Source organism: Mustela nivalis (genome assembly GCF_964662115.1).
Source record: "Mustela nivalis genome assembly, chromosome: 18".
Lineage (NCBI taxonomy): Eukaryota > Metazoa > Chordata > Mammalia > Carnivora > Mustelidae > Mustela > Mustela nivalis.
The window spans coordinates 25,876,791-26,017,002 of NC_139037.1; the positions used below are offsets into that span (position 1 = coordinate 25,876,791).

At 51.7% G+C, this 140,212-nt stretch overlaps 4 protein-coding genes across 11 annotated transcripts; 2 read left to right on the plus strand and 2 right to left on the minus strand.

Moving 5' to 3' along the window:
- Positions 1 to 3,502: 3,502 nt before the first annotated feature.
- Positions 3,503 to 18,363, minus strand: USB1 (U6 snRNA biogenesis phosphodiesterase 1). Of its 4 annotated transcripts, none has more exons than XM_082711204.1 (7): positions 18,172 to 18,362; positions 17,111 to 17,277; positions 14,795 to 14,978; positions 8,203 to 8,256; positions 6,962 to 7,067; positions 5,624 to 5,707; positions 3,503 to 4,577 (listed from the first exon to the last, which is right to left on the minus strand). In XM_082711204.1, exons 1-7 carry the CDS (start codon positions 18,279 to 18,281, stop codon positions 4,473 to 4,475), a joined length of 810 nt encoding a protein of 269 aa, XP_082567330.1. In that variant the 5' UTR covers positions 18,282 to 18,362; the 3' UTR covers positions 3,503 to 4,472. The 4 variants fall into 4 exon arrangements, with proteins under 4 accessions (XP_082567330.1, XP_082567332.1, XP_082567329.1 ...); XM_082711203.1 differs by having other exon boundaries at positions 4,343 to 4,604; positions 18,172 to 18,363; XM_082711206.1 differs by lacking the exon at positions 8,203 to 8,256.
- Positions 18,364 to 18,411: 48 nt separating this feature from the next.
- Positions 18,412 to 29,245, plus strand: ZNF319 (zinc finger protein 319). Of its 5 annotated transcripts, none has more exons than XM_082711201.1 (4): positions 18,412 to 18,862; positions 20,157 to 20,276; positions 21,543 to 21,640; positions 21,794 to 29,245. In XM_082711201.1, exon 4 carries the CDS (start codon positions 21,795 to 21,797, stop codon positions 23,571 to 23,573), a length of 1,779 nt encoding a protein of 592 aa, XP_082567327.1. In that variant the 5' UTR covers positions 18,412 to 18,862; positions 20,157 to 20,276; positions 21,543 to 21,640; position 21,794; the 3' UTR covers positions 23,574 to 29,245. The 5 variants fall into 5 exon arrangements, with proteins under 5 accessions (XP_082567327.1, XP_082567324.1, XP_082567325.1 ...); XM_082711199.1 differs by having other exon boundaries at positions 18,415 to 19,360; XM_082711198.1 differs by having other exon boundaries at positions 18,413 to 18,679; positions 21,543 to 29,245.
- Positions 29,246 to 31,494: 2,249 nt separating this feature from the next.
- SPMIP8 (sperm microtubule inner protein 8) lies at positions 31,495 to 39,325 on the minus strand. The gene is made up of 8 exons (XM_082711207.1): positions 39,243 to 39,325; positions 38,274 to 38,498; positions 34,560 to 34,621; positions 34,125 to 34,299; positions 33,689 to 33,750; positions 33,403 to 33,467; positions 32,742 to 32,774; positions 31,495 to 31,663 (listed from the first exon to the last, which is right to left on the minus strand). The coding sequence occupies exons 2-8, from the start codon at positions 38,494 to 38,496 to the stop codon at positions 31,633 to 31,635; spliced, it is 651 nt and encodes a 216-aa protein (XP_082567333.1). The 5' UTR covers positions 38,497 to 38,498; positions 39,243 to 39,325; the 3' UTR covers positions 31,495 to 31,632.
- A 4,562-nt stretch (positions 39,326 to 43,887) lies between these two features.
- CNGB1 (cyclic nucleotide gated channel subunit beta 1) lies at positions 43,888 to 108,284 on the plus strand (the record flags this gene model as incomplete). The annotated part of the gene is made up of 31 exons (XM_082712547.1): positions 43,888 to 44,052; positions 46,087 to 46,144; positions 46,440 to 46,512; positions 47,323 to 47,440; positions 47,530 to 47,572; positions 47,769 to 47,805; positions 49,721 to 49,796; positions 50,079 to 50,118; positions 50,486 to 50,669; positions 51,492 to 51,567; positions 53,070 to 53,106; positions 58,525 to 58,687; positions 65,769 to 65,781; positions 67,448 to 67,715; positions 70,985 to 71,144; positions 73,912 to 74,019; positions 76,302 to 76,459; positions 77,454 to 77,609; positions 78,909 to 79,117; positions 80,148 to 80,198; positions 80,469 to 80,555; positions 82,118 to 82,182; positions 83,005 to 83,127; positions 88,212 to 88,353; positions 89,071 to 89,230; positions 91,386 to 91,483; positions 91,583 to 91,666; positions 94,726 to 94,844; positions 95,100 to 95,246; positions 102,461 to 102,677; positions 105,266 to 108,284. 31 exons carry the CDS (start codon positions 43,888 to 43,890, stop codon positions 105,530 to 105,532), a joined length of 3,702 nt encoding a protein of 1,233 aa, XP_082568673.1. The 3' UTR covers positions 105,533 to 108,284.
- Positions 108,285 to 140,212: the final 31,928 nt, after the last annotated feature.

Here is a 140,212-nt window from a genome sequence, read left to right on the forward strand (position 1 = left end):
GATGGGCCTCCTCGAATCAAAAATAACCTAGGACTCATCTGGCCTCTGTTGACTCAGGATCTAACGCAGCTTCTTACAAACAGCTGCTTGCTTGGGACTCTGACCCAGCTTCTAGAGAATATTCAGAATCCTAAGAATCCAAATCCTCTCCGTGTTTCAGGGGACATTTATTCAAAGCAATGGGCTCCGGAGTCAGATTCATCATAGGATACCCAAGCCAGCAAACAGAGTGGAGACAGAGGGTCTAGGTGCGCACCATGAAGCCTGGTTGTCACGTCTCTGAGTCTGATGCTGGTTCTGGTTCACATCTGGGTCACCGCATCAAAAACCGTTAAGGAGAAGAAACAGAGTCAGAGAGAAGTTAAAGCCGTGAGGATAGATTTTACGGGGAAAAAACTCAAAATAGGGAAAGAGACTCCAGGGAAGACCTGGGCTCAATTCCCAACACAACCAGAACAAGGGGAGTTTATAGGCAAGGGGCTGGGTTGGGGGTGGGGGGTGGGAGGCATTGGTGGATGGGAAATCACTACAAGGAGCCAGTGAGTCTGGGGTGGGCTCTGGCTGAGGCAGGCGGTATCACCTGGGGATAGTGGGGATGGGGGGCATGATTGGATTATCAGGGATGGGGATTTCTCCCTAAACTGATTTAGCTGGTTTCTTGCCAAACTGAATTCTATAGCAGCAAGTACACAGAGGGGCCTTATTTCTTCAGGGAAAAGGTTGGGACAATTTTATCCATTTCCACTACCTTTTCTGTGGGACCCGTCATTTGAGAAATGGATTTCTAAATGTTTTTAAAAATGAAAGTATAGTTGACAACAAGGTGTTCTATTAACCTTCTGGTGTACCACACGACGATCGAACAATTCTATACCTGCACTGTGCTCACCGTCATCAGTGGGGTGGCCTTCTAAATTTTTTACTCTGAAATGTATGGTAGGTGTCAGAAATGGACAGCAGGCTTGTCTTGGTTTAATGGAACGCATTGCAATCTTTCACGATATTTATTGCCAATTGGTCAATTTACAAAGAAGGATTTGAGGGGCGCCTGGCTGGCCTAGTCGGTAGAGCTTGGGACTCAGGGTTGATAGTTCAAACTCCACACTATAGAGATCACTTAAAAAAAAAAAAAAATCTTGCAAAAATAAAATAAATAAATAAATAAATAAGTTTGAGTTTAGGAGGTTTTCAGTTAAGAGAGGGACCCCGGAACAATGAGTAATGCTCTTACAGGCCTGTGGTCAGCTTGGTAATTATTTTCTCTCCGTTGGAGGTTCCTCTCCTGGGGTAAATCCTACTTAAAGAGGAGGCATCCCTTGTGACCCGACCTTGAAGTCCCCAGTGTTTGGGTTCTGGCCCCTGCAGGCTCCAAGGTGGGTTTGAACACCTGTCTGTCATGGGGGCCTGTGGCTCTGCAGGGTCTGGCCAGGACCCAAGGCCTGAGGGGGCTAGCCTTCTGTTACCCAGCATTAAACCTTCCCCACATTTTGCTAATACCATTTCATCTAGAGCCTCCCGCCACCCCGCCCCTCTTGTTTTCTTGGAGACTTTTGGGATCAAAGCGCCCAGCTTCTCTGTGAGCCCCTGAGGGGTAGTGAGGGGTTGAGCAAACAGGAGGGGATTAGAAGCCAGGCCTGGGGTGGGGGCGGGGGTCTGCCTCAGCACTCATTTACAGGGCGATCTGGAGCAAGTTGTTTCCCCTCTTTGGGTTTGTCTCTTCATGGTAGAAGGAGGGTTCTGGTTCAGGTGGTGGCCGAGGTCCCCGTAAAAGCCACACGCTGTGGGTCAGAACCAGGCCCTGGACCCCACCCCCATCCTTGGCTGCCACCCCCGCCCCCCACTTGGCCTCTCAGGCTCCTGGTACCAAGACAAGGCATAAACAAACAAGCCGAGGTAATTTCTCTCTTCCTTGGAAACAAAGCTGGGGTGGTCTGGAGAGGCCTGCGGGAGAGAGCCAAGAGTGCCAGGTGGAAAGGGGCCAAGGAGGCCTCCAAGATCACTTCCCTGCCCTGCAGGGAACATCTGAGGACACCCAGGCCAGATGTGTTGATTTTGCACTCTCTTTGGTGTGAGAAAATCCCCATCAGGAGCATCTCCCTCTTCCGAGCCAAGCCTGCCAAGGGGTGGACCCCAGGCTGTGCTGGTCTCATCGTCTGCCTTCGGATCACATCTCCTCTTATGGAAGAGCCCCAGCTGCTTCTGCACTGTCAGCCGAGCGCTGGGGAGCCGGCGGCTGGGCTCCGCGCGGCACATTCAGTGTTTGGGCTCCTGCCAAGCCCTGCCGCCCAGCCTCCTGCGGCCAGCCTGGCCCCCTCCCCCCTCAGGGACTCTCTGGCTTCCTTCCTCCATTGCCACCTGCCAATCCCCACTGAAGAGCCCCTTCTCGATCTTGGCCCATTTCTTCAAGTTGCTGCACTGTAATTCCATCCGGGCCACATCCTCCCCTGGGACTGGTGCAGCCAGCCCTCCTGGGTTTGTTCATGGTGGGGCTGCCCTCCTGGGGAGAGCCAGTGGTCCTGATGAGGAAAATCGGGTGGTCTGGGCCTACAGAGCCGCCTAGGTGGAGGCTGGCTTCCACGCTGAGGTTAGAACCTGCCGGAAATCGGAAATCGGGATGTTGCTTGTGCTTCCCCAGTGTTAGAAGTGCAGAGCTGGGGATGGGGATTCTTCTCCAGGTGCTCTGGCTGCCCCCTGGCTGTAAGCACCCGACACAGAGCTGGTGGCCCTGTAAATGCCCGCTGCACAGGATACTTGCTGTGTTCCTTGCAGGCCCGGAAGGAGGCTGGGCTTCCTCTCCCATTCCAGCGTGACCTCAAAATCCTTAAGAACCGACTGCCCGGTTGGAGTTGAATCAGCAGATCAGTGCAGTGGAGTTGGGGAACCAGGCACAGAAAGTGAGTTCCCGCATCTTTGGGCTGCGATTGGGAGCTTGCCTCAGAGAGCCCAGAGATGCTGGAGGCAGTGAGAGCTGGCGTGGCAGGTCCCCTTTCCCCAGGCTTGGGGTGAGGAGGGGAGAGCAGGCCTGATGGGGAGCCCCGGAGCAGGACTGAGGTCAGAGCAGAACAGAGATAAGGGATTTCAGCTGTTCTTCTGCACAAGTGGAATACCCATTCCTCCCCAGTTTACTTTTTGGGGCGGGTTACCAGGAGGTCAGAGGAGATGATTCTAGAAAGGGCTCTGAACGTGTTGTAGCAGCGTCAGGTCTGAATGCCTGTGCTTACACTGATGAGGAGTTGGGGTTTCCCCTCACCCGGCACAGGCCCTGCCCTGGGCCACATGTGGTCTGTGCCACTTGTCTGGGGTGCAGGCCTGGCAGGCCGGGTGACCCCACTATCAATTTACTGAGACATCATCAGTGCCTCCTCTCACGGCCACTCCAGAGCCATAATGAGGACTCCCAAGAGTACCCCTGACACTGAGTGGCATGCTGGAGAAGGTGCAGGCAGAGGACAGTCATCTTGTCACCTAGCTGAACAACAGAAGCAGTCCCAAACAAAACCCCAAATCGAAACTGTAATTTTTACTGGAACATAATTGAAAACAATAACATAAAAATATCTCTCATCACCAGAGATACAGATGACAATTGGAGAGGACTGGTCTTTTGCTCTGGGGAAAGCCTGATGGAAAATAAAAGGCCCGGACAACCCCTGGCCTTTCCTTGGAGCCCCCCTCAGAGTGCCCATGGCAGGCGGCTGGAGGCAGTGGAGAAAACTGGGGGAAGGCCTTGCCCCTCCGCCTCTTTGGGAAAGCTGAGAAGCCAGAGGCCACAGAGCGTTGGAGGGCTGGCTTTGAGCCGCCATAGCCAGGCCAAAATGAAACATCTGCTCCTGGTTCCCCAGGCACCTGGCTGGGGGCGAGTGGGAGGTAGGAGGTGGGGGGAGGGTGGGGGGAGAAACTGAGGCAGAAGCACAAATCAGCGCTCTGCACCTTGGCCCTGAGATGGTCTCCGCTGGCTCCAGAGGGGGAGACCAAAAATAAATAAAAACGACGGACTTCAGGGAAGGAGGGTGATGGACCCATGAAGACACGGTGTGTCCAGCGCGAGTAGAGAAGAGCCAGGGGAACCCTGATGGAGGCCAGTGGCCTCCAGATGCAAACAGCCCATGGGGGGAGGGTGTGGGGTAGGGGCTGTTTGTAGGATGCGCTACAGTGGGGTTGCTGGCTGAGTCTGGATGGGCTCACCATGACCCTGACTTTCTTTTGGGCCCAGCAAGTCTACAGGCCACAGATCTAGAACTAGGAAGCCCAGGCTGCCCTCTACTGGTGATTCCTGATAATGACCACACATAGCAGGGCTGAACCTGCACCCAAACCAGCTGGGAGTAAACAAGCCCCCAGGAACCACCAGCAGTGCCTGCGCTCCAGTCCAGGCCTCCCTCTGGGAGGCTGGGAGCCTCCCCAAGTCTTGGAGCAGCATTCTCCATCTCTGCCTGGCCTGCAGAGGGGCCTGGGATGAGGGTTTCTGGTGCTCACTTCAAAGGCATGGAGAAGAACTTGTTCCCAGACTTGCAGCGGACCTGCTCGGCATGCGCACGCAGCACCATCTCGGGGTCTTCAAACTCATCCACAATGTTCTTCCACCGGAAGATGAGAAAGGACAGCTGCATTAGGGGAATCAGGGACCCACAGGGCACTGTGAACAAGATCAGCCTACTAAAATCCTTCAGGGGTTAGGCACTGCGGAGGGAGGCTGAGGGACGGACGCACAGGCTCCACGCTTAGAAGTCTTGTCTCATCAGCTCTGCAGTCTGGGGAGGTGGGTCCTATCATCCCAATTTTGCAGAGGAGGAAGTGGACGCTCAGAACAGGATAAAGCTGGAAGGGGGATGGGGTCTGTTGGAGCCTGAAACCAGAGCTCTTTACCCCATGGCCTGACTAGGCTAAGAGCAGAAGTGGCTCTATCCTCCAGCACACACTTTGTCTGGCTTGCAGTATGTTAAAAAAAAAAAAAATTTCACATTAGTGCCAACATTTGAAAATGAGAGATTGCATATAAAAGTCTGGATTTCTGGTCTCCCCTGAAAAACAGAAGAGCTAGCGACACGGTCCACATTCCTGCATGGCAGGATCCCTCACTCTCCTCTCCCTACAGTGGAGGAGTCCCAGCTCCTCCGAGGGCCCTGATGGGAAGAACTGTCTCACCTACTTAGCAGAACAGGAGGGTTACCAGGGTGGGCGCGCCTCACGCCTGGCACCATTCACTCATTTCCAACACCTGCCGGTCCCTGCTGGGCACCTGAGCCTTAGACCTCTGGGCAAGGGGCTAGGACTTCAGGAGAGGCCTACAACATTCTCTCAGATCAGTGGTGGAGGGCAGTGCTTCTCAAATTTTAATGTGCATGCAAGTCCCTAGAGATCTTGTTAAAATGCAATTCTGATGTCTTAGGTCTGCGTTTAGGTCTGCATTGGGGCCAGAGTCTGGATGGCTAATAGGCTCCAGGGGGCTGCATCCAAGGGACTGCCGTCTGCGTAGCAAGGTGAGGTGATAGGGGTCTCCTTGCCCAGATTCTGGTTTGCACACATAATCCTCAGGGCCTGTCGCCAACCCTCCCACTCCCCAACACATGGCCTGTCACTCCTGGCACTGGGCGCCCTCTGTGCTCCCGCACTGCGAACACACCTGTAGTTCCCGCAGGCACCGTCCTTCCAGCTGGAGACGCGCGTCCCCCACACACCAGGCCAGACTGACGTGGAATGAAGGGTCCTGTGGAGGAACAGCAGGAAGGCAGGAGCTCGTCTGGATGCCTTGGCAGGTGCAGACATGACAGGAGGTCTGTGACTGTTGTCACGGTATCCTTGCCGGAGCCCTGGCCTGCTCCATGAGGGTCTAGACCCTTAGTGCTGACCAGTGTTGTTCCCAAGCACCCTCCGCAACTGAAAGAGCTCTGGGTTGGCCCCAGCTGTGGACTGAATTGTGTCCATGACCTCTCCCCTCCCTACCCACCAGATGCCTATGTTGAAGCCTCAACTTCCAATATAATGGTATTTGGAGATGGGGCCACTGGGAGACAATTAGGTTCAGAGGAGCTTTTCAAAGGGGGGCCGTCGTGATGGGATTTGTGCCTGTATGAGAGAGGGCAGGACGCTGGCTTCCTCTTTTTCTACCATGTGAGGACACAGCAAGAAGACTGCTATCCGCAAGTCAGAAAGGGAGTTCGCACCAGAAGTGGACCATGATGGCACCTTGATTTTGGACTTCTAGGCCCCAGAACTGTGAGAAAAGAAATTTCTGCTGTTTAAAGCACTCCATGTAGGGTATGTTGTTACGATAGGCTCAGCTGACTAAGACAGTCCTGCTTCCAGAGGCTTTCCCTTAACGGTCATTAAATCTGGGACGTGGACGAGAATGCAGGCTCCAACTCTATTTTCTGATCTAGAACATTTCAATAGATGACATACTTTCTAAGATGAAGTGAACAAAAACCAAAATGTCTAAAATTATGAGTAATAATCTCCACTGAAATTCATACTCCTATGCCTCAGCAAGGTTTTAAAAGAATACATCAAGCAAAACCAAGGGCCCTTTAAGGACCTGATACTCAGTTTGGAGTCAAATACCCCTGGAGGGCATGGGGCGCCCCGGTGAGGTGCTGAAAGGCGGGAGAAGCCACCACTCTTCCTGGTGTGTCAATTTCACTAAAAAAAAAAATCTGGGAAAGCTACTATTTCTGAAAAAAGAAACATGAACATGGATCCGTATGGAGCAGAATGGGTAAATCTTGTGCACACTGAAGATGAAACAAAAGATTTCTATGAAGCGTCGGACTTCTGACGGGCTGCACCTGAGTACGCCCCTGGCTCCTCTACTCGCCTGTGTCCTCTGAAGTCTGGCATTTGGGACGCTTCAGGGGGGCAAGTTCTGGAGGGCTCTTCAGTTTGCTTCTAACAAGGGCTCCTTTGAGGATGGTTTGTTTCCACTTTTAGGCGGGCCAGTGGAGAGGAAGAGCCTGTTTATTACCTGGTAGAAAGTGGTGAGGTCAAATTCCTCCATGACTCTATCTACCTCCGAGACCAGGTCCAAGAACTGGGGGTGCCCGGAGGTGACCTCAAGTCCGACAAAGGTCCTAGGGGAGGGCAGAAGTGGAGATAACGTGGGCATGAGATGCAACCCCTGAGAACACAAACCATCCCCACTGAGGGCAGGGGAGGCGACAGGAAGTAGTCAGGTCAGAGCTGGGGGTTCTCCCTTCTCCCCTTTTGGGTGCCTCGCTCACCCGCGCTCTGAGCTGGCTCTTTCCTCTGTTCCTAAACCTTCCTTCCCCAGTTGTAACCACAGATCTCTCCTCATTCCTGGGGGCTCATGACCCTCGAGGAACTCCTTCATCTGCCCCTGCCACATGTCTGCAACCCTTCACATCACTCCTGAGTCTGGACCGTTTCTCAGGGATGAGGCTCTTGGGCACCAGCTCCCCTCCCCTCAGCTCTCAGACATGCTCCCTCATCTTTAAAAACCCTGCCATGAGCCCACATCTTTAGCCAGACACCCTCCTGGTCTCAGTGAAACTTATTAGATGACTTGCCTACTGTCACTCTCTCTAATCCCTCACCTCCTAGTTTCAACCCACTCCACCACTTCTGAAACATGCTGGGCTCATTGGTGCCTCATGACTGCCCAGTGATGGACGTATCAAGGGCAGGCGTGTGACGGCACGGAAATGAGAGGTTATGGAGATGATGGTATGAGCTAAACATTCAACTGGGGACGGAGCTGGGCAGAAGCCCATGTTTTTTTCCAGTGGCAGGCTTTTGTTCACTTTACCAAGATGTTTTTCTCTACCTCTGCCCCCCTCCCCTCCATGTTCCTCTGGTTATTTTTCTTAATGAAAGGTTCAGATTTGGGAACAGCTGCTTTTGTAGTCATAGAGTTGGTTAAAACACAAACAAAGAGGGTGCCTGGGTGGCTCAGTCGTTAAGCATCTGCCTTCAGCTTAGGTCATGATCCCAGGGTCTTGGGATTGAGGCTCACATTGGGCTCCCTGTTTGACAGGAAGCCTGCTTCTCCCTCTGCCACTCCTTCAGCTTCTGTTCCCTCTCTTGCTTTATTTCTCTCTCTCTTTCAAATAAATAAATAAAATCTTTAAAAGAAAAAAACACAAACAAAGAAAAAACTGGGACAGAAAAGGCCAGAAGCAAAGCACCCTTTGAATCTTTACTTCGAAGAATTTGTAGAAGGAACTGGGGGCAGACGGGGAGACCCACCTGGTTTTCTCTTGATTGGTATAAATCTTTACCCGGTTGGCAGTAAAGAAGAATCTGGAATTTAGAAGAGGAAAGACCATGTTTCAGGAATAATAATAATAAATAAAAAATCTAAAAAGTTTATATTAAAAAAGAGGACTTTGAAAATACCATTAACTCACTGCACCCTTCATTTTGTTATCCCATATAACTGAACCCTAAAATATTAGAGCTGGACAAGGCCTTATGTCATCACCCAGCTGAAGTGACACATAACTTCATTCAGATGCTGGTGAAAGTTTTCTTAATAGCAGTTCATCCCAATGAACAATGAGACTATTTCAATTTTACTGCTGGAAACTGAGAAAGTCTTATTCATCAAAGAGGTGATAAGAGACGAACATTTCCCATGTGCCAGGGGCTGAACTGAGGGCTCTGTGGGCATGAGCTGAGGGAATCCTCATGCGACTCCGTGACGCGGGCGCTGTAACTCTGCCCATTCCACAGACACGGAAACTGCGGTCAGGTAAAGTTGAATTTGGTAAGCCATAATCTTAACCTCAGTCTGTCTGATTCCAAAGCCCTTGCTGTCACCTATGATGCTTTAATGAGGGGAAGTGGGTCTCAGCTGGTGTGCAAATGGGGCAGAAACACCTGCCTGCCCACATACCCACCCACCCCTCAGCTCTGTTACACAGGGCCCATTGGGTTCAGTCAGTAAGTCTTTTCATTCTGGCTGGTTCCTGCTGTATTCTCTGAGACACTAGATCTTAGGGGGGCCCCCTGTGGACCAACCTGGCAAATCTCACTATAGGAAATGATCACTGATGGCCTCCAGGCCAAGGTTCCATGTGATGGAACACAACCACCCGCATGCCAGGCAGAATCTCATAACCTGTCCGGGGCTCAGATTCAGTGAACTTTTGGCTTCCCCATCAGCCTTCAGCTTCCTAATGCATCTCTTCTGGGGAAAATGGAAGGGGCGACAGAAACAGCAGGAGCTTGGTTAAGCATCAGGTTTACCCAGAGCTCAGCAAGGGACTTGACAAACATCCTGAAGTGCACGCTGGAGGTTTGTGCCCAACTGTGAGGGTTAATGTTATGTGTCAACTTGACTGCCCTTTATCAAAGGGCTGGTAAAACATGAAATCTGGGTGTGTCTGTGAGGATGTTTCTGGAAAAGATTACCATGTGAATTTGTGAAAGGAATAAAGCAAATGGCCCTCCCCAGTGTGGGAGGGCATCGCTCAATCCATTGAGGGCCTGGACAGAACAAAAAGGCAGAGGAAGGGCAAATTGGCGCTCCGACGCTCTCTGAGTGGCGACATTCATCTCCTGCCCTTGGACACTGGACATTGACTTTCCCGCTTGTTAGGCTTTTAGGCTCTATTAGGACTTATACCATCAGTCATCTCCTACCCCCAGCGCTTCCCCCACCCCCACGCCTGATTCTCAGGCATTTGGACTCAAGGCTGAATGATACCACTGGCTTTCCTGGTTCCCCAGCTTGCAGATGGCAGACTATAGGGTTTCTCGACTTTCCTAACTGCGTGAGCCAATTCCTATAATAAATCTCTCTGTATCTCTATCTCTGTCTCTATCTCTATCCTATTGGTTCTGTTTCTCTAGAGAGCCCCAACACAGATTTCGGTACCAAGATTGGTCCTAAACCAGGATTTTAAGGTTGAGTTTTCTGAATTGGTTCTGAGGCTTCTGGAATTGGGTCTCTAATCTGATTTGATTCAAAGACACTACTGACTATTTCTAGTAGTAAATCGAGCACTGGTAGTCCACATGGGAACCGATTATAGAGACGTGTACAATATCTGCACCGCATCATCCCAGGCAACCATCTATTAGAAGGAGCTAAGTGACTGTATGATACTTTCTAACAGTTTGGGGGGAAACTACGGAATATAATGACATGACATTGGTTGTTTGTTCCTAATGTGGCCAAAGTACTAAAAGAAAAAGGTGAGCTTGGGGATTTCTGCACTCAGGCAGCATCAAGGACCTAGGAACCTCTAGGTGTGCCCTGCTAGGGAGACCCTCCTGTCCCATAGCCTCAGGGCTGTAACTGCAGAAAAAAAAAAAATCAAAGGTGGAATAGAGTGCTGTGATTGGCTGAATTACACCAGTGGAACTCCCAGCTGTGCTTACTGCTACCGTTTAAGTGAGGGCACTGCCGGGGAAAGAAGGGGGATTCTTGGAAGGGGCATGCGTGGGAAGCACTGAGCCCCTAAATTCTTATGAGCTTTCCTTCCCAGTGGAAGTGGCCCCCGACAACAGTGGTTTGGGCTTTGCCACCTCCATCTGTGGGGACTCAGCCGGCACTGAGGGTTACCCTGCAGGAGGACGGTGAGGCTCCTCCAGACCCACTCCCGCTACCCCTTTGTTTCTATTTTTCTTTTTTCTTTTTTCTTTTTTTTTTTTAAGATTTTATTTATTTATTTGAAAGACGGAGATCACAAGTAGGCAGAGAGGCAGGCAGAGAGAGAGAGAGAGGGAAGCAGGCTTCCTGTGGAGCAGGGAGCCCAATGCGGGGCTCGATCCCAGGACCCTGAGATCATGACCCGAGCCAAAGGCAGCAGCCCAAACCACTGAGCCACCCAGGCACCCCTCTATTTTTCTTTTTTAAAGCTGTTTTATTTTATTTTAATTTTTTCTTTTTTTAAGATTTTATTTATTTATTCGACACAGAGAGAGAGAGAGAAAGAACACCGGAGCAGAGGGGAGAGTCAGGGAGGAGGGAAGGAGAGAGAGGGAGAGGGAGAAGTAGACTCCCAGCTGAGCAGTAAGTGCGACTTGGGGCTCAATCCCAGGACCCTGGGATCATGACCCGGACTTAAGGCAGACCCTTAATCGAGCCACCCAGGCGCCCCTTCCACCCCCTACTTTGCTTCTAGACCTATAACTAAAGTCCTGGCAGTCCCCTAAAGGTGAGGTACAAAGTGGAACTTGTGAGATGTACCATACTTCCAAAGTACTACCTGAGTATTCTGATCTACATGAGCAGAAATCCAGGGAACGTGTGTGGTTATTAAAGGTGTGGGATAACGGTACAAGCCTCACAAAGTTGGCTTAGGCCGATTTCCTGATGCGGGCTCATGAAGCAGAGATCTGGCCTGAATGCTACAGCTCGGGGGATGGGAAAGGATCTCACAGTTTGCTGGGTTAGTTGCCTGAAGCGTGGACAAGGGGTGGCTCCAGTGAGGGAGCTGGAGACACCCAAGCTGAGAAGTGGGTGTAGTTACCATGGAAGGCAGCAGAGCCTCGGGCAGGCCTAGGGTACTGGCTAATTGTCAGGGCGCTCCGAGAAGTGAGCTAGACAGGAAGCCTGCGAAAGTCTTACTTCATCTGTATAAGCAGAAACAGTGCAGGCCGAGTGAACAAAGTCTAATCCGATCATAAAAGGAAAGTCATGGATCCTCAATTTCCAAACTTGAGCCAGTTTATGGACCCAAGACCCCTTGAATGAAGGGAAGGGCTGGTCCCTTTGAGGAAGGACCCTGGTATACTACTAAAATTTTATAGTTCATTTTTTCCCTAGCCTTCTCAAAAGGGACCTATGGCCTTTTGCCAGGGTAATTGTGCATTAGAGAAAAGGAAATAATCAGGCCTTCTGGGAACTACCAGATAAGGCCGTGAACTAATTCCAGGAGACCAAAACATCACTGTGGCTCTCTAGTCAGAGTGGGGGCTCATGGAGGCCAAGTGACCTATGGAATTTCAGCTCAGGCCTGTCTCGGTGGGCCCCCAAACCCAGCCTGTGGTTATTTCTCCAGTTCTGAAAGCATAATTGGAATATACACTCAGCGGCTGGCAGAATCCCCACATCTGTTCCCTGACCTGTGGAGCGAAGGTGATTATGGTAGGGGAGCCACCTGAAGCTACCAGAACTGCCTCGACCTAGGAAAGTAGTGAATCAGAAGCAATACTCCATCCCTGGAGGTTTCGCAGAGATCAGTGTCACCACCAAGGACTTGAAAGACACGGGGGAGGGGATTCCCACATCTCCACTCCACTCTCCTCTCTGGCCCATGCAGAAGCCAGACGATCTCAAAGAATGACAGTGGGTTAGAATAAGCTTAACCAAGTCCATGACATTGATGATGACACTGTTGATTGGGCCTAATGAGTGGCAAGTAGCCACTTTTCCAGATTTCACAGAACCCTGGCTAAGACGCCAACTAACCCCTCTTGTCCCAGGAAACTTGCATCGGAAGGCAGTTCTCACATTTTTTGCTGGTGGAGGAGTCTCTACCCCACTACCCCGGGGGTACACACCTGCCCCAGGCCTGGCCACTCAGAACACAGCATTCCCTCAGTTGCATTAACAGAATCAAAGGTGCATAGCCCACTCTTGGCCAGAGGCTCAATCAGACAAACTTGAAGAGGTCACCTAGCTTGGCTTTCTCCAGGACACAGGGGTGGAAACACCCTGTGCTGGCAAGGAGAGCCAGCCGGGTGACCTAGGTGCTGTTCTCTGGTCCCACAGACAGCAAGAGGATAAGCGACATCTGGGCTCCCCAGGGACCAGTAATTTTAGCAATGGCCTGTGGGCAAAGTTTCCAGAGGCCCCAGTAAGGGACTTGTCCAGGTGAAGGACCACTGCCTGCAAAGGAGCCCAGCATCATGGCTTCCTGCCACAGGTTTTGTTCTCACATGGTCCTTGCAGCCCAGATGCATGCAGTGTGGTGATAAAGTCCTTTTTGCCAAAGTCATGTGGCCCCAGACCCAGCTGACATTCCACCTCTACCCAGAGAACAGAGCGGAAAGCAGGTAACTGAAACAGCCTCACGTAGAAGGGGACAGCGTTCTGCTAGCTGAACTCACGTATGGAGAGCCCATTAGCCAAGTCAGACCCATCAAAGTTGTTCCCGACTTTTTTTTTGTTTTGTTTTGTTTTTTTTTTTAAGATTTTATTTATTTATTTGACAGAGATCATAGGTAGGCAGAGAGGCAGGCAGAGAGAGAGGAGGAAGCAGGCTCCCTGCTGAGCAGAGAGCCCGATGTGGGGCTCAATCCCAGGACCCTGGGATCATGACCTGAGCCGAAGGCAGAGGCTTAACCCACTGAGCCACCCAGGCGCCCCTGTTCCCGACTTTTGCTGAAGCTCTTAAGAAAGAGGGCTGGCTTTCCAGACCGGTAGACTGGCAGCCCCAAGCTGCCAGAGGCCTCTTTGCCTTTGTGAGGAGGAAGCCCACACAGAGAGGGGCAGAGCTAAGAGATGGTGACAGTCAGGTGCTGTCTTTTGGTCACCCCAGTGCACTCACACATGAAGCCAGCGTGACTTCTGAACTTTTTAGTTATACCAGCCTATGAACTCCCCCTCAGTTTAAGCCACTTTGGGCTGGATTTCTGGTATCTGTGACAAGTACGTCCTGACAGACATATTGCTCCAACAGTTTGGTAGTGATGATAAAAAAACGGGGGTGGGAGAAGGGGGTACTGAATGAGGTGCAGAGAGAAGTTTTAGTCCCAGTTCTCTGGCTGACTGAACTGGAACGAATCCCTTCCTCCGCTGGCCCTCAGAAAGGGCTGAAGCAAACGGGCAGTTCCCTACCTGGGTGAAGTTCGTCTACGGAATTCCTGGGTCTGAGGCCTCCACACTGGGAGTGTGGGGCTTACGCTAGAAGAGTTCGGTTTTTCTCCTACACAACTACACATCCAAGCTTTTGAGTAACACCTTTTCTGAAGCAGGGGCTCTGCAAAGAAAACCACCAACTGGATGGCTTCTTGGGCTCCTTCTGGAACCAACACTCAGAGGATCCCTCTCCTCCTGCTCATTCAACAAATATCCATTTGATGCCTACAGTCAGCCAAGCACCTAGGAAAGTAGTGAATCAGAAGCAATACTCCATCCCTGGAGGTTTCGCAGAGATCAGTGTCACCACCAAGGACTTGAAAGACATGGGGGAGGGGATTCCCACATCTCCACTCCACTCTCCTCTCTGGCCCGTGCAGAAGCCAGACGATCTCAAAGAATGACAGTGGGTTAGAATAAGGTGTGGGATAAAAGGGGTGCTCCTGGGCCTGCGGGAGCTTGGCTCCCCAGGGGACAAGGACCAGATAGGCATGAAATGAGCACGAGGGTATAAGCTGCCCCAGTATGAGATGATCCCAGGGACTGGGGAACTCTGGGGGAGATGCCAAATTGGAGAGCCTCTGGGAAGGAGCAGGGCTTTGATATGGCTAAGTACAGGGGGAAAGGCACTCCGGTAGGAAGAAGAAATATGCGTAGTTGAGGAAAGAAAAGTTTGAGGCTAGCCAACCAAGCCAGAGGCGGGGTCCAGGTCCCATCCTTCCCCGAGCATTACGCCAAGGCCCGCATGACCTCATTTTACTCTCATAGGTCCCCTTGGAGGCGGCCACCACCGCTCCCATGACCTGTCCACAGGTAAGGATTCAAGGCTTCCAGAGCTTCTGTGGCCTGTCCAAAGTCACCCAAGGTGGGGTATATGGTAGGCTGCTCCAGATGTTCAGTGTTCAACCTTCAGGTCTGGTCTGCTGGCTAGGGTAGTACGCCCCACACCTACACCCACACAGTAGCTTAGGACAGGAAGAGGAGCTGAGGGGAGGAGAAGCAGAGGAGGAAGCACCAGGCACTCACCGCTGGAAGGAGGCCAGGCGGTCCTTCAGAGCCTGCACAAAGGGGATGATCCAATGATGCCGCAGCACCACGCTCTGGGACAAGCTGACGTGGAATGCCTCCATCCGGACCAGCCGGGGGACACATGTCTGGGCGTGGGCCAGCAACATGTCCAGCAGATCCAGGAAGTCCTCCCTCGTTTCATCTGGAGGCAAGAGTGGATAGGGCGGGCCATTCTCTTAGCCAGGGCCGTGTGGCTGAAGGAAGAATCCCAGAAGGCAGAGAAAGGCCTTCGTTACTCTGGACTTTTGGGGACACTTACTTTGAGAGCAGCCTAGCTCTATGTAGTTTAATATGATTTTTGTGGCTATAGAAGTAACACACATATGCTCACTCTAAAGAGTTCAAGTACGAGAAGGAAATATGCAAAGGAGAAAGCAGGGCCTCCTGAAATCCTATCACCTAAAGCAGCGGTCTCCAAATTGTTTTGATCACCTGGGCCATTAGGAAACAAACTCACAAGCATCCCTGCAATAAATGTGTATTTATTTATGTTACAAATGTGCATGTTACAAAATTATGTCCACTGTAAAATGTACACTCTTAAGAATGGAAATTTTTATTTATTTATTTAAAGTTTATTTATTTTTTGGTTATCTCCATACCCAACGTGGGGCTTGAACTCATGGCCCCGAGATCAAGTTGTATGCTCTTCTGACTGAGTGAGCCAGGTGCCCCAAAAACAGAAACTTTAAAAAGATGAGATAAAAAGAGATATATAAAGAAGTTCTAATACTTTTCTTCCAGATGGGTCATCCTGACCTCTCCCCAGGGGGCATACACCCCACTTTCAAGACTACTACCCTAGAGATCAAGACTGCCAGAGTTGGATGCCTTTCTTCCCAGCCTCTGCTCAGTGCTTATCCCAGTGTACACATTTTATTTGTTGAAAAGATGAGAGTGTACCATTCAAACTGTTCTTCCACTGGCTTTCTTCATGTAACACTACAGGGTGGACAGTCTTCCTTTCAGTGTCGGGCAAGCTCATGGTCACTGGTCCACAGTAATCCATAATCACAAACAACACTTCCTTTATCAGTCCCTATTAGATGTTGAATCTCCTGATAAATATTTAGAATGCTCCTAATTCTTCACCACGACGACCACCACTGAATGTTCACATATTCTTCTTCTTTTTTAACCAAATGTGGGCCTGGAGCTGCATGGGTAACTGCTTGCGCCCCGTATGTTAGTCAATTTATCCCAATGCCCTGGTGAGCAGGCAGTGTAGAGACTCATTCTTCTGTGGATGGGGAAATGGAGGTTCTAAGAGTTGACCTAATTAACACAAAATACTAAGGGCCACCACCTACTCTGTGTATTGTGTTAAGAGCCTGACATAAATAGGGCGCCTGGGTGGCTCAGTTGTTAAGCGGCTGCCTTCCGCTCAGGTCATGATCCCAGGGTCCGGGGATAGAGGCCCAAATAGGGCTCCCTCCTCAATGGGAAGCCTGCTTCTCCCTCTCCTGCTCCCCCCGCTTATGTTCTCCCTCTCTCTGTGTCTCTGTCAAATGAATAAATAAAATCTTAAAAAAAAAAAAAAAGAGCCTGACATAAATGATCTGATTTAATCTTCACAACAGTCCTAGGAGATAGATTTCTATAATACCCATTTTAGAGATAAAGACACTGAGGCTCTGGGAAGTCCAGTAACTTACTAAAGGGTGGCATTATGTGCCTGCCATTCACTCATGGAGGCTGGTGGGGGCGGGAGGGGAGACCTGCCCAGCATACCCAGGGGCCTCTTAGAAATAAACTGCCAGCTACAGCCACACTCCGGGATGGCCGACACTCTGCCCTAGACCCTCCCTTGGTCACCTCCTCATGAGTGGGAAAACATTATACCCAGAATTAATTTAAAAAAAAAAATTTAGGCAATGAATTCGAAACTGAAAACAAATTTACAGAAAAACTCCCCAATTTTCTCTGCTAAGTCCATCTCTTTCCTACCATCCATGTCAGAGGTTTCTGGCTTGTTCCTCTTGGTTGGGGCCAGCTTCCTCCCATCAAGAGGTACCTGTCAGGGGTGCCTGGGTGGCTCAGTGGGTTAAAGCCTCTGCCTTCAGCTCAGGTCATGATCCCAGGGTCCTGTGATCAAGCCCCGAATCGCATCAGGCTCTCTGCTCACCAGGGACCCTGCTTCCCGGGGCACCCCCCCCCCCACCTACTTGTGATCTCTGTCGGTCAAATAAATAAATAAAATCTTTAAATTAAAAAAAAAAAAAAAGAAAGAGGCACCTGTCAGTCTCAGCCTCTCGCCCTTTAGACGTTACTCACATGGCACATAGACGTGGGTAGCCCAGTTGCCCCGCTCATGGGGGAAGGTGCGCACCCGGCCTCCATGTTTTTCCTGGTCGTCCTCAGGCTCTCCCTCAGTGTCTACGAACATGTGCAGCACACTGTCGGGTACTGGCAACCTCTGGCTGGGGAGAGGGCTCTGGGAACTGCAAGAGAGAAAAAGGAAATGGGCACACTTAGCCTCCTGACATTCTCTACCTCTGTAGCTACAACAAAAGTCATAACCCCTTATTCAGGGTGACTGTGTGCATCCATTTCCCACCAGGTGCTGCAGGCAGCTTCTAGATAACCACAAAACTCCTTCCCCAGTACTGTCTCACTGGGGTCTCCCAACAGCCCTGGGAGGCTGACTTTAGCTGGGGGCCTGGTTCCCATGGGAGACTACTGGGCAGGCAGCACAGTGTGGTTCACATTCCCTAGGGTAGACAAGCCTGAACTGGAGTAGCGCTTCCTAGCTTTGGGGTCTTGGGGCAAGTCATGTGCATTGTGTAGGCCTCAGTTTCCTCATCTGTAAAGTGTATCCCGACCTGATAGAGCTATTGTGAGATCAACAGAGATGCCGCTGCTTGAAAGGCACTCTTAAAAGCACCAGGCGTGGCACTTGAGAACAGAAGCTCCACGAAGTCAGACTTCGACCGTTTCGTTCACTGCGGAGCGTCCCAGCCCGAGCCTGGCGCAGAGCGGGTGCTCCATGAGTATTTACCGGATGAATGAAAACACTCTCCAAATGTGGAAACAGACCTAGGATGACGCTGTGGGTGCGCGCCCGGAGATCCCGGCGGCACCAGGAGATCCCAGCGGCCAGCGCTGGAGGCTGGACCCGAGCCCACGTTTCGTGCCTCCTCACCTTGGCCTAGCCAGGTGGGGCACTCTGGGGCTGTGTCCAGGGCTGTCCTCCGGACCCTCCTTCCCGCTGTGCCCCTCTTCTTTCCCTGGCGAGCCGCCCCGCATCACTGCCCCTTTCCCCCCAGGACCCTCGGGTCCCGTCGAGGTGTCGCGCGAACCAGCGCCCTCCCCAGAAAGATCCTCTCGCTCCTTACCGCCGGCAGCCTCCAGCTCCGGGTCGCGCCAGGGCCCCGGCCGCGGCCTCGGCCTCATCCTCATCCTCCGAGCCGCTGCTGCTGTAGCCCACCAGGGGCGCCGCACTCATGGGGCCTTCACCACAACAGGCCGTATTCGCGAGGGATCGCACCCGGAATTCCGCTGCGCCGGAAGTGCCCTCCCGGGGGCGGAGCCAGGGGAAGCACCGCCTCGGGGCGGGGCCTGGAGGGGCGGGGCCCCACACGACTCCGGCGGGACTCTACCACTCGGACCACGCCGCTTGCCAGCTCGCAGCGCCTTGACGGCTACCTGGAGCCTCCCGGAACCCCACACCTAGCCTCTGTGTGCCCATTTCACAGATCGCTCTGGGCCCTGACCTCTCTGTTCGCTCCTCTGTCAGCAGCCATCCGCGACCAGACTTCCTTGCCGCGGACGGTCGCTGGATCAGCGGTCAGCGCCCTAGACCCAGCGGAGATCACTGCCCTCGAGGCCCAGACGGGATCAGAGGTCCGGGACACCCCTCCTCAAGCCGGTCCAGGGTCCGAGCTTCGGGGGCGCGTCTCCTAAGAGCAAGCTGAGCAGTCAGAGGCGGGTTAGTTCCAGAAGATCGGAGGGTCTAGGAGACCCCTCCTCTCAAGAGCGGGCGTCGGGCCGCGGGTCCGGCGCGCCTCCTCCCCTAAGGCCGAGCAGGTTGGTGGGAAGCGGGGCGCCCTCCCTGGGTCAGCTGAGGCGTGCAGGCCAGGCAACTGGAGAGCCACCCCGCACGCCCCACTGTGCGACCCGGCCCGGCCGCGGGGTCCCCGGCAGGGGGCGGCCTCGCTCCGTGCCGCCCGCTCCTCCTGCAGCCGCCGCCGCCCCGGCTGCCGCTCCTCCCCCGGCCCCGCCTCCCTGGCCCCCGCGCCGCCCGCCTGTCCGCCGGTCTCTGCAAGGCCGTCGGTCCGTCCGCCCGCCCTCCCGGCGCTCCTCCGCCCTGGCCCCGCTATTCCGGCCACGCACGTCGCTTCCTCGGTTCCGGCCGCCGCTAGCCCGTTCCCCGCCCCCAGGCCGGCCGCCGCCGCTACTCGAGGCCGGGGATTGGCAGTGCGCGTAGGCCGCGCCGCCGCCGCTGGAGCCGGAATAAAGGGGCGGCCGAGAGAGCAGCCGGTCGCCACTCGCCCCGCGCCTGACCCCGCGGGCGGCCTGGAGCAGGTGAGCGGCGGGGCGCTCGGGGCTGCGTCTGGGGGTCACTCCCGCGCCCGTCGCACCCCTTCCCCAGCCGGCCCGCCTGCCACCACCACCTCCCCCTCTCCACCTCCGGCCCGACCCGGCGGCCTCCTGAGCTCTGGGGCCGCCCAGGCCAGCCAGGGCGCGTAGCTCCTAACCGGGCCCAACCTGCGGCCCTGGGGCCTTCTTCGGGCCCAATCGCCTGCGGGGCCGGTTCCTCTGGCCCGTAGCGGCCTGGCCATTCCTGGTGAGGGCTGACAGGAGGCAGCCCAGCTGGGCCGGCTGGCATTGCCGGCGGGGAGGTGATCGCCTTTCATTCGGTTTCCCAGGGAGGAGGAAGGGCTGGCGTGGGGCGCAGGTGGGGGCCTCCCTTTGCCTCCCTCATCCTAGTCTCTCCTCTTTGCGGCACGATCAGAAAGGCCTCCGGGCTGCACCCCTGGAAAGGGCAGGGGTGGGCAGCTGCACTGGGGGCCCGGGATCCGGAACCCTGGTTCTGGCAGCCATTCATGCGGGAGGGGGAAAAAACATCATCTGGGTTGGCACATCCGGACCTAGACTGAGCTCAGGGTAGCCCCTCTTCCCTCTTTCCTGGGGAGGCTTCCTACCTTCTTGCTCATGCAACCTGCTGCGTCCACCCTGAGTGGGGCTCCTTTCCTTCTTTCCTTCCTGGAAGATGCTGTGGGTGACAGTTTTTGGTCTGACTCTTGGGTTTCTTGGGCAGAACAGTTAGAGGCAGGGCTGGCCTGTGAAGGCATCCCCCTTTTCCTCTTTTTTCCTTCAGGAGAAAACTTAGAAACTTTTCGATGTTTGAGGCAGAGAAGCTGGAAACCTGAAAGTCGGTTGCATGTAATTCTAAAAGTTCCTCCCTCTCGCTGTCATTACCTTCTGCTGCCACAAAGTGGTGAGTTAGAGATTTGCCTGGGATGGGTGGTCTTTACCTTCCATTGATTACCCAAAATGTTAGAGACTTGGAGCCAGGGAAGGCAGTCGTCTCTGGAAAGGTTGTTTTTTCCAGGTTGTCCTGGGAAGAGGAGAAATGCTCTGTGTTTAGCATGCTTCTTTCCACATTGCCAAGGGAAACTTCTGATTGATTGCCTACTTTTTCCTGCAGGCCTGGCAACTGTGATTTGGAGGATTTAGGAGTTTGGGGTGCTCTGGGAGCTAACTATAGCAGGGATGTTCTGCTGTGGAGACCTCTAGGCTGGGTGGGTCTATGGACCAATCATTGTTACATTGGCTCAGGTCTCCGCAAGGCCATCCTAACAGTTGTTGGACAAAGAATGGGCACATGGTCAGTGGTCAGGATGGAGGGCCTGGGGGATAGTTGAGAGGGATGTGGGTCAGCCCCTCACAAAATAAGTTTTTTTTTTAAATTTATTTTTTAAAGTTTTTTTAATCTATTTGACACAGAGAGAGAGAGAGAGACAGTGAGAGGGAATGCAAGCAGGGAGAGGGGGAGAGGGAAAAAGCAGGTCTCCTGCTGAACAGGGAGCCCGATGTGGGGCTCTATCCCAGGACCCTGGGATCACGACCTGAGCCACCTGGGCACCCCACAAAATAAGTTTTTTGAGATGGTCCTCAGTTTCTCTAGTTGTTTTAGATATTGGCTGCCTGAGGCCATTTGCCATTGGGGCTTCGGGTCTAGAAGGCCTGGTTCTCCGTCCCAGCTGGCTATTACCCTGAGCAGGGAAGTCCTGGGCAGCCAGGGGAAAGGAGTTGGAAGGCCTCAGGGTGTCCTCCACCAGTGCCTCTCTGCTTTTATCTAATAACACATTGGGCTTCCAAGTAAGAATTTTATTTGCAAAAAAAATTAAGTTGCTGAAATTGGTTTGGACGTCATGGCCCTCCCTCTTCCTTTGGAGCATGAGCAGAATTTATGACTTCTTGGTATTAGGGGCAGATCATCCCAGACCCTTATCTGTGAGACAGCCGACTAAAGAGGGCTGGCTGGAGGCTGGGGAGGCAGGAAGATCTCTTTGCTGGAGGGGCTGAGCCCTCAGCAAACTTCTTTGGTCCTGTGTGAAGAGAGTGGATCTTCCAGCCCCAAACTCTGCCCTCTTCCCTGATGTGTCCACAGTGTTGGCAAGTGCGGGCAGAATGGGGAGAGGGGTCCAGGGACCAGCTGTGTATCTCTCTGTGAAGCTCACGGTTTTTCTCTTCCCTCCAGAACCAGTCATCAGGGAAGGCAGAGCCCCTCCGGCCTCGAGGGCACCCTGCTTCGGAGAGCCACGCTAGCCTGTAGGCAGAGCCTTGTGGTGCGCCTAGGTATTAACCTTGGGCTGTCTGACCAGTCCCTCTTCTGTGCCTTGTCTGAGGTTTTGGTCCATACCTGATCCTGGGCAGCTTCTCCCTGGGCTGGATCGCCTTAAGCGGGAAACTGAAGCCATTACTCTCCAAACCCTGTTTCATCTTCCCAAGTATGTCGGAGAGCTGGCAGCAGCCCCCGCAGACGCAGCCGCAGCAGCCACAGCCACCACAGCCTCAGCACCACGCAGAGCCCCCACCGGCCCTGGCTGAGCACACCCTGCCCCCGGGCTCGGCTGAGAACCCCCTGGGCTGTGCGGTCTACGGCATCCTCCTGCAGCCAGATCCAGGCCTCCAGCCCCCGCAGCACGCGCCCCTGCAGGCGGCCAGCGAGCCGGGCCCCAAGTGTGGCGTGTGTGGCCACGACCTGGCGCACCTGTCCAGCCCGCACGAGCACCAGTGTCTGGCGGGCCACGATCGCTCCTTCCAGTGCACGCAGTGTCTCAAGATCTTCCACCAGGCCACGGACCTGCTGGAACACCAGTGTGTGCAGGCCGAACAGAAGCCTTTCGTCTGCGGTGTCTGCAAGATGGGATTCTCACTGCTGACGTCACTGGCGCAGCACCACAGCGCGCACAGCGGCACCAGCGGCCTGGTGAAGTGTTCTATCTGCGAGAAGACCTACAAGCCGGCGGAGGCTGCAGAACCCGCGGCCGCCGCCGCCGCCACCCCCCTACCCCCAGCCCCCGCGCCGCCGCCGCCACCGCCGCCGCCCGCTGTGGCCCCTGGCGAGCAGGCGGACAAGCCCTACAGCTGCCCCATCTGCCAGAAGCCCTTCAAGCACCTGTCGGAGCTGTCGCGGCACGAGCGCATCCACACAGGCGAGAAGCCGTACAAGTGCACGCTGTGTGACAAGAGCTTCAGCCAGTCGTCGCACCTGGTACACCACAAGCGCACGCACAGCTCAGAGCGGCCGTACAAGTGCGCCGTGTGCGAGAAGACCTTCAAGCACCGCTCGCATCTGGTGCGCCACATGTACGCGCACTCGGGCGAGCACCACTTGTTCCGCTGCAACGTGTGTGAGCTGCACTTTAAGGAGTCCTCGGAGCTGCTGCAGCACCCTTGCACGCCGAGCGGGGAGCGGCCGTTCCGCTGCGGCGAGTGCCAGAAGGCCTTCAAGCGGCCGTCGGACCTACGGCAGCACGAGCGCACGCACAGCGCAGAGCGGCCCTTCAAGTGTGACCTGTGCCCCATGGGCTTCAAGCAGCAGTACGCGCTCATGCGCCACCGGCGCACGCACAAGGCCGAGGAGCCGTTCAAGTGTGGCCTGTGCGAGAAGGGCTTTGGGCAGCCCAGCCACCTGCTCTACCACCAGCATGTGCACACCCTTGAGACCCTCTTCAAGTGCCCCGTGTGCCAGAAGGGCTTCGACCAGTCGGCCGAGCTGCTGCGGCACAAGTGCCTGCCGGGCGCGGCCGAGCGGCCCTTTAAGTGCCCCGTGTGTAGCAAGGCCTACAAGCGCGCGTCCGCCCTGCAGAAGCACCAGCTGGCGCACTGCTCGGCTGCCGAGAAGCCGCTGCGCTGCACCCTGTGCGAGCGCCGCTTCTTCTCGTCCTCTGAGTTCGTGCAGCATCGCTGCGACCCGGCCCGCGAGAAGCCGCTCAAGTGCCCGGACTGCGAGAAGCGCTTCAAGTACGCGTCCGACCTGCAGCGGCACCGGCGGGTGCACACGGGTGAGAAGCCCTACAAGTGCCCCAACTGTGACAAGGCCTTCAAGCAGCGCGAGCATCTCAACAAGCACCAGGGGGTGCACGCCCGCGAGCAGCAGTTCAAGTGCGTGTGGTGTGGCGAGCGTTTCCTGGACGTGGCCCTGCTGCAGGAGCACAGCGCCCAGCACAGTGCTGCCGCAGCGGCTGCGGAGGGCGCCTACCAGGTGGCTGCCTGCCTGCCCTGAGTGCCACCCAAATGCGCGCCTCTGAGCGCCCCCAACGGCCCCTGCCCCGCACTCTACCCGCGGTGCCCTCCGCTGGAGGGTATGGGCAGAGGCTGGGTGGGGGTGCCCAGCACTCCTGGTACCGGCCTGGAGGTAGGGTGTGGGGAGCCAGATTGCTGTGGCTGGCCCTGATCCCACAAACCTCTTTCCCATTACAGGATTCCCTTACTTGAGAGCCATCAGCCTCCCTTATCTCTGGGGGCCTAGAACCAGGCTGGAAGTCAAGTGGACTGTCTCAATCCACCCCAGGGAGGGATTGGTGCCAGCCCCACCTCCCCAAACTTTTCAGCCTAATTAGAAACCAGATGGGGTAGGAAAGAGGATGGTCGTGGTCAGGCGTGGGAGAAGGGCTAGATCCTGTTTGTGGGCTGGATGTAGGGCAGCTGTCCTCCAAGTCCTGTTTGAGGGAGCAGGCGGCTTTGTGATATAGTCCTGGGGACCAGGAAGGGCGGACGGTGAGCCTGAGCCGCAGGCCTCTTCGTCTGCTCCAGCTAGGGACCGGTGTGGCCTCCCAGGGGAGGGCTGCACATCTGTGAGTGGGGCGGGCCTGGAGAGAATCAGCCCCTCCAGAAGGAAGGAGGCAGAGAAGTTGTCCTGTGACACACTCAGCCAGGGACAGTGCTGTCCACAGGGAGAGGAGGAAAGGCAGCTTTCGTACTGAGGGCTGCTCCTGCTATACAGAAAACACCCCTCCTACCTTTGCAGCATGGTACCAAGCTCTGGGGAGTTTGTTCTTGGCCTGACAGAACTACTGATGTGGAAGAAGGGGACTGTTAGACCACCTTGGTGCCTGGGAGGAAGCAGGGCCAAGCCCATGATCTTACCAGTGGACGGAAACAAGTGCCCTCCCCCTTGAATGTGTGAACCAAAGTGTCAAGGGCGGCCCCAAACAGCTTGCCCCAGCTCTGCTTCTGGGCTAAGACCAGGCCTGGGCAACCAGGGTGGGGGAAGTGCTCTCCTAGTGACTCCACAGTGCTCTCCTAGCCCCTGGGAATCCTCCCCATCAGTCTGGCTCCTGGCCTGGACCCCGGGGGTCTTTCGCTGCCAAGCCAAGGTGCCCAAGGCCAGAGATTCTCTCTGGGATCCTCCGTGGGTCCCTGTAGGTCTCTGCCTGCCCACGAGGGCTCATGGAGTTAGGGGTGCCCAGAGTAATAGGGAGCAGGCCAAGGAAGGGGTTGTTAAGGGAGCCAGTAGGTGCCTGGAGTTGACTGAGATTGCTGGCCAGCGGGGGTGGGGGCCCTCGGGAAGCCCAAAGGACCTTTATTATCAAAATGATTCTTCTGAACCCAGCTGTGCCCCTGCCTCGCCCTCTTCCAGCCCTCCCTGGGCATGGGTCTTGAAGACTTTAATCAGTGCTCGCACCAAGGGCCCAGAGGAGCAGGGAGGCCCGCCTTGTCTCGTTCTCACCTTGAGAAGGCTGAACAGCCCACATCCGCCTCCTCTCTGGGACTGGGCTCCCTTCCTGTGCCTGCAGAGAGGGGCTGGTCCTTCCCCTCGGTGCTGGCTCTCAGTCACAATGCCTCAAAAGACATGGAACCCAGGCCGACAACAGGCCCAACTGCTAATTTTTCCCTTTCCTTTTGCTTTCTAAAAGCAGTTGTTATACTGTTCATAACATTGTATAGTTTAATTTCATGTCATTTTGGATCTTCTATAAAAATGTGAAAATTTGGATTTTTAAAAAGAATGACTCCATTTTAGATAGCCCCTTTTGATGTTAATATATAGTGAGTCCAATGTATGCTTTAGAAGTAAAGACATTGACCATCACAGACCAAAGCACTGCTCATTCTGGTCATTCTTCCCCTGGGGAGTGATGGGGCATGGAGAGAGAGACAGAGGGGTACAGGAGCGGGCGGCCTCCCGCCCTGCTGGAGGTCTAACTGCGCCCCGGTGGAGGGAGCCAGGCTGGGAGGGATGGGCAGCTTGTGGATGGGGAGAAGCCGGGAGCCTGGCATGGCAAAGCCTGAATGGTGGCTCTGTCCCTGCGGGAAATCAGGGCTTGCTCAGTGCAGTGGTGGCCCCAGCCAGGAGCCCTGACCCAGAGGACTTCCTGCTCTGGCCCCACTCTCCCGTGGCCATCCATCTGCATGTCCAGCTAGCCGCCTCCCTTCTCCACCTTCCAACCCGCCTTTTTTCCGTCCCCTGCCCAGACCCCCAGTGGGCCAGCTGTGACTCAGGCTCCTTCCATTTCTCAAAGGCAGGGGTAGAGATGGCGGGAGAAACAGCCTACCCAGGCCAGGGGAGGGTGGTCAGCCCCTTACTCTGGAGGTGAGGGTAGGATAGAAAGTCAAGAGGATGAGGAGCTGCCCATGCCATGGGGGGCTTCAAAACTGGGTGCAGAAGGCTAGTGGAAAGGCCAAGGCAGTCCCTAGAGGTGACACACCCCACACTCCTCTACTCCCTCTGTGTGTGCCCATGCTTGGGAGGACTTCCCTTGAGGAGTCATGCGGTCCCTTCCTGCAGGTGTCCACTTGTCAGCCGGAGGACACCCAGCGCCCCTTGTGCCCAGCCAGGCTTCCATCCTGCCTTCCTTGCTAGCCGTGTGACCTTAGACAAAACCCACCTACCTTGAAGAGACTTCTGGAAAGCACCAGCATGTGCTTTATAGCTTCAGGTTGCCCTTCCTGAATGGATGATGGTCTTCTTTGTGTGCCTGGGGCAGGAGGAGCCCTGCTGGGGCGGGGCTGAGCTCACCAGGAGCCAACAGTGACTTTCTCCTGCTCTGTCTCCATCCTCTCTTCAAAGCTCCCACCTGGCCCTCAGCCCTGCTCTCCAGTCTGCGCCCAAACCAGGGCAGTGAATGGGGCCTAGGAGCCCGGGTGATCAGGTTCAAGTCCTAGCCTTTTGATAAAAAGCGACCCCAGGCACCTGTTATCTGCCCCTCTTGGGACCTCAGTTCCCCATCTGAAGCAGAGGTCTTCACCCTGATCTCTGAGGGTCCTTAGAGACCTGACACTCTGATTCTGGGAAGGTGACAGGATGAACCTGTGTCTCCTTTTCCTCTCCCTCCTTCTCCTGGCCTCCAGCCTTCGGTCTTCCTGTCTCCGCCTGGCTTCAGCTGTAAGCCACAGGAGTGGTGCGGACCGGCTTGAGCAGGTGTCCGCTGCAGCTGATCACCGCCCACCCACAGGCCCAGGAGCCCCCACAATGTCCTGCGTCCCACGGTGGATGTGAGTCTCCCTCTTGTAGAGCCGAGCATTTTCATGAGGGGACTTCAGACACGGTGATGCAGGGTGTAAACTAATACCACCTCCTTTGGTCTCTGGGCATCATGCACTTTGCCCTGACCACTGATAGCATAGGGAAAAGGTGGGACCCTGGGGTGAGCTTTGACATCAGGATGACCGCCGATGGGGTGGAGCAAGAGGGAGAGGTGGACAGAGACCTCCCACTTGGGAGTTTGCAACTCTAGGGTGAGGGCACAGTGAAATGGCTTATGTGGAGGGTAGGGCATAGGGTGGCCACTCAGGAGAGCAGAACAGTTGGAAGTCAGAGGCCAGAGGGGCTGCCCTAACTCTTCCCTCCAATGTCGGGGCTCTCCTAACCCCTAGCCTGACACCCCATTCATAACTCCTATCCCTCCACCTGCTGGTCAGAGCCTCCTACCATCTCCAGGAGATGGGCTGGGCAGACCTGAGTAGTCCCTTCTGGCTGACCAAAGCCACACATTGGTGATGAAGGAGGCCTGGAATTGTGGGGGCTGGCCTGGTAGGGAACAGACAGGGGATGGGTCAGCCCTGGGCTCTGAACCTTCCATGCCTGGGGCTCTAGTTCCAACCCACTCTTTGCAGCCCAGGAAGCCAGGCACAATGGCTGGCCCTGGTGCTGGGGCCCAGTGCTGGCTCCGGGTCCAACCAGGGGCTAGGAAAGCTCCTCACCAGCTGGCAGAGGGGGTGGCCAGCCCTCTGGTGGGCCCTCGACTCCCTGAGGGGTTAAAGCCACCAGACTCTATCTCCCCATCTGCGCAGAGGCCTCCTCAGACGCCTTTGTGAAGTTTTCTGTGCATCTCCAGTCCTCCATCCTGACCTCCCACCTTCCTGCCTCATTTCCCTCCTCCAGAGCAGGCCTCAGACAGGCCCATGGGCTGTTCCAGTCTTGGACATTGGCCCAGGGCCTCCTAGGCTGTGCCTGGCTGGGCTGTGATAAGTCCACATCCCATCCTCAAAGGGGGGTGTTTCTTTGTTCCTTGAAGGTCATGCCTCCAGGAAAAGCCATGGCCCTATTGATTGTCACAAATCTACAAAGATTCTAGGCCCGGGATGCCCAGTTCTCCTCAGGGTCCTGAGAAGGAGGTCAACAGGAGGAGTGGGAATAGGGGGCGCCCGCGGGGTCTCCCTCTTCCCTGTGTGTGCCTCCTCAACCTAGGTCTGCATTCCTGCCTTTTTCATCCCTGAGCTGCTGCTGCAGGGGCACACAGCTAAGACTTCAGAGAAGAGAGGTTTGAGGATTTCATGTATCAAAAGGTAGGGTCAGAAATGTCAAAGCTTCAGATTTTTAGCACAAAAGATTAAGCGTGAGCCCTCCCTGACCCTCCCCTCACCCCTGATCCATCCCCATTGCCAGCCCCAGGCCCTGGGTGAGGATGTGTTTTGTGTGTTACTTTGTCATGAACACAACTATTACTTTGTAGTAGTTGTTTCATTTAGCCCAGATCTGTGCGTGGTTCATAGGTGGCCCCAGGCCCCATTCTTGAGCCTCCCTGTTCACTTAGAGAGATAAAAGAAGCCTCCAAGTGCAGTATTTCCTTAGAGCCAACTGTGGGCCAGAGGCTAGGAGTTGTTCTATTGTATCGGGGAAGACTGGCGGCGAGAAGGGAGCACTTGAGAGAGGCCTGTCTTCTGAGAAATGGTGGGACTTGGGTAGGAAGAGATGGGGAAGGATTATTTCTGGTGGGAGGAAGGTTTTGAACAAAGGTGAGGAGGCAGGCAAGAGTCTGGGTGTTCAGAACAGCAAGGAGGCTGGTGGGGAGTTTGGTGTAGGGTAATGCATTGAGCCCCAGGGCCAGGGACATGGATTGGAGGCCTGGCCAGGAAAATCTGTGGGTGAGGCTTTGGAGGCTGGACTGTCCCCAAGGTAGTGGCCATAAGAAGTCTTTCTAAGGTGATCTATTTATGATGAGTAAGGAGTCCCCTGAGGTTGAAGGGACTTCGAGGCCAGGAGACAGTGACCCAGACTAGGTGGGAGTGGGGCTTCTTCCCATCTCTTGGCCTCTGGGTGGGATTATCAGATGTCCCTGCCTCCAGGAAGCCCCCTTGGGTTTTCCCCCCACTCTTGGCTTGTATTTCTCTCATAGCTAGAAGGCAGTGGAATGTGGTGGCTGCAAGCTCAGGGTCAGGTAGGCAGGCTTTGGTTCCCAGCTCTGCCAATCACCAGCAGTGTGACCTCGGGCCAGGCACTTAACCTCCCTGAGTCCATTTCATCACCCATAAACTGGGTCTAAAATTACCCACCTCATGGTGTCTGCAAAGTGTTTAATACATTGTCTTGCGGTTAAAAAATAGAAAGTGTTAGGGTGCCTGGCTGCCTCAGCCAGAAGAGCATGTGACTCTTGATATTGGTTGGGGTCCTGAGTTCGAGCCCTGTGTTGGGCATAGAGATTAATTAAAAATAAATAAATTAATTTTAAAAAGTATATCCTGAGTCAGGCTTGTTAATGCTCAACTACTCCGCATTTCCTTTATTCTTGGGCACTCATTTTTAGGTCTGTGGAATCAGGATTAAGTGTACAATTGGTGAGCAAGAACCTAATTCCATTGCTGGTGTGGGTTACCATTTATGGTGTCCTGGACCTGAGGAACATGGTCTAGGTGTGCCCACATTCTCACCTTCTGCTTTCCAGTTCAAATCAACTGGGCCTGCTTTCCTCCTCCTGGACGGGAAACATCTCCCAGGCAGGGATGGCATCTGGTCTGTGTCCTTCCTGCACCCAGCATGGGTCCGGGTAAGTCTCAAATGTCTGCAGGGCCAAACTCCCAGAGGGCCTTGCCCATTCATTTAGCATCAAGGAGGCAGGGCCAGGAAAAACCCCGCAGGCACCTGCTTCCATCTGGTACACTGAGGCATGCTCTCCACTGTCCCTAGTCCCACAAAGGCTAGGACTCTGGCATCCCTGCTGTGATGGGGGTCTTGGGCAAATCTATTTCTTCTCTGAGCTGTCATGTTGGAGGAGGCACTCAGGTTTGCAGAATGGGGCTCTGACATCCCCAAGAGGTTCTGCCAGGGGCTTCCCAAGGTTCAGGCCAGGGGGACTCCTCGCTGGGCTTGGAGGGGAGAGTTTCTTTCCTCATGAAATGGCAGGAGGAGGATGAGTACCTTCTTGAAAGGCCCCCAGGGAGGAAGGGGCTCTGTTGTTTACCACTCCCCGTGCTCCTGCTCCTCCCCATGCTCCCACTCTGTTGTCAGCAAATCCCGCACTTGAGAACAGAGGGACAGATGCCATGGTTCCTCACCTCAGTATGAGGAGAGTAACCATCACCTCCATCCTGAAAAGAAATTAAAATCAGCCTAGAGTCTGTAGGGCAGGCTCTGTCCACGTTATCAGACAATAATGACCCAGCTCATCTCCTTGTTTCTTACCCAAGTTTGAACAAAAGACTGCCCATTCTGGGAAATGATTTATTCCACGATATCGAGTGCAGACTGTATGGAACACTGGGTCAAGTGTTGGGACTTGCTTTGAGTCCTGAGTTCTGGATGTGGCTGAAGGGAACTCCTTCCTGATCTGGGCCTCGGTTTTCCTATCTGGGGTACAGGATAGCATTCCTTCTGGTCAATTTTTAGAGTAGTTGTGCGGGATGAGGCGTGGAGGAGAGAATGAGTCACATGGCAATGTGTTCTGACCAGTGTAGCATAGGGTCCAGAAATAAGAGGCTGGTATTATTCTTTAAATTCCTTCCACCTGAGACCCGGCTTGCATGTAGTAGGTGCTCAGTAATTTTTAGTGGAAGAAGATGGGGAGAATGTAAGGGTTCCTAACCTTTGTGGGCACTGACTCTCCCAAGAGTCAGATGAAAGCAAGGAGCCTCTCCATGGGAAAATGTATATGTGGGGAGACATGCAGTTTTGCTTGTGATTTCAGAAGGTTCAAGGATCCCTGAGGCCCCAGATTCTAGCAGCAGGGGTCTTTTCAAATAGTCTCAGAGTTTGGTAGTTATTTATCCAGATTGGGATTTGTCCTTGCAAACTGCCCACAAGTGGGGTATGAGTGGGGTATCTGGAAGGTCTGCGAGCTATGCATTGGTTCTGGCTCTCCCTAGCCACACCAGAAACATGCTTCCTTAGCTTTTGAGTGGGGTTATTTCCATATCTGGCCCAGGACAGCCCATGACTCTCCCCAGGATGTCATGCCTTCCTTTCTGTAGTTTGGTGGACAGATCTGAGGGCTAGTCCTGAAGCTATATGGATAGAGTGAGTAGGTGACTCTCGCTCCACACCTGGAGGCTGCCTCTAGCCCCCCAGAGCCTGCTGGGTCCAGGGAAGTCCCCAGAGTGTACAGGTATGGTGAAAGCTTCTGAGAGCAGTATCTAAAAACCCCGTTCAAACCTCCTTTTGTAAAAAACAAAAACCAAAAAACAAAAAAAACCTCTTTTTGTCTCTTTGGGGCCCAAGTTCAAAGTCTGAGGTGGAGGGGGCTCAGTAGTGGGGCTGCAATCAGGGAACAGGGGCACAGGAAAAACCCAATTCCCAGGCAGCCTTGGGGTTTAGACCCCCCCAACTCTTTACTTGTGGTCATAAGATATTTTTCTCCAGCCCCCTACCAGTCCTCCAGGAATTGGCAGGGCAGGTAAAGGTAAGACAGTGTCTCCTGAGGTTCTGAGCCCTCTCCCAGTCCCTGCAATGCATGTGTGCTCACACACACACACACACACACACACACGCCTGGTTTATTACTATTGGGTTTATTTCCACTCAGGCTGAACATTAATGTAGGTGGTGGTACCACAAAACACCCTGTGTCCAGCTGGAGAACCTGAGTGGCACAGCCCAGCAGCCTGGGGCTCGGCTTCCTTTTCACAGATTAATGCCAGGGGGTCAGGTAGTTGACACGACTGTGGAGAGAAACAGAGTGAGGCAGAGACCTCCAGGGTGACCTGGGGAAAACCAAGCGATCCTTCTGTAGGCCTGCCCCACAAACCCATCTTGCTATCCTCAAGGCTTTGAAAACACAACTTCTATCCTGTCTATGGCTCTGGAGCCTTCAATGGCTCCCTAGTTCCTTTTGTTTATATATTTTCAGAGACTCTGCTTGACTTTCAAGCCACCCCCTCCCTCTTTCAGTTCATTTCATCTTTGTTTCTCGTTGATTCCCCAGTCCTGCACTGTTTTACTCATTTTTCAAGCATTTAGTGCACCTACCCTGGCAGGCATTATATGGTAGGAAAATATCAGGAAGAATTCCCCTGTGTGTGCACAGGGCAGGTGAGAGAAGGCAAGCCTTTCCTTGATAATTATATTACAGTAGGTTCTGGACTATCAGATAGGGATGCAGCTGTGGTGACCAGCCTGAGGAGGTTTGAGCTGGAGGGGAGAGGCAGAGGGTCAGGGAAGAAGACTTCAAGGAGGATGGGACATCTAGGCTGGGCTTTTAAGGGTGAGGAGGAATTTTCCAGGCAGAGAGGGAAGGATTGCCTAGGCCCTGAAACAGCACCAGTAAAGGTGTGGCTTGGTTGTGCTGGTGATTTCAGGGGACACCCTGGAGTGTGGTACTGCTGTTGTGGAGGGAAGGGGGATATGGCCAAATGATGCTTGAATACCACGCACCTTGCACCTTCCCACTGACACAGGAGCCTCAGCCCTTCCTACCTATCTGCATCCCTCATCCCAGAAGGCAGACTCTCTGTTCTCTCCATCGGCCCCTGCTCTCCTCCCTGGTGAACTTTCCTCCTTTTGGCCTAGTCTGAGCCAAATCGGGTGGGACACACACTCTGCTCCCCACCCCCACCCCCCATCTTCCAGTAGGGTGCACTGTCGCCTGGGGTGGATCTCTCTGGAGGGAAGCAGCTCCGCCCCCTGGATGTCACTCAGGAGGTACCCATCCCTTGGTGTCAGGCGGGGTGGAGAGGGGTCTGAGAGTCGCCTGAGCCCAGAGTGGCCGGGTGTGGAGCAGGAGCAGGGTCATTCCCCTACCTGTAGATTGAACCAAAGCGTCGGAAAGCATTCCTGTGAAAAAGGGATGAGGAAGGTGAGCCCGAGGTGGGGAAGGTCGACTCTCTCGGGAACCTCACTCCCATCTCAGGAGGTGCCATCCCACCAGAAGGATGACATTCCATCCTGGTCCCACCTAAGGCCTCCCCTGGGAAAGGTGAGGCTGTCAGGGACTGGAGAACAGAACCCTCTGTTTGATTAAACATCTATTCATTCTGAAACGTCAATTTCCTTGTGATGTACTGGAGCCTGGCAGTTCTCCCGGGACTCACACTTTCTCTTTCTTTTCTTTTCTTTTCTTTCTTTCTTTCTTTCTTTCTTTCTTTCTTTCTTTCTTTCTTTCTTTCTTTCTTTTATTAAAGATTTTGTTTATTGACAGAGAGAGATCACAAGTAGACAGAGAGGCAGGTAGAGAGAGAGGGGGAAGCAGGCTCCCTGCTGAGCAGAAAGCTCGATAGAGGGCTCTATCCCAGAACACTGAGATCATGACCTGAGCTGAAGGTAGAGGCTTAACCCAAGGAGCCACCTAGGCGCCCCGGACTCACACTTTCAAGAGTCACTGAAGGTGCTCCGAGGAAAGCGACCAAGACCCCATCCTCCCTCTTCCAGGTATGGGGCCCCGGAGGCCTGTGGCGTCACTTACAAGGAGTCGAAAGGCAGGGGCTTCTGTCCATAGCGGTCCAGGCTGGGGTTCTGGTTGAGACAGTACTGGTCCGGGCCAGAGGAATGGGCGGTCCGTGAGCCGAGGGGAACACTGACCCCTTCCCCAGCCCCCCACAGCGCTCTCTGCCAGAGATCTTGTCCCTGGGGGCTGGGAAACCCTGCTCTGGACGTCCTTTCCCCCACCTCACCCCACCCCCACCCCGTGTTAGTCAATTCTCCCGGACCGCCTGGTCCCCAGGGACGGGTCAGCGCGCAGCCCTCCTTACCCGCCAATTCTGGGTCACCTCCGGCTTCAAGTACCGCACAGCATATCCACTGAAACTCTCAACTGTGGAGAGACCACCCTTCTCCAGCCCCCAGCCCTCCCCGAACAAGCCCCGCCCTTGCTCTTACCTGAGCCCCGCCCCTGGATCCAACACGCCCACATCTGTCGCGCGAGCCAGTCCCGCCTCTAGATCCGGCTCCCTGAGTCCCAGAGCCCGCCGCGCGCTCAGCCTCCTCCGCAATGGCTCCCTCTGGCCGGGATCTGGCCCCTGCCCGGTCCCCAAGAAGAGCCCCACCTCTTTTTCCCTTAGCCCATTCGGTCCAGCCCGCTCTAAGTGCCCCAGAAGCTTCTCAGCTTCCCCACCGTCTTTGCCTCAGTCCGTCCGATGTCCCCTGCCCGCACTTTGTGTTACGGTCCCTCCGCGCCCGTAGACTGACCCCTCTTGCTCGGGCAGGGCAGCTTGAACTCGCCGGCCGAGGATACGAAGCGGGACCAGTCCTCAATGGCGTGCGTGAAGCAGGGCCAGTCGACCCGCTCGATGCCTGGCACGATGGGTACCAGCTTTCCCTCACGGCACCTGTTGTGGAGCCTCTGGCCGGTCGCCGTGACGTCCTGCCAGCGTGATGGGAGTCAGGACCGCAGTGGTATTTGCAGAAGCCTAGGGTTCCGACCCAGACCATCCCATAGCAGGGGTCTGACAACTTGACTCCTCCGACCCAGGTTCCTGCCGAGAGCCTGAAGCCCCTTATAGGTCATTGGAAGGGGCCCAAGCAGGCAGGTGAAGAACCCCAGGTACTTGGGGCTGGGCACAGGCACGACCTTCACACCCTCTCCCCTGAGCCAACCCAGGGCCAGATGTAAAGGACACTCACCAAGCACTGCAGGGGTTTGTTGGGGACACCCAAAAGTGTGAAGTAGGCATTGTCAAAGTCATCTGAAGAAAAGAGAGAGAGGGAGAAGAGGTGTCTCCCCGACTCAGGAGACCTTTGGCCCACACCGCTTTAAAAGTTCCTGGAAATATGTGACAACTTAAAAAAGAACCCAAGATAAAATAGATTTTTTTTACTTTTACAGCAGGATAAACTCTAAGTAGATCAAAGATTTCAATGTAAGAAAAATGAAACCACAAAAGTACTAGAGAGAATCATGGAAGTTCCTTTGTAACCTTGGGGTGATGAAGGCCATACCAGCTCATTCACAGCAGAAAAGGGAAGATTGATGACTTTGACTACATAAAAACAAACTTCTGCTTGGCCAAACCGAAAGGAGTCAAAGGGTAAATGGGAAAAAAATATTTCCACTTATTTTAGATGAGGTGCAATTTCCTTAAAGAGATCCTAGAAATCAAGACGAGAAAAGGAGAACAAGCAAGCCATATGCATAGGTAATTCACACACAAACACAAGGAATGCAGATGGTTCCTAAAACATATCAAAAGACACTCAGCCACGTTCACAATAAGATGAATGCATATTCAAACTACATTAAGATGCCAATAGTTGCCTATCAGATTGGAAACTGTCCAAAAGTGAGTGCGGTTATTGGAAGCAGGGCTGCTGCCGTAACATTGCCAGAGGGGGTATAAACTGATTCCAGCCTATGGAAAGCAATTGGCACTATCTATCAGAAGTATAAATACACATACCTTCGGACTCTCCAGTCCTACTTCTGGGAATTTATCCAATATGACAGGTGTACAACCAGGAAATAGGTGGGCAAAAGATCTACCCATTTCAGCATTATTGGCAGCAGAGAATGACAGAGCAGCTCAAGGGTCTGTCATCAGAAAGGACCCATTAAATACACTCTGATACATCCTCACTAGGAAGCTACTTAAAAGAGAGGAAATTCTCCATACGAAACCTCCAAGGTTCACAAAGGTATATGCTGTATGCTACCTTTTGCTTTATCACCTAAAACAGGTGATTGGAGGCAGAGAAGAATATATTCAGGTCACCACTGTGACCAAGTCATCACACTTCACATCACAATAGCAGGATAATAACATTATGAATCTCCCGCTCAAGTATTAGAGCACACGTGGCATGCATCCCCTGTGCAAGATTCTGGCCAGCAACACGTTACCTGGCTAACCAAGCCTCTACATCTAGTTTCGAGTTTGCAGAAAACAATTAAGGTAAACCACGTTGTAAGGAAATGATCACTCAGATTCACAACGCGGGACTGTCCACAATGTAACTATTTTGAACTCTAAAAAGCTGATAATAGGGGAAAATGGAAAGTGGGAGGACTATTTCAGACTAAAACAAGACACATAGCAACCAGCTGGGATGCACAATCCTAGACTGCAGTCTGGTTCCGGAAGGCTCTTAAAACTATGAGACATCTTTACAGATCACTTGGGACATTTATTTGACAGAGAGATAGAGAGAGCACAACTAAGCAGAGCGGCAGGCAGAGGGAGAGAGAGAAGCAGGCTCACCGTTGAGCAGGGAGCCAGATGTGGGGCTCGATCCCACGATCATGGAATCATGACCTGAGCCAAAGGCGGAGGCTTAACTACTGAGCCACCCAGGCACCCCATGGGACATTTCAATATGGACGGAAGAGTAGGTGTTATGGAACTATTGTTCACTTTCCTAGATATGATTGTGGTATTGTATCATACAGGAGGTTCTTGTTCCTGGGAACTGCTTGCTGTAGTGTGTGTGAGCGTGTGAGTGTGTGTGTGTGTTAGAGAGAGAATAATCAGGCACGGTAATGGATTAGCTGAAGCGGTTGGAAGGCACGGGTGTCCATAGTATATCCTTTCAACTTTTCTTTATGTTTGAATATCTTCATAACAAAAAGTTGGGGAGTAAAGAATGTTATGTTTGTATTTGGATTAGTAAACAGTGGAAGGATACGTTGGAAACTGGCAGGTTACCTGTAAGTCAGCGGAGGGTGAGAAGATGTTAAGATATACATTGGTATAGCATTTTGAATTTTGAACCGGTGACTCTACTGCTTTAATTACATGAGGCATATACCTGCAGTAAAATACATATCTAAATCAAGAGCTTTCTCTAAAGATCTAGATTCCTGGTTTCCGAGAGAACCCAGGAAATTGGAAGAAGCGTGCTGAGCCTTCCCACGCCGCAGTTAGTTGGGGCCCCATGGCTGGAGGCTCCCCCTTAGAGGGCCAGGCGTGGGGTTCACCGGTCATCCCTCCCTCCTCACTGCTTCCCCACCCACCTCCAGCATTTCCCATCTAGGCCCTTTAGGGCTCTGTGTGAGACCTCTGGAGATCTCCATGCTACCCCTGACACCCTCACCCTACTTGTCACCCAAGCTGGAACCTGGGTCTCGTTCCATACTTCCCACTCTTGCCCCTCACCCACACCGATACCAAATCCTGTTCCTTCCTCTCCTAAATACTTTCCCAAACCCTCTCTAGTGGCCAAAACACAAGTTACTCCTTCCTAAAGACGGTGGTCCCTCCCAGTGTCATACCCCCCCAGCTCCCATTCACCTCTGGTCCCTCTGAGCCATCCCCCATCCCCTCCACTGCCCCAGGACGCATAGACCTCTTTTCTGCTTCAAGTCTTCAGAGGGTCCCCTTTGCCTCCAAAGCTCCCTGATCTTAGCAGCAGTGTCCTTGTCCCCAGCCCCAGCTCCTGCTGCTGCCCCAGCCTTGTCCTTCAGCCCAGCCAAACCCCTTGAGTTCCCCCAACACCTGGGGCAGTTGTTCCCCTCCAGCCCCCTGTGCATGTGGACCCCTCTGTTTCCCTCCCTCTGGGGCAGCATCAGGCACAAGGTAAGAACTTAATACCTGTGCTGAAATGAAGGTGTATGCATTCATTCATTCATTCATTCACAGATACCCCCCCTTCCACACCCGAGCTTTTCAATGGATGAAGGGCTATTCCTTGGGTGCATTCAGTCTTTTCAGCCCAAAGGTTCTCCTGTCCACACTCTCAAGTGTGAGGAGGGTCTTTCTCTTGCTTTTCCTCATGGAGAGCAGAGAGGGCAGAAGCCGTCACTTTACAATCACTCCTACTACCCCGACAGCTGACTTCTGCACACTTCTCTCTCCATGAGTAACCACCGATACCGATACCTTAATCTTGAGCGCATACTCTGGCCTCCTCACGACTCTAAGTGCTTCTCTTGGCTTGTCATTTATTTATATAAATTCAATTAATTAACATAGAGTGTATTATTAGTTTCTGAGGTAGAGCTTGGTGACTCGTTGGTTGTAGGTACCACCCAGTGCGCGTCCCATCCGTGCCCTCCTTCATGCCCGTCACCCAGTGACCCCATCCCTCTACCCTCTTCTCCTCCAGCACCCCTCTGTTTGTTTCCTATGACTAATGGTCTCTTACAGTTTGTTTCCCTCTCTGATTTCATCTCATTTTCTTTTCCCCTCCCTTTCCTGATTCTCCCAGCTGGTTTTAATCTCACCATAAGAAGAGGGAGGCCCTGTTATCCCATTTTCCTGATAAGGAAGCAAAGGCTGAGTCCTGGGCAGTACGCCAGGCCCCTCCAGCTCTCCTGGAATCCTCCCCCCGCCACTGCCCCCCACCCCTTGCCCAGCCCCAGGCCCAGGGAGCGCCAGATGGCCAGCGGCAGCCAGGTGGCCCGACCTCTGCGGCAGTAGGTGGAGCACCGACAGTGCTCATCCGAAAGGCAGGCTTTGACCGAGTCCATGTCCATGCGGCGCAGGCTGGGCAGGGCGGGGTGGTAGAGCTGCTGCTTCACGCCGGCCAGCGCATTGCGCTGCCGCTCCACTGGCAGTAGGATGGCAGGGGACGCGTACACGTGCGTGGAGCCGTCGTCCCAGGGCACCAGGTCGATGATGCGGGCCATGGCTGGGGAGCAGAGATACCCCGTCCCAGCACTCTTCTATGGACTGATACGACCTTGGCTGCTGCCAATTTCTCGACTCGTCCAACACTCCTCCCCAGAGCTGGGGCCTCCCCCTGAGGAGTCAGGGACATTCAGACTCACTTCCCCGCCCTCCAGCACACACACGTGATGAGCTAAGGGCTCTGACAGGTCAGGACAGGGCGTGCAGGGCCGGGAACGGCCTAAAAGCAGACGCATGGGAGTCTATTCTTAAATCGTGATCGGGAAGCAGCCCCGGCAAGTGGGTTCAGAATTTAGCTCCGTTTGCCTCTGGGTAGCTAATTATGGACTTCTGGCCTTAGCGAAAGTATCTGGCATTTACTCAAAATTCTACAGGGAGACATAGGGTAGTTTTAAATAAGGGGCGAGGCATGAGAGATATGAAGTAGGAAAGCATTCCTGGTTGCTCCGTGCCTCCCTTTAAAGAGTGGCTATTCCCACGGCTTGTCCGTCATTGAAACTTGAGTGAGAATTTGTGGAGTTGGCTTGCTTTCTGCCTGACCCAGTTGGTGTGGGACGTGGAGGTGAGTGGTAGGTGAGCAGGAGAAGCCGGGACCTTGGATGGTGGAGGAGCAGGGAGAGGCCAAGGGGACTGGCCCTAGGGAAGCTGTCTCAGGGGGTGGACCTTCCCAGGGAAGCCAGGGAAGTGGGGCAGGGAGAAGAGGGGGGAAAGGACTCCTTGCACCTGGACCCCCAACTGCAGCTACCTGGTCTGCAGGCACACAGGCCTGTGAGGCTTTCCTGCTCTCCTGACCACTCAGTGAGGAGAAGAGGCAGGGAGATGGGCTGGCCCCAGTGCCTTATGCAGCAAGAGAATAAAGGAACATTCTGCAGAGAGACAACGCCCATTGCCGCCTGATTGTGAGGGCGCCCACTGCTCGGCAACGCTGGAGAGGAGCCAGCTACCTGGGGTGTTGCTCACTGGCTCCCGCTTTCAGATTTCCTGAAGGTTGCCGTCTCCCAGGCCTTAGAACAAATCAGGCATGTTGAGAAATGTCAGATGGAAAGAGGAACCCTCCCAGAGGTGGCCCTGCCAGGGCGAGCCAGGGCCTGCTGTGTGATCCTCGGCTAATCGCTGTCTCTCTCTGGGCCCCAAGGTTCTACATTGGGCCCTGCCATGTTAGGCGACCAAGAGAAGAGGGCGCTGCCCTGCCTCCCTTCCCCCAGCCCTCGGGTCTCCAGGGGGCGGCGATTAGCAGTGCCCAGTAGCCAGGGTCAGCATAAAGGGATCAGGGAGAGTGGTGGCCTCAGCAGGGGTAGGGATTAGTAGGTGATATTCTAGCCCTGCCCCCCTGTGGGCCTGCAGCCTCCCTCCCTCCTTTCCAGGAAAGAGAGGTCACAAGTGGCTAAGCCCAGTACCCAAAAGCCCCGGTGCCTGCCCACCACCCTGGCACCAGCCATCGGCAGCGGGCCCCCAGGTGGGGAGACCTGGGGAGAGTCTAATGCCTTTGCCTGTATTCAAGTATGTTCCACAGACCCCTGCCCAGGTGCGGAGATTGCTGGGTCCTGGCAGATGCCTCCTGGAAGGGTCATGTGGGGTCTGGCTCCCTCGTGGTTCCACCTTCAGGGCTCCCCCACTCCCCAACCCGCAGGCAGCATCCCTGAGTCCCACCCCTTAGAGAAAACTCTCCCACAATCGCCTCTACCCACCACCCCACCCCTGATTGGTTGTTAATTTTTTTTTAAGTTATAAAATACAACGAAATGCAGCAAGTGCGTAAATATATAACGTAACTAATAATTTATGATGCGAGAGCCCATGATCTATTATTCAGGCCAAGACAACAGGTACTACTTTGCAAAAACTTTGCAGCTTCTTGAAACACGTCACATAAAATGACCACAGAATGTAGCAATTTTACACTTAGGAATCTTCCCAAGCATATGGAAAATACAGATGACCACACAGAAGCTGGCATGAAAGTATTCACAGCAGCATGATTTCAGATAGCCGATGGGTGAGAACAGCCCAAGTGTCCCTTCCTACACTGTGGTATATCCCCACCAAGGAATATTCAGGAATTTAAAAGAAATTAAGTCCTAATACATGGTACCACATGGGTGATTCTCAAAAACATGCCAAATGAAAGAAATCAGACACAAAAACACTCCGTGTGTTGTATGAACCATTTATAGAAAATGTCCAGAAAAGGCCCATTTGGGGGGATGGGAAGCAGATCGGTGGCTATTCAGATCTGTGGCTGAGGATGGGGGTGACTCCCATCCAGCATGAAGGGTCTCAGGGCGATGGCAAGGTTCTAAGTCTGGGTGGTGCAAATTGCCTCGCTCAGTCAATTTCTTACAAATGGGCGAATTTTGTGGCATAGAAATTATACCTCAGTAAGTTGTTTTAAAAAAACGGATTCCAGAGGCATCTGGGGGGCTCCGTCAGTTAAGTGTCTGCCTTTGGCTCAGGTCATGATCCTGGGGTCCTGGGATCGAACCCCACATCGGGCTCCCTGCTCGGCGGGGAGCCTGCTTCTCCCTCTCCCGCTCCCCCTGCTTGTGTTCCCTCTCTCGCTGTCTCTCTCTGTCAAATAAATAAATACAATCTTAAAAAAGAATAAAATATTGATGTCAGCTAAAGCAAGCAAGAAACAGGGAGGGCCCTGCCAGTCTCTAGAAGCTTCCCCAGCCCAACCTTCCGCAGAGGTAACCGCTCTCTGGCTATAAGACATCACTGCTTTTCCTGGTCGCTTTACATCTGTGTTCGCAGCCGTAGACAAGACAGGCTAATTTTGCCCCTTCTGAGCTTCATCGGTATGGCTCATCGGTGTCTTTTGAGTGTGGCTTCATTCCCTCCATATTTGCACGTGCGGGTCTTCCCAGCGGGCGTATGGCCAAAGTTTGTTCATTTTCCTTACCCTAGAGCGCCTGCTCTCCCCCAGGCACATCTGACTGCCCATTCCCTAGGGTCTCTGCTACCTCCAGGTTGCTCAGCCCTGGGAGGGGGCACAGGCCAAGCCTCAGTCATGCAGGGCCCTGTGGGATAACTGCTCCCCCCGGCACCTCACTCCCTCACACGGGGTCACAAAGCTGTTATTCTCCCGTCGACCACAGTGTGCCTTGGCCGAGGTGTGTGGTACACTGGGTCCCCTGGCAACCTGTGGTGCCCCAACCAGGTCCACTTGGGGCTCTTTCCCTGGGGCCTGGATCCCTGCTAGCCCCTGGAGGGTTGCCGCTGGCTGCCTGGCTGTCCAGCTCCTGTCTTCCACCACCACCTCCCCACCTCTGTGGGGCACCTCCTAATCCTTTGCACACGGCCCCGCTGCTGCCTAATCCGCCCTGTGTCTGAGAGACCAGAGGCAAGTGGTGGGGAGAAGGCGATTCCTGGCTGGTGGTCGGCATCTGAGTGGGTAAGTTAGGATGGGGTCACGGCTCGGAGGGACCTCTGGTGGGACCCCCATGCTCTCCTTCTAGCAAGGCATTTAGAATAAGGCAAGTCTGGGAACCTGGAGCTTCCTCAAGGCAGCTTGTGACATGCAGGTTCCAGGTCCCACAGAGGGTTGAGAGGAGCCTAGGAATCTTTGCTGTCACCAGCTTCCCAGAAGATTCTGAAAGGCTGGTGGCCCCAGTGCCATAGTTACCCTGGACTCTCCGCTCCCCCTTCCCACCTTTGCCTCCCTATCATTGTGGAATGGGCAGGGATGTGCAGGTATGTTCATGAGGGAGGAAATGACTGGATCTGGGGGAAGGAGAAAAGTTGGGAGAAGGGAAGGCTTCCCTGGTCATTTCCAGAAGTGCTGCCCGCTGGGAAAGGGTCTGCGGGACTGGCCTGCAGGGGTAGACGTGGGACATCTGGAGGCCAGCAGACCTGAGTGTGACTCAGCTTGGCTGCTCACCAGCTGTGTGGTGTTGGGCAAGTCTACCGATCCCTCTGTGCCTCTGTTTCCTTAGCTATAAAGTGGTAGCACTTACCTTCCTGAGGCTGCTGGCAGGCGGGAGAATAAGGTGAATGTGATCGGGGTGGAGGACACTTCGTTCCGTTTGGGCTCACGGGGTTGCCTGGGGCTGTGGCATCCGCCATCCTAAACATACGATCTTGGGCTCTCCCCACCTGGGAAATCACTGTGTTGGCACCTCCACCCAGCAAGGGAATGGAAGGCCGGAGGGGTTCACGTCTGGCCCAGGTTCCCATTTTTGGATGTAGAGTCAGGCTTCTGATTTCCCACCTGGAGCTCTGCCCCTCACCACAGCCTCTCCCAAGAGAGCTGGGCCACTGAGGCTGGAGCTGGGACAGAAGTCAGGGCTGTGAGTAGAAGGGCAGGGAGCATGGTTGGGGGCAGCGGGGAGCTGGGCACTGGGGCAGGGATCCTGGGCCCTGCGCCTGTCCTTTTCAGCGTGGGGCTAGGGTCCCTGGCAGAGGAGGGACAGAGAAGCACTCTGTCATATGGGGCATCGCCTCAGAAGGGCCTTTTGAGGGTGGGAGTTCCCACATAGGAACCTGTGTGGCGCTCACTGGGCCAGGCCAGCCCACAAGGATTTAGTCGTAAGGACAGAGCCCAACCACCCCCCCACCCCCGCCCTGCTCCCCAGAAGGGAAAGGATGCCAGAGACTGGACCGAAATAAGGTAGGACAGTACATCTTGAAAAAGGGAATTTGTCACCTTAAACATTTTTACATCATGAAAAGAGGTTCACGTTTATGTTAAAATATTTTCCATTTGTATGCAATTCATAATATATTTTTAAAAATTTATATTGGGATCATGCTGAACATGATATTCTACAATTGGTGTTTTCGCTTGACACTAAATATGCGTCTCAGTCAACATTTATTAAGCTCCCAGTGTATGCCCGTCACATTTGTATCTGTTTATTTTATCCTCACAATCCTCTCCACAAGATAGGTTCTGTAACATGCCCATTTGATAGACAAGCACACTGAGGCACAGAGAGTTTAATTAATTTGGTCATGACGAGTCCAGAGCATGTACATTTTCCCATATTAGTTCAAATAGAGCCACTTTCTTTAAATGGCCCCATAATATTCCATTATTGGATGTATTGTAATTTATTTAATATATGTCTCTCTTATAGATGAACATTCAGGTATTTTCCAATAACCAGGGTCCTACTCATGAATACTTGGATTTTTTTCATCTTTCGTTGTAACACTGTGGTGACCAACCTCTTTATACACGTGTTTTTGGCTTGAGTATTTTTCTTTTTTTTTTTTTTTTGCTTGAGTATTTCTATCAGGTAAGTACCTGGAGGTATAATTTGTGGAAATGTTTTGGAAGATGAATGAGAGAAAGGAAATGTGTGACCCACAAGAGCGGTCCCAAGTGGTGGGAGCCATGGTGGGCACTGTGGGGGTGCCTAAGGACCCCATCTCCTGCAGGTATCAGGATGTTGAGCTGGGTCCAGAGGGTGCTGCCTCAGCCCCCAGGGACCCCTCAGAAGACCAAGACAGAGCAAGAGGAGGGGGCAGAACCAGAGCCAGAGGTGGAGCCGGAATCAGGGCCAGAGCCTGAAACAGCCCCTGGGGAGGCTGAGCAAGGGGCTGAATCCTCGGTAAGACATGGAGGCTGAGCAAGGGCTGCTGGGCTTGAAGCTCAGGGGATCCCCACCGTGGGTCAGCCGCCCTGCAGTGACCTTCCATTGTGGGGGGAACTCGAGCGCATCCAAACTTGCCAGTTCTGCCTCCCATCCGTCAGGATCCTGATGACCACGAGTCCAGAAGTTCAGTGACAAATATTTGACTTAGCTTCTAACTGAAGCCAGGCCTGTGTGCTATGCTGGGAGCCTGATGAGGAATAAGGCATCGCCCCCCAGGGGCTTAGTAGACAAGCCAGGTCATTCTAACAGCAGACAGAGGTGATAAGGAAATGCCAGGGCGTCCAGCGCTGGGCTCAGCTCTCCCCTCCCAGGAGGGCCAAGCAAGTGTATCAGGCAGAACTACGGGAGCTCAGAAGAGGGAGAGAATCATCTCAAATTTGGAGAGTGGAAGCTGGTGGGGGGGTGCCTCCCAGACACGGTGGGCTGGGCCCAGTGTGACTGGAGATGAAGAGGGTGGAGTGTCCCTGGCAGAGGAAGGGTGAGTCCCGGGTAGTGCAGGGCATGTTCAGGAAACAGTGACCCTGGGATAGGGTCTGTGCACATAGTATTCCCATGTGCACGTGTGTACACACATGTGCGTGCCCTGTTTCCTTAATGGTGTACCTGCACATACATAAGCATTAGCAAACCATGTGCATGCAAACGCGTACATATTTGTGTGCATGTGTGCACACAATACACACATATGTACACATGTGCGCATACATGCATCAGTGTTCCTGTAGTTCCATGTGCACGTGGGGCAGGCTGTAAGCGTGTGAGTGTGTGTATGCAAACGTTTCTGAGTTTGTGAATGTATTCCTGTGTTTGCACACATGTCTGTGTATCTGTGCATGTATGTGTGTACAGACAGGTTTATATGAATCTGCATGTCTGTGCACGTACATATTTTGTACGTCTGTGCATGCCTGTTCACATATGCGTGTTCAGATGCAGAACTTTGTGTGTGCAGGTGTACACGTGTATGTATGTTCATCTATATGTGTTTGTGTTAATACACACATGAAAGGATGTGCTCATGAAGACATGTCTGTGTCAGTGCATGTGCGTGTATAAGCCCATGTCTATGTGACTGAGCACACATATATGTACTTGTGTATACACACAAATGTCTGTTTCTGTGTGTATATGGAAATGTCTGTGCGTGCACATGAGCACACTTGTGTGTCTGTGTCTGATACTTGCAGATATCTGCACACGTGTACACCCGCATGCCTGCATACATATATATGAATAGGTTTGCACGTGCCTGTTTGTACACACCTGTGTGGTGAGGAATGCATGCACATGCGAGTGCAAATGCACATGTGCAGACACATGCACGTGCAGGCAGATACACTTGGTTTTGTCTCTGTTCATGCGTGTCTACACCCTCTCTGTGTTACTGCCTGCATACACGCATGCGCTCATACGCATGCCTCTGCACTATGTGGAGATTTACGGGAGCTCATACATTTACACGTCACGGTGAGCGCGCCCGTGTCAGCGTCTCTGCGTGCGCGCTCATGTTCGCCCGTACACGTAAGTGCGTGTGCGCAGCTATAGGTGCGGCCGCCATGGAAGCGGATGAGAGGCTTTGGCAGGTGCTGAATGCCCCCGGGAGGCTGGGGGGTCGTGGAAGGTTTGGAGCCGAGGAGGAAGAGAGCTCTGGCCCTGGGCTAGATGTGAGGGATCCGCGCAGCTCCCCCCCCTCAGTTTGTGCCAGTCCTCCTACCTGTCCTGCCGCTGAAATGGGGCGGTTTCCTGAGGGATGTGGAAAGCTCCAGGGGGCTACCCTGATGGGGGGGGGGCGGTGAGGGCCCCACCTGGGGGTTTTGGAAAGGGAGTGTCCCAAGCTGAAGCTGCCAGGATTTACTGGGACGTTTGTGAGAACAGAGCGACTTGGCCCTGTGGGGTGAGGGGGTCCCTTGCGGGTGGGTCAGGGGCTGCCTCAGTCTGAACCAGGCTGGTCTCACTGAGGGCTTACATGGTCTTGTCTGAACCTTCCAGCCACCTGAGGAGCCTTTGGGGGTAGAGGAACTGGCAGTAGCTGACCCAGGCCCTGAGGGTGAGTGCTGGAAGCCTGGGTGGGTGGGTGGGGCAGCTGGGAGGAGTGTGTTCCTCCTCTGGACCTTGCCCCATCCACTGGCTGGGGGGCCCATTTCACAGACTAAGCAACTGAGGCTCAGAGAAGTTGAGGGCTGGGCTGCTGGGAACCTTATAGCAGAGCTGAGCTGGAAGCCTGGCCTTCTGACTCCCTTGGGGCTCTCCCCTTTCCCCTGCCTCTGCCTTGACTTTGCTAGCAGGGTAGAAATGGACCACTCTGAAGCTCCAGATCTAACGTATGAGGGACTCTTTTCCAGACATCCAGGAGGCTGCCCCTACTTCGCCTACATCCCTCCAAGCCCAGGTCACCGTGGTTCCTGAAGTGAACAGGTACCATACCGCCCTTCCTTCTCCTTGGAGCCAGCGCCTCACCCCCCTCCCCCAAAACTAGGGAGCCACTTGTGGGTGGGGGCCAGCCTTGTTCTCAGGTCTCTAGTCGTTCACAGGCAACTGCACAGAACATCCTGGAAACTGGCTGAAGGGAGCCTCAGGCAGAGGGCCGGGAGCTCCCGGGCCAGGTAGACAGTGGGACCGAGAGAAACAGTGAGAAGGGGCCAGAATGTCCTTAGTGCTTGGGGAAAATGCATATCCAGTGCAGCCAGAGCTTCCCACTTTTCCTAACTGAGCCAGAAATCCAGACTTTTAGATGACATCTCCAAGTTGGCTGATTTTAGACCATTAGCGCTTATCCAAATGAGCCTACCTGTGGGGGGCTAGCCTCAGGCAGTGAGTCTGTGACCCTCCTGTTGAGGCTACCCAGCCTCAGTCACAAGGAAGCACCCCACAGGAAGCCCTCAACCCTTCCGGAGCACAGGATGTGTGCCAGGTATAGGAGGGGACCCCTTGGAGCCAGGGTTAGGGGGAAAGCAGGATGACCGAACTTGGCTGCTTTGTACCCAGCATCTGATAGGGGTGGGCTCAGGATGGCCCTGGACATAACCTGGCCTTGCCAAGGTGCAGTGTCCCCTATTTTCCAAGCTGGACACAAGATTCGGGGAAGGTGGCATATCTGAAGTCTCAGAGTGGGGAGATAGGCATTTGGGATTCAAACTGAGTTCTTTAAGGCACGGTGGAGGGCCCCTCGGACCAGGGAGGGGCTGTGGGTCTGGCGGGTAGGTCTGTATCTCTGTCCCTCAGCAGTTCCAGCAGCTCTGTGCTGAGCTGGCTCAAGAAGGGCATGGAGAAGGTTGTCCCACAGCCGGTCCCCAGTGGCGGGCCCGCCCGGAGCGCTGCTGCTGGCCCAGAGAGTCCTGCTCAGGTACTTCTGGGACTGGGAGCTGAGGTGGGCAGGGTGGGAGGCCATTGCATCTGGGCTCTCTGTCCTCATCTGTCCATCTGTCCTGGCAGGCAGGAGCACAGACATCCGGGCAGTGCAACACTGGGGGCTCAGGTAAGGCCATGAGGCGGGATGGCTCTTCGGGGATGGGACTAGGGGAGCCTGGTGTGGGCCCTGCCCCTGCAGAAAGCCCACAGGTGGGGGACTCAGCAGAGTGGCCCCAGATTTGAGCCTGGGTTTGAGTGAGGCTGACCAGAGAAGGGGGTCTGAGTGGGCCTCCTGCTGCTGACCACCTTCCTTTCTTCTGCAGATGGACTCGTGGAGGCCCCTGGGGCCCAGGACACCAGGTGAGTCCCCATCCCTGAGCACTGGTTTGGGAGCCTCTGAGCCTCATGTGTAACGTGTGAAGTGGGAGGAGCCGTGTGTGCAGAGCTGAGGGTCTTGGGTTCAGAAGCAGGGTCCACTACCACCTCAGTGTGTGATGTTGGACTTGCCTCTCATCTCTTCTGGACCTCCCTTTTCTCATCCCTAAAATGGAGCCAAAGGGCCCTGTGTTCCCCTGTGTTTATTGTCCTGATTTCTGGGAGATCCCCAGGTGAGGGGCCCTGGGGAGGAGGCAAGGATGGGTTCTCATAGATGGGCTGGTGTACATGGATGTCGTGTGGAGCCCAAGGGCAAGGCTGGGGCCGCTGTGGGGGACACAGAGGTACCCAGGTTGTCCTCACAGTTGGCAATAGCTTCAGACTTCTCAGACTTGACCAAGGTGGGCAGCTGGCTGTCTTGTCAAGGACAATGGCTGGCTAGGTGAGGGCTATGTCAAACAGGGGAGCCCACGGCCTTCTCTATGTGGGTCCCTATTCAGCTTCTCTTGCCTGTGCCTTGGAGGAGTTCAGGCCCAGCGTGGACAGACCCTCTAATTTTTCAAGAGAAGCTAGAAATTTAGGTTTTTATGTAATCCTTAATTTTTAGCTGTTGCCAACTAATTGAAACTTTTTTGGGACCTTGTGGACCTCCCGAATAAGCCTGAAGCCTCCAGTTCGCAATCTCTGCTAGAAACCCAGAGTCATGCATTCATCCTTATTCACCCCATTCGTTCATTCATTCCTCCCCTTATTCATTTGTTAGACTGTTGGGTTCTTGAGGGCAGAGGCTTTTGTCTTGTCATGGTTGACTCCCCATCCCCCTGCACCCAGCACCATGCCTGCCGTAAAGAGGGGACTCAGCACAGAGGGGAATGAATGAATGAATGTACTCCATTCATTTACTCTTTGTTCTAGTTCACAGGCTATTTCTTTTTGTCTCCTGGAAGCTGCCCAGCTCAGGGCTCCCCAGGGCTACTCTGCTGACTCACAAGACCAATAAAGCCATTTAGGATGAAGGCCCCTAGAGGGCTTGCCAGCTCTTTTTTGGGCCCAACCTGGGGGGATTCGTTCCCCTGGGAACAGGGAGCTTCGCTTCTTCCCAGATGGAAGGGCTGCCCCATATCTGATAGCCCCCTATCTGGGGCTGCCAGATCGATCTGGGACTCATTTGCCTCAGGACCAGCTATGTAATTTGTGGAGCCCAGTGCAAAATTAAAAGGCAGGATTCCTTTAAAAAATGAAGAGTTTGGGGCGCCTGGGTGGCCCAGTCGGATGAGTGTCAGACTCTTGGTTTTGGCTCAGGTCATGATCTCTGGGTGGTGGGATCAAGCCCTGTGTCAGGCTCCGCACTGGGAGGGGAGTCTGCTTGAGATTCTCTCTCCTGCCTCTGCCTCTCATGCTTGTGCACTCGCTCTCACTCTCTCTAAGGTAAATAAATAAATAAATATTTTAAAGAATTTAAGTTTAAGATTGAGTTTCAGGTGGTGACAATAGCATGAAACTCAAACCAGGCCCTTGTAAGTATCGGGCCCTGTGTGACTGCACCGCTACCGGACTGGTGGAGCCAGACTTATCTGGGCCAGGCACAGGGAATGGCCAACCCCCTCACCCCACCATGCTGCATTCAGGTTCCTAGGCAGCCCTTATTCCTTATTCCTCACCTGCTGCCCAGGTAGCCAGGGCTGGGCCTGTTGTTCCGGGCCTGGTCCAGGCACGGGTCAGAATTTGAGGCTGGTGGAAGTTCGCCCCTTAACCTAGGCCCTTCCAGAGTATCTAGTAAAGGCTCTCCATTGTGCACAGTGGACCAGAGGTGAGGAAGGGCTGGTCGAAGCCTGGGACTCCAACAGACATTCAGGTAAGTGTGATTAGGCTGTTCCACTGACCTCTGGCCCATTTGCAGGTCTGGACCCTGGCTGCTCAGGTGGCTTGAGCAGAATCTGGAGAAAGTGCTTCCTCAGCCCCCAAAAACCTCCAAGGTAAGTCAGTGAAAAGGGGGAGCAGGCAGATGACCACCTGGGAGGGTTTCTGGGGCCCCAGGAAGGACCCTGCAGGCTGTCTTCACCCCTGGGACACATAGAGGGGGTATTGTCCTCCCTGGAGGGTTCTGGATGGAAAGAAGTGACTGCAAAAGACCAAGGGGGTTTCATAGGGAAGGATGGAGCCCCTTCCCCCACCTGCCCTAGGCACAGCTGGCCGGGGTGGGGGGAATGCACAGGGCTTGCTTTGTTCTACGCCCCCACTCCCTGTTTCTGCTCTAGGACTGGAGAGATGAGCCTGAAGATGCTGTCTTGGGCTCAGGTACAGGGAGGGGATTTGGATTTGGGAAGGGCTACCCAGCATGGCACAGGCTGGGCTGGGGTGCTGCTGGGGCCTGAGGGTTCCTGGGGGAGGATCTTAGCCGTCACCCAGGCTCTCCAGGAGTGGGCTGCTATGGGGGGCCTTGGAACCCCTCCCCAGTCCAGGCTGGGAAGCGAGTGGTGTGGGACGGTCTTTCGAGCTCTCAGACAAGTCCCTTGAGCTCTCTGAGTCTCTGTTCCATGTCCATTGGATGAGGGGGTAGTTGGAGTGGGCCCAAGGGACTCCCTACTCAGTCATGTTGGGGTCTTGAATCTGGCCCCCCAGTGCCCATGAGGGGTCACATGGAGCCCTGCCTTGTCCTCTTTAGATTCTTGCTCTCCCCATTGCGTAGAGAACCCAGAACCGACCTTGGAAACTGAGCCCATGCTGCAGGCTCCGGAGAGCCCTTGCATGCCCACAGCGGGCCCCCCGGAGCCCAAGGAGGGGCTGACCTCAGAGCCCCAGCCCAGCTCCCAGGCTTCCTCCCTGCTGTCCCCCAGCGACCCTGCCAGGTGAGCCCCCCAAATGCTGCACCTTTCCTGGGGAGCAGGACCAGTACGTTGCCCCAGACCACACCCAACACTTCACCAAACTAGTTTTTTAAATTAAACATATCCCCCGGGGGAAAATTTAAAGGGATTTCCAGCAGTCCTTCCCTGGGCAGCCCTGTCCACCACTGTCACCCAACACATTCTGCATGCACACACAAGCGGGGGGTGGGGGGGTCCCGTTCTCCTGTAGCTGAAAACGTACCAGACAACAGCAAAATCTCTAGACTGCTCCACAAGTTGTTTCTTTCATCAGAAAGTGTCTCTTAGAGGTGGTCTTGTGCACGTGGGCCTGCTTTGCTCTTTCAGCAGCTGCCGAGTGCCCCATCATATAGCTATACCAGCTTCGCTTTAGCCATTTGCCGGCCGTTTAGGTTTGTTTCCACTCTTGCTGCACTCAATGGCCTTGTACAAGCATCATTTGGCTCACGTGCAAGTCCATCTGTAGCTCAGTCCTAAAGCTGTGTGCCTTAAAAATCAGGACAGGTGTGGCCAAATGCTCCCACCCTGGGGGGCCAAATGCTCCCACCCTGGGGGCAGGGAAGAGGCCTGCTTGCACATCCGGGAGGGGTGGGAGGCTGCTGGGCTGCCTGCCAGGGTCTGAGCAGTCCCAGAGGCTGGCCTAGGGATGCCAGGGCAGAGGGCTACGGTCTTTGGGGCTGGACACCTGGGTTCTGATCTGCCTTCCCTTGGGCTTGCTGTCTGCCATGGTGGGGACCCAGCTCTGGTTTCAGTTTCTCCATGAGCCCTGCCGCTTAGACATGGCCTGTTCTCTCCCACATGCAGGTTGATGGCTTGGCTCCTGCACAGGCTGGAGAGGGCCTTGCCGCAGCCCACGCTCCACGGGAAGGCTGGGGAGCAGGTCTGTGTGGGGCAGGTGGAGTGGGGCGGGCGGAGCGGGGCCTCGGTCGGGGTGGGAAGGGTCTTGGGAGCTCAGATGGATGGTCTGGGGGGCATAGAAGGAAGAAGGGAGCCTGTCGTGGGAGTGCAGCCCAGGCAATCTGCCCATCTGCTTGGCTCACATTTCTTCCACACACACTCTGGGGCAGCTTGGCCATAGGGCTGAGAAGTGCTGGCCCAGCCTTGCTAAGCAGGGGTCACAGTCAGTGGAGGGAGCAGAGGGGATGCGGGGTACAGTGGAGGAGTCTCCCAGGAACATGAAGGAAGGCTTCCTGGTGGAGGTGGCTTGCAAGCGGAGACCTGAGGTGGAAGTAGGATGGGGGTGGGTAAAAGTGAAGAGGGGGAATGTAGGAAGAGCCCGCAAAGGATCAGCATATGCAAAGGGCCAGAGACAGGAGAGGCCTGGAATGTTCTGGAAAGAAGTGGGGCTTGCAGGAAACCAGAGGGCCCTCTGTGCATTTCTGAGCAGCTACATGGGTAGGTGGGGGAGCACTTCTTCCTTTCCTTCTCCAAGAACCTGGCACCTGGGGGTGTCTGGCTGGCCCAGTTGGTTTAGCAGCCAGCTCTTAATTTCAGCTGGGGTCCTGTTCTCAGAGTCATGGGATTGAGCCACACTTCCAGCTCTGAGCTCAGCAGGGAGTCTGCTTCAGATTCTTTCTCTCCCTCTCCCCTCCTCCTCTTCTGTTCCCCCTGCTCATGCTTTCTCTCTTTCTAAATAAATAAATAAAATCTTTAAAAAATAATAAAAAAGAACCTGGCACCTGGCCCTTTTCCCTTGGGGACAATTGTGTATCTTGAGAGCAGCACCTGAAACTGGGGGGTGGGAATCCTGAGCCCCAGTCCTGGCTGTGGCAGGAGGTGGATGAGAAGCCTCAGGAACCCCTTCCCTACAGGCCGAGCCCTCATGTGGCCTCTGTGGGGGGCAAAGACCCCATGTGGCCTCTGTGGGGGACAAAGGAGACACAGCTTTGGAGGTTTCCAAAAGAAAAAAAAGGTCCTGGTAGTCAGAACACTGTGTCCATGAAGATGCCCTCACAGAGAGCAGGGTCCCCTGAGGATGGGGCTGGGGCAGGGGAAGGTGGGGTGCTGGTGGGGAGAGGCCTCTCCTGTAGACAGAGCTTTGAGACAGCTCCCCAGGGAAGGCTGGGAGGAGGTTTTCCCCACGCAGAGAGGGGAATGTTATCAGGCATTTCAGGCAGGGGGCCCAGCCCTAGCAGAAGAGCTGGGTGGGGGTGGGGGGGGACCAAGAGGTGATCCAGGGAGGGGAGAGCCTGGAGCAGGGAGCAAGCGCAGAGGCAGGAGGGGAGAAGAAGACAAGAGAGGAGCTGGGAGGAACTGGACCTTCTGTGGGTGTCCTGGTAGGGGATAAGGAAAACCCTCTTGCTTCTGTCTCTGCTGGGAGGGGTGTTGGGGGCAGGGAGGCTGCTGAGCAGACATGACATTTCCTCTCTTCTCCCCATGCAGGAGCCTGATGCCCCTGGGACATGTGACGTGCAGCCAAGTAAGTGACACCTTAGTGGGTCCTAATGGGTGTCCCTGGGAGGGTATCTTGGTCTGAGTGTGCAGTGGGCTGGTAGCTGGCCAGGCCTAGACTTGCTTTGGGGGTTCAGGGCCCCTGATCTGAAGCTGAGAGAGCCTTTGCCCTGCAGACCTTCCCTCAGGTCAGCCTGGCCCAGCGCCAGACTGTGGCTGGAGATTCCTCTGAGGGGCTGGGGAGAGACATGCTGGGGGACCTGGCTTGCCTTCCAGTTTCTATGCAGAGAAAACTGTTCTGAGGCCAAGTTGGATAGACCCCCTTCCTCTGGGAACACCCAGAGAGAGCCCCCCACACTGCTTCCCTGGGACAGAGGGTGGGGCTGAGCAGAGTCCCCGGGTGAGGGGAGAGGGGCAAGGCATGGGGTTTCCCTGGGGAAGCTAGGTCCTGTAAACTCCAGCTCTCTTGAGACAGGAGGGTTCCCCTCACCTATGGGTGGGGTGGGGAGCTGTGTGCTTCCCTTTATCCCAGACCTGCACCTGTACTGGGGGGACAAATGGAGGCCAGGAGGGGAAGGCTAGGATCCAAATTCTGTCCTTCCTTCATTTCATGGCCTCAGGAAGAGCATGTGGCCCATGGGGCCTGTATTTATTCATAAAGGTCACGGAGGGCCTGCCCTATGCCAGGCCTGGGATATAGTCTAGAGGTGAGCAAAGCAGAAGTCAGGACCTGTGGGTGGAGGCCATGCCCCACCCTGGACAGGGGCCCTTGGAGCATGGGCCTTGGGTGTCCTCTGGCTGTCCACCCCAGCTCCATTAGGCTGATGGTGGTCTTTACAAGCCTCCTGAGGGTGAGGAGGGCCCCCACAGCCTGGAGTACAGATGGGCCAGCGACTGCTGAGCTGGGGTCTGGCAGAGGGACCATAGGACGAAATGGGATTTGTATGATGCTAAAGATGTTGTGAGGGGCAGGCATCAGTGCAGGGCTTGCCTGGTCTCATGGATGTCCTGCAGAGAATAGTGAGCCCCATATGCCTGTTGAGGCGGGCAGAGGCCCAGGGATGTGCCTGAGGTCAGAGAGCCGGTTGTCATGGAGTGGTGACTAGCATCCACATGGCCTGGTAGTAGTTGTCGAGGCTAAAGGAACAGAAAACCTTGCCTGGAGCAGAGACCCCAGAAAGCTCTGAACATGGAGGCCCTGGCCCCTCTTCTCCCCATCTCTGCTGCCCTGGAAGGAGGAAGGGCACTCAGCCAGCTGTGGACGGGGCCTCCCTGCGAGCCTGGAGTGTGTGGGGCGTGGGTGAGCGCAGGAGCCCCAGGGCCAGGAAGCGGGTGTATGAGCTCCCTAGGGCTGCCCAAGCAGAGGACCACAAACTGGGGCCTTCAGATGGCAGAAATGTGTTCTCTGCCTGCCCAGGATCCCAAGGCCCAATTTCAGAGCATCTGCCCTGGGGAGAAAGCATCCCGTGCCTCTCTCCTGGCTCCTGGTGGCTGCTGGCAATGCTCAGGGTCCTGTAGATTTCCTGCCTTTTCCTCTGTGTCTGTCCAGTCTCCTCTCTTTTCTCTTGGAAAGGCCCCAGTCAGGGATGTAAGGCCCACCTGAAATCTGGGCTGAGCTCATCTTGAGATCCTTAACTGATAATGTCTGCAAAGATCCTGTTTCTAAACAAGCTCACCTTAGGACTGAGTATATGTTTTCGGGAGGGACACTGTTGAACCCACGCTATGGGGTGAGCCCAACAGGCTGGGGGATGCGTGTCCTCCCTGCCACTGGCTCTGCCCCTAGCCTCTCTGCCCATTCACTCACTCGCGTCCCTGCTCGTTCATTCCCTCCGCCTGCCCACCCAGCCACCCACCCCTTCTGTCTTGTTTCAGGCGTAGCAGCAGCGGGGGGCCTCTGAAACAAGAGAGAAGGGATCCTGGGAGCGCGCGGATGGACAAGCAGATGGATGGATGGAAGGAAAGAAGGGTGCCCCGAAGACCTGCAGGGGAGGGGAAGAGGTGGCTGTCGACCCTGCACCCTGCTTGAACAGTGACGCGCCCCTGCCGCTCCCCACATTCCCAGGCAGGGCGAGGGCAGCCAGTCCCAGAGCCACCTCTCTGAGATCAAGGCCGGCCCCTTCCAGAGAAGCAAGGAGAAGGGTGGCCAAGGGCAGCTGGCTAGAAAGCAGGAGGACCTCCCACCAGCAGGCTGTGGGAAAGGCCGTGCAGGACTCTCTTTGAGGGGTCCCCTGCACAGCCTTCAGCGTGGGGCCAGGCACCCAGCTGGTGCCCCCATGGGACACAGTTTTTCCCAGAAGAGGATCCCCTTAGGTTTGCCTGTGTTCTCTCCCTCAAAGAGTTGGGGTCCCCGAGTGGACAGTGACACATGCCTTCACTGACATTAAAAAGCATACATTGGCACATCAAAGCTGTGACTGCATAATGTCCTTGCTTCAGGTGAACCTAATACGAGCGCTCAGGTTCAGAAGACGCGTGGGTTCGTGTGGCCTGTGGTATCGGGGGAGCAGGAAGGAGGAGTTTGCCGGGGATCCCGAGCCAGTTGCTTTGGGCCCCAACTGGTTCACAGATGTCTGTGTTTGGGGCATGGAATGATTGTCAATATTAGAATTAGTTGCCAGCATCTAAAAGGGTGGTGGCATTGCAGAGGAAAAGTCTGGCTTCTCAAAAATGGGGACTGTCTGGCTGTAATGGACCCGCACTGTGCTTGTGAGGATAGTCTGAGCAGCAGCTGCCTCCCAAAGACAGGGAACACGTTCCCCCTCAACCACATACACTGTCTCCCAGGCCTTGGCCTTGGAGACCCCTCACGTCCCAACCCTGCGGCAAGGGGAGGGCAATGCTGGAGAGGGAATAAAGTGAGCAAATGCCTGGAGGTGGGAGAGGGAGAGAGCTGGGTGCTTCCGTGAATCTTGAGTTCTTAGTTCGGAAGGTGAAACTAGAAAAGCTGGGGCCTGATTTTAGGGGACTAAACTGTAGGCAATGGGGAGCCCTTGAAGGTGATTGAGCAGGAGAGTGACTTCACAAAGACTACTCTGAGGCTGAGCAAGCCCTGGAGGTTGAGGAAGCAAAGGCTCTTGAATTTTGGGCCACACCCGAAGCATTGAGGACCCCGGCCTGCTGGAGAGGGTGAGCCAGGGCTCAGGCTTTGCCAGCAACTCAGGGTCTATTGGGGGCCTTGGCCTGGAATCCATGCTCCCACCCTTCCTGTTTGCTGGTCCTGGAAACAGGAGCTCCTTCCCCAGATGCACCTGAGGACTTCACTGCTGGACTCAGAACCCCATTCAGTTGCCCTGAGGGACATCTGAGCCTGGCAGGGATGATGCTGGCCAGGAGCTGGTATGCCAGTGAGGCACCCCAGGGGCAAAGTTTCAGCCCCAGATGGAACAGGACATTCCGTGGGAGCTTGAGCACCCACAGTGCTTCAGTGGCCCTATCTGTGACCCCGGGGTGGGGCTCTGGAAAAGCTAGGAGAGCTGTGAATTGGATGCCTACAGAGAGGGTCTCAGAACCCTGGCTCTGGGTCAGTGTGGCAGAGTACCCTGTGCCTGACCCGCCTGCCTAGTGCCTTGGACATGGTCCTCTTCTCGGAGCCACAGAGTCTTTGGCTATAATATGGGGACAGTATAGGGCATGGCTCACAGGCCTGGCACAGCCGTGGAAGGAGGAAAAGCTTGTAAAATGCTTACTCACTAAAGAGCACCTGAAAAGAAAGGGTTGAAAAAGAAAGCAAGGCTGTCAACAAAGATCACACCGACTCTTCAAAACACCAAATATGGGCTCATCCAGTGCCTGTTATGGAGAGGCCCCCATGCCAGGGAGACACTCCCCTCACGGGGCATGTTTATCCCCTGGGAATCGGGAGTCAGGAGACCTAGCAATGCCTCTGACATCCTGTGGGGCCTTGGCCAAGTCTCTCAGGCTCTCTGAGCTGGCTCTGTGGTTTATAAAATGGCGAGAGTACTGTTCTTCCCATGCAGATGGGCTGTGAAAGCTAATGAGCCCATGGGCCAGAGGTTGTCCTGTCCCCTGGGTGTCCCTGGCTGTGTCAGGTGGGGCCTTGCACCCCAAGTGGCTGCTCAGGGTAGAGATGCTGCCCCATGATGACAGTGTTTTAGAATGAATGATGTGTCCCACCACTGGACTTGGGCCATGCTTGGAAGACTCTCCCTGGTCAGACCCCAGGGGTGTTTGTAGGGCCAGAGGAGCCAGGACCGGCGTGGAAAAGGCTGGCTAGTTCAGGATGCATGGCTTCCTTGGAAGCCTTCCTGGAGGCTTCCTTGGAGGGCAGGATGATCCTTCCTCTGTGAGGCAGGATAATGTCGTACTTGGGAGCTAGAGGCAGAAGCAGAAGGGGCAGCTCTCAGAAAACAGACAGCCCTGCGCCAGGCACATGGGAAGCACCCTGTAAAGGAAGGTTTTAACATGGGTCTCAGTTTGCTCATCTGTAAAATGGGGAATAATATAAAAGAGGGAAAAATTGGGGAGTAACAATTATTCCCACCTCAAAAGTTTGGTGTGAGGACTCATTGAGTTAATCTGTGTGTATCACTACAGGCACATAGTAAGTGCTCAGTAAATGTAGCTGGTATTATATTATTTTTCTTCTACACTGTGAGCAATAATTTCCAGTCACAGGATAAGATGTGAGATCAACTTCCATTTAAAGTCACTGTTTATAATCTCATGCTTGGTTCAAGGGCCAGCCAAGACCTGGAGATTTTGGGAACACCTGGGATCCAGGCAATCTCCCCTCTTCCCCCACCTTTTCTCTTGCTTGTTGGGCTTAGGTTCCTGATGAGACTAGCCTATGCCCACTTCTGCCAGGCTCACAGCCCCACACCGTTTGCATTGTCAGAGACCTGGGTACATGGAGATTTAGTGAAAATGACCAATTCCAATCTGAAGATGGGACCTTCACTACCAGAAAGTCAATCCCCTTGGAAGCTGGAGCCTCTAGGCCCAGAAGGGAAAGACTTCTGGAAGCGGATGCTGAGGTTAGGAGCGTGAGTATGCTGTCACCAGTGGGCGGCATCTAGAGAACAGGCAGGGGGCAAGCTCTCTCTGCATCCTTCGGGACAGTCTAGGCCACCATGCACTTGCAGCCTGGAACTTTTATATCACCCGAGAGGCCATGGTTCTGCTTTTGCACAAACTTGCAAGAAGGAGGCCCAAGGGGACACAGAGGCTAACTGTAATCGAAGCTCTATCTCAAGAGGAAAAGGAGGGGGAAGACAACTGGAAGGAGACAGTGTGAATGATCGCAAGCTTCAGCCCGGCACCTTAGCACTGATCTGGTTGCTGAGGTTCCCCGCATAATGGTGCTGTTCCTGCTGCTTGCCCGAGAGCTGGCTCATGGTGGGTGATGGCCGAGGCCCCCCCATGTGGCCCCGGGGACTCAGAGGCCCAAGCCCACTCTCCCCCACCCACCCTGTGTCCCCTGCAGTCTGCATCCTCCCTGGAGGCCAAGAGGAGCCCGATCTCGTCCTAGAAGAGGTTGACCCTCACTGGGAGGAGCATGAACATCAGGATGGCAGCACTGACCTGCAGGGCTCAGAGGTGGTTCCAGCTGATGAAGAGGAGAATGAAGCCTTGGAAGAGATGCCCAGGTGGGAGCCAGAAACAGCCCCAGAAAAAAGTGATCGTTTGGGAAGATAACAGGCATGTGGTAGGGAATCCCAAAGGTACCCAGGGGCTTACAGCACAGGAACCGAACCTGCTTCCACTCCTCCTTGCTGCACCTTGCTCTGTTCGTTCTGGTCTTTCCACCTCCCATGCCCAGAAAGATCACCCACGGTTGTTTTTACAACTGCGTAATATTCCACTGTGTGAATGTACCATAATTGGACTCATCTGCCCGCCACAGACATTTTTGATTCTGAAATTGTGTTATTACAAATAATTGTGCAACAAACACTCTGGCACAGATGTCCTTACACAGGCACATGAGTAGGTGTCCAGGACAGATTTCTGGAAGGGGGGCTATGGAGTCATGGGGCATGGGAACGTGTGACCGTGGTAATGATTGCCACTTGCCCTCCATAGGGTCAGCATGATCTTTGTTCCCACCAGTAATCTTGGTGATAGCCTCTCGAGCTGGGAGGTCTCAGGTCCTTGGGCCCATGGCCTACATTGTAAAGATGGGGAAACTGAGGCTCAGAGAGGCTCAGGGGCTGATCTAGGGATGACACTAGGACAGCAGGGGCTGGGTCAGGTCCCTCGTGTCATGAAGAGGCTGCTCAGGTGGGGTTCCTCAGGTCAAGTCTTGGTTGAGAAGTTCTGCTCGGGTCTCAGGGGTCGCAGGACATCCTCCTGAAAATGGAGACTGGAGGGAGATGGGAGCTACAGGTGGCCTCACTTCCTACTTCTGACCTCAACTCAGGGAGCTGCCCCAGATTCAAGAGGAAAGAGAAGATGAGGAGGAGGATGGAGAGGAAGAGGAAGAAGAGGAGGAGGAGCCGGAGTAAGGCACTTGTGTGTCCTTCGTCTTCTCCGCAAGGGTGACCCAGGGAGGGTTACAGTGTGGGTAGTGGGGCTTCTGGTCGGGGCGGTGGGTGGGGGGGCGCCTCTGTTCGTTCTGTGCTGTGTGCTGCTGGGCACTGACCAGAGAGGCTGGGGAAGCGGGGGGTCTCCCACTGTGCTCACAATGACCCGGAATTCCTATGGCCCACCATTCACAGCCTCCCACACCCCTATACCCACACCCACCACACACACACACACACACACACACACACACTAGAACACAGCCTCCCTGGGGGTGGGGGATTTTGTCTGTTGTGCTCACTCCCACGTCCCGAGATCCTTGGTGCCAAATGACTGTTGGCTGATTGCATGGATGGAGTAGGGAAGGGGCCTATGCAAAGGGCTCAGAGCCCCTGTCATAGAACCAAAGCATTGGGCTGCGTCCCCCTCCACCCCGCCCACAATGGTCCCATGGGTGCCTCTGACCCCGCGAAGGCCACCCTGGATTCTGTCCTCCTGGAATGTCCTCTGCTCTCATCCATAAAGATTACACCTGAACACACAGAGAAATCAGTCATAATAATGCTTCAAGATTGGCGATCAGAAACCACTTAAAGTTTAGTCATCAAACCTGCTGAGAGACTAGATCTTAATTATTCCAACAACTAAAAAGGAATAATCATTATATCACCCAGTAGAGGTGCTAATTGTCATCACGGTGGCAATCACATTATAATCTACAAACGCGTCAGATCAACGTGCTGCTCATCTAAAATTTATATCGTGTTCTGTGTCCAACGCATTTCAGTAATAATACAAAAAGACCACTAAGATGGAGAAGATTTTTTCCCAATGTGGGATGGACAGAAGGACAGATGGAAAGGGGACAGATGGGGAGATGGGGAGAGCCGACAGTTGGACCTGAGGGCGGGGTTGGGGGGTGAGAGGTTGGAGATGTGAAGTCAGGAGTCTGGCTGCATAGACGGAACTGGAAACCACGGGGCTGGAGGAGTGCTGGGGGAGCCGGTGCGGAGAGAGGAGAGGCCCAAAGGTACCAAAGAGGGGAGTGGGAGACGAGAAGAGCATAGAACCTGGGGGTTTCGAAGAGAGCCTCAAAAGCAGCCCACATGTCTGCGGACAGTGACAGTGCAGCTGGTGAACATGGGTGGGGGAGATGGTGCTTCAGAGGCAGGGTACCAGGTTGTGAAGGCCTTGGACTTGCTCTCCCAGAAACAATGGGGAGCCACTGAAGGTTTGTGAGCCGGGGAGTGGCGTGATCTGGCAGCTGCACTGTGGAGAGACTGAGGCAGGGAGAGCCGTGTGGAGGCTGTTATCATGGGGCAGTCCAGACTGATTTAACCTGTCCCTTGCATTATTCCCTGTCCCTGTCACTGGGCCCTCTGTGGTGTCCCCTGGCCCACACCCTTCCTCCCTGGCCTGAGACATGGGCTCTGCTCCTCCTGGCAGAGTGATCTGGGCAAGTTCACACCGCACAGAGCGTCTGCCTCTGCATCCGTGGAATGGAGACACACACAGCCCCGGCAGAGTGGTGCCAGGGCCAGCTGTGTAGCAGGCATATTAGGGCCTGGCCTGCAGTGGGCGCCCCATCAAATGTTGTTGATGTTCTCGTCCCCACTGAGGGTCCCTTCCAGTCCCAGGCAGGAAATCGTTACACTGTGAATCCAACACAGGACTTCTGGGCTGGAGGCCTGCTCAGTGGCTTCTGGTTTTAGTCCACCTGTCCCTAGTTCACATATAATTTTTTCATCCTTGGCTGGAGGCTACACACTTACTTGCTTGCCTCCAATGATAGGGAGCTCCACAACCTCTTGAGGACTGTCCATCCCATTCTTATACACCTCTGACTTATGAAATTATTTCCTCCACAAAAATAAGTATGTTTCCCTATGGTTTCTGTGACACAGTCCGATTTCTGCCCTCTGGGTCCCCTGGAGCCAGGCTGCTTTCCCTGACAGGTGACACCCGATCTCCTGGATGAAGACTTAGGTGCAGCCCAGCCTTGTTAGTACAGCCCCATCAGCCATCTGCTTTCCACCTCAGAGGCCAGCAAGTCAGTGTGCTCACCCACACACACATGTAGCAAACACACATGTGCTCTCAGTGCACAGTATACATAGGCACACACGCATATCTGCACTCTATGTACACACAAATACACACAAACCCATACACGCTGGGTTGTGTGCAGGTATGCACACAGTCACACCCACACATAGCCTGCACACACAACCCACACTTGCACATGCAGGCACACTGCTACACACTCGCACGTGGCCATCCTATGCCCTGCACGCATGCTCGTGCACACAAGCACATGTATGTAGCTACCCCCAACTGCTCCAGACATGCACGTATCCACACAAATGTCTATCCAAAGTTTCCAACTCTGGGAACTTTTGGGCCCCGGGCCCCTAGGTTGGGACAAGGGCACCAGTTGGGAGAGTGAGCGATGTCCGGGCCAGGGCCAGAGGGCGTGGGACACGGGCGGAGGGACTGGGCTGTCCCTGGCTGAGGGAGGATGCTCTGGGCTGGCTTCATGGAGGCACAGGGGTTACTGATGACGTGCAACGGGCCCTGGTAACAGGCAGACGGTCGCTTAGCGACCTGGTTTCTGCCAGCAACAGCTCAGCTTTTCCTAGCAACCGCAGCCTTTCGGTCCCCACCTGGCCTCCCTGGGGGCATTTCTGCAGAGTTCCCGGCACATCCCCTCAATTTGATTAGAAGCAGGAAGGATCAGTGGCTCATCGGCGACCCGAGCCACACTGGCTCCAGAGCTGGCCTGGCAGGCTTGGGGCTGGGCCGGGGCTCTCCCAGTTGTCTCCCTGTGTGCCCCCGACCCGGGGCTTGGGATGTATGTCATCGCCCCCAGCTGACCTCCTGCATCATGGGCGTTCTTGTTGGCAAAGACGGCGAGACCCAAGTAGGTGGCTCCTTCTTCCTAAGGACTCCCCTTCTTTCTATCAGGGTTGGGGTGCCGGATTAGGAGTGTGCCGAGGACCCTTGCTTTGGGCTGTCACCTTCCAGGTGACTTGGGGGACAAGGAGCAGATAGTCAACTCTTGGCTACTCCCTGCACCTTTAACTCGGATGGCCGGCTGTGGGGGTCGTCCAGGAGTGCCCACCTCAGCCAGTCTTTCTGATCCTCCCCTGGGATTGGGGAGGTTTCTAGAATTGGGTTCTCTGTGGCTTCTGGGCCAGGCAAGAGGGGGCCTTGGGCACGTTGCTGACCAGGGGTAACATGACGTTGAGTACATAGCTCCACAGGCAGCCCCCCGGTGGTGCTGACAGGGCCATGGTAGGGCTTGTTAGATGTTTGTGCAAGATGTTTCCCAATCCACGTGGGCGATTCCTAATCCCGCAGATGCTGCCTCCTTTCCTATTAGTACTAATAATGACAAGAACGATCATGACAACGGTGACCATTTGTGCAATGCTTGGTGTCCATGCCAGACTCTGGGCATTGATTATTCATCCTGCTTCACAGAAGAAAGAACTGGGGCTCGGCCACGGTCTCCTCCACGTCCAGGGTGCGCTGCCAGCGAGCACAGAGCTGGGAGCAAAACCAGCACTTGATGTCGCAGGAGAGGAGAGTTGCTTATCAGTGTTGAGAGATGGAGGATCAAGAATGACACCAGACATGGGAAGTCTTTTTTGACTTTTTCATGAGATTCTCACTGGCCCTTTTGATCTCCCTCAGAGGAGTCAGGCTGGACAGGCTGAGCAGTCCTGCCGATTTGACAGATGGGCAAACAGAGGCAGCCCGAGGGCTTCCCGGTGCTGTGCTCAGGGCCGTTCAGGGATTTCCTGGCCTCATTCTAGAATGAGCAAGACCCCAGGCTGTGGATGTTCATGTCCTCGGCCTTCGTGCTTTGAGAACCAGGAAGGGCATGGTTCCCATCTCACGTCTAGGGGCCTTCGAGCACATTTTAATTTCTTTTAACGTCAGACCCGAAAATGAACTTTACAATGAAAGAGGTTATATACAGTATTGAATCTTATATAAATGCAGTCACAAAACACAGTTTTTATTTTTAAGGACGAAGGGGCCCAAGAAGGCTAAACTGTTCAGGCAGAGTCATCATGTGCCCTTGCTTTTGAGACTTGAATCTTTTGAATACAATCTGTTTCTTCCTGAGCAGGGTGGGGAGTATGACCCTGACAGCTGAGGCCCCTTACATGGAAAATAGCTACATGTCAATGAAGGGAAATGAAGAGAGCTGAGTGCCAGGATCCTCAGGACAGTTGCCTCACTCCTCTGTCCTGTGGGGCCATGTAGACCCTCAGAGGCAGGTAGCCAAGCATTGCGTACATGCCCATGTTTCATCCAGGCTTGCCTTGTGCCAGCCATGTAACTGTGGATGGACCATCTGTGCCTTCAATTGCTGAGCTGGAATGGGACCAGTCATAGCCCCAGGCCCTCAGGGTGGTCTTGGTGAGGATGGGGGCCACTGTGACCATGTGATCACTGACTGAGTCCCTCTCCCAGGCCTCTGGCTCCAAACTGACTGGGGCTGCCATTCTGTCCCCACCTCCTCACGCACCTTGGGAGAGCTGAAGGTTGGCGCTCTGGGTAGGAGATGGTGAATCTGGGTTTTCTGGATGGTGGACACAGCAGACCGCCCTCCATGAGCTGACAGAGGCCTGTGGGGCAGGGTGGGCCACCAGGAACCAGGATCCAGTTCTAATTATGGAAGTCCCATTGGCCCCTGGATCTGAGTCACCATTTTAACCCACAGGCCGCACACAGGCTTCGAAGGGCCCAATTTAACCTGTAGATGGGCTCTTTTGTTTATCTACATATTGCTAGGAGTCTATTAACTTGGATTAATTTCTAGCATCTAAAGTTTGGAGATTCTACCTTTAAAGGTGGAGTTCAGGCTCTTCTCAAAAATCAGATCTTCCAAGCCAAGTGAGGTTCCCGACTCAGATCTGTGTGGTGTCAGACAATCTGCCATGTGACTTTGGCCAGCTCAGATCACCTCTCTGGGCCTCACTTTTCTTGTACTCCCTGCCCTACCTGCATCACCAGTGTCGCCTAGAGGCTCGCAGAGGGGAGATGCTGGGAGTACATTTTGAACACTGTTCAATACGGTTTGTTCCCACCCTGCAGAGGACAATCCCTCAAGCCATCCACCATGCTTTTCTTTGCACATGCTGTTCCCCGTTCCTGGATACCCTTCCTCGCCTATTCCTCACTGTAAACTCATTGTCCCTGAGGTCCAGCCCAGAGGCCACCTCCTCTGGGCAGGCTTCCTTCCTAGGCACAGTGGAGGTCTGTCTGCCCCATTTGGGGAGCCTCATGAGGGTGAGGACCTACCTATTCTTGGCCATCTTTGTGCACCAGCTCCCAACAGAGGGGCTGGCTCCCGTTAGGCAGGGCTCAGGAAATGTCTAGTCCCCCTAACACTAGCCCTTTCCTCTTCCCCCTTGGGGTCACAGTGTCCTGCTGGATAGCTGTCTGGAGGTGCAGGCTGGTGAGGATCGAAGTGGAGTAGACGGCACCCAGCCCCAGAAGGCCTCGCAGCAGGTACAGAGCAGCACCAGGCCTGGTACCCAACTACTTCCGGGGCCTGGCTGGGCTTTGTCTACTTTGTTTACAGGGGGATTTTCAGCTGAGATGCCCCCTGGACAAAGGGGAGCAGGGTGGTGGGTACTGCAGGGCCTGGCTTATACCAGGGGTCAGGTGGGGTCAGGGAGGGCCTGGGGTGACATGGCCATGGGTGGGGAGCAGCCGGTCCCGTAGGCCAGTCCTCACATGGCTGTGTGACCCTGGACACATCACCTCTCCACTCTGGGCCCATAAAATGGGGCTGAAAACCCCTCCCCATAGAGTCCCACAGAGTCGTCCACTGTGAAGGGCAGTGCCCAGGTGGGGGGTGCTGTGGCCGCTGCTTGGTCCCCACATGCACAGAGCTGCATGGGAACACCCCCCGCTCTGTGCCAAGTCCAGGTGCGGGGGCCCAGGGCTTTTGGGTGCCCTCCCCTCTACATGGTGGGGGCCATCTCCTGGGTGCTCCAGCAGCTGGAGGGGCAGGGCCTGACCAATCCGGCAGAGCAAGGAGTTGAATAGGGGCCCAGGTGACCTCTTGAAGACAGATCTCCCAACAGGATCCGGGCTGGCCTGGTGCGAGGAGGGGCCTTGATGGTCCAGCTTTTGTTTCCACTTTCCTGTCCGCAGGAGCTGCCCAAGGAAGAGGCCGTGACTGTCAGTCCAGAAGGTAGGGGTGTGCTGGGGGTGGGGGGGCAGGGCACAGTGCTTTGATAGATGATACTTTCAGGCTGGGGGCAGCCTGGGGACAAGGGCACTCACCACCCCCATCTCTACTGTCCCTACACCCCTGCACCTGTCTCATCTCCAGGCAAAACCCATCCTCTGTGTCTTGGGGCCACATTATCAGAGCTTGGTGATGTATTTCAAAGGCCCCAGGGGAATTGCGGGAGGCTCTCGGGACGCCAGCAGGCCCGTGGAAACCCCACTCCCAGCCAGCCCTTTCTGCCCCCCACCTGCACTCGCTGGGAACGCAGCTCTCTAGGCTACCCTCTAGAGAGGGGTTGGATGAAACGGAGCATCTCTGAGTCAAAATTGGGACCCAAGCTTGCAAAGGACCCGTCCTGGACCCCGTGTCTTGATGAGCTTTTCCTTCCTGGGCAGATCCCCAGGCTGAACCCAGCACATGCACTTTGCTCTTTTTTGCCACTCCCGCTCCTGAACCTGAGAACTCCAGTCTTGGTGTGGTAAAGTCTCGGGGAGCCACGCTGAGGAGCCCCAGGCAGACGGACATGGAGCCCTGGCCTTGTGAGACTCCATGCTTCTCAAGTCACCCTGGGAGGCAGAAAGACCATTTCACAGATGAGAAAACTAAGGTTCTGAGTGGGCAGGAAGTGGCTGAGCACTCAAGGCCACAGAACCTGCACTTCACTCTGGGTTCCTCCTTCCGCCTGCTGTGGGACCTGGAGCCAGGCCGTGTGACCTCTCTTAATTAGAGAAAGACAGGGCAGTCTTTCGTAGTACCTGCCTCATAGGGCAGTTGGTCAGAGTGGCAGGGGGACAATGTGTCGAAGGTACCCAAAGCTGTGTGGCACCGAGGCAAGAGGCCATAATGGTGACCAGCCAGCCAGCAACAGACACAGGACTGACACAGGACACAGGTGTCCTGACCCCAGGTGTCCCAAGTTTGCTCCCCATCTGATCTTTGTTTTTTTTTTAAAGATTTTATTTATTTATTTATTTGACAGACAAAGATCACAAGTAGTCAGAGGAGGAAACAGGCTCCCTCCTAAGCAGAGAGTCTGATGTGGGGCTCGATCCCAGGACCCTGGAATCATGACCTGAGCTGAAGGCAGAGGCTTTAGCCCACTGAGCCACCCAGGTGCTCCCCAATCTGATCTTTGAAAAGCACCTTCTTCTTCTTCTTCTTTTTTTTTTTTTTTTTTAAGATTGTATTCTTTTATTTGTTTGAAGGAGAGAGTGCACAAGCAGGGGGAGAGGCAGGCAGAGGGAGACGCAGACTCCCCACTGAGCAGGGAGCCCCATGCTAGACTTGATCCCAGATCATGACCTGAGCCGAAGGCAGACGCTTAACGACTGAGCACCCAGGCATCCCTGATTCTAACTTTTTCTGTCTGAGGTGGGAAATGCTACATGTGGTTGGTTAACAGAGAAGCTCAACAAGGTGAGGGGGTCCGATGCTGTCCCTTGGAGCTGCCGAGTAGACCAGTCAACGTGATTTGGCGACACATTCAGTGTTCACTCCAGGGACACAAACAGTGTTCGGGCATTAGGGGCAGCTGCTGCAAGCACAGACGGGCACCGGTCGGGTCCAAGTTGGTGCTGGTGGGGAGAAGGCCTCCCCACCTCCCCCAACCCTGTGTTCCTGGTTGCAGTCCCCAGGGTCCCACACCTGCCTGAGCCCCACTGGCCCTAGCACCATGACTCAGCCAGGCCAGGATGTGGAGCTGAGTCGCCTGGTACAGGACCAGCCGCCCGGCCAGATGGCCCCAGGGCTTGCTCCTCCAACCCTGGCAGAGCACCTCCCCAATGTGCCCAGCTACCGCCCCTCAATCACTCGCATCCCCGTCCTCATCTCCCGGAGGACGGCCTTGTCCAACTCCAACTTCGCCAAGGAGACCAGGAATTCCGTCCGTCGCCTAGGTAGTGTGATCTCGTGTACCCAGCATGCTCGCACGTGGGCTGTGGGCTCCTGCATGGCTTGGGCTGTTCCCTGCATGGGTGCCATGGTCCAGGGGTGGGATTAGCAGTTGAACTAGAAAACCACCCCCTCTTCCTCTGTTGATCAATGCCTTTATCTTGCTTCATGGTGACTTAAGGGGTATTAGTCCACTTATCTCTGTACCTAAAAGCCCATAATTAGCAGTTAATTTTTTTGGGTTAAACATTGCATTCTGCAGATCATCATTTTTTATAGGTAGTCAATCACACCCTAGTTTAAATAAATTACTAAGATAGCTAGACTAGGAGATCTGGGTGGAGAAAGAGAATAAATTGAGGGCAATGAGGCAGAAGTGGAATGTGGGGACCCATTTCAGACAGAATCCTACCAATCCTGAGGATTTTCTGGGACTTGGACTTCCTGGGGATTGTCAATACCCTCCCCCCGCCGACCCCTGCCGCCAGCAAATCCCATTTTAGGAACAGAGAGGCCCCCAGGTGGCTGCAGGCCAACTAGGAAGGGAGGCATCTTCAGGGGCCAGTGAAAGAGGGTAAGTCTGGATCCTGGTAGCCCTTGGGCTCTGCTGCTTGCTTTGGGATAACAAGAGGACTCAGGGACAGCAGGGTGCTTCTGGACTAACCCCTATCACTTTCTGCTTCAACTTAAGCCAGACCCACCCTCTTTCCCTTTTCATTTGTTTATTTTGGGGGGATAGTGTGCTAGGTTGCCTGTGAGGTCAGTAGACAGGCAGCATTGAACATTTCATGAGTAGAGATCCACTGCTGTCTTCTCTCCCTGGCTTGCAATAGGCACAGAATGAGGGCGATCAGCCCCACCACAAGGGTTGACGCCCCCCAGGCTGGGTCTTCTGGGCAAGCCCTAGATCTACTCACTCTTGAGTGTCCCCTAATTTCCACCTCCCCCACAGATCCCTTCTGAATTTTTGCTATATTCTGTACCAATTCTACTTTGATTGGCTTGCCATTTTTCTTTCAGTGGAATCATTTTTTAAATTTAATTAAGTTTATTCAATCAGGAACCTTTACTATTCTATTCCAGTGGGCAACCAGCATTGCTTGCCATAAGTAGAGGGCATAAATAGAAATAACCGCAAATGAACTGAAAACCAAGTCATGCGGACAATTTCAGCAAAGGGCGATGGCCTGCGCAAGGCTCCCAGGGGAGACCTGCCCTCTTAGCCACAAAGGTGTTAAGGCTGAGGAACACGGGGCTGAGACTTTGTCTCTGTGCATTCAGGAGCTAGAGAGGACTGAAATGGGAGAAACGTTCTCATTCCACGTTTCCTTTGTCATGTCTGTGCCATCTGAAGTCACCATGTGTCCTCCCTGGTCTCTGGGAGCCTCCCCACTTGGGGAAACAGTCCCACTGCGGGGTTAGGACCATGGGCTGATGCAGCCATGGTGGTACGGCCCACGATGGTGTGAGATGCTGCGGGTATGGCATGGTAGCCCGTAGGAAGGGCGCTATCCTCGTGTCCAGGGTGCTGCTTGGCCTGGAGCAAGCTTTTGTCCAAATGGAGACCTCTGCGTGAGCGGGTCACCAGCCTCAGGACAAAGGAAGAGGATAAATTTTAGAGCCGAGTCAAAATCTTGGCTCTGCGGCCGGTTCCTTCACTGCTCTGTGCTTCAGTTTACCCACAAGATGGGGACGACAGTAACAGTGCTCTTCTAGAAGGGCCCGGAAAGGAGAAAGAATTAATCTATATAAAGCACTAAGAGTTTAGTGAAATGGATGGCAAGCATGGAGGAAGGGCTTTACAGTAAATATGACTCTTCTCTCAACCAATTTAATCATGCCGTGTTATTCTATTTTTCATAATGTGATTTTTGTTCTAAAACATGAAACACCGGGCTTAGGGGTTTTCCTCCATTCCTGGGGGCGACAGAGGCTGCAGAGTCTTGCTCAGGGTGAGGCAGGGTGGGGGAGGACCTGCCCCCTCCCAGGCTCCCCAGGATGGCATTATGGAGGCTCTGCTGGGGGCAGTGTGGGGGCGCTGAGCATTTTGGACAGCCCCCCAACCCCGGCCCGGTCCGGGAAGCTGGTTGAAGTCCCTCGTGCCTTACGCTCTCTCCTGCTTTCCACAGCCCGGGGAAATCTCTTGTTAGTCTGGCAACACCTCTTCCTTAAACGTTTAGAAACTTCTCTATTTCTGCTCGTCCTCTTCCTCTGAGGGCTTAAGGCTTAGTAGAGCAAATGCCAAAAGGTCTTGCTCAGCTTCCCTCCTAAGCCACGTTCCACAAAGTGCTGGCTTTTCCCCATGGTGGCCATTTAAAAAGAAAGTCGAGCCTCCAAGGGCTTCAGAATGCTCCCTCTCCTTGTTCTGGGTACAATGGGCCTGGCTCTCGGCGAGTCGTCCCCACCAGGTAAGGCCGAGAGAGGGGGGCCCCGTCTCGGCCCCTCAGCGTCCTCTGAGCTTTGCCTCGGGCAGGCCTGTCCCCACAGTCCCTGGGGTGGGTGATAAAGACTGAGGCAGGGCCATCCCCAGACTTGCAAGGGAGGACCCTGTCCTGGGACGCGGGACCCAACACACGGGACCCAGTACCAGGCCTCTCAGAGGTCAGGAGAGGAGTTGGGCTGATGGATTTCAGGGGGTCCTGGCAAGTCCAGAAACAAGGAGGTACCAAAACACATTCCCAAACAAGGGTGACACATACTTCAAGGGTAGGCTGTTATCCTTGATTGCGAGGAACTGCCCAGTGTCTCCATTCAAGGCCCTTCAAGAATGTGAGGCCGTGTGCCTTTGTGACCCCCACTTTGGGATGGGGAAACTGAGGCCCAGAGAGGGGAAGCACTGAGGCTGTGCCAGGCCAGGCCCTCAGACTTGGACTCTCTCAGCCTCGCCCTGCCCTCTCTGGGTGCTGCTCTCCGCCCCCCCCGCCCCCCCCGCCACTCCTGCTAAACCCCAGGTCCTTGAGCCTTCCCTAGGCCCTGGGAAACCAGAGCTTGGGAGACCTGGACTCCAGACGGCGCTCCAGAGCTTCTGTGGCCTCAAAGGTGTCATGGCTTCGTTTGCAGCTCCTGGGCTGGTGTCTGGGGTGGCCAAGGGCCTTGGAGGCCCCCGGGATCTGCATTCTTGCACCCCTGCATGGAGCTCTCCGGTGGGCCCCACTGGGAGGGGAGGCTCTTGGTGGCCCGTCCAAACATGCTTTCTGTGGCTTTATTCAGAACAGAGCAAAGCCCTTGGGACCTGGCTTCTCTCTCTGACTGTCCTCTCCTCCCTCTCTCCAAGTGCCGGCTACAAAGGAGCTCCCGGAAGTGCAGGTGGAAGATGCGGACGCAGCCCACCATCCCCTCATCGTGGAGAACCCACCCACACCCGAGCTGCCACCACCCTCTCCTGCCAAATCCGACACCCTCGCGGTCCCGGGATCTGCCGCAGGGTCTGAAAGGTCACCTTTTATGTTTCTCTTGGGCTTCTCACAGCACCGTGCCCTCTGTCCATTTGGCAGAAGGAGAGACTGAGGCCAGAGTGGGGAAAGCAGCTGGCCCAAGGTCACTCAGTGAGTTGGTGTCAGGGGATTATGGCCCCATTTCCTGGTGGGTCAGAACTGGACTATGGCCCCTAAACCTTGGTTTAGGACTCTATAAAGAGTTCTCCAAGGAAGTCCTGTCCCAAGTACTGTCAGCTGTAAGATAGAAGGTGGGTAACAAATGTGATAAGGCTTACTTCCACCCCCTTGTTTTACTTTAAAATAAGGGAATGCAGATACCAAAAAAACACTAGAAAAATAAGCATCCCTTGTCCCACTATACTACCTTGTCTATGGGGCTGATGGTTTTGTGTGGTTTTCACTGGAGGGGTGACTTGGATCACATTTCATTAGAGACCACATCTGACCTTCCTCCAGCTCTGTGTGTCAGAATGAACTTCACAAATCCCTTCTTGTTGGACATCGTCCATAGTGGAGCTCTGGACATCTTTTGCGCTTCTTTCTGTCCTTGGGCTCCTTTCTCAAAAGTGGGAATCTTGGTCAAGGTTGTGCACATTTTTATGCTTCTTGATAGAAATTTGTTGCACGATTGGAGTTGGTTTTGAACAGCCTGAGCCAGGAAAAAGAGAGTTCTTGTATATAGCTGTAGGCAAACTGTGAAGTGCAATTCAATGCTTTGTGAATGACTGCATTTAAGCTGCAGGAGAGCTGCCAGTGCTTCTCCTGTGGTGGTTGCACTGGGAGATAGTTCCTTTTTCTTGATTCATCATTGCTATCGTCCATGGGTCCTTGAGGACTCTCTCAGCCAAAGTAAAAAGCCTGCTGTAACAGAGATAGCTAGATGTGGCCAACTGAGGCCTCTCTGATTTTAATGTGAAGAAAAAGTAATAATCTCATCTAGCCTTGGAACACAATTCACTGTCCCATTAATTCTTTTGTTTCATTCATTGAACTATGCAGAACACAGCAGAAACAAACAAACAACAAACAAACAAAAAGACAGAGCTAATATTGTTACAGACATCTGGCCTACCTCTCTCTGTTTTCTTTTTATAGGCTAGGTTGGGCGTGGATATCTGGGCACAGAGTGGGGAGTAGGCTCCTTTGGGGATAGAATCTAAGCCCTCTGCCTTAGGGCTGTTTATGGGATGGGCCTATGAGCCTTCTCTTGTTCTTATTATTCACTCATTCACTCATTCATTCATTCATAAACATTTATTGAACTTCTTTATGTGTCAGACTCTCTCTGGGTGTTGGGGGACGCATCACGGAGAAGCCTGACAGAGGCCTACTGTCCCAGAGCTGATGTTCTGGTGGGACTGAGATAGACAATGAACAGGGAATTAAATAAACAGACAAGACTGTCCTAGAGAGCTCTAAGTTGAACCTGGCTTTGAGAAATCAGGGGAACCTCTACCTGAGTCTTTGCCTGAGCTTGACCCCGAGAGGGGAGAATTCTGATACCTGACTTGGGAAGCCTATGGGACTGCCTATGGTCAGGGGTGGAATGAGCATTGTGGGCAACTGATAGGCACCAAAAAGCCATGGAAATCACAGACCCTGATGGAGGGGCACATGGGCTGGGCCCTGCCTTGTAGCTTAAAGCCTTGGTTTGAGGTGACTCCCATCTTACTACATACTGATGTGAGGCTTGAGGCAAGCCAGTGAACACTCCTAGTCTTCTGTGTTCCTACTGTAACCTGGAGATAGACACACCACCTATTATAAGATTGCTGGAAGAATCCAACGAGCTAACTCGTGCAAGGTGCTCTGCGCAGGGCTGCACACGAAGCAGGGCTGTGGAAGCCTGGCTGCTGGCGGAGTTCCACACTCTGGTATCTCGGGCAGCATGTGCCCTCCTGGCTCAGGAGAAGGCACCAGGCCGGGCGCAAGAGGACTGAGTTTGGGTCTCACCTGTGCAGATTCTGGCCTTGGTGTTCACGGTGGGGATTTTAACTAGAGTGTGAAGGTGAATCCGTGAGTGTTGCCATTTTTGGTGAGCTGGCAGAAGGCCATAGGATAGTTTCAGAGCCTCCTGGAATAAAGGCAAGACAAGGCTGCACATCCCTCCATCTGTTCCCTCTAGAAGCCTCTGAGATCCTGAGTCGAGATGGTTGAGGATGGGCAGAGTGACAGGTAAATTCACACCCAGACACCGTCAGCTGGGACTCCGATGGCTCCAGATGCAGAGTCCTGTGGAAGACGTGGACTAAATGACAGGGGACCCCGGGGAGGATTTGCTCTTCCTTTCTCAGACAGGGAGCCTGGAAGGGGTGTGCTAGGAGGGGAAAGCAGAACATTTTAGCTGAGGCCCCACTGAGTCCTGAGTATCTCACTGAGTTGAGTAGATCCAGTTCCATTTTACAGATGGGGAAACTGAGATGGTTCAGAGAGTTTAAGTCACTTGCCAAGGTCACACACTAGTGGGAAGCAGGACTGGGATGCAAAATACAGTTTGCCTGATACCAAGTCAATGTTGTTACTTTTACACTAGGACATTGAACAGATGTAGAGACTGAGGTCCAGAGGGCGACTGTGTCCCTTCCCTCTCTCTCTTTTTCTCCTTGAAGGCAAGTGAGGACCCTTTGGCGGCACCAACACCCCCGGCCCCATTTCCCCCCGCCCAGGGTTCAGCCCTGGGTGATCTGCAGCGGTCAGGATTGGCTCCCTTTTCCCTGTGGCTCCTGCCCTCACTGAAGGCCCCTCCATGACTGTGTCCTTGCAGGAAGAGGCTGCCCTCCCAAGATGATGACGTTGAAGAGCTCAAGGCACTGCCACCAGCTGAATCACCCATGGTCGCCTGGTTGGACCCATCCAGCCCACAGGGCACTGAGTGAGTGGGGCCCACCCGCAGGGTTTCAGAGGGTGGTTGGAAGTCTGGGTGGGGATGAGCAGACAAGGAAAGAGGGTTGGGTTGGTGGGGGAGAGTATGGATGTTTCTAGAACCTTCCACCACTTTGCCAACAGCTTCTGAGCAGTAAGACAGAGCTGGGTCTCCTGTCCAGGCTGCTTCTGACTGGCCTAGCGGTTCTGTACAGTCTGTAAAATGCACAGAGGCTTTGTTGTAAAGGAGAGAGAGGCTCCTGGCCCCTCAGCCAAGGTTGGGTCCTGGCTCTAAACCCCTGAGAAGGTCAGCAGGGAGAGCGAGGACCACAAGGATCTCCAGGGGTCTGAACCCAGGGAGCTTGTTAAAAATACAGATTCCCGGGGCACCTGGGTGGCTCAGTGGGTTAAAGCCTCTGCCTTCAGCTCAGGTCATGATCTCAGGGTCCTGGGATCAGGTCCCGCATTGGGATCTTTGCTCAGCAGGGAGCCTACTTCAACCCCACTTCTCTCTGCCTGCTTCTCTGCCTACTTGTGGTCTCTGTCTGTCAAATAAATAATAAAATAAAATCGTTAAAAAAAAAAAAAAAAAAGATTCCCAGCTCCCAGCCCAGACCCACTGGGACAGAAGCTCAGACAGTGGGCCCTGGGGGACTGACATCTTTATAAGCCTTCAGCTGATTCTGATTATAAACTGGTCTGTGGGACAGTGTTTAGAGGCCACAGTGACGGCACTGGGACCTGGGGTCTGTGACATCTAACTACTCCAAGGGCTGGGCCAACAGAAGATGTTTTCTGGAAGAGTCTGGGATGCCTGACTGATGGTGAATCCCCCGGCCCCAGGCTCTTGCCTGGGACCCCCATCCTATTCCCAGCCTCAGCTCCTAGAGGGGCCACAGGAGGCACTGGACTTTCCTGCCAGCCTTCCCCCCTCCGCCCATAATTGCTGTGGAAAGTTCAGAAAAGTTAAAAGAGAAAGAAAAAAAATCCAAACCTCACCCATAGTTCACTGGTCCATGTGAGTATACAGTGCAATTCCATCTTATGCAGTAGGGTAAGGACAGGGTCAGAGTTTAGTACCAGAAAACAGGGCAGGAATCAGTTATAGCAATAAAAATTACCCTTGAAGCCTCTTAAGGAGTTCAGCGTGGGGACCCATACATTAGCGAGGTAGGTTCAGCTGCTATAACAATTAGACCCCACAGATGCAGTGGCTTAAGCAACACAATGTCTCATTTATCATAATCATGTCACCAGACACCTGTTTCAGGTCAGTGGTGGGTTTTCCTCCAGGCAGTCATTTAGGGACCCTGTTGGCTGCAGCTGTGCCACCTGTGCGTAGCTTCGGATCAGCCCTAGACGGAGAGAATGCCAGACAGGGGGCCCAGAGATGCACACAGCAAGTCCACTCACGTTCTTCTTGGGGGAGCCCGCCCGGCCACCCTCACGGGGAGTTTGCGTCCCAGCGACCACTCCTCACGGGCGGGAGCGGATGTGGGCAAGCAGTTTGCGTCTCTGCATACCCGTGTGCCCTTTTTTGTTGGGGTCCCCATGCTGCTGGTCCCCAGCTGCCTCGTCAGGTGAGCACCTGGGGACTAGGGGGCTTGATTGCCGGTGCCCCCATGTCAGAAAACAGATCGATGTGGAAACACTAGGATTGTACTCAGCTCAGCATGATGGTCAGAAGGATGCCACTCAGAGGACAGCTGATTTGCAGCCTGTCTCAGCCCACCCAGAGTGCTTGCCCCAGGCTGACTGGCGCCTGGGGCAGACTCACATTCATTCTCTCTGTGTCCATCTCTCTGTCCATCTGTCTCTCTTGCTGTGAGTACAGACAGTTTAAATTCCTAGAAGTTAAAAGGATATGGAATGGATCTGCACTGTTTTTTTCCATCAACTATTTCCTGAGCCCAAAGCATAGCCCTGGCCCCTCTTTGATCTGTCCCAGACGCCAATCTCCTGGGAACCCCAAACTGGGGCTGACCGTCCTGACCCGAGTTCCAAGAGTTTCCCCCTAAATCACAAGTGGGATCAAAGTTTTCTCAGAACCGCCCATCGGAATCAGATCCTGTGTGGTACATTCTCTAAAAGCTGGGCACCCAGGTGCGAGCCTCAGACTGAATTTCCTCCTAGGAGCTATTAAAGTGGGTTTGATGTTTCTGGTGTCAGAAGGAAACTGGGGCAGCCTTTGCCTCCTTTGGGCTGGATGGCATACAAAGGCTGCTCGGCTGTTGCCCAGGGGCATGGGGGTCCCTTCCCATCCAGCCCGCTCAGCATCAGGTGTGTCCACAGTGGCCAGGATCGTGCAGCCTCGGCGGCCAGCCAGAACAGCGCCATCATCAACGACCGGCTCCAGGAGCTGGTGAAGCTTTTCAAGGAGAGGACAGAGAAGGTGAAGGAGAAGCTCATCGACCCTGACGTCACCTCCGATGAGGAGAGCCCGAAGCCCTGTAAGCCCAGAGCTGGGATGGTTCAACCTGCCATAAATGGGTCCCCTAGAGCCCCTTGTAAGCTCATGGTGAGGGTACCCCCAAGGAAATGGTCGGGGTGCTCCCCACTGTCTGGATTTTTGGGTCCTGTATGTACAGCTTTAGCTATGGAACCAGGGGAGTGAATAAGGTCAAAGTTGTGACTGATGATCCAATCGGATTTGGCTCCCCCACCCCCCCGACAGGGCAAGTACTTCCTCCTCGACCCTTCTGGCCCTTTCCCACTGGCAGGCAGGTGGTCCAGCCTGGGTGGGATCTCATGGCCTTATACACAGATGGTGTCCCCCCCTCCCCCCACTTTTCTTTTCAGGCTTAGTTTTTGGAGGCCTCATTTGCAATAGTCTCATGGAGCTTCCTGAAAGTTTCATGCTTTCCAGATTCCAGGAGGAAATGAGAGAAGTGCTCTCTTGTCAGGGAGGTTTTCCAGGTCTTTCCAAAGGAGGACTGTACCTTCGAGCTCAGGGCGCTAACAACTGACCTAGCAGGGCCTGGATCCACAGTTCTAAAGCTAGAAACAACAGTCATACCGAACCTACAGAAGTCAATGCCTAGGTCACCAACGCCATCACCTTTCTGCTCTGAAAAACCCAGAGCAAGGTTTCTCTGGTTTCTGGCTCTTGGGGGCGGTGTTCTGGGGTACGAAACGCCCCTAGCCCTCCAAAGAGAACCAAGGGGGTCCAAACACAGATGCACAAACAGACTTCTGAAAACGCCTAACTTGCCCAGAAACACTTCATTCTGGGCCATCCCTGAGAAGCAGCTTCAGCCTGGCAGCTGGTAAGAGTATCCGGCCAGGTGCCGTGGACTTTGTTGTGGACAGCACCTGGGCTTCCGCACACAGAGCTGACAGCAGGGGATGGGGGGCCGCCAGGGTCTCTGCGGCTCCAGGTCCAGAGTCTGTGGTGGTTGCCCTCTTTCTGGAGCCTCTCAGATGGTCCCCCATGTCCTCCTGCAGCCCCAGCCAAGAAAGCCCCGGAGCCAGCCCCGGAAGAGAAGGCGGCTGAGGCCGGGCAGACTGAGGAGGAGCACTATTGCGACATGCTCTGCTGCAAGTTCAAGCGCCGCCCCTGGAAGTCCTACCGGTTTCCGCAGAGCATCGACCCGCTGACCAGTGAGTCTGGGTGGGACCGGACCAGCCGCTGCTGCCACTGCGTGCTGTGTGAGGGCAGGGGACCCAGTGAGAGGAGCCAGGGGTGGGTGGGTGGGGGAGAGCGAGGGAGCTCTCTGAATAAGAACCTGAATAGGAACCTACCATCCCTGAATGGGAACCTACCATCACCCTCACCTGACAGAGAAGGAAACCGAGGCACGACTGGTTGGTGGCAGACTAGGAGCCCTACCCTAACTCTTGCCCTAGTCTGCCTTCTACTCTGCTCTCGAGGGTCCCTTCCTGGAGCTGCTGCTCTGAGCAGAGAAGGGCAGAGATTCTTCTGACATCTAAAGTGAATTCCCCTCACTTCGCTTTTATTTTTTTTTTAAAGATTTTATTTATTTATTTGACAGAGAGAGATCACAAGTAGTCAGAGAAGCAGGCAGAGAGAGAGAGAGAGAGGAGGAAACAGGCTCCCTGCCGAGCAGAGAGCCCGATGCGGGACTCGATCCCAGGACCCTGAGATCATGACCTGAGCCGAAGGCAGCGGCTTAACCCACTGAGCCACCCAGGCGCCCTCACTTCGCTTTTATGTAGCCCATGTTCTCTTCCTTGGCAACGACAGCCCTTTCTATGGGCACAGCACTTTACAGTTTATGAAGCTCCCAGCCTTTCTTAGCTGACCTCTCCTTGTGCCTTCCCTGGGGAGCAGGGCAGGTGCCAGAGAGAGACATTCCTGTGGTCACACAAGAAGTCCTGGGGGGACAGGACGCCAATCCTGGTGTCCACTGGGTCTCTAAAATGACCACATGACCCATGACTTCCATCCATGCACCCACCCACCTGTCTGTGCCCATCTTCCAGGCATTAGTGTTGTGTATTTATTAAAGCAGGAAATACATTTTTGGAAATATTTCAATGAGAATGAGAGCGAACATGCTTTCTAGTTAGCTGCCTATTATCTAATACACCCCATCCCCCCGCTGAGTACTCTGGTTTATTAGGCCTGGCAGTGATTTATTTTTAAATCAGAGATAGTTTTACATACACACACAGGCACACAGGCAGACGCACACACACAGACACACAGGCACAGGCACATACATGCACACACGCAGGCACACAGGCACAGGCACAGGCACACAGGCACACGCACACACACAGGCACACAGGCTCACGCACACACGTGCCTACCCCACTTACAGAAGTACCACATCTAGGAATAGACTCGTGGAAAGGATGCCCTCCCCTGATGCTCCTGCGAGGAGCCGTCCTCCGTCCGATGTTCTAGAACAGTCCCGCCCCCTGGCTCCCCCACAGACCTGATGTACATCCTGTGGCTGTTCTTCGTGGTGCTGGCCTGGAACTGGAACTGCTGGCTGATTCCCGTGCGCTGGGCCTTCCCCTACCAGACGCCGGACAATGTCCACCTGTGGTTGCTGATGGACTATGTGTGCGACCTCATCTACCTCCTGGACATCACTGTGTTCCAGATACGCCTGCAGTTTGTCAGAGGGGGAGACATCATTGTGAGGCCCGGGCAGGGCCACACCTATCGGTGTGGCCAGCGGGGACGGGTGGGGGGCGCAGCAGGGCCTTCGGGAGCCCGACCAGGGCTGCTGCTGTGATAGACGAGACGAAAGAACAAATCTCGGGGATGTGCACCCATGCTTGTTCAAATTACACACCCCAAACCCTGCTCATGGGTGAAGGGGCTCCTGGACCACCAGGTGGATCTAAAGATGGAAAGCGGGCCAGGGAACAACCTTCAGACCAACCTGGTACAAATCCCAGCTCTACCACTGATAGCTCTACAGGCCCCCTCTGAGCCTCTGTTTTGTCATCCTAAAATGGGAAGACTCATTGTTCCCACCTCGTAGCGTTGCAGGGAGGGGGAATTGAGATGATGTCCACAGAGCTCTTCAGCATGGCGAGCAACATTTCCTGGGGGTCCTGCAAAGAACACACTGCCTGGATCAGTGTAAAACCATATGCCCTGGTCAGGCCCCACTCCCTGGGGAGGAAACTGAGTCCTCATTTTGACTTGGCGAAGGCAGAGGGCCCAGTCCCTGTATCTCTGTGCAGGTCACTTCCCCAAATGTCACCCAGGCGGGGGACTGCTCCTCTGTGTGCAGGCGGGCACTTGTTGTGTCTCTAGAACAATTTAGAGGAAAGAGAATTCCCTGGGCAGCCTCTTCCCCGGGCCTGATGAGAGCAGCAGCCGTTTCCTCGGAAAACCAGGTTACAAAGTGTCCAGTTAAGACCCATGTGCTAGGAGAAGACCCTAATATTGACTCCCCAGCTAGGAAGTTGGAATCTAGCTGGGTGACTTTGGACCAGTTCCTGCTCTCCGGGAGGTCTGCCCTCCCCCCTTGCAGACCTGTGGACCCTAAGGCTTTCTCTCCCCAAAGCTCAGCTGCCCCCCTGAGGCTATTCCTCTGATAAGAAAGTGGAAACTCTGCAGGGATGTCCAGGAGGCTCCCCTGGGGTCAGGAGTGAAGCTCCGCGGGCCATTTCACAGTCAGCATTCCATCACAGTCAGCATTCCGTTTCTTTCAGACCGACAAGAAGGAGATGCGCAATAACTACCTGAAATCTCGTCGCTTTAAGGTGTGTGCCAAGGGTACAAGCTTCCGTGCACCTTGAAGGGAGGTGTGGCTGGGGACTCTGGGTGCTTTGGGGCCAATGTGATGTGAATCCCACCAGAATCCCACTCCTAGGCACAGGGAGGTTTGTGGGTACAAGGCTCTCTGCCCCCTGGGTGCATTCCGACCTCACCCTTCCGCCCAAGGTAGAGACCCTATCATTCCCCCACCCCCCACCCCCCACCCCCCTGGGGCTGCCTGTTTTATACTCTGCGGTGTCCCACGGGGATTTCAGATGGACCTTCTCTGCCTCCTGCCCTTGGACTTGCTCTACCTGAAGTTTGGTGTGAATCCCCTCCTGCGCTTGCCCCGCTGTTTGAAGGTAGGCTTCCCGTCCAGGGCCTTCAGCTCTCCTGTGCTCTGCACTAGCATCATGATGTCCTCCCTGAGCAGCACTGGGGAGCGGGGCCGGGAGGGGTGTCAGGGCGGCCCCAGAGGGGATGGGAAATTCCCTGAAAGTGTTAGAGCTTCTTTACTGTGCTGTGTGTTAGGGATTTGTTCCAGAAGCTTAAGTACATAGTCTTCAACCCTACGAGTGTTGTTAGTACCAGCATTTGACCAGAGAGGTTAAATAACTTGCCCTAGGTCACACAGGTCAGAAGGAATAGAGTCGGATTGGAACCTAGGCAGTATGCCTCCACTGTGTGTGCCTTCAGTCATTACAGAAACACAAGAGAGGGACTTCTGCTTTATGATGGTCTGCATCTCAAAGATGGGGACACCGAGGCTTGAAAACCTTGGGTGACTTGCCCAAGGTCACAGGAGCCAGGAAGTACCCAGGATAGATTTGGATGTGCAGCCTAATACCTGTCTCATTGTTCGTTGTTGCTCGGCGTCATGACAGTCGTCCCTCCTGCCACTGGGGCAGAGCCAGTGTCCCAGTGAAGGTGACACAGTGTAAAGGAGAGACCAGGCAGTGGTCCGTGTAGTGTGACCAGGTTGACAGCCAGGTGGAGCTCTTGGAATCCCCCAAGTGGGATTTCCTGGCAGACCAACTGTGGATCCATAAACCGAGTTTTACACCCCCCCGTCCCGCCCATAGTGATGGGATTCGTATCTGGTGTTTAGCATGACTCAGGACAAAACTTGGAGCCTCAGGGGAGAGAGAGCCAAGCCCACAGCCGCCTGCATCCCACGTAAACTCTGGAAGGACTTCAGGAGGGCCCCTTGGAGGATGACCAGCTCATGGCTCGGGGAATTTCCCCCACGGTCATTCTCCAATGTCCACAACACGTGTACCGTGTGGCCACTTTGAGTATGCTCTGGGATCGAATCCTGCCTCTGCCACTTAGCAGCTGTGTGCTTTGGGCAGCTGCCTCAATGTCACGAAGTGCCCGTGTCCTCTCTGTAAAGGGAGACTGGTACCACATACCTCACGTGTAAATTAGCAAGAAAGTCATGAATAGAAAGTGCGGCCGTCAAAGGTGCTCAGTAAAGAAGAGAAGCTACTATCACGCTTTTATTATAAAAACAAGCCTTTGAAGAATCTAAGTAAGCGGCGGTAGGGATGCTGTTTCTTTATCAAATGGTTTCCTTCATAAGCAAATGTTGCAAACAGGGTTCTTAACCTGAGAAGCGTCACCCCTGAAAATGTCATGATAGGCTTCGGGAGGTTTCTGGGAGCCCCGCACACATATGCAAACTGTGAGAACAGGACTAGGCGTAGTTTCTAGGGGAAGACAGGTCACGGTTTCCCACGGATTGATAAAGGGAGTTTCTGGCCCCCACCCCTCAGAGGGCTCCAGACCTCTGATGTTGGACGCTCACTGTCCAGCCTCCTCTGGGGGGCGCTGCAGAAGGAGTCGTCTGTGCTGGGGACCAGGGGAGGCTAACACCGCACGCCACGGGTGGTGGGCCGTCCTGATGCTTTGCTCTTCCTCCCAGTACATGGCCTTCTTCGAGTTTAACAGCCGCCTGGAAGCCATCCTCAGCAAAGCCTATGTTTACAGGTGAGACACGCGTGCACACACACGCGCACGTGAGCACACACACAACACAGGCTGTTTGTGGCAACAACAGAACTAGGCATTCTCTACTCATATTTCTTCCCCTTTTAAGCTCCTCTGGCCCCATGGGCCCCAGTGCTACCGGAAGCCAGGCCTCTTCCTGGCCCTTCTTTGAAGGGATGTTTGTTTTTCTAGAGAGCCAGGAATGTCCCATTTCCCCCAATTGTAAGGAGGGCACACAGAAGTTCGTGTGCATGGCTCACCTCTATTTCCATGGAGCCAGGCATCATTTTGATCTCAGCTCAGGGAACTGGGCCCCTCAATCCTGCTCGATCACAGTGGGTGTGATTGTAAGGACAGTGGGCCCTCTCTCAATGCTGGAGAGTGGGGCACAAGCCCAGCTGGGCCACGGGCAGGGGCAGAGCTTCTCCACGTCGCTCACGACATGGTCCTTCTCTGCACATGTCTGTCCCTTCCCGCCCCCTCCAAGGCTACAGCTCCTGCTGTCCTTCACACCCCCAGAACACCCAGACTCTGGCCTTGACAACTTGCCATTCACACGCCACCATCCCTAGCTGGCAAAGTCTCCAGCAAGCATGTGGTTGGCGCAGTCCATCCAGCCGAATGTCCATCCGGCCAGGTGTCTGCCAGGTGTCCATCCTGCCAGGCAGTGGGGCCGGACCGTGACATTCCATCAGGGGCATGACCTAGGCACGTGTTGGGGGTGGGTAAAGGTGGGTTTGTTCCCTGCAGTCCCTACCCTTGGGGCGAGAGACCATGGCCACCTGCTCCGCCACTGTGTTCATGCGTGTCCTTCCTCTGCAGGGTGATCAGGACCACGGCTTACCTGCTCTATAGCCTGCACGTGAACTCTTGTCTGTATTACTGGGCATCAGCCTATCAGGGCATCGGCTCCACTCACTGGGTTTACGATGGCGTGGGAAACGGGTGAGCCACAGTCTTCTTCCTGGGGCTATAATTCACTGAGGGTCCTGGAAAGAGGTCCCATTGCTGCCCTGTTGCTGAGGCTGTCGTCGTCCCAAGGAGCCACTGACATGAGGAAGTTTGAGGACCACATCTCTGTGTCCTCCCTGAGCTAACATTTCCTGAGCACCAGCCATGTGCCAGGCAGTGGGGGGCACAAACAGGAACAAGACTTGCTAGAAAGGCCCTTTCAGCCTCCTGAAGCCTAGGAGAGTTGGCAAATTCGCCTCCCATGTGCATCTACTCCTTTATCCCATGGACAAGGCCAAGTGGGAAGGAGGCCAGAGCACACCTCTCAACATAGCTCCCCAGGCATCACTAGCCATGCGGGAGCTGGCAAACAAGGCGAACCCTACTTGCCAGTCCAGAGAGCTGCCACACGTGTGGGACATGCTCATGTAGTGACGAAGACAATGGTACTACTACAATCATAGCAGCAAGCACTTAGAGCAGAGAATGCTTATTCTGCACCAGCCCTGCTTTAAGTACTGCACACAGTAACTCACTTAGTCCTTCTAGTCATCACTCGAGATGGGCACTATTACAATCACAGCAGCAAACACTTAGAGCAGAGAATGCTTATTCTGCACCAGCCCTGCTTTAAGTACTGCACACTTAGTCCTTCCAGTCATCACTGAGATGGGCACTATTATGAGCTAACTATCTTATAGAGTGGGTAGCAGATGGGAAGTCACTTTCCAAGGTCACATAGTTAGCTCATAATTTCCAGAGCTGGAATTTGAACCTGGGGCAGCGTGGTTGCATTCTCAGCCAGTGTACCATCTGCCTGGTGCTGGAGAGGCATGGGCGTGGGACCATCAATTCCAAAAAGTCATGTTTGATTTTGGCCTTGGTAGGTGGGAAGAAGGGGCAGAGAAACTCTGGGGGAGGGAGCAGCTGGAAGAGAGGTGCAGAGTTGCAAAATGGCGTCCTTGTCAAGGCTCTGGGAGCTATCTTGTGTGGTGGCGGGGACTAACCAATCCAGTGGCCACTGACCACAGGGCACAACCAAGTCCTCAAAAGTCACTATGACTGAGATGGGAAATACACACAGGTTCAGAAGACATGAAGAAACATGTCAACTGCCTTGTTGCTCACGCCTAAAATATTGGTTACATGTTGAAATGATATTAACGTTGATATTTTGGGTCACTAAAAAACATTATCGAAATTAATTTCACCTGTTCCTTTTGCTTTTGCAAAAATGTGACAACTGGAAGATTTTAAGTTACATAGGTGGGTCACATCGTATTTTTACAGGATAGCGTGGTTCTAGGTGATGGGGTGTCAGTTTGGTTTTTTTTTTTTTTTTTTTGCTGTTCTTTGTTTCATATCTAGTTCTAGGTGATGGGGAGCCAGTGTGGGGGTTCTTTTGTGCTGTTCTTTGTTTCATATCTATTTATCCTGATTATTGAAGAAGGATCAGGAACATTCCTCACTATATTTCTTTCTTCTAAGATGCAGTTCCTTCTAGGACACATTATTGAGTCAATGTAGCTTTTTGGAAAAAAAGAGAAATATTACAGTAAATGGACACGTAGTTTGTAAGATCCATCCCAACTTTAGAAATGTGAAAATGTGGAAAAGTATGTCACCCACAGAGATATTGAATAACAGAATATTGTGCATATTTGTTCATGATTAATTTTTTTTAAAACTACAATACTGATATCCTCCCCATGGAGAGAGGCCCGTGTTTATTTAATCATGCCCTCGTCCCCGGGCACTGGAGGGTCTCCAGTTCCTTAGTCTGACACGTGATGCTGCAGTGAACATCTTTGTATCTGAATCTTTGTCCTCTGGCCTGATTGTTTCCTCAGGATAAATTCCCAAAGGGGGATTGCTGGGCCAAGAATAAGAACATTTTTAAGATTAAAAAAAATTATCATTCTTATAATTAATACACTATTTTCTTAGAGCAGTTCCAGATTTCCAGAAGAGTTGGTAGGAAAGTCCAGGGAGTTCCCGCGGGCTGCCATATTTTTCAATGTCAGAGGGATATGGAAGGATAGCCCGGCTCCTCTCTCCCTTCTTGCCTCCATACCTTGGAAGCAGGAAGATGACAGGACCCAGGGGGGATCTCAGAAAGGTGACTCTGCTGGTGATGGCTGAGGAGAGGATGGACTCCAGGGACAGGGGTGAAGCTGAGGAACCAGTTAGAGACAAAGGTTTTGTGTGGTCTGGGGGAGGGAGGGCAGTGCGGGAAGGGAGGCCGAAGTACCTGGGTCCAGGTCAGGGGTGTGAGCCTGGAGAGGCAGGGCACAGGCTTAAGGGACAGGAGTCCAGGGAAGAACAGAAGATGTTCATTAAAACTCACTCTGTGTCGGGGCGCCTGAGTGGCTCAGTGGGTTAAAGCCTCTGCCTTCGGCTCAGGTCATCCCAGGGTCCTGGGATCAAGCCCCACATCGGGTTCTCTGTTCAGCGGGGAGCCTGCTTCCCCCCACTCTCTCTGCCTGCCTCTCTGCTTACTTGTGATCTCTATCTGTCAAATAAATAAATAAAATTAAAAACAAAAAAACAAAAAAAAACTCACTCTATGACCTTGGCCAAGGCTCTTCCCCTTTCTGGGACTCAATTTCCCTTCTCCAGCCTGAGCATAGTAGTACATTCAGATTTCTTGTGAGGAATGATAAACTCATGTGTGTAACGTGTCCGGGTCATGCCTGATGAGCTATGATCATTCTTTAACCCATTTTTTAAAATATTTTATTTATTTATTTGAAGACAGAGATCACAAGTAGGCAGAGAGGCAGGCAGAGGGATAGGGGGATGGGGGGAAGCAGGCTCCCTGCTGAGCAGAGAGCCCAATGTGGGGCTCGATCCCAGGACCCTGGGATCATGACCCGAGCAGAAGGCAGAGGCTTTAACCCACTGAGTCACCCAGGCGCCCCAGCTATGATCATTCTTATGCGGAAACCAGCATACCAGGAGAGGGGCTGCTAAACCAGAATCCAGAGTTGTACGGGGGTCCCACCACCACCCTCCTGGAAACTGGAGCTTAATTTTGAGGACATGCGGGCTTCCCTAAGGAGAAGGTGGCTAGCTTTCCTTAGATCCTCAAAGGGGTTTGTGCCCCAGAGGGCTGAGAACCCAAGTCCCAGGACTGGGCCTGGCATCCCCATCATGGGCAGGCCTGGGGTGGAAGGGGAAACAGGGAAGGGAGGACAGGGGAGAGCTGTCAGGGACTTCTTTCTGCCAACATTGGAAGGCGCACGCTGTCTTGGCAGTCCTACTCTTCTCCAGATGAAATCCGACAGGGAAGCCCCAGTATCTGCAAAAAAGCACAAAGAGTGAAGGATCCCTCCTGAAGTCCAATATCACGGGTAATAATCATTTTCAAAATAGTGACCATTTGTTGAGAGTCTGCTCTGGCCCAGAGGCTTGAGCACCCAAGTTCTCACATATCTGCCTGGCTTGGAGCGGGCAGGGGTCCCCACAGACCCAGTAGCATTGAAGACAAGAAGACTTCAGGGAGGCCCCTAAGACCTGCCCTGCCAACAGAAGATTCCTTAGTCAGAAAGAGTTTGGGGGGTGGTCCAGGAGCACCCGCTAAGCTCAGTCCCTGCTTACGGCTGCTTTGCACGCCCTCTGGTGGCCAGGGACAGTATGACGGGGGCTTCATGGGGGAGCCGCGTGTTGTCCGGAAATTTCTATGCACCAGGTGGTGAATGAGGTGCAGGTTGGTGCAGCCCCCAGCCCAGGCCTCCCAGCTAGTGGTCAGAGGCAGAGCCCCCCCTCCAACATAACTCGCCAACAAGCTCTGGGCTTCCCCCTCCCAGTATTCTTTGCACGATTTCTTGCCTGTCTGCACTAGATTGTAAGCTTCTTGAGGACACTGGTGAGTCTGTTGTTCCCTAACCGCAGGCATGTGGCAGGTACCAGTGACAGAGAAGGCTGAGAGCCCGTCATGTCCCAGGCATCTTTTTCTACCTCATTTTGTCCTCACGATCACTCTGTGGTGCTACTGCCATGTCCACTGTAGGAGAAAGAAGTCGAAGCTTGCTGAGATTAGTAATTTGTCCTCATTAGGCGGCTAGGAAGTGGCAGAGCTGGGTTTGAGCCCAGGCAGTCCCGTCCAGAGCCCATGTTCTAACTATGACTCTGCAGTACTAGCTGGTGAACGGAGCCCGGGGGAGGACCCGCTTGGTGTCATCCCCAGACTGGGTGATTTGCCAGTGGATGATGGTCTTGATTTTGGAGCTGAGCAGGGACCTCAAAAATGTGGATATATCAGGACACTGGGGTCAGGGCAGGCTCTGGACACCACCTGTGTGCCCAGGTAGGAAGATAGGAAGGCACAGGAAAGCCAGCTGGGATTATCTTGTCCTTGAGCCCTGCTGACCTCACCCATTGCTGACCCCTGGGACGGCCAAGCCTGAAGGTGTGAACAGATGTATGAGGGACTCTTACTCCTCTGTGATAATGAGATAAGCTTAGGGCATCTCCCATGCCCATCCCTCCCTTCCCGGGTTCGTGCGCCCACGGAGAGGCGTTACCAACTGTGAATGACGGCTCACAGAGGCAGCTGACAGCCTGAATTCTAATCCCAGCTCTGGACCTGGCCTGCTGGTGACCATGAATGTTTCCTTTGCCTTCTGGGGCCTCAGTTTTCCCATCTGGAAAAGAGATGGGCAGGGGAGAGGGTCAGAAAACGTGGTCCTTGAGATATCTTCCAAGTTAGACATTGCTTTCGGTTTCTGGGAACCAACATGCCAGGATGGCAAAGCGAAGGTAGTGGAAATTGAAATAATATCAAGGGAGTCCAGGCATCAGAAGTCAGAAGACCCTGGTCTACCCTGCTGCCAAGTCTTTCTAGTAGTCTCCTGGAGCCTCAGTTTCCCCATATGTAAACAGAGGAGATAGCACGCCTCTGTATCTGTGCATGTGCTCTGCACACCGCGTGCCCTGTGGCTGTTAGGCTCTTTTCCTCGTGCGTAGAAATAAAGGGTTTTCTTTTCTGCATACTGCACATCCATCAGAGCCAAGCCACCCAGACTCAGCAAAAGGGGGCCTTTGCTGACCAGGTCCCCTTCCTCTTCTCTCTCTAGTTACATTCGCTGTTACTATTGGGCTGTGAAGACCCTCATCACCATTGGTGGGCTGCCTGACCCCAAAACGCTCTTTGAAATCGTCTTCCAGGGCCTGAACTATTTCACGGGTGTCTTCGCTTTCTCTGTGATGATCGGACAGGTAGCTGGCTTGCCACCCACCTGCCTGCAGGGCCCCTCTCCCTCCCACTGCTGTCAGAAATGTTACCAGCTGTGGTCATTTCTTTTGGACTAAGTCTAGGAGAGACCGCAGGACTGGACTCAGGAGCCTAGAGCTCTAGGACCTGCTGGGTGAAGGGGACGGGGTGGAGGTCTAGGTCCCACTCTTCTCTACGCTGGCTTCCGCTGGAAAGGTCGGTCCCTTTGGGATATCTTTGGAGAGCTAGGCTGAAAGACTTTCGGCAAAGGCTGGGGATTTGGGTTGCTCCCCTGGAGAGAAACCCCTGGGGGTGTCTAATGTGCAGGGGTGCATCTCCTATTCTAATCATTGCCTGAAGCCACAGTCCCATGGCCTCAGAATCTAGTCCTGTCACAAGGAGTAGTACACCAGGTTCACATTTCCTCCAGTGAGGTCGAAGTGGCCCCTGGCACCGAGGGGCCAGGTCAGACCACAATTAGCCTGGCCCAGCGAGGCATTTCCTCGTAGCAGGTGCTGTTCTCGGCAGCCTCACCCCGCCCTTCCCATGTCCACACTGGAAGCAGAATTTCTCCCGTCGGCAGCCTCCTCTGTGTGCAGACATGGGTCCCCTCTCTCCTGGGCCCCTTCCTCATGCACCCCCAGTCTGAGTAGATACACAGGCTCACAACTCATGGTCCCAAAGTCCCACTCTGCCCCTTGACGCTTCCTCCTTGCGCCTAGATGAGAGACGTGGTGGGGGCCGCCACCGCCGGGCAGACCTACTACCGCAGCTGCATGGACAGCACTGTGAAGTACATGAACTTCTACAAGATCCCCAGGTCCGTGCAGAACAGGGTCAAGACCTGGTACGAGTACACCTGGCAGTCCCAAGGCATGCTGGGTAAGACAGGTGCCCCAGCTACCACCAGCTATCCCCTGTCCCCTCCTCCCTGACCCCCCTCCCTGCTCCTACCAGCTATCCTCTGGTCCTGCCTCTAACCCGTGTCCCTGAGGTCCTGAGCACTGGTGCCTCTTGGCTGTGGCCCCAACATATTCAAGTGAAGGGGGACCCAGGGAAGCCCATGAGATGCCCCAAGCTGGGCCATCAGGAGACCCCTGAAGACTTGAGGGCCTTGTCTTCTGGGTGTCCTGCTTGCCCTCCCTTCTCTTCCCCTGCCTTGAAATGCATCCCTCTCAGAGATGGAAGTACAGCTGAAATCAGGACAGAAGGAAGATCCCCTCTCTTCTCTTTCCATAGACACACACACACACATATATATTTAAAGATTTCATTTACTTATTTTTTTAAAGATTTTATTTATTTATTTGTCAGAGAGAGAGGGAGAGAGAGCGAGCACAGGCAGACAGAATGGCAGGCAGAGGCAGAGGCAGAGGGAGAAGCAGGCTTCCCGCCGAGCAAGGAGCCCGATGCGGGACTCGATCCCAGGACACCGGGATCATGACCTGAGCCGAAGGCAGTTGCTTAACCAACTAAGCCACCCAGGCATCCCTTATTTACTTATTTGAGAGTGAGAGAGAGATCGATCATGAGCAGGGAGGAAGGGTAGAGGAGAAGCAGACACCCCACTGAGCAGGGAGCCCAATGTGGGACTCAATCTCAGGACCCTGGGATCATGACCTGAGCTGAAGACAGACACTTAACCGACTGAGCCACCCATGTACCCCTACACATACACTTTTTGTAAGCTTGATGTTATGCTTTGCTTCTGAAATTCTTCAGCTGCAGCAATGCATATAACTCCCCACTGTTTCTCCTTTTTTGGCAATGATGGGGTGTACTCAGTAATTCCTGGGAAGTGGGGGAATCTGACCTGTGCACTGTTTTCAGGTGTAGTACCGTTTTCCTGAGTTGGAAATGGAACGCTTAATGAAATGTGAATATGCTACTTCTGTGTTAATTAAGTCACAATTTTTCCCCCAGTCTCTCTCTCTCTCTCTTTTTATCTTTGGGAACTAGTAATTTTGTTTTCAGAGCTTAGACATCATTCTGGAAGCTACTGATGAGCTGGTGGGCCACTGGCACTGTGTCTTAGGGTCCCTCAACACACTCAGCTTATTCAAGGGCCCCCTGCTTCCATGGGCTTTCCTCTGGCCTCGAAGAAGCCACACTTGAGCTCCAAGGTCTCCTGAGCCGAGGGTGGACAGCGAGCGGTCGAGGCAGTGTTAGTGTCCCTGGCTGGTGTGCTCACTCTGTACAAGGCATGGTTCCCTCCATCGCGTCATTCCATTCCAGGGACAGCCCTGTGACATCTAAATCATTGCCCCCTTCTCCAGGGGCACATATGAAGGACCAGAGCGGGTTTCCAGCTGCCCAGGTCATGCAGATCCACACTTGAACCCATGAATGATTGTGGTGCAGTGGGGCATCAGGATTAGGTCAAGTTAGTTCATTTCCGGTCCCTAGTACAGGCATTCATTCCAGTGTGCCAGGCTCTCTGCTGGGCACTCAGCCCTCATCATGGGCAAAGCAGACTGGGACAGGCCCTGGAGCCCCATGGCCCCAGGTGTGATACGGACTCCATTCTCCCCCCCCCCCCAGCCCCTTCCTGGAGGTTTCTGTTACAGTTTCTGTAAACTGGGCACGGTGGTAGCGGGCACCTGTTGGGTTGTTGGGAGGATTTAATACAACCATCTTTGTAAAGCACTTTGTAAAAACTGTGTTCAATTTACTCTAGCTCTTGCTAACGTCCTCAGAGCATGAGAAGCGCAGACTAGCAGGAGTAAACCGTTGCAATAGGGGTGTGGTCAGCACGTCCATACAGAGACTGCTGAACCTAATAGCTGGTGTGAGGATCTTGAGGGAAGGCTTCCTGGAGGAGGTGATATTTAGTAAGGGGTTCTAAAGAAGCAGTAGAAGTTAACTAAGGAAGTACATGGTGGTGTTCCCCGAAGAGGGAAAAAAGCCCAGAGAGGGACTCTTCCAATACAGTGTGGCTCTGGGTGGCAGAGGAATGGTGTGGCCCCGTGTGTGCATGTGTGGGGGCGGGGGGGAGAGCGGGATGTGCCTCTGATTGTTGCCAGCATCTTCTTTGCAGACGAGTCAGAACTGATGGTGCAGCTTCCAGACAAGATGCGTTTGGACCTTGCCATTGACGTGAACTATAACATCGTCAGCAAAGTGGCTCTCTTCCAGGTAGTGCCCACCCAGCACCCCTGTCCCCGGGGTTCTGGGGAGCCCTAAGACCCTACCCTCCTCTAAACAGGCATTCTTTCCCCCTCCTCTTGGGGACAGGGCTGTGACCGGCAGCTGATCTTTGACATGCTGAAGAGGCTCCGTTCTGTCGTCTACCTGCCCAACGACTACGTGTGCAAGAAGGTGGGTGGCCCCAGACGGCTGCAAGGCCAGCTGAGGCTCCCAGCGCACCCGCCAGCCCTGAGCTGGGCTGAAGGGGGTGCCTCTGGAGGCCAGGAGGGTCGGCAAGCCCAGGGAGAGCTGCGCCCAGGCCTCCCGGCTTATTCGGCCCCGAGGAGCCTTTGTCTGGCCCCAGGCGGGCACTGAGCTCCAGTGTGCCTCAGACCTTGTTCTCTTGGCACAGGACCAGGGGAGCCAGGACGAGGAACCCCACTTTCCAGAAAAGGAAAGTGAGGAGCCTCACGAGAGGTAGGGCCCTGACTGTGCCGACGGAACAGCTTCCAGGGTCTTGGTCTTCCTATCAGGAAAACGGAGTGGAGGAGGGCCTGGGTTAGGTCACAGGCTGCAAACCGAGGGCCTTCTCATAGGGGCAGCCCATACAGTGTTTTGTGGTTTTTTAGGTGTTCTTTTTTTCCTAATCTTAAAAACAAAACCCAATGTTGACTTTGTCCCCAACCTTTACAAATTTGAAGGTTTCACATAAAAATCCAGATGTCTAGCTAAAAACAGAGCCCCATTTTCCCAAATAGCAAGAGTCACCTGGGTGGAGAAGGGGTTGCCCCCAATGAGGATGGCACCCTCCCTCCCGATGCCACAGGCCCCACCTTTCCCCGCTACCCCATACCAGGCTCTCTTCACTCCTTCATCCGCCCATCTGATCCTGGAAAATATTTGCACTTGAACCTAGGGATACCCAGCGTCAAGGCCCTTTCTGCTCCCATTCCCCACTCAAGGTGAGACCAGTGCCCTCTGGGCAGTGAGTGGTTAGGACGAAAGGGCACGAACTTGGAATTCAGTCCCCTTGTTAGAGGCCTGTAAAGGCTGGGTGTGTGTACAGAGGTGAAAATAATGCCCACGCAACCCCTGTGCGACTCAGAAAACTTCAGCCCAAGAAGGCCCCCATCTCCAAGTTGTATGCTGTATAGCAGTGAAGTTTCTGGAAGCAGAGAGCCTGGAGAAATGGGGAAATAGTGCTACAGATGGTTGAAAACTTAAAGCTGCAGCCCTAGAGGCCAAGATGGGATTGAGAACAATAGAGCGATTTGTCTGACACAGGCTCCTTCCTAGCTGTGCCTCCTTGGGGCAAGTGGCTTACCCTCTCTGAGTCTCTTCTTATGGGTGAAGGAGGTATGTTGCTGGTGTTCCCTCCCGGGGTGGGGGTGGGGGTTGTAATGGTTGAATCAGCTGTACCTACAGAGCTAGGTGCCATTGCTGCTGTAGCTGTCTTTGGGGGTAATGTAGAACTTGCTGGCAAATGAGGAAGGCTGAACGAGGTGGAGGGGGTTGGCAGAGGGACCTTGAAGTGAACACTTGATAAGCAAGTGTGAATGGTGCCCCCTGCTGTCCAGTTTTGCTATGTGATGATCTCGCTGAGTCACCCCTGGGACACCATGCACCCCCACCCCACCCCCGCCGCCCACCCCAGGGCTGAGGGGGAGCTCTGTAGACCCTTCAGCCCCGTGTCAAATTGGACACAGAAACAGGGACATGAAGCTTTCTTCCTGTTTGTTAAGGCTCCCATGCCTGTTCACACACATTGTTCAATGAATCCAAAGTGTCCTCAATTGACCTATCCCTGCTGTCTCTCCTCTTAAACATGTCAGGTGCGATGGACAGGGAGAGGGGCGTTGTGAGGGCATAAGGATTAGAAGGTGCATGGCAGACTGGGTATTTTTTTTCTTTCCTTTTTTTTTTTTTTTTTTAATTTTAAGAGATTTTATTTATTTGAGATAGAAAGAGCGAGAGAGCATGAGCAGGGGGCAGAGGGAAAGGGAGAAGCATACTCCTTGCTGAGCAGGGAGTGCGATGTGTAGCCCCATCCCAGGACCCTGGGATTGAGACCTGAGCTGAAGGCAGACGCTTAACCGACTGAGCCACCCAGGCGCCCAGCCTATATATTTCTGATTGCAGTCCAAAGCAAGCCATTCAAGCAGGCATGATTCCATTCATTTGCTCTAACTTGGGATTAAGACCATTGCCTTAGTCTGCTGCAGCTGTTCTGACGAAGGACCAGAGACTGGGCAGCTTAAGCAACAGAAACACGTTGTTTCTGCGTTTGGAGGCTGGAAGTCCAATACCAAGGTGTCAGTGGGATTGGCTCCTTCTTGGGGCTGTGAGGGAGGGATCTGTTCCTCTCTCCTTGGCATATAGATGTCTGTCCTCTCCCTGTGTAACTTTACATCATCATCTCGGTATGCCTGTCTTTGTGTCCAAATATCCCCTTAAGAGGGACACCAGTCACATTGGATTAGGGGCCCACTCACCTCCAGTATGACCTCATCTCAACTTAACGAATGAAATCTTCAATGACCCTATCTCCAAAGAAGGTCGCATTCTGAGCATCTGGGGGTGAGGACTTCAACATACGGATTTGGGAGGGACACCATTCAACCCACAGCACCCATGAGGTCTGAAAGCAGACTGGGCCCCAATCCCCACTTTCCCAGGCCCTAGCTTTGCAACCTCAGGCAAAGGGGTCCTACCCCAGAGCTGTGGAGGACTAAGCAGGCCCAGCACTTAGAGCAATGCCTCACTCAGAAAAATGTTGCACGAGAGCTGGACTTCGTGACTGATATCGTTATCACTGCTGTTTCACCTAGCAAATGCTTACCGAGCTCCTAAGGTGACACGTCCTAGGCACGGGTATCAACGTATTGTATGAACCACGGCTAATTTTTTCCATGTCTCCGGCCCTCCATTGGCGTGTATAATTGGGAATTTGTAGAATACCATTACACTCGCACCTTCTCGCTAACCTAGCACTTTCCTCTCCATCACACCACTAACTCCCCCACAGAATCTCATCAGGCAGGCCAGGGGTGGCCACTCTTCCCAATCCACAGATGGGGAGACTGAGGCCCCAGAGAGGAAGTGAGTGGCCTTGCTTCACACACCATGTCAGTGGTGAGCTGGACGCCACCCCAGGTTCCTCTGCTCTGTGCCAGCGGCCTCCGGGCCCAGCCCTGCCAGTCTTCTGGTCACTTCTGATGATGGCAGAGGGGTTCAGCACTTCTCTGTTTCAGGGGGAGATTGGTCGAGAGATGTACATCATCCAGGCGGGACAGGTGCAGGTCCTGGGTGGCCCTGATGGGAAGGCCGTGCTGGTGACACTGAAGGCTGGATCCGTGTTTGGAGAAATAAGGTCAGGGGGGAAGCTGGGGTAAGATGGGCAACCCTGGGCAAGCTGTGGTGGTGGTAGCCAAGGGGGGAACCTCTTCCTCAGGGACCCTTTGGCGGGTCTGAGGAAGCCGTGCGTGGATGCTGACATATTGGGGTGGGCCCCAGCTCTTGGGTGTGTGGGGCCACCCTGTGCTCTGGGCAATGGGAGGAAAGGGACATTTTAGCAGGATCTCAACCCCAGCCTGCCAGGTCTCACCTCCTCCCTTCTCTACCCCAGCTTGCTGGCTGTTGGGGGCGGGAATCGGCGCACGGCCAATGTGGTCGCCCACGGGTTTACCAACCTCTTCATTCTGGACAAGAAGGACCTGAATGAAATTTTGGTGCATTACCCTGAGTCTCAGAAGTTACTCCGGAAGAAAGCCAGGTACATTTTTTTATTTAAAAAAAAAATCCACATATATGTCAGTGCACATTTCTTGAGGACTAAACCTTTATCTTACCTACCATAGTACCTTATCCCAATTAGGAAATTCAGAATTGAAATGATGCTACTACTCCATCCCCAATCCATCTTCAGATTTGGCCAATTGTCCCAATCATGCCTTTTATGGCCTTTTCTGTCTTCTTTTCTGTTCCTGGATCCAGTGTGGGTTTCCCCAGTTTCATCACATAGCCTCATATCTTCAGTCTCCTTGGATCTGAGATGGCCCCTCAGCCTTTTTCCATCTTTGGTGACTTGGACTTCTTTGAAGAGGACAGGCCCATTATTTTGCGGGATGTCCCTTCATTTAGGGTTAGCTGATGTTCTGATATTTTCTCATGATTATCTTCAGGTTTTGCATGGGGGAAGGAATGTCTGAGAAGTGATGTGGTGGGGCACCTGGCTGGTTCCCTTGGTAGGGCATGCAACTCTTGATCTCAAGGTTGTGAGTTCAAGCCCCACGTTGGGCATGGAGCCTACTTAAAAAAAAAAAAAAAAAAAAAAAAAAGTGATGTTGCATTCCTCTTAGTGCGGCGTATCGAGAGGCACCAGCTGCTGGTTTCTCCCAGTATTGATGATTTTCCCTTTGATCACTTGGTAAGGTTTCTGCACTCTAGAGTTAACGTTTTTCTCTTTGTAATTAATAAGTATTTAGTGGGGAGTCAGTCTGAAGCTATCTAGACCTCCTGTTTCCCATCAAGTAAGCCTTCATTCGCTATATTCAGCATCCACTGAGAGCTCCTTGCTAAATCAGCGATTGCTATCATGGTTGCAGAATGGTGATATTTTTGATTCCGTCATGCCTTCCACGTTTATTAGGAGCCTTCTACTGTGAGGAAGAGCTTCCTCTTCTTTCCCATTTCTTCACTTATTCATTTATCTATATCAATGTAGATTTGTTTTGTTCTGTAAATATCCTGTAACAATCACTGTTTTGGTGCTCAGATTGTTCCAGATTTGGCCAGGAGGTCCCTCTTCAGCCTGGCCCTTGTGACTCCTTGTTATGTCTCCAAAATATTTCAGCTCTTCCTTGCTTACAAGCACAGTGAGATGCTCCAGGCTCATCTTTTGACTTTCTCTGCCACATCCCTGGAAATGGCCATTTCTCCAAGGAGCCTCGATTCCTTGCACATGGGAATGGTTTTTAGAAACCACCATCTGTGTGCTACATGTGCTCACGGCTTCTAGGCTCCCAAGTGGACAGAGCTGGGAAACACGCCCACATGCCCACCGGTATATCTACAATTGCAAATCTACATATACACATGTATCTAAGTTTGTGTATATATCAACATGCATTTGTCCGTCTGTATCTCTCTCTGTATCCATCTAACAATTTTGGTCCAACACCACAGAGTCTTTCTAATCTTCTCCTTTTCCCTATTTTGCAAATTCCTTCCCCATCACTGAGAAATTTGACTCTCTTTACCCTTAACACGTTCACTCATTTATTCAGTCCTATAATACAGACAAAGAAATTTCAGAATTGCTATCCCAGAGCCCTGGGGAGATGGGGAAGCCTTCCCAGCAGAATTTAATATTGGGGGCTGTTCTTCTTGTCGTTAGCCTAAGTACCTATGAGTTAAGTGTTATGTTCAGAGTTACTTGGATTCGTTTTCTTTTGCCTCCCTTAAGGACGGTTGTTCATTTGAAATTACCCAGGCTCGTGTGTTTCGGTTTGCACTCTCTTCTTTTAGGATTCCTCCTGCCCCGATCCTTGTTGATTTATTTTTGTTTTGAATATGTCAAGCATTAGCAGGGTACCACAAGTCACAGTGCAACAAAATGGTGTGCCTGGAGAAGTCCCAGCTCCCCCCGACTTGTTGTGCCCAGCCCTGGAGGAGCCCAATCTCATTAGTTTCTGCTGCTTCCTTAGTGTGCTTCCTTTTGCAAAAATAGGCAGATGGGAGAATATTTAATTTTCCCCTTCTTACACAAAATGTAGCATACTATAGATTTTCTTTTAAACTTTGCTTTTTTTCACATGACAACCGATCCTGGAAAACATTCTCTCTCAGTCCATAGACCCATCAGTTTCCTCATTCCTCTGACAGTTGCAGAGCATTCCTATGAATGGAAAGTTAGAGTTCCAATATTTTGCAATTATAAACAGCATCACAGTGAATAACCTTGTGCCTCTGTATTTTGTACTATTGAAGACTGGGTAACTTTTTATTATTTATTTATTTTTTAAAAAATATTTTATTTATTTATTTGACAGACAGAGATCACAAGTAGGCATAGAGGCAAGCAGAGAGAGAGAGAGGAGGAAGCAGGCTCCCCATGGAACAGAGAGTCCGATACAGGGCTTGATCTCAGGACCCTGAGATCATAACCTGAGCCAAAGGCAGAGGTTTAGCCCACTGAGCCACCAAGGTGCCCCTAGAGTGGGTAACATTTTAGGGAAGTGGTTTTTTGCTTTCAGATCCTTAAGATCAGGCTTTAAGCTGAGTGACAGAGGTAACATGGGTGTGCTAGAAAAATCTACAACAGGCTTGGGAAGGTGATGGGGCTCATGTCCTATCCATGTGAGGTACTGGCCATGTGGCCTTGGAAAAGTTGCTTAACCTCTCTGGTCTCAGTTTTCTGCAATTCTGTAATTCTCTTACTTTGTTTTTGGGAAAATTAAATAAAATAGGGTGTGTGCAAATGTCTCCACCAGGGTACCTGACATGTGGGAGAGCTCAGTGAACGTTCATAATAATAATTGTTCCTCTTTATCCATTAAATTCTCTCCGTAATTTTCCCATTGGATGAAGCCTTTTATTTATTTTTTAAAGATTATTTATTTATTTATTTGATAGACAGCAATCTCAATTAGGTAGAGAGAGAGAGAGAGAACGGAAGAAGCAGGCTCCCCGCTGAGCAGAGAGCCCAATGCGGGGCCAGATCCCAGGACCTTGGGATCATGACCCGAGCCGAAGGCAGAGGCTTTAACCCACTGAGCCACCCAGGCACCCCTGGATGAAGCCTTTTAAATTTACATATCTCGTTTTTCCTCCATTGCCTTTTACCCCATATTCCTATTTTCTATCTCATGCTATGAAATGACACAAAAAATAAACTACACAGAGGGAGGTCATGATAAAGGGCACAACCTTACCAACATCCACTCATAGCTCATAATCATTTACTGAGCACATAGTTCTGGGCCCTGGGGACACAGCAGGGACCAAATAAAGTTGCCTTTCTAGTAGGGGAGGCCGACCATAGCGAAATGAATGATTCTGTGATGTGTCAGCTATGAGGAAACAGAAAGCCACACCAAGGAGACAGTGGTGAGGAAGGGATTTCCTTGAGATAGGTTGCTCAGGAAAAGCCATTCTGAGGAAGTGGAATCTCAGTGGAGACCAGCACAGAATGGAAGAGTGAGCGGGACTGCTTGCAGGGAAGAGCATTCCAGCCAGAGGGAACAGCCGCTGGAAAGGCCCTGCAGAGGAGCAGCCGCGGTGTGTGTGGGCAGACCAGCCAGAAAATAAGCATAGCTTGGTGCGGGCTGGGAGCAGTCAAGGGGATGAGAGTGGGTAGGTCTTGGAGGTGAAGCCCTGCAATGGCTTTGGGTCTTGGTCTGAGGGAGATGGCAGCCTTGTAGGGTTTTACACAGCCTGGTGGCTTGATGTGACTTAGGTTTTCACAGGACCCCTTTGGCAAGGTAAGAGGATGCCATGTCGAGGTTAGAGCATAATATACACAGGATGCTGGGGGGGGGGGTCCCCTGAGGAAGGAAGCTGCCCCATAACTCAACTTACCAGTTTGCTCTTAAGGAAGCTATGGGGCCCTTCCAAAGGCTGGTCTGTCCGACCTTCTCCCACCAAATCTGCCCACTTCCCCTGACTCTCCCCGAGGAGCAGGGAAGCACAGTCAACCCTCATTACTCAACGTATTTACGATTCTGTATCTGCAATTCACCTACTCACTGAAATGTGTTCGGAACCCCCAAATCAGCGCTCATGGGCAGCCCCAGTCATTCGCGGATGTGTGTAGAGAGACCAGTGAGAGATTAGAGTTGTCCTAAGTGCACGTTTCCAGCAGAAGCTGACCAAGGGGACGCTCTGCTTTATTGTTTCAACCCAGAAGCGTCTGAACACTGGTCAACAAGTCTTTCCATGGGCCGTTCAGCACCGCAGTGTCCATAGTTCTGTGACTGTCATTGGCGATGTGGCCCTGAAGTGTGGTGCTGAGGTGTGTTCCTTATGGCAGGGAGGCTGGGATGTCCCGGATGGAGAAGGCACGCGGGTTAGATAAGCTTCGCTCAGGCATGGCTCACAGAGCTGTGGGGCATGAGTTCGATGTTAACGAAACTGCAGGTTCAATCAGATGTCATTAAACAGGAACACAAACAAGTATTGATCAGTTGCCGAAGTGTTGTCGTGAGAGGCTCACCAGAAACCCAACGTTGTATTTCCATTGGAAGCGATGGTTTCGGTGTTCAGTAATGCAGCATTTGTTTTTTTTGTTTTTTTTTTTTTAAGATTTTATTTATTTATTTGACAGAGAGAGATCACAGCAGGCAGAGAGGCAGGCAGAGAGAGGGGAAAGGAAGTAAGCAGGCCCCTGCTGAGCAGAGAGCCCGATGCGGGACTCGATCCCAGGACCCTGAGATCATGACCTGAGCCGAAGGCAGCGGCTTAACCCACTGAGCCACCCAGGTGCCCAGTAATGCAGCATTTGTAGGGACTCCACCAAACGACCTCAAATACTGAGAATTCTACCGTTTCTGTCTGAGAGTGTGCACTGTCCCCGCGGCCCCCGCCTGCCCTTCCTCCCGCTGCAAGAGGAGCAAGACCGTGAAAGCCAGGTTTGCAGCTGCCGCCCACTTCTTTGGCTAGGGTAGGTGAGGGCTCGGCCAGTCAGCTAGGACCCCGCAGGGGCTGCTGACCCGTGTGGGGAGAGCCTGCTGCCGCCCTGCCCTGTGCTGGAGAAGGTGCAGAGAGAGGAGGAGCCATCCGGTCCTGCCGCACAGAGGCCCTGGGACCAGCTCTGTGGCCTGATTCATCAGAGAGCCGGGCTCCCTGGATAGGCAGGCTTCAGGACAGAGGCAAGGGGTGGTGAGAAAGCTCTGCCCATCAAAAAAAGAAGACGCGGTCTGAGAACCCCAGGGCCTGGGATGTCTGAGCTGGTGAGAGCCATGTGTGGGATTCTGTCTCAGCTCCCTACTCTATAGAGGGGGACCTGGGGCTCTAGAGGAGGGGAGGGTTCAGCTCTCTGGCTTGGCTGCTCCAAGAGATGGGGCAAAAAGCTTTCCATGCATGCCACTTTCTCCAGGGGTGAATGTGCGATCCTGCTTATAGGAAAACACGTCATCTAAAAGTGAGGAGAAATTTTCCTGACTCTGGAAATGTCCCAGAAGCCAGAGCAATGTTTCAAAAGAGAGACGGCCATTAGCCCTCAGCAAAGGTCCCACAGAGAGTTCTTTTGTGTCATCTCTGAACCACGCTGAGCCTTCCCACAGACGGTCGTGCTGTGAATTATGGACTGAATAACACAGGTGACGGTGCCAGGCATGAAGAGGCCTCGGATGAATTCTCTGAATTCTCGTGTTTGTGTTCTCCTGGGGGAGCCCCAGCCAGAAAACGCCAGTCTTGGCCAATTAATATCAATATGCACAATTTAAATCCATTGCCTCTGATTAGATAAGCAGCCAGCAACGGCCTCATTTTTAAACAAACAAGTTTGCTGGAGCCCTGATGAATGAATTTGCCAATTAGGAGTCTAGGCCTGCTAGATTGCAGACGAAATCCATTTGTTCTTGAGCCAAATCGTGCATCATGTAACGTGAACAATTCCCTATCAAAGGCTGGGGCTCTCTGTTCCATGGAAGAGTCTATCCTTGTTTACAGAGCAGGGTGGCATACTGCCTTTAGATCTGAGGTTGTTTTTTGTTTTTGTAAGATTTCATTCATTTATGTGACAGAGGGAGAGATCATGAGTAGGCAGAGAGGCAGGCAGAGAGAGGGGGAAAAGCAGGCTCCCTGCTGAGCAGAGAGCCTCATGCGGGGCTCGATCCCAAGACCCCCGAGATCATGACCTGAGCCGAAGGCAGAGGCTTAACCCACTGAGCCACCCTAGATCTGAGTTTTAATTCTGCCCCTGCCACTTCCTAGCTGTGTAACCTTGGGAAAATTAACTTACCCCTTCTGGTCTTCCATATCTATTTGAAATGAGGGAGAAAAATCCTTCCTAAGAGGATTTTGTGGGATTTAAATGACTAAGTATGTATTGATTATCTGTATCACACGTTTAGTAGCTTAAAATCATATATATACGTATTACTGCAGAGCTTCTGTGAGTCACAAGTCTGGGACGGCTTTGGTGGGTCTGTTCCAAGGCCATCATCAAGGTGCTGGCCAGAGCTGAGTCTCATCTCAAGTCTCCCTGGGGAAAGGACCTGCTTCCAAGGTCACCTGAATTCTGTTCCCTGTGGTTGTAGGACTGGAGGCCTCTGTTCCCAGCTAATTGTTGGCTGGTGGCTGTCCTTGGTTCTTGCCACGAGGGCCTCAGACATGACCCCTGGCTGCAGCAAAGTCGGGAAGGGAGAGTGTCCTTGCAAGACAGTGATCACCTTCCTCTGTGACATGTTCACAAAGGGGATGTCTCATCACCTTTGCTGTATTCTACTGGTCAAAAGCAAATCACCCATTCCCCTCGTCCTCGATGGGAGGGCATCACACAGAGACATAGACAGCAGGATGGGGCACCCCCGGGGGCCACCAGAACACCTGTAAAGGACCAAGCCCAGGGCCTGACACTCATTAAGTGTTGACAGAGGTGACAACGAAGATGGTGACATGACAAAAAAGCCAAAGGAAGAGAAGAAAAGCTTTGGTCTTTTTTCATCTGGGTACCCTGTTTCTGAGTTCATCTGTTAGAACATCATTCAGTATTTCCTGTGTGACCTCACAAAAGTGACTCAACCCCTCTGAGCCTCCGATACCTCCTCTATAACGTCCAGACCGTAAGACCCATGTCATTCCGGTCGTTCCAATCATTCACTGATACGTGCATCAAGCCCTTAGCACTGGGCTTGCTCACAGACTCAGCGAGGACAACCCACCCCTCCCCTGCCCCCCAGAGCTACACCAGACGGCCCTCCACAGACATACCTTTCTCCTCTCCGGGGGCAAGCTTGTGACCGGGCTAACACTGCTCTCTTTCAGGCGCATGCTGAGAAACAACAACAAGCCCAAGGAGCCCAAGAGCGTGCTCATCCTGCCACCCCGGGCAGGCACCCCCAAGCTCTTCAACGCCGCCCTCGCCGCAGCAGGAAAGATGGGCAAGGGGGCCAAAGGCGGCAAGCTTGCCCACCTGAGGGCCCGGCTCAAAGAGCTGGCTGCGTTGGAGGCCGCGGCGAGGCAGCAACAGCTGCTGGAACAGGTAACGTGGTGGGGAAGCAGCCAGCATCTCAACTTGGTGCCAGAGCATGGACCATACCTTTCATTGTGGGGAATGTCCGTCCCTCCCGCCCCCTCGCCCCGCCCCCACTGGCTTCCTATCTGTAGAGATGCCTTAGGAGGCAAGTGACAGAAATGCAGGTCACTGTGCCAGCTCACATTAGCTTAAGGGAACAGGGAAATGATTGGGTCAAGGAGCGGAAAAACTCAGGCAAGGCTGGATCCCCAAATCTCTGACATTGCCAGTGGGACTCGCTTTGCCTTTCCGTCATTGCTGCTTCCCTCGAAGCTTCAGATCGCAAGAGCACTACGATGGTTGGTGTCCTGGTTTAGCAGCTCCCACCGAAAGCCCCTCTCGCCCCGTGATTCCAGCGAAAGTCCCAGGGTTCACTGTCATTGGATGGAATCGGGTCACGTGTCAATTCCTGAGCCACTCGCGTGGTGCCCTAGGGGAGTCCAGGCTCCTGTGCCCACCCCGGGTTGAGGGGGGCCATGCCCCCAAGGGGAGTCCTGGTGCTGTTGCAGAGGTGGGAGCAGTGGGTGTGGGCAGGGAAGGTCTCTCCCCAGATGGCAGTGATGTTCTCATATTTAATATTTGTGTCGGTGACAATTTAAGAGGTTTGAAGAGAAAAAACCCTGCCGACAGGCACAATGCCGACTTGTCCCCGCCCTCGGAAATCTGAAGGGAATTTTAAAATTAGTTCTGGGACTCTTTTCTGTGACTAATGCCAAAAATGCCAATTAGAATGATTGCACTAATTATGACTATTCACGACTGTCCTTTAGGGAGGCTGTTGGGAAGGGGGGCGGTGGGTAGGCAGGAGCTCAGTGGCAGGGAGGGTGCGGCAGTCTACACGACAGAATTCAAAGGAGCCCAGGGGACTCAGTTTCAACTGAGGCTCCGTTCAGAGTCCAGAGGACCCATCTGGAGATCATTTGACATCTAGAGTCTGGGAGGTGACATCAAATCTATGCAGGGTTCCAAGATATTCTCAAGATGCAGTCACCGTTGGCCCCTGATGGAGGGCACACAGTATTGTCTGGCTCACCAAGTGCCAGGGTCAAGGTCGAGACAGCAAGCTGGGGTCTTTAGTGCTGACTGCTGCGTGGGAATGAGTGGACATGAACTCCAAGACTGTTCTTAGTATGGTGAAAGGCTTTATCCAGGCTTGTTGCTCCAGAGTATTTATTAGCTTTTCACCCAGGCGGCTTGGAGAGGTGCATTAAATTTGCATGAGAATTCTAATAAAAGGCAGTTTTAGAACAATCAGGGCAGAATGGCAGAGGAGCTCTGAAATAACAATCCAAAGACAAGGGTCTGATTCCCAAGTCTGTCACCGCCAGCGCAGTGCCCTGAGGAAGCTCCTCACGCTCCCTGAGACCAGATCACCTATGGTTGCCACAGGAATGAAGCAGGATAGCTCGGAGAGCTTTTGAAAAGCCTTTTGAACATGATGAACCACCTGACAACCTGCCCATGATTCTTCTGGTTCCATTCATAGCAGGAAGCTTCTGGAAGTCCCGTAACAGGCACCATCCCACCCTGGAAGGGCGTTGTCAGAGTTTAGGGTGAGCAGGAGAAGGCGGAACAGGTGCACCCAAACATGCAGGAACAAGGAAGCGGAGGGAGATGTGTCCCCAGAGCTGCCTTGGGTTCTACTAGGAGTGGGGTTCCCCGCCATACTTCCTTTCCTTCATCACTCTGTGGTTTGAGTAAACCTCAAGGTGGTTTTCTTCTTCAGGAGCATGCTGACTACTCTCATTTTAAATTCACTACCACTATCTCAAGTAGGTGTTGGATAGCTGGGGACCATTCCGGTCTCCTCCTCTGTGGGCCTCTCCCTTCCATTTATGTCCAGGTAAAGGTGGGTCACACAGGGCAGGGCAGGTAATGGGTATCCACGAAGGCTTAGATTTTTACCGATACCCAGACTATGGCCAGTGTCCCCAGGAACCCCGAAGGCTGGAGGCTGGAAGTCCCCACCAAGTCTCCAAACATGGGGGTTCAGCCCAGCCAAATGCCAGTGGTAGCCTGCCCATTCTCCTGTAGCATGGGGGTGGGGGTGGGGGTCTCCACCTTTGAGACCTTCCAGAAAGGGCGTCATCTCAGCCTTTATCTTGTTTGCTTAGAAATGTTCTCCTTCACCCAGGAGCATCCAGCTCTGGTAACCAGGGTGGACAGGGCAGCCAGGGGGACTGGGCTTAGCTTTGCAAAATCCTCCCTGGCTCCCCCTCCTGGTCACAGCCTCTCTTTCCTCCATAGCTCAGGAGCGGGCTTGAACCTGCAACTTCACTCTGGCTTCTAGCCCTGCCAATCAACAGAGACCAAAAATATCCACTAAATCCAACCGGGACTTTTAATCCCTAAATCTCCCCATAATATATTCTGTTTCTACCAAATAATCCTGATGCCGCTCCGACCTCCCACTTCCCATCCGTTAGATTGCACCCCTGAGCGCTCCGCCATCCTCCTCCTGGGGGCTCCGAGAAGGGGAACGGGAAGGTGTTCAAGACCTTTCCAAGAACTCTCAGCCGTTCTGCTCCTCACCAATCGCCCTTTCCGGATTTCAGGCCAAGAGCTCGCAAGACGCTGCGGGAGAGGTGGGCCCGGCCGCCCCGGAGCAGCCAGCACCGCCGCAGCCGGAGGCCCCGGAGCAACCAGAGCCCCCAGCCCCGCGCTCTCCGCCCCCCGCCTCCCCTGGGAGGCCCGAGGAAGGCGGGGAGTCGGAGGCCGCGCCCTCAGAGCCCTCCGTGCGGATCCGCGTGAGCCCGGGCCCGGATCCCGATGAGGAGACCCTGTCGGTGGAGATCCCGGAGGAGAAGAAGGAGGGCGAGTGAGGCGGCCCCCAGCGCGCCGCTCCCGGCCCGGCAGGTGCAGGCGCGCCCTCCCCGCGCCCCAGGCGGGTCCCCAGCCCCCGCGCCCGGCTCGCGCAGGCCCAGCTTCCCCGGGCACAGTAGAGGCTGTCGTACCTGCCCCGGCCTCGGCTTCTGCCACGGCTCGTCTTGAAGTCAACAAATGTAGTGTTCGTGTCCCTAAGTTCCCTCACCTGAGAACCTTGCCTCTCCCGACTATGGTTTTTAAGAACAAAATTCTTTTCCTATTTTAGAAGTTGATAGAGCAGAGAAGGGGGCTTCAGCACCTGGGAAGCTCCGTTGGCGGCTACAGGGTTATTATGGAATGTTGGAATCTCATCTCCCACATTTCAAGGATAGAAAACCGTGGGCAGATGGGGCGCCTGGCTTGCTCAGCCCCATGGGGCATCTGAGTCTTGATTTCAGGGTCCTGAGTGCGAGTCCCACGTTGGGTGTAGAGATAACTTTAAAAACCTTGTCAGCAGAAAGGGCGGTTATGATATTCTTTGGACTAAATGGGAATCCTGGCTCCCCTGACCTGACGATCCATCCTGGGCAGTCACGTTAGGGACCTTGTGCTCATTCGGGAGGTTAGTGCAGATCTTCCCCAGGCTGTGTTCAGTTCCCAGTCCGATGCCAGTATCTCGGAACAGATCAAATGCAAGTGGGCTTACCGGCTGGGAGCGATTCGGAGAACCTGCCAGTCCGCGGAGTCTGGTCTGTGGGGGATCATGCTTGCTTGCTTTTGACACCCTTGCTCTAACGGTGGTGGCAGCAACTTCCATTAATCCTAGGAGACAGAAATCAACAGCTCACATCACTGACATTCCTGAACCTTCTCCAGATAAGACCTGTTGTTCTGTTTCATTTTAGAGGTTTATTTATTTATCTATCAGAGAGAGAAAGCAAGCACAAGCAGGGAGGAGTGGCAGGTAGAGGGAGAAGCAGGCTCCCCGCTGAACAGGGAGCCCAGTGAGGGACTCGATCCCAAGACCCTGGGATCATGACCTGAGCCGAAGGCAGACTCTTAACCAACTGAGTCAGCCAGGCATTCCCAAGTCCTGTTGTTTTAATGATTCAAGATAAAAGGGGGGTGGGTGGGGTGGGGAGGAATCAGTCAGTCACCGAATATTGGGAGGATTTTATTTGCATACCTAATGGCTCTTAGAGGAGTGGGTGATTAACAACAAAAACTAGTATTCCACCGGCAACAATGAACACAAAAGGCCTGGAATTCCAATAGATACTGCCCACTTTATGTAAAATCACAGGACCTTGCACCCTGCAACAGGGGCCATCGAGGGCTTGCAAATGTGTGTGTTTGTCCATCAGACTAAACGCAGGACATTCATCTCCCCTGTGAAAAAATGACACAATATGGGAGTTGCCAGGCTGCTCTAAGCATTTCCAGATCCCAGGGTGACACATTCATCTAGCTGGTGACTTACCATGTGATCTGAGTCATCACATTGAATAGAATGATGGGCGGCATGATTTTAGCCATTTAAAAAGCTTTTATTAATTTGCTTTCATAGCCAATACCATATTTTCACGGATACGAAAGGCTATGCGGTTCAAATGATCTCTCCTACCCCTGGTGCCCAGGCTGGGAGCAAACCACTACATCAGTTCCTTTCACCCTTCCTTTTTCTCTTTTCTTTTTTTTTTTTTCCCCTGTACACAAATAGTAACATACTAGAGCTGCTGTTGTTTTTCCTTGGATTTATTTGGAAGGTCTTCCCTTCTTAGTACATGGAGGGCGTGCTGATCTTTCATGCCTGCCATCTGGTCCATTGTATGCAAGGACCGTGACGTTGAACGGCTCTCCCAAGGACAGGCGTTGGCAATGTTACCAATCTCATGCTGTTAAAAAAATAAATAAATAAGGCCGCAACACGCAAAAGTCTTATGCATAATTTCATACAGTAAGCACTGTTTCCAAATAGGGGAAGTCTGAAGGTTTGGGCTAATTTTTGTCTTCATCATTCCCATTTATCATACTCATATTTGCACTGCATATTCTAAGATCCAAGCATAGAGAATGCTTCTATCTATAGCCAAGTATTTCAGATGTATCAATACAGTCCATGTATTGCCCTCCAATAGATGGCAAAATGTTTCAAAGGCACCTTCACTGTGAGATCTTATTTTATAAGGAATCTTTTTTTTTATATGAACACACTCATTCTTTTAGATATCAACCCTTGAATGTATACTGCTTATTATATAAAGCGAGAGATTCTTGAGGTTCCCAAGAATTGTCCCGGAAAGAAAATTGATTTTGAAATGAGATTAGCGGTGTCTTAATTTCACTGTGATATTTCATTAAACTTGAAGCTTTCACGAAAGTTGGATAGTAGATAAATTGAATTTGAGGCTAACATTATTCTCCAAATAGAATTGGACTGGTTGGTCGCCAAGGTATGGCTGGTACAGCTCAGAATACTGTAATTCTGCAGATGAAACAGAATCTTTTACTTATGTGTGTTGAATATGTACCGATTTCAAATATCTCCACATTTCCTGTACTGAGGTAGAAAATGAATAGCAAACTATTTTTTTAAGTATATAAATATTTTAAATAAGATTAAAACAGAAGCTGTGTAAAATTTCATTATCAAAATGTGTTTGGCTACCTAGAATATTTTCATCTGTTTTCTTAGCAAACATGAACACTGCACTTAGATGCTGGCTTTCATCCTATTACAATGCATTTTAATTAAAGTGTTTAGACAAATGTTCCTGGCTTATGGATTCATTTCAGAAATTGACCATGTGTGACAGCCGCTTTGGTGAGAAAACTGAGTTTGTTTCCTGGTTCAGGCTCCTCTTATCTGCAAGTGACATCCTGGGGGCTGTCATCCATCCTGCGTTCCTGTTGCTGGAGGGACATTCTTGCGGCACACCCCTCCAAGGGCCCTAGGACTCGAAGAGCCTCAAAAACAGCCTCCTTGCATCTGGTCAAACCCTACTGGTCTCACCACGCCGACTGCTTTCGACGACCCCCGCTCTGTTAGATTTGTCCAATGTTGAAGCGTGCTGATGAACATGGACTCTGGGTTCAGACTGCCCAGCCTCCAACCCTAACTTGACCATGGACCCCAGATGACCATGAACCTCTCTGAGCCCCAACAACCTCATCTAGAAGATGATACAGTGCCCCTGCACATGACCACAGTGATGGTTAAATAATAGACGGGGTTTACCACATCTGAATGGGCATGAGGGATAAATCTGAGTTGCTATCCCCCCTTACTCTGCTGCAGCTGGGGTACAGTGGAAGCTCCCAGAGAAATCTGTCTGCCCTGAATTCTGCCTCTTCCCGGGGGTGTACACATGGAAGAGGTGTGATCACCCCTTTCTTTGCTCTTTAATGGAGAGTTTGCATGAACACCTGGACATATGTGAATTTTAACTATATGTCACAGGCTTCCCCACCATCCATGAATGTATTTCATCCAGCTACATACAAAAACAGAGCTCACCATGTGTGTTCTGAAGAGTCCCATATTTGTTTCATGCTCTGCTGCCACCATCTTGAAATTCTTAATAATTTCTGAATAAGGCATTCCCACATTTTTATTTGTACTGGGTCCCATAAATTATAGAGCCTGTCCTTGTTAGGCTGGAAATCTCCACCACCCACTTCCCCCACAACCAATACCTGGAAAGGCCAAAGGGAGAGGGAGGTAGAGATGTGTCCTTTTGGCACCCAGCTTTCATCTCCCTTCTTCCAGCCACAGGATCCTGCCCCTTTTTGACAGGGCACCTTTCAGTCATGCACTGGGACTCGGACAAGGTGACCTGAGCCACGCCCATGGGCTATCCTTCCAGGGAATCTGAATCAGGAGAGCCCCTGCCCCTTCCTCCTCACTAACAGAGTCCTAATTTAGTTTCATGCAGCAATATGCCCAGCCCCAGGAGAGGATGCCCGCTGGCGTAAGCCAATCACCGCTCTTCTGATCCAGGAAGTGAGCCAAACGCTCACTTTCCCAGGCTTCCTTGGGACTAGCGGTGGCCAGGGGACCAGTTCCAACCAAAGAATTGTAAAGGGTGATAGGAGGCCTCCTTAAAGAAAACAGGAACCTCCCTATTTCTGCGACTCATTTTTCTTCCTGCTTGCAATGCTGGGGAGAGAATAGACATCTGGAGCTGCGGCAGCCATTTTGTGATAGAAAACAGCCAAAGAATCAGCGATACAGAGCCTGACATCAACCCCAAACCGCTGATCTCCAGAACACTGTTCCACGAGACAATGACATATCTCTTTTTAAAAAAGATTTTGTTTACTTGACAGAGAGAGGGAGAGAGCACAAGCAAGGGGAGCAGTAGAGGGAAAGGGAGAAGCAGGCTCCCTACTGAGCAGGTGCAGGGATCAATCCCAGGACTCTGGTGGGGACTGATCCCAGGACCCTGGAGGGATCCATCCCAGGACCCCGAGACCATGACCTGAGCCGAAAGCAGACACTTAACTGACTGAGCCACCCAGGTGTCCCTGATATACCTTTATTATTAAACCATTTTTAGCCTCGATCTCTTGCCTGCAGCTGAAAACACCCAGCTGGGAGGGGGATGAGATGGGGAAGGAAAGAAAGAACGTGGGAGCAGAGACTTCACAGCCCCAATACCCTGGCCACACACGCCGTTTGTTCCTGTCGCTCAAGTCCTTGTGATTCTCCATGTTCCTGTCGTTCCTGGTCCACTCCTCAGCTCTTTTTTTATTACACAGGCTACCTCGTGTATTTTGATTACATTCACCTGAAGTCGGCCCGAGTTAACTTCCGTTGTTCACAGTGAAGGAAGCCTCACTGAGGCGGATGAAAGTACTTCTGGGAGTTTCCTGGTTGTTTAAAATTCAAGATCTAGGCCCCCCACTCTGGCCGTGTCTTTGATCTGGTCCAAGCACCTGTGGTTTCTAAATTCAATCAGGAAGAGACCTTCAGAGGAGGGAACGGAGGACAGAGGAGGCCATTTTTGACCAAGATCAAATGCTTCTCTGGGGATGGGAAACTCAGTGGGAAGTGGCAGTTTACCCCACAAGGAGCATGTGGGCATCGAGGCAGCTTTCCAGCGTCTCCTCCTGTCTTGCCAAGGACACAAGAGCAAAGATCCCTGGGGCAGACCCCCTCTTGAATGATCTTCTAGAAGCATCTGCCTCTCACTGCTGGCGTTTCCAGGTAAGTCTCAGAACACAGGGGATTGTGTCCTATGGTTTTCAGAGAGCTTTCCCGTTCAACCTATTGTGTCCACCGAGCTGCTGTGAGGGGATCAGGAAGGGAGTTAGTAAATCCAGATTAGAGACAAGGAAAACCTACAAACCTACACAGGCAAAGGGATTCATCCTTAGGGCTTCAGCCTCCCGGGGTTAGAGCCAGAAACAGCCAAGAGAAAGGAGCCCAGAGACCACTGTCCTGCCTCAGCCACAGACGTACGGTACCTCCTCAGCTGGGTAACTTTCAGTCATTAAATATTTCTAACAATGTGCCAAGCACTGGTCTACCATTCTCCAGGCCTTGGGAGTTGTATCTCTGAGCCGGGAGAAATAAAGCAGTCTCCCCCAGGACGGTTATAAAAAAAAATTCAGTGGACGCCTGGGAAGCTAACTGTGTCCATGTTGGCTCAGTGGGCTCAGGCCGCCATGACAGAACACCGACTGGGCGGCTTAGAGGACAGGCGTTTATCTTCCGGAGTTAAACGCATGCTTCTGGAGGCTGGAAAGCCCCAGATGACAGGGTTGGGTTGACTTCCTAATGTGCAGATAGCTGCTTTCCCGCCGTCCTTGCGTCCTTGCGAGGCCTTTCTTCTGGGCTTGTGGAGAGAGAGCTCGAGCTCTCTGCTGTCTCTTCTTGGAAGGGCACTATTCCTGTTGGCTCAGGGCCCCTCCTGTATGGTCTCATTTAGCCGTAATTTTGTCCTCAGAGGCCTCATCTCCAAACACAGCCCCACTGGGCAGGGGTTGGGCCTTCACAGGAACTGGGAGGGGACACATTCAGCCCGTAACATATAACTATGGATGTCAACATTGACCAGATTCAGTATCTGCGCACAGTGTTCTCTAACATCCCTTCAGAAATGAAGAGAAAGCACCCCCCACTTCCTGAAAAGGACACTTTTAAGTTTATTCTTTCAATGGACATGACTTGTTGGCATCTCTAAGAGGTCACTGTCATCATGGCAGAGTGCCAAATTTGGCAAATAAAAGTACAGGATGTCCAGTTAAACTTCCATTTCAGATGAATGAATAAAGGATTTTTTTTAAAAGCATAAGTATGGCCCATGCAATATTTGGGATATACTTATGCTACTAATTATTTGTTATTTATCCAAAATTCGCATGACACTGGGGGGTCCTGTGTCTTATCTGGCAATCCACTCAGTGCACCAAATGCACCACCGAGGGCTGCAGCTTGCTTGCTGACCTTGGCCACCTCCCCCACCCCCCCCATCCCCGCCTGCAAAGGCAAGACCAAGCTTTTGACTGAACACCTTACTCCATCCCTTCTCCATAGTTGGTCGTGATTAGTGGAGAAGGAGGGAAAGGACCCACCCCAGTGAGATCACCCAGTCTGTCAGTGTTTGTTTTTTAATGTTCATTGTTATTAATAGTATCCTGAATGTGCAGACAAGTTGTTCTGGATCCGAGACAGATTTCTTACTAACTGCCTTAAAGTAAGAAATGAGTATATCACCTCCACCCCTACGTCCCCCAGATCGTATCCCCGGCCAGGGGTCAAATGTCCTATGCAAGGAAAAAATAATGCTTCTCTGCTAATACAGAGGAAGGAGGCAGATAGTTTCCCTTCCCTCGTGAATGACTCTGCTTGGATACCAAATGGGGTTGAAACCTAACTCCAGCCTTTTGGTATGTTAATGGTCTCTCCAAGAGCTAGACGGCCCCCAGGGTCTCTGCTTTTACCCCTCGTAGAGACTGCAAGTTCAGGGACTTCATTGCTTTTGCTATGAATACCTACCTGCCGAGATAGCCCTGCAGACTTCTGGCACCTTGAGGCTTGACTTAGAGTCCTAGATCCGGCTGGAGCCATTTGGCTCTCTCCCTCCCTGAGATAAGAGGAGCTTCATCATCCTTTCAGAGAAGAGCAATTAGCTAGATGAATGCCCACACTCTAATTACCAGGATGCGTGAGGGTCTCTGGAGGCGAGGGCTTTTCCCGGAGCACAGAGAAATCCAGGGAAATTCAATTTCCTTATAAGCAGTGTATACAGAAATGTGCACATAGACGGCCGTGGGCATCCCCACCTTTCACGCTTCCAAATTCCTGAAACCAAAGCCTTTCCCTCCTTAGAGAAGGGGTAAGAAAGAACTTGAAATGTTTCCAGATAGGTCCAAAAGAATAATCCAGATAAGACGAAAACTTCCACAGATAAGCCTAAAGTGTTTAAAAGGTTTTCAAATCAGATTGACCTCAGTTCTACAGAGGAAAATGTATTGATGACTTTGGGCAAATGTATAATGAACAGCACTTACCTGGGAAGACAGCTGCCAGGAAGGAGTAGGAGCCACAAAAGTTTGTACCAAAAAATAATACTTCGCATTCTCGTAGAAACTACATTTACTTGAAAGGATGGAACTGAAGATACAGCTAGATCCCCTTTTAAATGACCCCCTAGGAACATTACATGGTAACTATGGAGAAGAAATGTTTGAAGACTAAGAAGGATATTAGGAACTTTGTATGATTCAGATTTGAATTATCCATTGCAACCTGGGGTAACTCTTCCAGATGTGAGTAATGCCCCTGAAGACAGTAAACTGAAACCAGGAATAATGCCTGCTGAATCACAGAATTTCTCAGTCTGGCTTGCCAGGAAACCGAAGGGCACCCACCCACTGAAAACAGTAGGAGCCTAACAGTATCTGCTATGAGGTTGCTAATATGAGGGAAAATAAGGACACTCCTCTTCATCTGTCAGCAAACGGTAGGATTATGAATGGCACAACCAGCAAACAGTGCTCAGGGCTCTGTGTGCTTGCAGATTTGGAGCTATTCTCCTTGGTAATTTATCTTGGGTGTTTGTGGAATACGTAGCAGAAGAGACAAAATAACAAAGGGGTCAGCAGCAGAGACTTTATGGATGTCTCTAGGGTTTTCTTTCAGCGTAAACTTTGGTCTTTGCTGAAAGCGTGTGTCAATATCTTCACCCTCCGTGGAAGCTGTGTATCTGCAGTATCTTCAGTGAGCCTCTTCCGTTGTATTCAGTTGAGGGTCTTATTACTTAGTACAGAACCTGTTGTACTCAGTGCCATTTGAATGTCTGTGAATGACATCCACAACGCCCCTATGTTGTCGTCCTCAGTTCTACGTTGGGTTCTTGAGCATTAGTCTCGATGTTGCTCGAATCTAGTATGTATAGGACCTAGGTATCCCTGCTTCAGCCCAGTGGGTTAGTCCTTGAGCTTGGCTGGCTGATCCGGGCTCTGCCAGTCTCGCGTTTACTTTCCATGAGATGCTGTATCTGGTTGTCTAGGCTCGAAGCTTACGTTCCCTTTCTGATTATTTCAGAGCATTTAGATTTTTTAAAAAAGATTTTATTTATTTATTTGACAGACAGAGATCACAAGCAGGCAGAGAGGCAGGCAGAGAGAGAGGAGGAAGCAGGCTCGGAGCAGAGAGCCCTGGGGGCGGGGCTGGATCCCAAGATCCTGGGATCATGACCTGAGCCAAAGGCAGAGGCTTTAACCCACTGAGCCACCCAGGAGCCCCTAGATTCTTATAGTTACGGAAATTATGTACCCTACTCTAGTCCTTGTTTCTTTTGAGACCTCCATTTTATATTTCTATCCCCCCAGACATTGAAAGAAAGTGTTTTTTTGTTTTCCTTCTTTTATTGGGGCCCCAGCATGGCGTCTGGTAGGCTTCATTACTTATTGTGTAGAACACATTGAGGTAGTCAATGTTTTTAGGACTTTGGGACCACTGGTCTTCATAATCACCTTGAAATTTATTCTACCCAGACAGTTACATAATTTTTCAAGAACATTGTCTATCAAGGTACACCTGGCTAATTCAGTTGCTAGAGGATGTGACTCTTGATCTCGGGGTTGTGAGTTCAAGCTCCATGTTCGGTATAGAGATTACTTAAAAATAAAATCTTTTAGAAAAAATAAAAAGAATATTGCCTCTCTAGAAGCTCAGAGTCGCCCTACTTCTGCTCCTTTATAATCTGAGAGCTCTGATTCCCTCACTGAAGTGGAATCCAACAACATAAAAGCACATGGAAAAATTGACTTTCAAAGCATACAGCCTTAATTTTAGCTGATTTCATGTCTTTGACTTACTAAAGCGGAATAATTTCATTTAAGAACTTGATTTCCCCCCCACTTCCCAAGCAATTCTCCTCTTGCAAGTTAAAACTCCAGGCAAAATGGAGGGGGGGGGGGAAAGAATGTTGTTTATATTGATCTATACATTGATTTAAATGGTTAGGTAGCAGTTCAGCTGACAGAAGTGAAAAAATAGAACAAGAAAACCCTCCGTCCTATGAAGGGCATTGTTTGAACAAAAGAAATTCTTCCTATTGCATTCAATAATTCAATTACCTCCGTTAACGTAACTTCCCTTATGATTAACCAAACTCAAAATGAAATCCTAGGGGATGTCCGATTGGTGCACAGACTCTTGTAAGCCAGAAGTGCTTGGACAACCAGGATAAGAAGTGACATTTTTCAGGCTGAGCCTTTGTTGTAGGATCGCCGCTGATCCCACCGACAGGTCCATTAATCAAGGAACACTTAGAGCCAGCAAGCTGAAAAGAAGGGCTTGAATCGCTGAGTATTCATTACAGGAAAGATAACTCTTATAAAAACCTCTAAGCAGAGCATACTTATCAACAAAAAAAAAAGAGGTAATGACTGTGACATCTGCAGACGTACACTGTTTCCAAATGGAATTTTCGGGAGGAAAACAATGGGGGAGTTTAGAGAATAAAGAACACATTTACATTTCAAAGGGTGCCAGTTAGGAAGGTAACGATTCACAATCACCTAATATATGTTAAATCCCCCATGAAATTAATTGCAAGGGTTTCCCTTATTTGGAATTTATGAGAAAGCTGATGCCTGCGCCAAGCTAATGGACCTCCCCGCAACCACCCCACCCCCACCCCACCCAGTGCTCTGGGCACCTATTTGAGCGCTATTAGAACTTAAATTTTTTATTTATTTGGAGTCTGTTTTCCAAGCCTCTATGTGTGAAACTCTTTTTGAATTTGCCAGTAAACTTGAGCTGATCCAAGTAGAACACATCGTCTTTAATGTAACCATATTAGAAATGAAAGCGGGATCTCTTGTCAGCTTATAGGGTAGGGCCTATGTTCAATGGCAGGTAGAAGGCCCAAATCAGGCCCAGACCTGCCTCCTGAGTCCATCCCTCCTAACTGTTACATTCCTTTATGTTGCTAAAGGCTGAACCACTGGGCCCGCCAGTCACCCGCTTTCTTCCAAGCTTTTCAAAGCTGCCTCCAAATCCTGCCCTCGTCCTACCAATTCCCATCAGAAGTCCAGCTCCATTTTCTGTGTGCAATTTGTGCTTTTTCAGACACTTGTAGGTAATACATTTCCCAAGGAGGGGTCCGAGGTGGTATGCACCAGCCGTCCCCACTTCCCCTCTGCATCTGTGTGTACACACATCGTTGTCCTTGCAAGTGGCCTCAGTAGGTTTGGAAAGTACAGTCACCACAGGGCAGTGGTCTGGGTTCCACGTCACACGATATGGATTCTGGGGGTCGCGTAATTCTCTTTACTGAGTATCTGTGAGGTAAGCAGGCACGGGTCAATGAGTGGGCTTCTACCAAACCCCTCTGAGGGAGGGTGTAGAAGGACAGGCTCTGAATCAGATGCTCTGCAGACTTTTTTTTTTAAGATTTTAATTGTTTATTTGACAGAGATCACAAGCAGGCAGAGAGGTAGGCAGAGAGAGAGGAGGAAGCAAGCTCCCTGCTGAGCAGAGAGCCCGATGCCCCTGGATCCCATGGCCTTGAGATCATGACCTGAGCCGAAGGCGGATGCCCAACCGACTGAGCCACCCAGGCGCCCCTCACATTTCTTATTACACTTTAATGAAGCTAAATGACATTTGAAAACCACATATAAACTCTTAATTGAATATTTTGTACTTTTGTTGGGGTTTTTGGAGTTCCACACCATAGGTTCTTCAAAAGTACATTTCCTCCCAAGGAAAAGACTTAATTGGGACAGCCAGCAGTAACTTAATAAAAGAACAAGAGGACCATGCCACACAGGACTTTTTGTTGCCTTTTTCATGTTTTCATGTTTTAAGGATCCCGACTGGCTCTTTCTCACGTGTTCCGAGGCTTATTCCATCGCCAGGGGAGAGGACTCAAAATCACCCGAGTTAGGCCTCTTGGCTTAACTTCACATTTGACCTAATTTCTTGCTGCCTCCTAAAATCTTTAAGCTGGGGGTTTCCTTCTCGCGCCGATGGTCCCTCTGCCCGTCTTCCTCCCCGCTGCTACTGGGCCTGTTTGTCACTAGGTGGCGCTGAGACTCGGGTTATAGCTGCGGGGACTCCGGGGAAACTGTCTTTCCGGGAGCCCCGCCAGCCGGAATTTGAGAACAGGATTCCTTCGGAGCTCACCAGGGCAGCACTTCTGTTTCACAAATGAGGACACAGAAACTCAGTGCAAATAAGCAATTTGTCAGAGTCCCCTCGACGTCTCCCCTTCCGCTGCTACTTCGTCTTTGTTTGTTTCTTGTTTGTTAATAGCTCCCTTGTAAACTCATCACCCGAGGAGAAGCCCGGGGAGGAATGTCGCTGAGAGAGAGGTGTGGTCGGATTCACCGTGCAGAGAAAGCACCGTGACACCTGCGGGGAGGGAGGGGGGGGGGCATCCATTCCTTCACTCATTCATCCAGAAAGAGGCTACTGAATATTTACCTTTGCACAATGCTGGGCACTGGGAATTAAAAGAAAAAGAAAAAAAATGAGACAGGGTTTCTAGGAACTCAGAGGTTCTCTTAAGAAATCAATCAATCAATCAATCAATCAGTAAAATTTTTTAAAATGAAAAAAAAAATCCAGAAATGAAATTTAAAAATCACACCCTAAATCAAAGATGCTACTAACAGAGGGGACTGTAGTGTACTCGGGTCACTTGGAGGAATTTGCAACCAGTGGCTTAAGGAGTTTAAAGGGAAGATTTGGGGGGGGTGCCTGGTCAGTTAAGCCTCTGCCTTCAGCTCAGGTCATAATTTCAGGGTCCTGGGATGGAGCCCCACAGGACAGGGGCTCCCTGCTCAGCGGGGAGTCGCTTCTCATTCTCCCTCTGCCCCTCCTCCTGCTCACTCTCTCTCCCTCTTTCTCTTAAGTAAATAAATAAAATCTTAAAAAAATATAAAGGGAAGATTTTGGTGACATTACTTTTGAGGCTGAAGGACACGGGGGCTTGTAGGCTGAGAAACCAGGAGGGAGAATCTTCCAGACAGGTAAGGGCATGGGGGAAGTTGGACAGGCTTGCTGGAAAGCTGCAGGCTGTGGCTGCACCTGTGGCTGAGGGCACGGGGCAAAGCAGTGGCTGGCAATCCTGGAAGCAGGGCCACACTCTGAAGGCCTCATCCCAAGTGTTATCCTTAGAATGTGCCCTTGATCCTGGGGGCAGAGAGACAGCTCAGGGATAGCTCAGGGAATGGCCTGGACAGGTCTGCTTTTCACAAAGAGCACCCTGGCAGCTGCATGGGGGGCTGGAGGCCAGGAAACCCAGAGTCCCAGGGCAGTGCCAGGTGATAGCCTGACTGGGGGCTACACAGCAGGGATGGGAGGGGAAGGTATGTCAGAGAGAGAGATCTGAGGCGTGGAACCCATGGTGTTCTCTTTGGAAAACAGTGATTCAGGTTATAACCAATATCCTTCAAGGGTTGTTACAAGTTTGGTGCTTGAATTACTTACAAAGCATTGACAAAATCAAGTTTTAATTAAATGCACGTACTACTTAGATGACATCATTGAAGTTATTTTTAAAATGCAATTTATTGGGGTGCCTGGGTGACTCAGTTGGTTAAGCATCTGCCTTCAACCTAGGTCATGATCTCAGGCCACCTTTGTCATCTCCTTTGTCTTCTGTAACATGCCCCTGATGTTTTCCTTTTAGTTGTCGAAATTCTGCCTCCACCAAAGCTTTTTTCTTCTGGCTACCACCATGAATAGCTGAGGACATGATTTCTCTCTCTTGGACCCAGCACCACCAAGACCAGCCTGAAGTGGCCTGGTTGGTGGGTTGTGGGGGGCCTTTCCCTGTAGCTGGAGGGGCAGAAATTTGGGGGCCATTGATGGAGGCTGCTCTGGGGAAGCACTGAGCTGCCACTTTCCCTCGGATTTTTTTTTTTTTTTTTTTTAAGAATCTTTTTTAAGGGGCACCTGGGTGTCTCAGTGGGTTAAAGCCTCTGCCTTTGGCTCAGGTCATCATCTCAGGGTCCTAGGATCGAGCCCTGCGCAGGGCTCTCTGCTCAGTGGGGAGCCCGCTTCCCCCTCTCTCGCTGCCTGCCTCTCTGCCTACTTGTGATCTCTGTCAAATAAATAAAATCTTTAAAAAAAAAAAAAAATTTTTAAAAAGAGCATCTCCAAGACCAGAACCATCCTGTTTTCTTTTTGTCCTGTCCAAGCACTAATTACATTTATTCTTACTATTAATGCCACTTGGCACCCCAAATTAGAAGTTCTGTGAGTGGAAACACATTTCCCGTGTGTCTGAGGGGATGGGGATGGGAGGGGCTGTGCGTAGAAAGAGAAGAAGCAGAGTCCTGGGTAAAATGAGGATCCTTGAGACGTTCTCAGCACAAGATAATTTCTTTGTTTCGCTTGCATAGGTTTCTCAGCTCGGGGTTTCCTTTAAAAGAATATAAAGGTTCCTATTTATCTTATTGAGGGTTTATTGGATGTCAGGTATTTTTACTATTTTTGTCTCTAATCCTCTGGGATCCTCTCCTTCCAGGAAAGTCCATCTTGGCTCTCCACTTTGGCTCCCCACGGCTCTGCCAGAGCCCCTCTCGGCCAGGATTTGCACCCAGAAACTCATCCTCACTCTTTGATGGTCTGTACATGGACCAGTACTCCGACGCCCTGGGCTTGAGACGATTTTTACCTATAGAAATAGGTTACTTACTCACCTGGCCCCCTTCTGCCCTCCTACCCCCTCCCCTCCATACGTGAACGCTGTGTCACCGGTGTCCACTGGGGAAGTGGCCGCCGACTGACTGGTCTACAGCTCTTCCTGCCGCCGGCAATGTCTCCTTGAGAGCATCCAGTCCAGGTCAAGCCCATGTGATGCAGGACACCAACAAACAAGTTGTGAAAAGTTTTGTGGCGATAGACTCAGGGAGAAGGACGTTGAGATAGAAGGCTGATCGTGGTGAGGAGTGCCAGGGCAGAGTTAATTTCACTGGTATGTCCAATTCGATTTTCTACACTTCCCTCTGTCTTTGTGTAATTCCCTCGGAAAGCATGAGGAGCCCTCATCTGCCACACTTGTGGCTGGTTGGTTTGTTGTTTTGTGGGTCATGAGTTTTGAAATGAAACCAGTAGTTTGGGGTTTTTAGTTACCTACATAGCCTCCCTCCCACCGTCACTATTACTCAGGGGGTGTGGGAGGGGCACCGTGTAGACAACATAATCTTGGGGTCTATGGCAGCTCGGCAGGGAGGGATGAGCCCCCTGGTGGAGTTTCTGAAAGCTTGGTGAGAAGATAATTAGTACCTCTTTCACTAGTACCCTTTTTACTCCCAACTAAAGTCATTCATGCCATTTTAACTGCAAAACCCAACTTTTGGGGGGAAGGGAGGGCGAGCCCTTTCTCAAACTTGGAAGTGGAAGCAAGGAAAACAAGCAAAGAGAAGGCATTAGTGAACTAATTCGGGTGTGTGGAAAGGGTCTTGAGTGAAGACCTTCCTGGAAAACCTTTGTCTCTCCTCTCAGGATACTGCCCCCCCGCAGTATAAAATTGTCAGGTAGCCATGGCTTGAAGGGAATCTAACTGGGAGGTGGTCACAGTTCTATATATTATTTTAAAACTGTGAGAACGCAAAGTAAAAGTGCCTTTTTGTTTACCTTCTTTTCCATCAAACCAAGGAGTACTTAGTAAACTTTTGTATGCGTTGGTCTGTCTTGATACAAATGGAAATTAAGTTGGTTTTGAGAATTCAATTATATATTTCTTTCCTTAAAATTTTCAAGGGAGTGAGGGGTAAAAAAAAAGGCGTGCTTATGAACTCGTGAACGATAGAAGGTAAATGGTGTTTCATAATACACTTGCAGCAGAGCTCCAGAGAAAAACAAGGCTGGCTCACATGTTGTGAGCTCTGTGTTTTGACGGGTAGTGCACAACACTTAGGCTGCATGTCTTTCTACTATTGAAGTGGGATAGGAAGTGAAAAATAAAAACAAATGAGACAAAAACAAAAGCAAAACAAAAATCTAAAACCTGTTCAGCTGCTTCTGAATTCTGGGGAAAGAAAGCTCACCGAGGGACAGAGTGCTCTGCATCTTGGGGACCTGTTATCCATGAGTTTTCAGGTTGTGGAACCATGAGCCTTTGAGTTTCAAATAAACTAAATTTCTCTGTTATGCATTCGGGAATTTGGAAAGGGAAAGAAAGGAAGTTTGTTTGTAGGGGGGATCCTCGGAGATTTGGGGAAGTGAAAAATGAGAAAAGAGTCTCAGGAAGCCAGCCTGAAGTCGAACCAGGAGCAAGTTTCAGAAACAAGCTTTTCTGGGGTGCCTGGGTGGCTCACTCGGGTTGGTGTCAGACTCTTGGTTTCCGCTGAGGTCATGATCTCAGGGTTGTGAGATGGATCCCTGGAGTCTCTGGCTCCACACTCACCAGGGAGTCTGCTAAAGATTCTCTCCCTCTCCCTCTCTTCCTCCCCCTGCTCATGCTCTCTCTCTTTAAAATAAATAAAGAAATCTAAGAAAGAAAAGGAAAGAAAGAGAAAGAGGGAGAGAGAGAAAGAGAAAGAGAGAGAGAAAAAAAAAAAAGGAAGAAAGAAAGGAAAGAAAAGGAAAAGAGAAGAGAAGAAAAGAAAAAAGCTTCCCCAAGGAGGACGGGCTGACATCTTAGGGATGGTGATGCCTGACCTTCAAGTTCACTTTGTTTCCTGGGGAAACTGGCAACAACCAAGGATCATATGTGCTTCCCTCTACAGTTCCTTAGAAAGACACACAGTACACAGGGAGGGTGGGCCTGTGCCACTCTACCTTGAAGGTAAAGCCTTGACATATCTTTAGAAAATGGATTTTATCATATATGAAAAGTTACTGGCATTGCTAATACCAAATCTTGGGCTCATTGGTATGGGTCATGCTGGTCTCATAACAGAAGGAGAGAGGTATTTCTGGCCTATTTTCTGGAAAAGATTGTGAAGAGCTGGTGTTATAGCTTCTCTACATGTTTGGTAAAATTCACCAGTGAAACCATCTGGACCTAGAGTTTTGTTTTGTTTTTCCAGAAGGATTTGACTCTAAGTTCAATTTCTTTATTATTATTATTTTAAAGATTTTATTTATGAGAGAGAGAGAAAGCAGGGGGAGGAAAAGGAGGAGGACCAGAGGGAGAGGGACAAGCAAACTCGGTGATGAGTGCAGAGCCCATGAGGGATTAGTTCTACAACCCTGAGATAATGAGCAGAAACCAACAGCTAGGCATCTACTCAACTGAGCCACTCAGGTGTCCTTATAAATTCAATTTCTTATAACAGATATAGAGCTATTTAGCCTGTCTATTTCTTCTTGGGTCAGTTTTAGGAGTTTGTGGCTTTAAGGAATCGGTCTGTTTTGTCTAAGTTGTCAAACTTACGTGTATGTAAAGTTTGTAATATTTTCATAATTTTATCCCTTAAATGTCAGTGAAAGTCTTTCATTATATATTTTTTTCCTGATATTGGTGATTTCTGTGTTCTTTCTCTCTTTCTTTGTCCATCTGGCTAGAGGTTTATCAGTTTTATTGATCTTTTCAAAGAACTAGCTTTTGGTTTTATTGGTTTTTTCCCCTATCGTTTTTCCATTTCAAATTATATTGATTTCTGCTCTTTGTTATTTTCTTGCTTTGTATCTATTTTATTCTTATCCTAGTTTGTTATGGTGGAAGCTTAGCTTTTTGGGTTGAGACCTTTTCTAATACAGGCATTTAATGCTGTACATTTTCCTCTAATCACTTATAATTTGCATCTCACAAATTTTCACATGTAGTATTCCTATTTTCTTTTTTTTTTAAAGATTTTATTTATTTATTTGAGAAAGAGACAGAGCATGAGTGGGGGAAGAGGCAGAGGGAGAAGTAGACCCCCCAGTGAGCAGGGAGCCTAACAGCAAGCCTCCACTCCAGGAACCTGAGGTCATGACCTGAGCCCAAAGCAGACACTTAACTGGCTGAGCCACCCAGGTGGCCATGTTGTATTTCCATTTTCATTTAGTTTAAAATATTTTCCAATTTTTGTCGAGACTTTGATTTTGATTCATGGATTATTTAGAATTATGGTATTTAATTTCCAAATAATTAAATACTTTAATTTCCAAATACTTTCCAATTTTTCTATTGATTTCTAGTTTAATTCCTAGATAGTAAGAGAACACACTTTATGGGATTTAAATTCTTTTACAATTATTAGGGTTTCCTTTATGACCCAGTATATGGTCTATGATGGTGAATGTTCTATGTGCACTGGAACAGAATATGTGTTCTGCTGTTACTGTGTGGAATGTTCCATAAATGTTCCTTGGATTCATTTGCATGATGGTGAAATTCACTTCTATGTCCTTGGTGATTTTCTGCCTACTTGTTCTATTAATTCCTGAGAGAGGCATGTTGAAGTCTGTGAATACAATTGTGGATTTATTTATATTTTTTCTTTTATTTCTACCAGTGTTAGCTGCATGCATTTTGCAGCTCTAGCAGGGGCCTATACATTTAGGATTATTATGTCTTTTTGGTGAGTTGACTCTCTTATCATTAGGTAATGTCCATCTTTATCCTTGGTAATTTCCTTGCTCTGAAATTTACTTTGTCTGATATTGCTGTAGCCATGCCAGCTTTTTGTTAGCATGGTATATATTTTTCCATCTTGATGCTTTAAATATACCTACACCACTATCTGTAAAGTAGGTTTCTTTTTTTTTTTTTTTTAAGTTTCTTGAAAAAAAAATTTTTTTAAAGATTTTATTTATTTATTTGGTAGACGGAGATCACAAGCACGCAGAGAAGCAGGTAGAGAGAGGGGAGGAAGCAGGCTCCCCGCTGAGCAGAGAGCCCAATGCGGGGCTCTATCCCAGGACCCTGGGATCATGACCTGAGCCGAAGGTAGAGGCTTAACCCACTGAGCCACCCAGGAGCCCCATAAAGTAGGTTTCTTATAGGCAGCATATAGTTGGATCTTTTTAAAAACTCTAATTTAATAATTTCTGTCTTTCAGTTGGTATGTTGAGACTATTTACATTTAGTGTAATTATTGATATCTTTGAATTTAGGTCTACCATTTTATTACTTGCTTTCTGTTTGTCCTCTCCACTTTTTGTTTCTTTATTTGCCCTTCCTTGCTCTCTTTTAGGTTATTTGGACATTTTTCATATACTATTTTAATTTATCTATGCAAACAGTTTTTTTATTTATATACTAGGACATACTAGTTTTAGTTCTACACAAAAAAGTTCTAGCTTTTCTTTTCAAAGAAATAGTCTACTAATTTTTTTTTAATTGCTCTGGAAACTATAATATATGTATCTAACTTTGTTCAGTCTGCTTGGAATTAATATTCTACCCCTCCAACTGGAATATAGACATTTTTTGGCATATATTTTTTCTTTACTCATTCCCACTTGGGCTCACTGGACCTGCTGGAAAATTACTGTTCCTAATATATGTGCTTTTCGCTAATCCTCTCAAAGTCAAATAGGAATGTGTCAGATTCTACTTAAGCATGAAGACTTGAGCGTACACATTTATTTTCATCCCTTCCTGAACTGGAAAGAAATGACTATAAAGGGGGCTCCTGGGTGACCCTGTCAGTCAACCGTTTTGCATCTGCCTTTGACTCAGATCCTGGGATGGAGCTGCCCATCAGGCTCCCCACTCCACTGGGAGCTTGCTTCTCCTTCTCCCTCTGCCACTCTTCCTGCCTGTGCTCACTCTCTCTGTGAAATAAATAAATAAATAAAATATTTTGGGGGGAAAAAACCCAAAACATAAAAAAAAAGGACTGTAAAGGGTTTAACAAGGAAAAACTGTAAGGATAAAGATAATAGAAGAGGGAAAACATCAGACAAAAGGCACCAAAAAATCTGGACATAGAAAGACCCGATGCAGAGGTGTGGGCTGATGAGGCCCGAACCCCAAACAGGGAACAACCCCAACTCTGACTCTGAACAATGAGACCTCTGGCCCCTTTCTCTCCTGTGGGTCTCAGAATACTGGTGGCCAGGATCATACCCAACCTTAACAGGAGAGAGGACGGTTCACTTGTGGGGAAATTGACCAGTTCAAGAGAAAGGATCTAATAAAGCCTGCCATGGAGGCTTTCCAGTGAAATGCCCCGGTCCCACTCCAAACCCCAGTGGGAAGTCCTTCAACCTCAAGCCCCATCCACACAAACAATTTCTAGTTGCCTTTGTAGTGCCTCATCTTTAAATATGAACAGAAAGTCAAGAATAATCTAATAGGAAGTCTCTAGCTGAAAAATAGATATCAACACAAAGCAAACAGGGGAAAAGAAAGCGAAAACAGGCAATCTTCTGCAGACAGCAGAAGAAAAAGGAAGAAGAAAACCCAAACCCTATAATTAGTAGTCCCAGAGAGATGAGATGCAATTGCATGTTTGGAATGCTGTTTAATAAATAAATACTCAAAAACAAGAGAAATATCTGGGGAATTAAAAATATAATGGGGGGGGGGGAATGGATAGGTTGGAAGGTACAGCTGAAGAAATTTCTCAGGAGCTAGCACAAAAAGATAGCGATGATATCTAGAGGAGAAAAGAAAGGTAGAATCAAATTAGGAATTCCAAAAAAACAGATCCAAGGGAATTTCGGAGCAAACCAAGACAATGGAGGGAAGGACGATATCAGAGAAATAACAGGAAATTTCCCAAAACTAAAGCACATGAATTTCTAGATCAAAAAAAATGACTTGCTGAGTGCCCAGCATGACGGATGACTCATTCTTAAAAGAAGTCACGAATCTCAGGTGTGCCCTGGTATTTTTCCAGGGTGTTTTACTCAGAGACTTTCATCACTAAGTGAAGGAGGAGAATAAATTTCTCTCCCTCTTAATGAAGTTTCCCCCTTTAAAAATTTCCCATTACAGGGGCGCCTGGGTGGCTCAGTGGGTTAAGCCGCTGCTCAGGTCATGATCTCAGGGTCCTGGGATCGAGTTCCACATCGGGCTCTCTGCTTAGCAGGGAGCCTGCTTCCCTCTCTCTCTCTCTCTGCCTGCCTCTCCATCTACTTGTGATTTCTCTCTGTCAAATAAATAAATAAAATCTTAAAAAAAAAATTTCCCATTACAAACCAGAGTGAACCATTGGAAATCCTTTGAATTTTACCATTGTGCTATGAAGGAGCATGAACACCTCATCCTACCCGCCTCTATCCAACATCTTCTATTCCAGAAGGAACAATTTTGTGTCCTTCCCCTAACAAAATAAAGGGTAGTATCTGTAGTTTAAAAGACTATACTGACTTTCAGATTCTAGAAGAACCACCTCCTACCCTCTGAGCATGTTAGCAAGTACTTTAAAGTAATTCCATCAGTAACCTAGAGGACAATGCCTTCACAGATACACACACACACACACCACACACACACACACACACACACACACACACACAGAAGTGTATCTCAGCTGACTGGGTGTAAGTTTGCATTGTCCTTATTTACAAGGTAATTTATTTCCATGAAACTGATCTATAGGGAATCAATTTATGAGTGAAAACTGGGTTTCATTTCTGTGCTTATTTACAATTACTCTCTCTGCTGGGACCACCAGCAAGAATTGTCATGGTAGTTGCTTTGAATTGGTTAACAGGGTTCCTGGCTCCACCAATAAGGGACCCAGTTTCAGACTAACGGAGCTACAGGTATAAATCTCTAAAGCTTATGGCTAACCTCTCTGCTAATCCCTTCTACCATCTGATCACTTAGAACTATTGTTTTCTGCTTGTTAACAAATCACATAAAAAGTGGGTTACTTATGACATCTGAGGGGATAACAGTTTTGGGATTTGGGGATTAATGTTTCATTGAGGGGAGAAAAAGAGAGGCAAAATGAAATCATCAGAGAACCTCTCTCACAAAGCATCGTTTTCTGGGACTATTTTCTTCACACAAAACAAAGTTTAAGATCACTGCCTCCAGGGAATCTAAATTCTTTAGATTTTTTTTTAAAAGACTTTATTTGAGAGAGTAATATCGAGAGAGAAAGAGAGAGAGAGAGCACAAGCAGTGGGGAGGGACAAGGGGAGAGGGAGAAGCAGGCTCCCCACTGAGCGGAAGGGGGGGTGTGCCTATGAAGGGCTTAATCCCAGGACCCTGAGATCATGACCTGAGATGCTTAACAGACTGAGCCAACCAGGTGCACCTAGATTTTTTTCTTTTCTAAAAGAATTGTCACAAACTTGAAAAATTATGTCTGAATCTCCATAGTTTTTTCTTTTTTGGGTTTTTTAAATTGTTTTTGTTTTTGTTTTTAAGGCTGCCTGAAGATATCACAAGTATGAAGTCCTAAGGCATGGTACATCTTTTTGTTAAAAATGCTATGTAGGGATTCTTAGGGCTTTTGTGTAGTAAGAGAGATGGTTTGGTGGTCCTGCACACACGATAGAAAATGAAATTCACAAGGCGTCTTTATACAGGTCCTGGATTTCAACTCTGTGTGGTCCTGCTTCGATCAGATAAATCACACCTAGTTCACTTCCAGCTTTATGCTAAAGAAAATAATGACTAAGTAACAATGACTCCGGGACACCTCTTACTTCCCAAGGGCGTCATGGTAATACATGGACACCCAAGTGGACAAGATGAGCGAATAGCTTTAATCGACTCCCCCAAATGTACGTTTGTTTCAAAACATTAGATACAAAATAATGACTTAATATTAAAACTTTAATTTCTGGTTTATTTTTAATCAAAGACAAAGATGCTCCAACAATCATTTTTGAGAGTATTTCAAAATTGCTTTGCAATTTTGCTCTTGGAGCATCTGGGCTTCATCTGAAAGTATATACTCTTGATTGACAAGATGAAGGAAAAGAAGCCTTTAATCTCTCATACATTCAGATCTTGGCAGACACCCTTATAGGATGCACTTCCCCAGCCTGCCTACAATGGAAAATCAGGTAAGTCCTCTGTGAGTTCGACACACATAGACTCTATCTGAAGTCCCAGAGGAGAACAAACTTCTTGTTGTTGATCATTTCTTTGTTTTGCATGTAAAAGAGTTACCCTAGGTCATAATTGGGCTCCTGACATTCACGTAAGTAGAAGATTTCTCAAAACCCCACACCTGTGTGTTTGCTGGGGAAGGAAATTGGACCTGTCGGCACGGAACGAGTGCGGACTGATGGCGTAGCTTAGAGCCAGCCAGGGTAGTGACATTTCTAATCTGCTTTTCCCCTTAACACCCAGATGGAGAGGGAGAGAGAGGAGGGAGCCCAGCTGTCTGTGACCAGATTCATTAAAGAGTGGGGACCAGGCTGTGTTTGACAAGAGAAGGGGCTACCATTCCCAGCAGGACACTCTCTTCCCGCATCTGCGGAGAGCTTGCTCTGAGAAGTTTGGTGTCCAGGCTGGGGGCGGCCAGGAGGCCACAGGTAGGGAAAGACGTACCCTACAGCTCTGTCTGCTTCTCCCAGCCTGATTTGGGTTTGGGGGCCTGGAGCCCTGCCAGCAGAGGACCCAGTGAGTGGGTGGAGGTCCTCCACTGCCCAGCCCCACCCAGGGTGGGAGTGGAGCTCTCCCTGCACCTAGCTTGGGGTCTCTAGAGGTCAAGGGCCTCCCTTCTCTGTTGGGGTGGGGGTGGGCAAAGGCATGCCAAGTTGCTGTGTGTGGGGGAGGGTCCCTACCTGGTCTCCAGCCCCTCCCCCTCTCCCTCTTCCCCCTAAGCTCCACCAGGGGCTGGAAAAGCCAAAACATTTCTTCTGTGCTTTCTCATCCTGGTTTGACAGAAATTCTGTGCCTTGAAGGGCCTCCCTTTCATCTCCTCCATGTGCCAGGCCCTGTCCAGCTATCCGAGATGCCTGTGCTAACAAAACAGACAAAGATCCCCACCCCACAGGGTTTACTCCCCCTCACAGAAGAGAACAGATACTGAGTAATAGGCCCAACCAATCAGCACATCCTTTAGCATGCTGGGGGTGTGGAGTGCTAAGAAGGGGAAAGGAAAAACTGGGGTGCAGTGGGGAGGGGAGAGGTGGAAGAAGGGGGGTGAGGAATGAGCTGTCATCTTCAATACGGCAGTCAGGGTCCCCCTCCTTGAGAAAAGACATCGAGCAGGTGTGAAGGTGGAGAGAGTGGGAGCCACATGGGAATTTGGGGAAAGAGCATCCAGGTCGAGGAAACAGCCAGTGCAAAGGCCCAAAGGGTGCCTAGTTGGGGTCAGGGGCAGCCGTGGAGTTTGGCCAGTGGTGGCAGGTTTGGAGCAGAGCGGCCTCGAGTGCCCCGGTAGGACTGGGACTTTTACTCTTAGGGCTATGGAAGCCACCAGAGGCTCTGCGCAGGAGCGAGTTGATTCTGTTTAAACAGGCAGCTCTGGCTGCTGAGTTGAGGAGTAACAGTGGTGAGTCAGGGGCTGGAACCGAGAGACCAGTGGGAGCCGCCCGAGGTCGTGCAGAGTGGTCAGATTCTGGAGAATACTGGAAGCAGGCGCCCACAGGAGGTGTGACGGATGGGATGTGGGGTGTGCAAGAGAGGAAGAGTCCACAGGACATGGAAGGGATGTGGCTACGGGAGGGCTTGGGGGGAGAGCAAAATCAAGTTCAGCTGTGGACATCTTGAGGTCCTACCTGAAAGTCAGGAGAGCCTAATTCATTTTATTCTTGTCCCCCATTCTGTCACAATTCCAACTCTCCTCAAAACCGAATGGACCACAGAGGAGACACACGAGCTAGAAAACCCAGAGGACAGTATTTCAGGACCCTAGCCGGAGAGGAAGCTGAAGGGAGTCTGCCCTCAAAGCTTTTTAATTGCCGGACTGCAGACTGAATGGCCGCCTTGTTCAGCACCAAAGCCACGTCTGGTCCAGCTAGGAATTGGTGAACCAAGCAGAAATTCCAGGGCGCCGGCCATCACAGGCTCTGGTTTGGAAGCTTCTGCTCTCTCAGCCTGACTGAGGAAGCAGGGCCCAAGGCTGCCATGTTTGTGGTTCCGGTCCTGGTGTGGCTGAGCTCGAACAGCTGGGTCCTGCGGAGGGGACAGCGGGGAGACGAGGAGAGAGACCCCGGCACAGGCCAGGAGGAGGCCCCTGGCTGTCATGGCGGGCATTGGCCTTGCCCCTGCATCTCCAACAGAGCTCTTCTTGCTGGACTCCAAGCCCCTGCCCCAGGAAGCATCCTGATCTCAGAGACAACCGGCCATGGGGTACAGGTAAGGAACAAAGGGATGACTACCGAATGTCGCCGAGGGGCTTATATTGTCTTTGGATAAAGGCAAGAGCCTTGTGTAGGAAGGAGAATGGATGTTTTCCTTCAAATCCTGCAAACGTGTCTCAAGTATAGTATCTTCTTCTTCTAGTATCTTCTAGAATCTTCTTCTAGTATCTTCTTCTAGTATCTTCTAGTATCTTCTGTGCTCAGAAACTCCTGCCAACTGACCAGACTTAACACAGAGTACTAGGTTTTTCCTGTGGTGAGTATCTCCACAGTCAACGCCGCCACCGTCAGCATCCAGCCTCGTCACTTCCTGGCTGTAAGACCTTGGGCAAGTTACTCACTCTGTGCCTCAGTTTGCTCATCTGTCAAGTGGGGATAATAACACACAGTGCTGAGGTCATGCATGTGAGGTCATAGGCCAGGCCTGTTTGAGAAGAAGCACTCAGTGAGTGATTTAGGTCACTTTCTGACGATGCTACGATTGGATCTCTGCCAAGCAGTTCAGAATTCATTGAAAAAACTTTTTATCTGAAACATCTCAATTTGCCTCTGAGACCATCAATCTTTGAAACTTTTTCTTACCGGGTTTCTTGTACATAGTAAGTGGTCCATGACCTTTATTTGAGAGGAATTTGATTACAGTTGTGTGGCCTGGTGTGAAGGTGTGGGCTCTGCCCTTTACTGGCTGTGTGACCTTGGGCAAGTCTCAAAGCATCTCTGACACATCTGTGATTGGACCTATTCAAATGGGAAGGCGGGACCATCTCTCCCTGGGTTGTCATGAGATGAAGAGAAGTGGTAAGTGCTTAGGGCTTTGAATAAATGCCCAAGTGTAAGTGTTATTGAACTGTTTTTAGGGAATCGAATTATGAGATGGAATTATTGAATTGTTTTTATTACTACTGTGGTTGTCTTACTGTTGATAAAATGACAGAGCTTGAGACGGGGTTGATTAGTTTCTGAGTGAGGCCCGGTTTGTGACCCCGATCGCATTAATTATTTACAAGTTCGTTAACTAGTTCTGCTTGATTGATTGCTTCATTCAGCAAATATGTATTGAACGTTTGCTCCAAACCAGGCCCCATTCCAGTCCATGGACGGGCCACCGTGGTTCTCTTGGAGTTTGCATTCCCCATAGCTGAGACAGACAGGAAACAGTTTCAGATGGTGATGAGAGCCTTGCTGAGAATAAAACACGGGAAGAAGGCCGGTAATGGGAAGCTGGGGTGGTCAGGGAAGGCCTCAGGGAAGGAATGACATCATCGCTAAGACCTGGGGTTGGGCAGGAGCCGGCCTTGAGACAAGGAGAAGGAAGGGTGGTCATGCATGCAGGGAGGGGGCGGGCAGGGGTGGCCCAGATGGGGAGCACCCAGAGCACATTTCTACATTTCACTCTTTAATTTGGGTGCTTGTTCCCAGCCCGACAAGCATGCAAGGTCTAGCAAGGTCAAGAAATTGCTAGGACAGAGCTGGCCCAGAGTAAGTGTGCAAATATTTGTCGAATGCGAGTCTGAATAAAGTGACAGGTTATGCTTGTACCAGGTCCCTCTGACTGCCTCAGGGAGGGAGGACTGGGGACGCAGGGGCCTGGTGAGGGCACTTCTGAAGCCCTCTAGGATGAGGAGGCTGGGAGGTGGTCCGGTTTGACATTATCTGACATGCAGGACCCCTTGGACTTGCTAACAACTGGGATGTGGGTTCGAGTAATGACGTCTTGCTCCAGGATTTTGATTTGAGCAACTGTGACCATTTACTGAGACCGGGAAGGCTGAGGGGACATAGATTGCAGAGGGGGCATCCAGTGGGGGGAGTCAACGTGCGATGTCTGTAAGACAGCTAAGAGGGCATTGTCGATGGAATAAGATGGTGAGGAGCAAGAAAGTGCTTAAAACAGCAGAGAAACTGATGGACAAATGCATGTCGCTTGAGTATCATGTAATTTTATTTTATTTTATTTTAATTTTTTAAAAGATTTATTTATTTGACAGACAGAGATCACAAGTAGTCAGAGAGGCAGGCAGAGAAAGAGCAAGGGAAGCAGGTTCTCTGCTGAGCAGAGAGCCCGATGAGGGGCTCGATCCCAGGACCCTGGGATCATGACCTGAGCTGAAGGCAGAGGCTTTAAGCCACTGAAACACCCAGGCGCCCCGTATCATGCAATTTTAGATTAAAAATAAATACAAATCCAAAATCTAGATCTAAATAAGTTTGCGTACATAAACCTAACACTTTGATTATCTTCAAGTACAAAGCATCAAATAATAACATTAGCCAAAATGCCTACATTTTCAAATCACAGGCAGTGCTTTAAAATAAATGTTGATGGAATTTAAGATAAAATAAGGGACTCACAAAGAGGAAGGTCTCCAACCTACAGTTTTTGTTTTTTGCCTTTTGGTTACAGAGACAATTACAAATAACCTGTAATATTTTAGGAGAGGGGTACCCCCCCCCCCGAATAAAGATAATTTCCCAGAAGGCTCCTGTCCATTTTTAAGAAAGCTCTCAGTCCAGTGTGAGGCTTGAACTCACGACCCTGAGATCAAGACTCACATGCTCTACCGACTGGGCAAGCCAGGTGCCCCTGCTCTCAGTTCTTTGGAGGAGGCCCCCACCTGAGTTTTCAGGCCACGCCCACATTGCCCAGAGGCCACGTTAACCCCAGTCACCCACCCCACCAAGTGCTTCACGTAACCACCTGCCACCTGCGTGGTTTTTCAAACCACACTAGCGATGCTACCGATCTCTTTATGATGAGATTTTGCAGTAACTAAAAAGGGCTGGAGTGGTTCCAGCCACTGGGAAAATGACGCCAAACCTGTGAAGTAATGGATTAAGCCAAGCTGTGATAGGGTCCAACCTGGAGGGGCTTCTCGAAAGCATTTTGCTTTTTTGGAAAAGGGCCACCACAGCACTCTTGGCAATTTCAGCCGGTTCTTTCCTTTCGGGGAAGTCATCAGAGTAGTAGAAAGGGTGCCTGTCCCCAAGTGGATGATCTGCTGGCCGCCCATATTCCACCCTCCCCCGCCCCATGGAGCTGTGCAGAGCTGTGCTCTGCAAACGCTGCCTGCAGGTGCTCGGAGCAGATCCGCGCGAAGCCTCGCCCGGGAGAGCAATTGCCGCAGACAAGCGCAGGCAGGGCCGGAACCAGGTGGCGGCGTCGGGAACTCCCGGGGTGTGTTTGGTATTCCGCGCGCGTGGAGGCTGCGAGGACGCAGCCGCAGCCGCCTGGAGGATTGCTGCTTGCAGAGCACGTGCCTTCCGCATCTCCCAGACTGCTGGGAGGTGGTGCGTAGTCAAAACATCAGCTCCCTTGCAGGTACACGGGCCTTTCACTCTGTCACCGAGGGCTGATCTCGAGGACGCTCCTGTGTCCCCGTTCTTTGTTCCCTTGCAGCCATTTGCTGGTAATGCCTCCCGGGTTCGGAAAATACACAAAAGATGGTCCTGCTCTGTCCACGGGATGAGGCTGTGCCTCACGTTTCCCCCCAACCCCTCCTAACGGACCCTAGTTCAGCAAGCCAAGGTGGAACAGCCACTAGGGGTCGGTGGTCTTGAGTCCCAGCCGGGCTCTGCCTCAGCTTCCCTGTATGATACTCTAGCCCAATCTCAGTGTCGCCTCCACGCGGTGGAGAACTTCAAGTATCATCGCCCCCACCTCTGAGATGATGTTCTGCCTGGCATGGGTGCTCCAAAGCCTGAAACCCAGACTTTTCCGTGTACTGACTGCTCAAGACCCCGATTCCAAGAACCTTATCTGGAGGGCAGTACCAGCCCCCCCCCCCCCCCAATTAGGAACCCTGACCTGGGCAAATGGGCACACCCTCATCCTCGCATATCACGCAGGGAGGACACCTGTCTGCCCACACCTGCCCAGAACAAATGCTGGGAAAATGAAAATGTCAATTACATGGTTGCTATGGCAACACTGGCTCCTGTTGGCTGCTACCCTTGTGATGGTTTCTTTCCTGTGGAGCTGATTGAATTCCTTAGTTTTTGCCTGCTTCCCCAACTCTGACCCCCTCTCCAAACACACACACATTCACCAGTATTCACACACTACACATCCAGATGACATGTCTTTAAAAGGCTGAGAGGAAAGCTGGGAGAATGCTTTTGGAGTGAGAGTCGACATTTTTGTGACCTTTCTGTGCCTTTTTGGGGGTAGTTCAATGAGATGGACTTTTCAGCCCAAGAACAGAAGACTCTACCACGAATTCCTTTTCTGACTTTGCACGAATTCAGCTGTTTGAGCAGGAAGTTTAGCTCTGTATCGAGAAAAAGGAATGCTCTTAGCCCTACCAGGTGGGCTCTATCTGCAACCTTCCTGTTCCCTGGAGAGGAGTGGCCTGTCCATGGGTGGGGCCTGGGTGGGGGCACCCTGGTGTCCAGAGTGGCCTGGGTGCCTGGGTTGAAATCAATTTTATGAGCCACAGAAGTTTGAGCTAGACACTTATTCCTTCTGTAGGCATAAAACAGGCTGAGTAGTGCCACCTTATTGGGTTAATCTCAGAATTTAAAGGAAGGCCATGGAAAATGCTGGCAGGTAGTCCGGGCCCAGTAGATGGTAGTTCTTATTATATTCATGCTGGGGATTCCAGAAGATCCACCAAGGAAAATTGTACTGTCAACTTGTCATTATTGGAAGATACATGCACTGACTTTCCATACGTGTGTTCTCCCCTATTCTATGGAACAGCTTCCATAGGTTCCAGCTTCCTCTTTCAAAACAAGCTGGGATGCAATAAACAAACTACCCCCCCCCCTTCTTGATAAAGTAGCTGATGTGATTTCATTATTTTTAAATTTTGTTTTTAAAAGACTTTTTTTTTTCTGTTGCCAAAACAGAAAAGCGATGAAATCGCTTATCCTCTACTCAGAGATCCGAGCGTGAGTGCCTGGAGGGAAGAGGCAGCATTTCTCCCATGACTGTGTGGCTAGAACAAAAGAGGGAATCTTCTTCTGTCTTACTCACAGGGCGGAGGGGCCCTGCAGGGATCCAGTCAGTCAGTCCTGGCCAAGAGGAGAGGAATGAAGAAGCTTTTCTGTTGCCCTTTTGTTTGTTTGTTTGTTTGTTTTAAATCCTTCTGAGCTCTACTATCGCAGCCTGGTATCTCCTACTGTTTCCTAGATGAACTTCCTAGGGGAAGAAAAGGGAGGGGGCAAGGCCCGAGCATTGCGGATTAGCGTGAGCGTGCTGCCCAGAGTCACCAGAAGGGAACGGCTTGTCTTGATGGCACCTTAGGGATATTCCGATGTCCCAGGGATTTCAGAATTTTAACACTCAAAGAAAAAAAAACAAAAGAATCAAGGTGATGGTTTTACTGAATAATGGATGAACTGTACTGTGCGTATAACCTTTGCGTTATTCATTCCCTCATTCCCTCCCTCATTCATTCACCCATTCGTTCCTATGTTTAAATAATGTCAGGGAGTGCAGTTTGCTCAGGGAGCAACTAAACTGATGGCGTAGGTAGTTGAAACAAGGAGAGGGCCATCGAGAGACGGCACTGAGCGACTAGTTGAACAGATGGCAACCTTTAGCGATTTTTTTTTTTTAATCCAACGGTGTAGTCAATAATGTTTCTAAGCCACGGTTCACGTCTCACTTTAAAAGTAAAATGGTACCTGCTCTCTTAAATATTGAGCATCATTAAACTAAGACTGTGCTGGGGTGTGAAACCACTTTCAGAACTGATATTGAAAGGGGCACCGGGCTGGTTTTGTTGGAAGAGCATGCGACTCTTGATCTTAGGGGTCCTGAGTTTGAGCCCCACGCTGGGTGGAAATATAACTTAAAACATAAATACACTTTAAAAAAAGAATTAAACATTGCCATTGATGGTGTCTAATTCTGTCCCCCAGATCCCTTGAAGAGGGGTGGCCATAAATTCCTTTTCAATAATTTTGGAGCTCCTCTGCCTTCCAGCTGTCTCCAGAGCCGAAACTCACCTGAGCCACGGGTAGGGGTGCTGTATGTCTATATCATCATTTCTGATGCTGGCATCATAACTGTCCCAGTCTTTGAGTCCTCTGGGCTGGGGTGGGGGGTGGTCCAAGGGGACTGCTTCCAAGTACAGCAAGCTTGCAGCCAGAGAGCCTGGAATGTCTGAGGCTCAGCTCTACCTGGTTGCCTCAGCCTGTGCACAGCTTTACTCCACAGTGCAGAGAATCCCCTAGGGTGATTGGCCTCAGGACCCCAGAGTGCTGTGGCTGAGCTGTCTATGCTCAGGAATTATAGGCAGGTCCTGGTGGCATTGATAGGGAGGCTGAAGACCCCGAACTCCCTGTGGGATCATCACTACGTACCACCACCACATCTTGCACAGATGGGAAGGGGGAGGGCCACTGTCCCCTCCCCCATTCTGAGTAGGGAACTTGCCTCGGGGTTCCATCCCAGGACCCTGAGACCGTGACCTGAGCCCAAGGCAGATGCTTAACTGACTGAGCCACCTAGGGGCCCCTATCTATATTTTAAGATTTTATTTTTAAGTAATCTCTACACCCAACATGGGTTTCGAACTCACAACCCCAAGAGTTGCATGCTCCAATGACGGAAACAGCCAGGTGCTGAAAGACCCGCGGATCCCCTTACCCAAGAATCCAACACTGCCACTGGATGCAATCAGCAAGAGGTTCTTTATTGTTACGCAGGCGCCTGCGGGTGGTCAGCGCGCGCCTGCGGGTGGTCAGCAGCTCCTGCTAGCTGAGCACACCAGGCTGGGGTGGTGCAGGATTTTTATAGACAGGTACAAACAAGTCCCGGATGGGACGGGGCCGATTGGCTGACAATTTGAACATTTGAAAAAAGGCATACTCGGTGTTAGTGGATTGGCCCTGGAAGACCCCCACGCGCGAAGAAAAAGGCGGGAAGGGGAAACAAAGAGGGGAAGTTTTAATCTTATTACTTCAGCAGAAAGACATCCTGCCTACGTGACTATGCAGCCCCCTTGCTTACGTGACTATGCCCCGGCTATTAGGAGAGGGTATCTTGTTCAAACAGGAGTCAAGTGTCATGCCCTAAAAGCCAAGCAGTTACAGAAAGGCAAAAGAGCAGTTACATTGAATTCAACCCTGGGGGAAGGGTCTTTTCATTGCAAGGGGAGGAGGGGTACTTTTACACAACAAAAGAGCAGTTAATTACTTAACGACGAGGGGGGGGTCTTTCATTCCCCCCTTTTTCTTTATCATGGATAGAATCTTATATCCATTCGTCTTTTTCTTGCACTAAGTGGGGTGCAAGGCGCCAGCTTTTGCTTTCTCCTCAGCCAGCCTCCTGGGAGCCCCTATTCCCCCTGAACAATCTTGACCCTGAGATCTTTAAGGGGGTTGAAGGTGGAAGGTCTCATCTTCTATAACTTCTTCCTGCTGAATAGGGGCGTAGAGCTGTCCCTACCTACTGGGGTCAATATTGATCAGGGTAGGAACGTATAAGGGAGTTACAAAGGTGGAGGCAGCTGAATCCAGTGCTGACAGTGAATAGGCGTCCTCGCGTGCGATAAGGATCGTCTGTCACGGTGAAGTCATTGTAGCAATGGAGTCTCGGCACCAAGTAGAGAAACATGGAACAAAGCAACATATTAGGATTAATAAGGCGATAAGAAAGAGAAGCCCGAAAGGGAGATTCGGCCATAGTCCTCCTTCAAGTTAGGAACTTAACCATTTACTGAGAGAGAAGGATCTTGTAGGGCCTTAATCTGGGTGTTCATATCCTTCAGTATTCCTGTGACATTTTTGTGATAGTCTGGGACGTACACACAACATTCTGTCTTGATAATTGCACATGTGCCACCCTGGGCTGCTGTCAGGACATCTAAGGCCATCCTATTTTGTAGGACTGTCTTGCATATCTGTGACACTTCGGTATTAAGCCGGGAGATGCCATTTAGTGAATCATTGAGTGCCTTTGTAGTATATTTATTAAGGGCTTCTACATGCCACATGACATCCTCTAGTCCCGCAGATGGAACAAAGATGGATACTAAGTAATCATACCATTTAAAAACAGATCGTGTCCATCTTTGTTTCAAGTTGGAGAGATTATCTAGAGTTGTAATGGTTTTAGTAATGCGCCCATGAATCCAGGCAAATCCTAAAGTACAGCGACCTATCCATCCTGGAGGAAGCCAGGCCCACAGGTTAGTTCCACATATCCAGTGGGTTCTGTTTGGAGCTGGCCATCTGATGCCAGGTCACCTTGCCCAATCAGTAGCAAACCAGTCAGTAGCCTGGAGTACTATTACTTGGGAACGCATTTCTAGTGAGCCATCCTAGACATCATGTGTTATTTGCCCAAGTACCACTCGTATGATTCCTTTGTTCCCAGCATAAAACTGCCTTCTGACTGAGCTGTCCAATCGTGGGCGTAAGCCAGAGATATGTATCCCAGATTTGATATATGCCATCCTTAGTATAGCGATAAGGAGGGTTTTGTAACTTAGGCCCATATTTGATTGGGGAGTTATGGCTTGACAGTAATCCCCTTTCCTTCCAAATAGCTCCATGGGCATGTAGTACCAGGAAAGCATATTTGGAGTCAGTACAAATGTTAATTCTTAGGCTTTGGCAATTGCAAAGTGCTAGTGAGCACTATGGCACACCTAGCTTTTCTTATTCTTTCTATGAAAATTACTGTCATCAGAAAACCAACTGTCATTCATATTTTTAACAGGGGCACCTTAAATCTGGCCAGATAGAGTAAGCAAGATCAATAACCTTTGAACATTTTTGCTCTATAGAGAAAGAAGTACAGTGGTCAGGTTCAGGCATACAGGTAACTAGGTTTAAAGTTTGACAAGTTTTAAGTATTATTTCTGGCATATCTATAAGTATAGTCCAATATTTAATTAGTTTGTTTCTATCATCCACTGATGGCCTTTGGCTTCTAAGACAAATCTGGACCTGATGTGACATCATTACAGTCAAGGACTGTCCCATAGTGAGCTTTGAGGCTCTTTTTATGAGGAGGGCTGTTCTATGCTTAGCTACAGCATCTGTTTGCAATTGCACCTCAACAGAGGTGGCCTCTAGGATAAATATGAAAAAGGGATGAAACCAATAAGACGACCTTTGAGTGGTCCAGCCTTAACAATATCCTGATTACAGAGGATCATTGTCAAGTGGGAGAAAACTTGTCAAGAGAGAAGGGGAGTCCGCCATGCATTATCCAATCCACTCATAAAGAAAGTGGGGCCATCCATTATCTCCATAAGTCCATAGTTAATCCTATGGAGTGTGGTATGGTGGCTTTTAGGCAATTTCATTATTCCAGCCACACATAAGGTGTTAAGTTATACAATTGTAGGGGAATCAATCCCATTTTTCAGTTGTTTAATCATGTGCCGTGGGGTCTGCGAATATCCCCACAAAACAGTAAGATCAACTAAAGAAGCTATTGTACAACTTCTTTGAAGTTTACCTCAAATTGTTTAGCTTAGGTAAACATTTAAAGACAATCAAATCTAGAGTTTAACATCCATAAAGGAGTGTTACTAAAACAATTTTTCTCTCTAAAATAACCCTCATTTACAGAGATAGCCAAATCAGGACTAATTCACTTGTGAAACTTGGCCCATTATTTACATAAGCTCAGCAAGAACAGTTGAGTGTGATCATATAGATCTTTTAGCATCTGCTTTGGTGGAACTTCTTATAAGGAATCTCTAGGTTGAACTTTTAGTGGCCTCTCCGGGCCAGAAGCCAAGCCCTGTACTTGCCATCAGGCATGCCTGCAATACCTGTTAATTTGGGCGAATGCCTCTTCTGAGTCTCCGCACCTACCAAAGAGTGACATTCTTTACTCACCTGGTGAGGCTGCTGGGAACTCTGTAAGCAAGGTATCAGGCCAACAGTCCCAAGGGGCTTTATGGCTCCAGGTTTCATAAAGTCAACCTTAGTTCCTTAAGGCTGTCTGGTCATATCTGAGTCTTTTCAAATATGACATCCCAGTCAAAGCCCTGGTAAAATAACCAGTTTCCAATTCTTTCCTGTTACAAGGAAAACAGATTCTTATTGAACTTATGCAAATGACTGATTGCCATGGAAGAAAGAATACTTACTGAGACCT

Bases quoted from the DNA above. Each gene is read 5' to 3' on its own strand.
- ZNF319 (XM_082711201.1), top strand. From the start codon at position 21,795: ATGTCGGAGAGCTGGCAGCAGCCCCCGCAGACGCAGCCGCAGCAGCCA.
- SPMIP8 (XM_082711207.1), bottom strand. From the start codon at position 38,496: ATGGCCCGCATCATCGACCTGGTGCCCTGGGACGACGGCTCCACGCAC. The intron at 33,751-34,124 runs GTCAGTCTACGG...GTCTCTCCACAG, and splicing joins GCCCTGCCCGAGCAAGAGGG to TTGAGAGTTTCAGTGGATAT. The intron at 33,468-33,688 runs GTAAGGAGGGCT...GGCCCGGACCAG, and splicing joins AGGTGACCCAGAATTGGCGG to TACTGTCTCAACCAGAACCC.
- USB1 (XM_082711203.1), bottom strand. From the start codon at position 18,281: ATGAGTGCGGCGCCCCTGGTGGGCTACAGCAGCAGCGGCTCGGAGGAT. The intron at 14,979-17,110 runs GTGAGTAACGTC...TCTTGCCTCCAG, and splicing joins TACCCACGTCTATGTGCCAT to ATGAAACGAGGGAGGACTTC. The intron at 5,708-6,961 runs GTAATAAACAGG...GTTCCTCCACAG, and splicing joins ACCTCACCACTTTCTACCAG to GACCCTTCATTCCACGTCAG.